Genomic DNA, 144,179 nt, shown 5'->3' on the forward strand with positions numbered 1-144,179 from the left:
ATATTATTTCCCCTCCCCCATTCATTTGCAAAGACAGAGAGATAATAACAAACTTCAGCAAATCTGAATTTGGTTACAACAGCCATCTGTTAATTCTGGTATATGGCAGCAGAGGGCATCTAAGGACTTCAAGTCACATATGGTGAGGGATTAAAATCAGATGGCTGAAGGAGTTACTACTCTCATCCCCAACCATTCACCCCACCCCGTGACAGAATTTGCCACCTCACGACCAAACAGCTCATGAAGCTGCTCCTGAACGGCTGCAGTTCCGAGTCACGCTGAAACGGGGGTTGATCTTAACACACCAGGCTGAAAACTGGAGTTGTTTAGGAGGAGATGCGTGAGTTAATTTCTCATCCCTGCTGCAGGCAGCAGTCAGCGCCACGGGAAGGACGGTTCAGGTGCCCTATAAGGGGCCATAGTAACTGCCTCAAGCAGCCTATCCAATTTTATCTACCACTGTTTGAGCTTTAATTGCCACACAACTGGCAAAACTGCATACAGGAGGGGCAAGCAATCCTGGGAATGGACAGGCAGTGCCAAGAAAAGGCGAGCTATGGACCAATGCTCTTCCCTTAACCAGGAAGAATAGCCCTGTGTCTGTTTCCTCTGTTGAGCCCAAAAAATGCCAGTCTGTCTGTCTGGCCTATATTTCAGTTTACATCCTCCCAACATGCCAATCAGTTACGGGACGATGCCTTGAGCCTCCTCCTGACAAAAAACCAATCACTAATCATGACAAATAAAGAGAGAGAAGCTAGTTGGCAGCTAGCACTCTTTTCTTGCCGTCTGTTCAGGTTTGTATGACATTCCACGTCCAGCCTCTCCTTATACTGAAGCGGGGAAAGCAGCCATGCCTGTCTTGAGCCAAAAGAAGCCAACATGTCAGGGGCAGGTTAAGCTCATTACCTGACACTAACACTTAACGCACTAATCTGAAAAATGTATTTGATCCAAGCAGCATATACACATACCATGGGCAGCATATTTTCAATTAATGGTAAGAAGTTTAAAATTATATAAACACATTAGTACATTTTGATTATCCTGTTATTCAAACTCCTAAATACAGCAACACGTCAGGCCTTATGCTGAAGTCTATTATAGCCTTAGTCTGAAATTTAAAAGTGGCTCATGCCAAGGAAAAGGTTCTACAACTCATTTAATGATTCACAGTACTCCTGAAATTATATTCATCTGTCTGCTTTCCATGGCAGCACTTTCAATCATAAACACTTAATTGTAGGAATTTATCCTCAAGGCCAAATAGCTCTGGGTGAATTAAACCATCTTTAATATAAGAACTAGAATGGTGATTTAAAATTAATCTTTTTCTGATGGGAGACCATTTATTCAGAGACACGTAACCCAGTTAGTTCTTCATCTTTGTTTTATTTTTACCTTGCACTCAAAACCCTCTCCTTTGGAGATAGCCACTGCATCACCTGTTTTGATTTTCCTTATTTGTTTCAGAACTGACTCCTTTCCAATAAAGGAACTTTAATTACTTATGGATTGGCAGAGCACAGGAGAGCTGCCTGCATGCCGTCTGTCAGGAAAACTTTTTTCACAGACATTACTTGCTCTCTTTTACTTTGAGAAGTAGGACTCGCAACTGGCAAGAAAACATCTCAAGCCTCCTCAAGCATAAAAGGCTTGTTTTTTCTGGCAGCATCTAGGACAAGAATGCAAGATTTTACAGTGCTTTCAGCTGTGCTATCTCTAGGATTTTTCTAAAACAAAGACAAGAGTGTATATTTCTCCAAAAATCCAGAACTTCAAAGAGCGTGGTTGTGAACATGTGTATGTATAGGTGTATGTATACACATACACCTATACACTCTTTCTCAGGCATATACACACTTTCCTGGCAAAAAAACCCAAGATAAATATTAGTCACCGCATCTTATACTATAATCTGAATATTGAAATCCATAGCAAATATTCTCCTAGTAGTTGTTTAAAATGACTGCTATCAAAACAATTCTTGCCAGCAGTCTTTTTTGCTATGGTATTCATAAGCAGGAAGCTGATAGGGAAGAAAGCACCATCAAAGCATGTGTATTTCCAAATTATCCTCAGGTAACTTTCAGCAATATTTAACTAGTTCTAGTCAGACTGAAATTGGGTAACTCACAAAATAACAAAGTGACAGACCAGAACTCAGCTGTTTATAAAGAAGCCTAACATAGTATAAATTGAAAACTGCTGTGTAAATTATCACATTTTTTTTATCCTTAGTACCCTGTGCTGCCACATGCCACTTTTCCTTAACAAGTCCAGCCAAATTATTTTTATGTTGTTTTTACTTTAAATTGTAAATAGTAAATTAGAAAAACTATAAAAGCACTACATTTAATGTTTTTAATTAAAGATCCTAAGTGTGTCGAGACAACCTCTTACTCAATGCAGTTGAGGCCTTTAGATGCTACCATAAGTTTTAAACAGTATAAAGAACATGATGAGAAGAGAGGATTTAAATGCCACCTTTTTATGGTCAGTTTCATGTTTGCCGGGGATTATCTGTCTACCTATCCACTGAACTAAAGGAAATGATCCTTCTTTTTCTCAATTGTCTCTGAAATAAAATAATCTGGATGTTATTTCAGAGTACTGCTCTCTTAGTGCTATTTCTTGATGGTTTGCTTTTAAATTACAAGTGCTGTTTTCTTTTAGAACAGCACTGATTCATAGAAATTATTCACTGAATTTCTGATTATTCTCCTTTACCAAATGTATATTCTCAAGAAAGATAAAGCATTCACATCTGAATAGACAAAAATGGCTGGAAATAAGGTGGCAGCTGGTTGAAATTGTTCGGTATACATCATAATTTATTTCATCAAAACATTCTGTTCCTCGGGCAGCTGGAAAGAGCAGACTGATCCTATTTACGAAAATACTTGTTTTCTCTCTGCTGTATTTATTATGTTTTAGGAACTCTTTGTGAAATAAGCAAACCTTCCTCCTGACCGCTGAGTGAGAAATTCTCTAAGGGCTCATGTTGCAGACCTTGTTCATGGTGTGGAGCTACAATTAACTTGTTCTAATTTGCTTGAGATAAAGGCTCAATATTCATATTTCTCTGCTCGAGAACCAGACAGGCTGCCTGACCACTGTAATCACAGGACAGGGAGGAACTGTGGCAGTTATACACTGCTATTTAGATCACTTCAGGTAAACAGTTGTCAAAATATGATCAATAAATGGACATACGTGACAAGCAATAGCTGGCCTTGTAACTAAAGCGGATTTTATCTGACCAAATGGTATGTCATGGCTAATGGATATTCTGTGCTGCATCTTCAGGAAGTAAGGATGCAGAGAGCAAGGAAAGGCCCTTTGTATTCTTCCAGGTAGCCAGATAAATCTAGCTAAACAGATCAGCAAACCTTTTCAGCAAATCAAAGAAAATTTAGCAAAATCAGCTGGGTCAAAAATGTCTACCCCCTCCTCCACTCACGTCATATTATATAAATAAATCAGCGTGCTAGCTCTCCAGTAAATCTGGCATACTTTTCAGGAACAAAGTGAAAATAATTTCTAGCAACAGGCACTTCACACTATTGTAAAAACGTTGTTACCTCCTTCCTTGGTCATGAAAGGGATTTTTGCCTGAAGGGAAAATAAAAAATAAATCCACTTACTGCTCCCCTTCTCTTTTTGAGCACATGCATTTGAAAACAAGTCAGAAACATAATATATTCTGCTTGTGATTTTCTGGAACTCTTAATATTCATGTTTTCACTATTCATATAAATCTCAATTAAAAATATCTACTATATGGATGATATACTGCCCAAACCAAAATTTTCACGCACAGTAGAAAGTATCTGGAAATCAGAGATTCCTTAAGTTTGTACCTTTCATCTCCAGTCGGATGATACGGCTCTAAAATCACTCGGAAGCATTCATAACTGTATACATACAGGCAATATTTGTCCTAGAATTGCTACCCCAAAACATACAGACTAAAAATAAAGTACTCGGTTTGAATTGTACTTACAAATTTTAAATCCCCATTTGTATAAACTAGTTTTCCTATTAGTGACTCTGTTCAGAAGAATTACTGTTCGTTACATGGCAGATTAGAAAACTTACTGTTTACATGACGGAAAACTAAGTTTTCAGAGTCTGCTGTTTCTTTTCTCTTTCTCCATTTCACATCCTTCTCCTACTCCATTCTGATTTTTTATATAGTAAAACACTTAAGGCAGACCAAGCATGTATTAAACATCCTAATGCCAAAGTAGCTAAAAAGTAGCATAAAGTAGTTTCATGCACCACATGTGGCCCATAATCCCAAAAGTAATTTAATTTAATCACCTTTTCTTACCCTTAAAAATAATTTTTTTTTCTCCCCCGTGACTGTGTGAAAGACTCACACAGAGGAGAAAACCAGCTAACTAACATTGTTGAAAGAAACAGTGAAATACTAACTTATTCCATGGAGCCTGTAGTACTGGTGGAAGTCTCATACCAGAGAATAAAGGTAACTGTGAACCGAAGTACTCTTATGAGGTGCCAAAAGTGTCATTTAAAGATCGATTTGCAGTTTTAAAGTTTGAATTTCATTACTCTTGTAAATTTATCAGATCTTTACTACTATTTTTAAAAGACATTAACTTCTCATGAAAAAAAAAATTAACAGCACTCTTGTTTAGGAAGGATCCTGCTGATATACTGCCTATTTAATTTTTATGCTACCTTTTTCATAACAATATCTGAAGTTTTAAGTAACAAATATTTATTACATTCTTCTGTTCTTGTTTCTCATTCACCACATAAATCATGGTCTTCCTCTCTCTGCCTTTAGAGCAGCCAGCTGTGGTTTTAGAAACAAATTATGATGACTTCAAGTGATGAATAAACAGCAGAAGCAAAGGAAGTCTTGAGATACTATCCACATGAAAATGCCATTAACAAATAACATAGGGAAAGACAACTACAGCAAAGCTGAAAAAAGCAGCTTTGCATCTAGACAAGATGCATGCCATTTCTCTAAGATGAATTAGTGAATTTTAAATGAATAGCCCTAATTTGAACACTATTATATCAAAATAACATAATTTTGAGCAAAAGCTCTGTGCCTGCATATACACATACAGAAATATTTTAGTAATAAAATTAGATCTGTATTCCTTTTTTTGTTGTTGTTGTTCTTATGAACATAGTGAAGCCAGAGCAATTCTGAAAAGGGAAATTAGATTTTATGCAAGATCTCACATCATCGGTAGCAGAGCTGTCAACTAAATTTCAAAGGACACAGACATATTCTCTCCCCTCTTCACATCTATCCAATGAAAAGTTAGTGAGGATTCCACAAGAACCTCTGGAGGCTGGATCTGAGGCTATCTAAACTGCATGGACGAAAACAGGAACAAGAATGACCTTCAAGACCTAAATTATTTTAAACCATTTCTGAGAATGCTTAAGTAAGAAAGCCCATGTTTGTTTCTCAGACCTCATTTTAAATCTGCGGTGCTGTCAGTGATTAAAACCACCTTTTTTCATAAACTGAATAAATTAAATTCAAAAGCACCCAGGCATTACAGATGAAACCATACTGACCAATTCACTTAACATTTTTTTTTCCTCCGATGAATCTGCTTAATTACTAAATACAGCACTTATTTTTTATGAGAACTATTAACTCTAATACTCTTCACTCATCCCCTGATGTTTAAAAATTGTTAAGTAATATCTATTACAAAAGCATTCAGGAACTGTCCTCCACGGTCCTTTTTTTTTTTTCTTTTTTTCTTTTTAATCTTTAAAGAAACGTTGAATTTCAGGAGTTACTGGGGAGTATAACCCAAGGCAGGAGTGTCCCTGTGGGAGCTTTCTCTGTGCAGGGAAGCTGGCGTGCAGCTGCTGCCCCGCTCCCTCAGCTAGACCGTCCAGCCTAATACATATTCATTTATCTCTTTGATACCAAAGGCTCACCCCCGATTTTTAAACAGATTCTTTTATATTATTTTTTTTCCTGAGGGTATTAAAATGACACCCCTTAGTCCTTTTCCCGTCAAACCCGAAAAATACTCCCTCCCAAACACCGCCGTGCAATTTGCAGGGAGCCCTGACTTGCAGGCAGGGGCAGGGGCGAGACTAATACGGCTACTTTTGCTTTGTTTCCCCTCTTTTCTTTCCTTTTTTTTTTTTTTTTTTGGTCTTTCTAAAGTCGGCTCGAGGCCGCCTGCGCAGCGGCGGAAGGTGGCTGGTTACCGAGCAGCACCCGCGGCGCAATCAATCATCTTTACGCCAAAAAACAGCTTCGGGTTTATTTAAAAAAAAAAAAAAAAAAAAAAAATCGCGGAGGGGGGAAAAAGGAGCGGCGCGCGCATCGGCGGGTAATGGCTGTTTGTAGCAACGAGGTATTTAGCGCCGGAGGGTGAAGGGGGGTGGAGACCAGGGTGGGGTGTCCCAGGAGCTTCGGCCGCCACAAGTCCCTGGCACAGAGCTCCTGGCACCGGCTCCTGACGCGCTCCCGGCACTGAGGGCGGGCCCCGCCGCCGCGCTCAGGTGCCCGCGGCTGCCGGCGCCGGGCAGGCCGGGCACCCCTCGCCCCGCCACCCCCCTCGCCCCGCCGCCACCCCCCCCAGCCGCCGCGGAGCAGTTGGGGGGGGGGCCGCGCTCCCGCGCTCACCCGGTTACCTCAGGAGGTGCCGCGCGCGGGCGGCCGTTGGAGCCCGCCGGCGGGGCCGTGCCTCGCGGGGCGGCGCGCGCCGCCCCGCGAGGCACGGCCCCGCCGGCGGGCTCCAACGGCCGCCCGCGCGCCTGTACCTTAGCGGCCCCGGCCACTGACCTGCTCGCCGCGCGTCTCCCGCGGCTCTGCGGGCGGAGGTGGCGCGGGGTCGAGGGGGGGGGCGGGGGGGGGGGAACGGACGGGGACGCGGGGGCGGGTTAGGCGACCGCTGCCCCGGCGTGACAGGGGCGGCGGCTCGGTGCGGCGGCCCCGGCTGGCCGCGATCGCGGTGGAGGCGCCGGAGCGGGTCCTGTCACATGATGCGGTTCCTGGAAAGTTCCTGGAAAGCAGCCTTTGTATGTAGCCATCCCGGGAGGGGGGAGCGCGGGGGCAGGATGCCCTCGCCTCGCAATCAAAGGCGAACAGACCGCCCGCGCCGGGGAGAGGGGGGGAGCGGAGGGTGTTGTTTCCCCGGGAGCACCATCCTCCCCTGGCAGCGGCAGCCTGTCTGTCTACCCCAGCGCAGCCCCGACGCTTCTCCCCGGCGGCGGGTGCTGTGCACCCCGCGGTCCCTCCACGCCGGCGGGAGCGAGAACGACCTGACCGCCCCACCTCCAGGCGGCGGCAGCGGCGGCTCCAGCCCAGTCCCGTCGAGCCCGGGTGAGTCCCGTTGTCGGTGTCGTCCCCCGTCGTCGTCGTCGCCCCCCCCCCCCCCCCCCCCCCCCCCCCCGCCGCGCGCCCGGTGCCCTGCCGCTCCTCGAGAGCGGGGACCCTGCCGCCCTGCTCCCGGGACGGAGCTGCCGACGGGCAGGATGAAAGCTTCCCCTGCTCGCCCCTGGCGGGGGACGCCCCGCTGCTGCTGGCTGCCACCGCCTCGCAAACCCTCCGTCCCCGCCAAGCTCCCGCGGCCGGGCGGGCGGCACTTCGCGGCCGGGCGCTCTCGGCGCTTCTCCTTCACAAGGGGTCGCGCCCGGGCACCCCCGGCAACGCTGCTCCCACCTGCGCTCGGCGCTTTGCGGCCAGCGGCCCCGCAGCCGCTCCGGTGACGGGCGCACCTGCGACCGGCCCCCGAGCCGACCCCGGGAGATCCTGCGCGGGGAGAAGGGGACGGGGATGGGCTCTGCCAGGGGGCTGCCGCGTGTGTGCCTGCGCATGTTGCGATAGAAACCCAGCAGAGCAACCTATCCGCTGCCACTGAAGTTTAATTTGGAAAAGTTTCTGAGCTCCGCCGCGGAACTCGTGACGGGAGGAGCCACCTCGGCGTAACCCCTCACCTGGCGGCTGCTGCGCTCACGGAGGCAGAGATTCTGCCCGGTTCGCAAGCACCGGCGGGGGTCCCGGTCCCCCCCGTCAGCCCCCTCCCCGCCCCCGGCCAAGCCGGCGGCGCTCCCCCGCGCTGGCGCTGCCGGGCTTCGTGTCGCTCCCAGCGTGACGGTGGGAGAGCGGGGGGCTCTTTTGTCCCTCCCGTTCGCTTCAGCCGAGCGGAAAGGTAATTTTTTTAGAATATCAGCATTTAATGGAACGGGAAAAGCACGTTTCCTGCCCCGAGCTAAATACATCGCGCCCTCCATCGCGCTGCCCCTTCCTCCCGTAGCCAAGCGGCCACCCAGTGCCGGGAGCCGGCGCTGTCCGCGCACCCACCCCGCAGCCCCTCGGGCGGCCCGGGAGAGGCTCACCCCCACCCCGGGAGCACGGCCCATGCCGGGCTCCCCGTTCCTAGAGGTACGACTCGGCGTATGACCTTACTGAAAGGCGGACCGGACCGTTCCGTTCCTCCGCACCGCGGCTGCCACCGGGCAGCGCCGGGGGCTGGGACCTGCCCCGCTGCGTGGTTACCCCTCCCCACTCGTACCTTGTGCTTGGCTCTCCCCCACGACCTCCTCCTATCCCCAAACACTTCCCCCCGCCGGAGCTCGCCTACCCCGGCCGAGGGAGCGGCACATCCGCCGGTTTGCCCTTGCCGTAAGGCGAGACCACCTTCCCGGGCCGCCGCCTCCGCCTCGTCCCGGGCGGAGGAGAGCCGGGGACAGGCCGGGCGGCGGCGGGGGGAGGAGATGTCCCTCCCCCGCTCCGTCGGGAGGTGATCTCTCGCCTCGGGTCCCTCCTCTGGATGCTGGGAAGTTCCGAAGCGGGAGCGCCAGAAACGTAGGGGCTGCGTCGGGAGCGCCTCTCGCGGGGCTCGCCGCTAACCACGCTCTCTCTCCGCTCGCAGGCGGCGGCCGGGCCGGCGGCCGGGACCATGCACCCGGCGCGGCGCTGAGCGCCCCGGCGGCGAAGCGGAGCCCCCTCCCCGCGGGCAGCCCCCGACCTGCGCGCCAGCGGGGCCGCACCCGCCGCCGCCCTCCATGACCCTGCGCTCCGCCGGGTCCCTGGAGAGCGCAGAGGGCTCCGGGGCGCGCTGGGGACACCCCGGGGCGGCGGCGCCTGTTGCCGAGGAGTCCCGTGAGGCGGCGCAGCTGACCGCGGCTATGGAGGAGCTGCGGCGGGCAGGTAAGCCCGGCTGACCGGCCGGGAGCCGGCGGGGGTGGGGGGTTGGGTAGTGCGGCAGCGCCCGGGGCGGCCGGCGCTCGCCGGGGCGCCCGGCTCGCCGCAGCCCCGCGGTCCCGGGGGAGGCGGAGCGGCGCGGAGCGGAGCCCCGCCGGACCAAGAGGGGAAGCGGGCGGCGGGGCGACGCTTGTCGTCGCCACCCGGGGTTGCGACGGCGAGGGGCGGTGGCGGCTCCGACCTTCCGTGGGCTGCGGCGGCCGAAGCGAAAGCGCCGCCCGCGCCGGCAGCGCCGCGCCCCGGCGGCGGTCCGGGATCGGCGGCCGGGCGCGGGCCGGGCGCGGCCGCCGGCCGGGGCGGCCGCGGCGTGAGGAACGGGCGGCGGCGGCGCGGCCCCGCGTACCTGCGCTCCGCTGGCCGGCGTGGCGGCGGCTCGCCCGGCCCCGCAGGATGCGGGGCTTGGCCGCGGGCGGAGGGAAGAGCTTTTGTCGTCGTCGCCTCCCGGCTAGGACCGCAGCCACAGCGCCGAAGTTGTTTTCTTACCCATCTCCGCTTCCGATTGCTAGACAAAGCTCATTTCAACAGCAGCCTGCCGACAGTTACCAACAGCGGGCTTTTTGCGGGCTGCCGGCGCGTGCCGTGCTGACACAGCCCTCGCCCCGGCGTGTGCGCGGCGCGGGGCCGCGGGACGCGTCCCTGCTCCCTTACGGGCGGCCCGTGGGGTCGGCGGCTTCGGCGTTAGTCTCGCAGGACGCTGGAGGAAAGTTTGTGCGTGTATACGCATAGATATGAAAATAAACAGTGACCTGGAAGGCTCTGTCAAAACGAGACGCATTGTAAAGCAAATGAATTTAAATAGCAAATGAAAATTTACAATGCCTGCAGGACTTTTGCTCTCAAACAACAAAGGAAATGGGTTATTACAAGTATACCAGCCAAAGAGGAGCTTTTAAAACAAACAAACAAACAAGACTAAACAAAACCCTTCTTTCTCTCCTCTTTTAACAGGTTGGTACTGGGGCAACATGACTGTTGCTGAAGCCAAAGAGAGATTACAGGATGCCCCCGAAGGGACCTTCTTGGTTAGGGATAGTTCACATTCAGAGTATCTACTGACTATTTCAGTAAAAACATCAGCGGGACCGACCAATCTACGTATAGAATATCAAGATGGCAAGTTTAGACTGGACTCTATCACTTGTGTCAGATCTAGACTTAAACAGTTCAACAGTGTTGTGCATTTGATCGAGTACTATGTTCTTATGTGCAAGGACAGAACCGAAACACCTTCAAATGGAACAGTTCATCTTTACTTGAACAAGCCTCTCTATACATCCGCTCCATCTCTGCAACACCGCTGCAGAATAACTATAAACAAATGCACAAATCAGATCTGGGAGCTGCCATTGCCAACAAGACTAAAAGAGTACTTGAAAGAGTACCAATACCAGGTATAAATATCTTTTCTAAATGCCTCTAATGTAGAGTAACTTTTAAATGCAATTCTTAAAATCAGCCAAAGAACTGAGTAACCAGTTGTTCAACTCAGCATGGAATTCACTATCAAAACAGTGGCAGTTCTGGGGGAAAGGTTTTTTATTTCAGATGCCACAAAGGGAGACTTTATGTAGAATAATCCCAGCTTGCATCCTCGGGGGTTTGACAAGGTGGCATGCTATTCTTGCGAGGAGAGAGAAGCCAGGAAACTGTCCAGATTATGTTGCTTTGTCAATGGCATAAAATACTGCGCTATCAAATGCTAACTGAAGTAGTGGGACCGGGAGAGACTGCAGAGTGGTCAGAGACATATGAGAGTGCATAAGTATCTCACTTGTCTGATTCCAAGATTAATTTGGTGCTGGTGTTTGTATAATCCTCAAAGCTTAACTGGATCACATTGTGATAATCTTGCCAAAGTTATGCAACTAATCAAATCCAGTCAAAAAGTGATCATGTATTCAGTTTTTATTGAACTATAATTCTTGTGCTTTTCTGCAAGCAAGGGAGTACTGTAAGTAATCAGTTTAAAACACTGTTTTTCAAAGTTCTCTAAAAGATGACCTTAAGGAGAAATGCCACATCTTTCATAGGAACCCAGTATGTTGCTGATTATACCAGATTGGTATCCCAGAATCTTTAACGTGTCAACATCTTCCCAGTGGTGATATATCCATGTTATTATTATTAAGCCTCTTTTGGTTGAGGGTTTAGGACTGTATGCTGCAGACTTGCAGTTGCTCAGTTCCAATGTCAAAACATGGATATCAGCAGTTACAGCTGTTTTCTACAGTGTAGAATGTTCTCTTCAGCTTGTTTCCCAAAATGTGGGGAAATATGATTTGGGGGTTTTTTTTGGAGGGGGTTGTGGGTTTTTTCTATTTTTTTTCCCTTCTAATTCACCGTTGTAGCTATCAGACTATTACTCAATAAAGTAAATCAAATTGCACAACAATCTCCCAATCTTTGTATGTATAGATCTGCTACTATTCAGGAAACAGTGATCTTATGAACCTATACAATTTCCCAGCTAATACTCAAATCAGTGCATATGTATCGGTGAGGATGAATACCCTTGCTTTGCCTTTGTGGTGCTGCTCAAAGGTATAACTGGATTATGTTCAGACTAGTGGTTTAGAGGCTGCCTGCTGAATTCTCGTAGGTAGGTATTAGCATAGGACGTTACTTTTTCTGTTACAGCGACCCTCCAAATGGGAAGAAGGGACTAAGACCTTCAGTACCTGTTCCTCAGTGTAAATGTAGAGTATTTAATAGAAGAAATACCCAGGATGAGAGTAACAAGAGAGCAGTAAAGAGAGAAACAACAACATAGAATCATCCTCAGTCAACAATTTCACAGTTTTAACTCCTTCCCTAGCTGACTTTTTAATTAAGGCAAATAGACCTGTGTTTGAACAAGGAGGGTTGTCAAGACTTGCTGTAATCTAGCCCTGCCCAGGCTGAAATAGAAACAACATAAAATAATCTTGTTTTCCTTGTGAATTAACTGCTCTGTAGTACTGTCAAGATGCTCTGTCCCTTCTCATGAACTCTGGGGCACTGACCATCTTATTTTGTTGCATCTAAACTCCCAGTGTTATGCACTCCATTTTGTTGTTAACGTACTGGCAGAAATGAGTAGCACGGCCACTGGGACAAGGAAGACACCAAGAACCTGAGGCAGAGGGGATGGTCCCTTGGTATGGCAAATACTTGGTGTGTTGTTGTTCTCTTTGTGGAAAAGGTGGCTTTTCTCCCTCCTCCTCCAGGGCTTCAATCCTCTCTCCCCATTTTTAATGCAAGCTTTAGAATAGAAATGGGGGGAGTTTTCTCCTGAAAAACAAAACAAAAGCTTTTGTTATGTAAAGTTTTTCCCCATGCCCTGCCAAAATGTACCAAATTGTTGGAAGTTTTTCACATAACATGGCGACCACCCTCTGGTTCTCGTCCCAGAAGAGCTCTTGTATTCCAGGTATGTGTTGTAATCACATGGTTCTGTGTTTGTCATCTGTCTTGCTAGGATCTGCCACCCTGAAGCTGAGGAGCTTTTCCTGTGAGCAGTGACTCTGAAAGAACCACACTCCTGGGAACACTTTTCATTCTGACAAATCTGTTTTTCTTACAGTTCTTGCCTAGCTCTACCTTGAGATGAGATAGCTGCTATACGGAATAACTTCTGTTACAGTAAGAAACATTCTAATTTGCTGCTACATTTTTTTAGCCAAGGTGATGCTTGGCTGTGATACGCTTGGGATCTCAGTGGTGAACACATTATACTAAGATCCTTTAAAATAAGTTCCCTTCAGGCTAGTCCCTGGCCTGGGCATTTAATATCACGAACACCAACGCTGGAACAAGCAGACTGAGAAGATAAGAGCTTTGGGGTGTAATGAGACAGTTGCGTTGTACATATAAGAAACAATTTATGGCTCGTGGCTGTCAGCCTACTGTAAGCAGTCACAGGCCAGGTATACCCCATGGCAGAGCCAAGCTCAGAGGAACAACATGGGGCAGATGCAGGGCAGCTCGCTGGGCTTTTTGTTAGCAATTCTCCAAAGGACAAGGGCAAATGCCAGGCTAAAGACAAGGAGTGCTAGTAAAGTGAAAGGTGGTGATCCTTGTAAATAATCAAGAGTAGTTACTGTGATGTGGAATTAAGTCACCAAATGTTGAGCATACTGACTTGTACTTTGTATCATTTGTGTTAGTTACTGTGAGGAAAAGTAGGGTCTGCAGCTGTGGTGTGCTCAAAGCAGTGAACAATATTTTGAACAGACTGGAGGGGGAACTAGTCCTCTTTGTATGAAAGCACAGTTCTTGTCCTCATTAGGATGCCAGCCCTAGGGTTGATGCATTGCACTAGTAAAACTAAACCACACTATAGCTTGCTGAAAGCTCAGCTTCATTCTAATACAACACAGAGGAATGACTTGTTCTGGTACAAAAAATCCAAGGATAGCACATGATTAGATTACAGTGGTGCAAAAATCTTCCATGTAGACCTTGTGAATTTTCAAGCACAATCATGTTGTCCAAACATTTTTTTTAAAGTTCCAGTGCTTTTTTTTTTTTTTTTTTTTTACTTTATGGATGTTGTTATGGCTTGTTTGTAGCACTAGCTTTTAAATTGCTGGCCCTTCAGATTCCAAAAATTACTTTAACTGATATATGTCATCTTGAATTGCTAGTACAGAGTGTTCAGTGAAGCCAGTTTCACAGGTTCAATGCCCATGAGTCAACCAAAAATCATGATAAGGACTTTAATCCTAAGCCTTTTTTTTCAGTCCATGTGTTGGTTTGGTTTTTCATTTTTGAGTCTTGAGGTTTCAGATTTTCCAGCTTATACCTGGAATGTTAGTTGCTGAAAACCTCTTCATTTTAATTAAAGGAAAGCTGAGAATCCCACAGTCCTAAAAGCTGGTACTTGAAAAACAAATAAAAATAATTGCAAGATGAATTATGAAAATGGCATTGGTGACTATATTTAGTTTAGCATTAAACCTAGCAGAAGTGTGAACTACGGCTCCATTTTAGTTGTACAGGCATTTTCCTGCTGCTGGTATTATCACCAGAGACAGAAAATGGTTCAAGTACAAGATGGGTGGGTAGAGTGGGAATGTAACCAAGCAGCTGCACCCATTGCATTAGAAGTAATTTTATTTTAATCTGATCTTGTCAGTATTGTCCTAATTATATTTTATGTAACCACATTCTAGATAAACAATATATAATTATTAGCAAGAGGGAAAAATTGTTCACTAGATTGTTCACTATGGGGGCAGAGGCATTTATTTTTACATCTTAAAACAATCTAGAACTTACTCCTCACTAAAAACTGTGGAGCTTTAGAGTCTGAGACTCTTATTCAGTCTCACCACCTTATGAAAACTGAGTCTACATACAATGGGAAGGAAAGGGTTCTGTAGTAGCATGATTTCCTGTATCTTAGTCACCTCTTGTGTCTTAGCAAAGTGTTCCTGTAGGTAAATTACCTTGTTAAAGATCGTAGAAAAACTTTATTTACTTACATGCTCTATTCAAGAGTTTTTTGTTGTATACCTGATAAAATTCCTATGGATTTTTCCTTTGGCTAGAAGCATAGGATCTAGCAGAAAGTAAGCTGAGTGGTATCAGGGCTTTGTTCTTCTTAAGCTAAAACACATGATGGAAATGGGAAGAGATACCTTTAGACGTGGGGGTTGTGTCTAACAGTCATTTAAAATAAAGTAAAATAAAATGTCTGCTGACTTTGCTGTCATTAAAATAAATCTTAAGTATCATATTGACTGCTAGAGGAAATAATGGAAATAAGAGGAAATTCTAAAAGTTGTATTACTGCTTCTCAATATTTATAAGAAACTCTTCTGTTTTATTCTGTTTTATTTTTTAAAAACTGTAGAAATAAAGGAAACTTTTAGTATATAAACCATAAAATTTCCAAATAGAATAACTAGAAATTACTTGAAAGGTCTGAGCTGAGTAGTGCTGTATACACAAAGGAAGGGGGGATGACAAGCTACTTTGGTATCTCAGCCTAGCTTCTGGAAACCAATTCTTTATTGGTGTTAACTTCGGCAGGTCTCCGTATTTTACTAAGCCCTTAGCATGAGTGAAAATGCCTGGAAACAACATTGCACCGACACATAACTTCAGTCACCAAGGTCTGAGCTCGCTTTACAACAACATGGCAGTTTGCCATAGTATTGCTGAAATCGGGTAATTTCTACAACGGGCTGAAGATCAGTCAAAGAAACTGGGAGGCTGAGTTGGTGCTGCCAGGGGCTGTGAAGGGCATCGGTGCCGACCATCGCTGGTCTTTATCTGCTGTCTTGGACAGAGGGCATGCTACAAGCTAGGTAAAACACAGCTGCCAGGAAACCAGATGAGAAGCTGTTCTGCTTGCTGAGGAGGGAATTATCTGTCTGGCTTTTGGTGTTTGAGGAGGGACTGAAGGGAAAGAAAAGCCAGCAGCTCCTATGAGAGGTGGCACTTCTCACAAGCTGTATCTAACCATCAGGACTAGTACAACGCTGAAAGGTGCATTAGTAGAGCTGAAAGGTCCAGGGCAGTAACTAGTATCAGCACAGTCTGAAATCACGTATAAGCAAAGTCTGGCTAGATAACTAGATTTCAGGGGAAAAAAAAGCAGCTTATAGCAAAATCAGTCGGTCCTGGTCCCAGGGTTGCCAAGGGGGGAAGGGATTAAATGTGTTTATTAATTAGGTTACCTACAGGGCTTTGAAGTAGCCAGTGCCTCTGAGAAAGTCTAGGAAAACGTAAAAACATATCACCATAATTATGGTGTCTAATCTGCCCAATAAACTGAGGATTTATTCCACTTAAGTCCTATTTAAAAGGAGGATTGCACCTGTGATTTGGTTTGTTTTGTTTTCTTCCAGAGTTGGAGCCATTAACTTTCCAGAAACTGAAATATCAAAATAATACCATTACTTTCTACGGCATTAAGGAGGAATAAAATGCAGGAGCAAAAGCTATTTATATTAGCATAAGGAATAAACTGGCATTTAGTAGGAAAATGTTCAAACAGATAATACCCAGGAAAAGTTTAGTGCTGAGTGCTGCAAAGAACAAAATACATTTAAAAAACCCCAAATTCAATGTTCCTGCCTTAATTTTTCTTTCACTGGCAGGCAGGGTTTATGTAAGTAAATCCTTTTGTTTTCAGTCAAATTGTTCCATAATTGATGTTTCATAGCTGAGGATTGCAATTTGGTGCACTGTTCGTTAACAAATAGTAAATGCAGACGTATGTTAGATGTGGGAAAAGATTCAAAGCCCAGTGGAAATTCTTTTGGCTTTATTGAGGTTATTTGGATCAGGCTTGATAACAAGAATTATATAAAAAACAGTTGTAAGACTGATAGTTGAAAGCTGTTAAACCCAGTTTCAAAATGGTTACAATTTAATTGTAACTCTTTAGGTTGCAGCTCTGAAATAGCATCTGTTCAGCTGAATCTCTGTACCCACACTCAGTTTGTCTCAGGGGGGATCTCCAAATTTGAGGGATCGCTCTGGACACCTATATTAAACACATCATGCATTTGCTTTTTTCATACCTAGCGTGCTGCCTGACACAGTCTGGAAGGGCAGAATAAGTTGTGGATCAACTGTTAGTGTTTATAGGATTTTTAGATGGTTCATTTTCTTTTAGAAAGAACTGTATTAAACAAGACTGAGCCTATATTAGCTGCAATTTACCCATCTGTAAAGTGGGCAGCAGACTTAACATTTTGTAATTTATCAGCGTGGGGTGAAAAGTCACTTATATGTCAATTAACATTGATAGGAACTTAAGCTGCAATGATGGTAATATCTTTGGCTGGCTGCATTGCTAGGAAGAGAAAAGAAAATAAGTTAGGAAAATGAGATTCTTGTCTAACTAGATTGCAGTGGAAGTGGCATCACAGATCCTTCGTGAGCTGCAGCGCTTCAGATGCGTGTTGTCTGTGAGGGAAACTGCCCGTGAGAAGATAACTGTTTTCTGGAAATTCATGTTTAACTCCCCTGACGGAGGATGCAGTGCCTACTGCAGGCTGCTTAACTAGCCCACTGTAACCATGCATGCAGACAGGTTTCGTTTTGAAAAGGAACAAAATACAGTAAGTGAATTTTTAATCAAAGGGCATTTTTTGTTTGAAAACAGGGCATATGGAAAAAGTATAAGCAGTGGCAAATCCTTTGCTAGGCTACCTGTAAAAACTTCCCATGAATCATTACTAGCTCCTGAAAAGCTTAACCTGGAAGTAAGAAACTTAAAAAATATAGGTACTATGTATGAGTTTGTCCAGCTCAAAGCCTTTGAAGATTACAAAAAGCAGTAATTCTCCTAAATAAAACCAACCTTCCAGTCTTTTATCTAAAATGCTAGACAACAATTTCATACACTTTAATTTGCAAACAAAAGAAGATGGTTTTGTGAAAAGGTTTCAGACTTGAATCTTAAATTCCTTTTACTTACTTGTCAGTGTTTGATTTTCAGGCTAATTTGTGAATTTTCTTTGTTCTCACATTATTAAAATGGTTGCTTTACATTTAAAAAATAGTTTTATAAGTCTGGAAAATATTTAGAGACTTGCAATATTTCATCTGTCTCCACAAAGCATCTTTAAATTGAACTTCAAAAACAAACATAGAATTACATTAATTCATATATTTAAAGAAAATGGACTAAAAAAATCTGAGAAATACTGAGTCACATTTTGCAAATATTAATTGCAGGTTTTTTATTACAATCGTTGCAGAGATTCTTTTCTTTTTCTGTAATGAATACAAAAGTTTCACATTTGATGACTGCTTCTTTTACAAGTATTCTGCACTCAGCTTTTGGCTAGAGATTATTTGTATCAAAGTAAACAGCACTAAGAATTAGTTCATTGCAGTACTGCTAATAAACACATTTTTATTACTGAAACAAATCTGAATGTATAGACACTACTCGGTCACTTCAAACCCCGTGGTTTAACATGTTTTGAAACTTTCTGTGCTATATTTCATATATTTCACCTATATGCTGGACATGCCTTTTAATAAAATAATACTTTTAAGGAAGTTCACCACACATCACCTACATTTTATATTCATTGCTGTCTTCAAACTGCATTTAATTTAAAGCTTTTATTATTTCAGTGAATGGGAAGCTATGAAGTATCAGAATAATCTAAGCAGCAGTGCAGGGGCTGATCCCCTTCAGTGATGCCCTTCAGTCCTGCCTGTCACCTTTTCTCTGGAGTGGCAAGGAATCTCTTTTGGAGTAGCACATGCCACCTGAAGAGTGACACCCCCTCCCAACCCACAATCCAGTGTCCTAAGCCCGGTCCACAAGTTGGGCAAACCTTCCATACCAAAACCTTCCCTTCCATGGCATCAGCCTGGTTTTTGGTGGCTGGTGCAGGAGACCTGGATGTTGGCATTAGGGAGGGCCACGCTTGCAAAGGGCAGTGCAATGGGGACCGTGGTGAGGAGGAAGAGGAGAGGGAGGAAGGGAAGGGATTGTTGCCTGGGACGGCAGTGGATGGCAATGGCTTGCAAGAGCCTAATCTGGTCTTCAGGCCATGGAGTTTGGGCCACCCTGACTCACATTTTAACAGCATTTTTGAGATACATCAAATTCAGAAATGTTTTCTGTGCTCTTCTTTCTAAAAATCACAAGCAACCATATATGTTTCTTTTTTTTCCCCTCTTCATTTCAGAGGTTTTGTGAGAGATTTAACCAATTAGATGTTTTTAATAAACAAATCTAGAGGCTCATATTTCTTTTCTTTTGTCCTTAAAGTTGGAATGCTGTCCTACAGACAATTGAAAACAGCATAGTCCTAATAGATTAAATCTGCTTGCACTAGTTTTAAAAAGACATTTTGGCTCTTGTTATCAGCAGAAACAAATTAGTCTGTAGAAAACAAAGAAACTACGTACATGCTAGGATACAGCTTGACTCTGATTAGCATAAAGGATCCTCTCAAAAGCTTTTTTTCTAAAAAAGTCTCTATACTTGTACAGGGTTTCTAAAAAGACTTGGGACTTTTAAGCGAGCTTTAAAAAAAGTGTATGGTAAATTTAAAAATCTGGTATTCTGACCTGGAATAACCCACACTTAAGGAGAACAGCATTGTGAGAAGAGATGCTGTTTAGCTTGGTTCCCACAGGTTTGGACTTGCTACCCTGAATTCAGCAGTCCTCAAAAGTGTGGCCTGATGACCATCGGTGATTCCCCAATCCACAGAACCAGAGAGAACAAGGTTTTAAGTCTAAAAGTCTGATGATACCGATGTGCAGGGTTGACTGTGGTCCATTCATCTACAAAGTCTAGGAAATACTTCTGTAATCTACATAGTTAGTTTTCAGATTTGAGTCGAGTCAGTGGGGAGTTGAGCTGAACCCAAACTGGCTCAAATATATATGTGTGTGTGTACATATATGTATTTTTGTCTGTCCCTAAAACTGGAATAGAACTGAACCACCCTTCTGAAGTTTTGTTGAACTCAGACCAGAACTGAACTGGAAGAAGTTTAGTCAGGTCTGAACCCAAACAGAACTGAAATGAAAAGTTTAAGGGCTTCTCTCCTTGGACTTCCCTGTGCGCATCCTTATTCTGTAACTGCAGAGTATAATCAACACCTGGGGTGCATGGCTAAAGATGAACCCGAACCACCAGTAGCACATTTACAGTTTCCGCTAGTGAATTTGCAGCTCTAGTTACAAACTAGTGGAAGGAAAAGGAAACATCAGATTTTCCCTTTAACCAGATTTGGACTTCTGCTGTCACCCTCTTCCTTCCTAGGCTTATCTGTTTCCTTTCACTGCTTTCCTTCTTTGCAGCTTTGTTTAGACTGTAAGCAAAGACGTGACTAAATGCTGGCTGTACGACTGCCACCATTTTCTTGAGCAGGAACTGGAGTTGCTCTGTGCATATCCATATGTTTTGCTAACTTTGTAAGGTATTCTTGGACAGTATAAAATAAATAATCCTAATTGCCTCATCTGGCAAAAAGATACAGTAAATGTAATGGCTTGTCTTCATTTTCTATTTTAAAATGTAGGCATGTTATCTGCCATTAAATGCAGCTGTCAGGATTACAATTATGTGATATTTTAAGTCTCCCAAGTTTGGTCACTCCAATTCCAGATATAATACAGTTCCTTAGATTGTGACTGAAAAAAAAAAAAAAAGCTGGCAATCGGAAATACAAGAAGCTAAGAAAGGAAACTTTCAGTAGCTGTACAGCGCTGTGCTGAGGAACGATCATATAGACGGTTTGTGCTGTTCTCTGCTCCCTGGTGCCGGTTTGTGTTATTTACAAATGTATTTTCTCAGAACTGGTATTACAGACTATCCATGATATGAAAATTTAAAACCACCTCAGCTGTACTTTGGCTACAACAGCAGCATACTTCTTGTCTTAGAGTCACTGATGATGACCTACTTGTGTGGTTTCCAGTGTTGTCAAGGTCATAGTAAATATGTTAATGCATCACTGAAACAACCCACAGGAGTATTTAAATTTTTTATGTCTGTGTTCCTAGAAGACTAACACATGTGCCTGAGACAAAAAACATTTACTTTGGTTTAATAGATGCATTGGAATAAGATATTATTTATCAATTATTTAAAAGCAATTTAAACCCCTTGTATCAAATTTATTGTCTGGAAATAATCCTAGATAAAAACATTATGTCAATTAAACCAAAATATTGCTTTAAAATTGCCAAATAAGTAGCATCTCTGCAGAAGCTGGCCACATAATAAATGTATATAACTTTTTAAACATTTCTTAAGTCCAGCCTACAAACTTTGCTTTTAAGACTATGTTTTACATTCTGCATCCACATAAATTCTCAACTTTGCTGTCAGCCACAGGAAAATCAAAGGAAAAGGATCTAAGTTTTCTGAGTGTGACTAAATGTGTATCATTATGCAAAATCTTGTAGATAAATACCATGTTAAGCATAGGCAGTACGTGAGCTCTACCAATAATACTTTCAGTTGTATTTTTCCATTTTCCATGTACAATATCTAGGAAAGGCATGCAAAGGTTTCCATAACTAACTTCCAAATACCCTTAAATCTTCCCAATACCCTTAAATCTGTACAATTAGTCTAAACTGACTGTACAAATGGATTCACACAGTGGCAACTCTTCTAGCAGCAGCTGCAGCAACCACCTCTCCCGCTTTTCCAGAGGGTAGGCATCAGCAAACCCAGCAGACCGCAGCCAGCTCGTTGTGGTTGCCTGCAGCTTCAAGGTAGCGCGTTCCAGCTCTGCAGGATCTTTTTTTTTCTTTCATCACTATTGCAGTCCAGACATGAAAGAAAAGGGCTGACACTGCTCAAGCCCGTGTGACACCTGATACCTATGTAAAGATGGAAAAAAGAGTTCTTCTATGATATGTGATAGGAAATGACACTGCCTCATTTTTATAGCTGTGGATTACAGTTTTCTCTCTTCTACTGTACTTTGGTTTCAAATATTCATATAAAATGATGTGAAAGAGATGTTTTTGTATTCAATAATAGATGAATAAAACTATGAGAATGTGCACAGCACTGTGGTAGACACAGGCTGGATCTTACTTTACTAAATGGTTTTCACCCATGAAAGTTTCTTCACTTTTAGGCTGTTCTGAGGAAAGTAATGAAGCTACACATACACAGTATTCGATATAATATTGCTGTGTGTTTGATATGATGACACTAGCACCTGGATGAAGCCTGTCTTAGCCTATACTGGTGAATAGGACCAGTATCCCCAGAGAGTTATGAAAACAGCTGCTTCTACTGTCACAAAAATTCAGTTTTTGTCATTCCTGATTTAATTTTAGATACAACTCCTCCACTCGCTAACAATAAAAACCCACCACCCGGATGCTGAGAGCGCAGCAGGTGCTCCAAACGCCTGACTGGAGCCTCGCCCCTCGCGGGGACACCCCGCACCCCGGCGGCCCCTCTCCCTCAGGCTGGGCTCGGGCTGGCGCGGGGCGGCCGCGCCCCGGCTGACCCCCCCGGCCGGGGTCCGCTCCTCGGGCCGGGGGCCCCCCCGCGCAGCTCGCCGCAGCCGGCCGCCCCAGCCCGTCCCGCCGCGAGCGGCAGCTCCGCGCTGCCAGCACCCCCCAGCCCCCCAAAACCAACGGCCCAGCCCCCCAGCAGAGCCCCCGCCACACCCCCGCCGCCCCGGGGCCCACCTTCCCGGCCGGGAGGCGGGCGGGACGCGGCGGTGCGCCCTGCCCCGCTGCCCGCAGCTGACATGGCGACCGCGGCGGCGCTTCCCCCCCCCACCTTCCCCTCCCGCCTCCCCGCCCTCAGCGGGGCCGGCAGCGGCGGCCCTTCCTCGGCCGGCCCGCAGCAGGGCGGCGGCGGCGGCTTCCGGCGAAGCCCTCTTGCCTTCAACAAAGATGGTGCTCCCCGCGCAGGCTCCGCGGGCGCCGGGGCGCCCTGTGTAGTTCCCCACTTCCCTCTCGTAAGTACGGGGCGAGGGCAGAGGGGGCTCTCCCCTCACAGCGCTCACCGCCCCGGCCGCTCTCTCGCCCGTTCCGCGGTGCGGTGCCGGCGGCCCCGCTCGACCCGGTCCGGCTCCCCCCGCCCGCTGCCGCCGAGGGGGAAGCGGGAGTAACGGCGTCAACCCCGGCCGTCCGAGGGGCCGCTTGGCGGCGGCCCCCCGCGCTGCGGGCCCGCGGCAGGGGCCGGGCCTCCGCGGGGCGGGCCGGGGCGGCCCGGGGCCGCGGGCTGGCGGCGGCGGCAGCGCCCGCCTCCGCTGCAGCAGCGTTGCCCGGAGGGAGGGATGGAAGGCGGGCGAACAGGCGGGCAGGCGGAGCGGGGGCGAGGACGGCCGGGGTGCCGCTGTGCCGATGCCTGCCGGGCTGGAGCCGCGGCGGGAGGCTCAGGGCTTGGGTGCCAGCGGTCGGGCAGCCGGCCCCCGAGTGCTGCGGGAGCAGCGGCCTCCAGATCTCGGTTACGGGGAGGAAGTTAAGAGAAAAGCTTTTTTTTTTTTTTTTTTGGGGGGGGGGGGGGAAGAGGCTTTTAACCTGCAGACATGTGAAAAGCCACATTCACTCGTGGATTGGGCAGGGCGGACCTTATTCTCAGCTAAGCAGGCACGGGGGAACGTAGTCGGAGTCATAAGCAGCCTCGTGCAGTTGGTGTTTGGGAAAATGCCAGAGTGTTTCTAGCCAAGAACTAAGTGAATGTTCTTTTTAGAATCAGAAGGGGTCTTTTTAGGGTCAAGGCTTTCAACAGTTTTTTATCCCCATTCACGGACAAATTCAGTGCCAGATCAGGAAAATGCAAACCTGCCTGTGTTGGTGTGGTGATCAGTCAAGGACTGTGCTCATTCAGCAGGATGTGGGGGTGTGTTTCTTAAAATTTGGCTCTACAATGTAAAAGAGGTATTTTTTAGAAGTATCTGGGGAAGGTTTGGGCCATGCCATCTTTTGGGTAAATGGAAGTCTCATCTTTTTACTTTAGCACCAACTTTACTACAGAAAATTTATTTCAGAGCTTATTTTGGATCCCTAGATACAGGCTGCGATTAAAATTTAAATTAATTCTCTGTTGCACTAAACTCCCTCCCTACACTGTTACACACCAAAATCCGGATACATTTCTGTATCTGGCTGCTTAGTTCCTGACTCGGACATTTCCTTCTGATGGTAAACATGCACAAAGAAATGCTTAATCTTTAAAAAGACCTTAAAAATCAATACACACTATCCTGGAAGTTTACTGGGCCAGTGACCTTGCTGTTAAGGGCTTTAAAACCACAGTGGTGCTCACTCTGCAGTCAGGGCGCCAAAGGCCTTTTCCAGCAGAAATTCCCCCTTAAGATTCATGGCTTGAGAGGCATTTGTCAGTGCACAAAGGTGCAAACTGAGATGGTTTGAAAGGACGTTATTTTTGAGAAGTGTTGACCACTGTGGTTATGAAGAAGGGCAACTCATCAAGTACTACACAGTGACTGGAGAAGTTGATGTTCCTCATCCGGCACACGGGTGAGGAGACTCCTGGATGGGGACTCTTAGTGGCCAGTGCAGAATGTGAAACACAAGAGCTTCGTAGCATCTGAAACAGTTTTCTGCCTGGGTTGATCTAGATAACGCCCTTAGAGCTGCTGCTGGGTGCCTGTCTTGAACTCTGTAAGTGCTTCATGAGACCAGGGAGGGTCAGGGAATCCTGGAAGGGAGAAATGGCAGGGATCAGCTGCCTGAATTTTGCCTGGTTTTGCTTTAGACCAGTGATTGATCCCAGTAGTGTAAAGGTAGTGTGTGTTAGAGACCAGGATCTTCAGTATCACCTGTCCAAAATGAGCATCATAACATCAAATGAGGAAATCCCAATCTCTTTCTTGCCTGTTCTTTTTCCATCTTCTTGCTTGCAACTATCATCTCACTCCATGATGGATTTTGATGTTTGAGCTATGCTTAGCAAACTAGAATTTTTTAAGGACATGTGCCAGGACAGCTGTTGTTTGATTCCCCAATGACCTTGAGACAGAGGTAGGCACCTCAAAATTCACTTCAGTATACAAGAAATGTACTGGATAGCCCAGGTAAGATGAAGTCCTCCTGGGAAGGTGCTGCCCATCAATCCTTTCAGCACTTGGGGGAAGTGTTTTCAGAGAGTGGCTTTAGCAGAAGTTGTCACAGCCGGGATTCTCCAGTCTCTCTAGGGATCCTAGGCTCTTGCATTCTGTCCAAGGTGTCATTTATGTGCCTGTATGTTCTGTTGGTCACCTGCCCTAGATTTTAACAACCAGGCCAACCAACCAACTTTGGATGGGGCCCTGAGAGTCAATAAGCACCTCTCACAATATAAAGACTTTAGCAGGTTTCTTACAAAGCTTTGAAAGTCTCTGCCTCTCTTTGTATCCTCAAGCTAAATGAAGTACAGTTTCTGCAAGGTCTAGCTGTTCAAACAGCAGCATCTAGTTTAATTATCAGAAACTCTCTTGGTAATCACACTCAACACCTGCTGAAGTTTTTTGACTTCATTATTTAGTCATGAGAAAGTATTTAATTGTATTACTCTGTCATTTTCCTTTTCAAGTGCCATTAATGGGCCTAGGGATATGTTTGTCATTAAGGACTAGGCTAGACATCTTGATTCAGTTCATAGGTCTGGCACGGACTGCCGGTATGATCTTGGATGAGTTGCTTGGTCTCTCCGGACCTTGATTCCTCTTCTGTAGAGTGGCTATAAAGTGCATCTTTTCCAGCTTTTGTTTAGTCAGAGTGTTAGTCAAGTGAAATGGAAGCTGGCAGAGGGCATCCGATTGCTTCCTGTGAACACATTAGAAGGGTAAATACCAGGGAGGGAGAAGAGCTACTTCAGCTAAAGAGCAGTTTTGGCAGAACAAATGCCTATAAATAGAAGGTGGATGAATTTGAGATGGAAATTCGAAGAAAGTTTCTCATCATCAGATCAGTTGAGTTCCAGAGCAGCCTTCCAGTATGAGTCAGGGGGAAGAATGACCTGGTGCATAAGGTACATTTCTACGCCTCCTGAAATTAAAACACTTGGCATAGGCCAAAGCTACCTGCTGACTGTCCCTGCTGCTGCTGTCTGGCTGTGGTGCACCTACCGCTCCTGCTGCTGCTTTTTCACTGCTGCAATAGCATCAGAGACATCAGTGGCAGAGGTCAGGTGTGACATATCTCTGACTTTTTGGGGGTAGAGCCTCTTAAGGAGTGGCAAATGCCGTGGCTGCCTTTAGTGTGGACCTTGGCCAGTTAGTGAGCGTGATTATTTGGCATGGTTTTTATTCCAGCAAAGGACTGGTCTTCACAATGCCAAAGGTTCTCTTCCTGTCTAATGTTTCTCAGAAATGGCTGCATTTTAGCTCATGAGATGGTGAAATCTGAGTGGGAAGAAGATGGTGGGGATCATTAATAGTTTTCCCAGGTCGGTGACTCCTAGTTTGTCATTCTTTCTAAAGGCTGTCAGGTATCAAGCATCACTTCTGGGTGTTAAAGGTTGAAGTAGTTTAATCTTCACACATTTCCCTACTCCTTTTCTCACGCTCTAGGTTGTCAGATGGATGCCAGAGACAAGCAGCTTTTACGCTCCCTGCGCCTGGAGCTCTGCACAGAGGTGCTGGTGGATGGAGTTGTTATTCAGTATCTCTACCAAGAAGGCATTCTCACAGACAGCCATGTTCAAGAAATAAAATCCCAAACCACCAGTCAGAGGAAAACCATGATGCTCCTTGATATTCTCCCCACCAGAGGACCCAAAGCTTTTGATGCGTTCTTGGATTCCTTACAGGAGTTCCCATGGGTTAAAGACAAGCTGATGGTGAAGCGTAAGGAAATGGCAGTACAAGATCCTGCAGGTAAGGCCAGGATTGTTGTTGCTGATATTTTGAAGCTTGTTCTCAAGCCATAATTTTTAAAGTATTGAATGTACCAGTAATTTCAAGTTGTGCGTCGTGTAGATATGGAGCATGATACCAAGAAAAGGGGACAGCCTGAATTTCCTGGAAGCCAGCCCAATGCCAGGAAGTATTGCAGAGATTGGGGAGTGAGCAGGGCTGAGTTTCAGGAGACTGGGAGACACCAGGAGAGACTGCCTTGGGAGAGGCTGGGATGTAGGAGACTCCGTTGCCTCAACAGTAATAAAAAGTAGTTTTGACTAGCTGCAGAACGGTCTCTTCTCAATGCATACCTGATTATTTTTTGTTTTATGTATGTTTTACAGTGGTTTGTTTCTGGATTGTTCATATTGACAGAATTTTTATTTGCTTTTTATTATTATTTTAATGTCATTTTGATTTAGTAACGTATGCTAATTTAGATTTATTTCATTTATTAAGTTTACTGGAGTGCAGATATCTAGGATCATTACTTCAAAATTACTAGCCATTGCTTAGCTTTAAAACAAATTTAGGAGCTAACTGATTTGGTGGGTGTTACATAATCTTATTTAGACAAATCTTTGGCTTTCTGACATTTTACTTCTGAAACTAGTTTTCTGGCCTTGATGTTTGTTCAGAAGTGATTTCTTTATCAATATGTGCATACAATTGTTGAGCTGTTTTGAAGTCAAGACAACTGCTTAAAATGCACGTTTCTTGCTCTAGATTCTGGCAGCATGCACTGGCAGCTATCCTCATGTTACCAGCGAGACAGTGAAATAGTTCTCACTTGGGAACATCGTTTCTGAGCAGTCTGATTAACCTTTCTCCAAGCCTCTCTACTCCTCCTCCCCCAATTTGAGTTTGGTCATATGTATTTTAATGCACATGATGTGTGATTTTTCCAGTGTCAGTGTGCTTTGCGTGAGACTGAAAGCCTGTAAAGATGGGTGATTAAGACCCATTGACCATCATGTGCACCTGCGTCCCAGTTGGCTGCACCTTCAAGAACATTTTGTCAAGATCTGCTGGACAAATCTGACGTTATCTTACCTTAAGACATTTTTAATGGAATATTGTGACAGCTTGTCTTTCTGTTGGGTCTCTGTGGAGGTTGCTTTATGCTTGGCTCAGAAATGGGTAAATAATTTTCAGAATTTGGGAAATAAATGTCTTGTCCTGCCCTTAGGGAAAAACACTGCAAGTTCTCAGTACAGTGCAAACTTGTTGGAAAAGACCACGCTCACTGTTATGAGGAATCCTGTCATGCTAATACTCTTTATTTGCCTTTACAAATCAGACCGTTTGCTAATTGCTGGTTAAGATGTTGAATAATCCTTACAGTTCCAGAAATGCACACACAGCCATCATGTACAGTCAGGATTGCATGGCTTGTTACTAGCAAAATTGTTTCTGATTTTTCTTCTTTTGATTATTTTGTGGATTGCTTGTTCCTGTTCTTGATCGCTTGTGACTAACGTGCTGGATTTATGCATATCAGGTTCTCCAATTTCGAGTGGACTGACTGATAATCCTATTGCCAAATTTTGTGTGTAAATTAGAAAAGGCTTCCAGATTAGATCAAAGGTTACTGTTATTTTTACTGTGGCAATAGAGTGTAAGAACAGGATAAGAGGCAGATACCCAAGTTTGTTTTAATATTTAGGCATGTTCTTTAGAAGCCAAAGAAAGAGAGCACCATCTGTGCCCTAATAAATGCTGAGTGCATGGAATGAATTGGAAACTATGGCGGCATCATCAGTGCTGATTACATGCAAGAAAATGTGGTTTGGGATAAAAAGCCTCGCTTTTCATTCTAAACAACAAACTTGTAGGCTTTTGTCTCAGCAGAGTACTTGAGCATATGCTTGGCCTTAAGCATGGAAAAAGCCATTGGCTCTAATAAAACTATAAGCATACTTAAAATTAAATATGTTCTTTAGCTCCATGTTAGATAACTTAGCTTCTGCCTTACTGGAAACAGTTCCTATAAATAATGACTTGTCAGTGGCAATTTATTTTAAAGAATTCACTTGTAGTGTAAAAAGCTTGCCAAATACACACTACCTTTTTTGAGACCCTAAAACTTTTAAAATTAAAGTTGGTTCTATGGCTCTAGATTTTTAAATCTCTTTTTTCTTTGAATCATGCATACTTATGGAAATCGCATGCCTGCTATTCACTTGTTTATGCTCAATTAAAATTCTGTTTACTCAAGCAAAATATCCTCAGTTTTTGCATATCTTTTGCAGGACTAAGGACTGGTGGCAAGTTCCTTGAAGGAAGGTTTTATTTTATAGTCTTTCACTTCTCACTGACTACACGTAGGATTTTTAAAGTCAGTAAAAGTAGACTGTTAGGTTTTCTCTATCTGAACGTAAAAACTGTGGCATGTGTACACTATGTAGGCCTTTGGATTATTGTGCATTTTGTTCAAAGAGATCAGGCTTTCTATCTTTGCTTCAGCTGAGAAATATAGTTTGTTGATTCCCAGTTAAAAAAAAAAAAAAAAAAAAAAAAATCACAATTGTAGTAATTGTTAAGAAGCTTTTCATTTATTTTCTTCCCCTAGTAAAAAAGCCCCAAAACAGCAAGCCAAACAAACAGCAATTTCAGAAGGACAGAAATAAAAACATTTTTGGTGATGTAGCGTAAATATGATCTGGTGGACCAAGCAGCTACAAAATGGAAGCCAAAGTCTGAGACCTAAACAAGGCACCTGCCTCTGACTCATCGGGAGCCTTTGGGCAAATTCTTCCAAGGCAATGGGTTTATTGATTCCTAAGTTCTATAACTTGGTCTAATGTTCATGGAGCAGCATAGAGTGTAACTGTAAATTGGCCCAGGATTCAACCCAGAGGATGTAGTTTGGCTGCTTGCAAATAAATGAACTTCAAAAGCTGTGATATCCTGAGTTTTATTGCTGAATGTCAGTTGACTTAAAAATAATAGTTCTGTATAGTGTTATGTGCTGTAGTTCCAAGTTCTAATCCTGCAGAGCACGAGGAATAGTTTTTCCATGGGAATCAGGAGAGTGACGTGCAGGCAGGTAGGGGCACTGCATCTGTATAATTGCAGCAGAGACCCCCAAGATTCCTTCCCCTTGATTGTTTACGCACAGGACAGCCTAAGGTCACCTTTCTCCTCTCATATGCATCTGTTAGATGACTACAGCTTTGGGAAAACATTTTTTTAAGGTCGGGAAAGCATCACTGTAAAACCCCAAAATCTCAAGAAGAAAATTTAAAGTCATGTGCTTTTGGAGGTAAATATTTATAACTGTAATTGATTTCAAGATGATAGGGTGTGTTTCTTGCTTGTGTAAGAACCTGTGGTAAAACAGTTCACCTTGTGCAGAGTGGCATTGCAAGACTTAATCATTATAAACATCAACTGCAGCGTGAGTTCAGGTTTTGAAGATCAAAACTTCTGCCATAGTAAGAGTTAACAAAAATAATGTGGGTCTGTTTCATTGGGAAAAAACTATTCTGTTTTTTCTGCCCTAGTTTGGATAACTTTATGCCTTTGTCAGAAACATAAATCTTCAATATAGTATTATAATTCCTACAAGAAACTACAGCTGTTGGCAACAGAATCCCATTCTTTCTAGGAACAGCAAACAGTTACCCAATATTTTTTGCACTGACTAAAAAAATATAAACTTCGATAGCATTTGTTTATCAGAGTCTTTTTCTAATCTCTCTCTGCTTGGGAATTTCTCTGCTCAAGTATTATATTTCTCTATATACTATATGTTGCTATAAAATTATTTACTTCTAAAAGTGTTAGTACTGCACCTCTTTGTAGTATAGATGATTTCTCCATTCCACAGGAAATCACAGCATATTGAGAAAGAGAAAAGTCTGAGATACAGCATTTGCCAAAGGAATCCTGCAGCAGCCATTGCTATCTGGCAAATGTTAGTGAATTTGGGGCATGGAGTTACACAGAATTGTCTTGGGAAAGCTGTTCTCTCGCAATTAAGCAAGGAATATTTTCTAATGCATATTTTGTTGTTGTTGTGGTACCTAATCAATAGTCTGCATTAGGCTCCTGTTAGACTTGGGTGAGGTTTTTTGATTTGAACAGATTTTGGTGTGGTTGGGCTTTTTCCCCTGGATGCATGGGGAGTGTGTGTTCTTGTATAACTATATAAAGCTTCATGTTGTGTAACACTTTGGATGAAGCATGCATATACAAAACAAAACAAAATGTGTAATTCTGCCGAGAAAGCCATCCTTCCCTCGCCCAAGCTTTCCCAAAGTCCTTTTTCCACAGTTGGGTTGTAGGTTTCTAAGAATTTGGATTCAAATGCAACAGCATTAGGACATGGGGAAGTTTAGCATCTCTTCTTACCTTTTGTTGACTGCTTCCTGCCTTCTTCCTGTCCTGCTTCCTCCTACGTCTGATGCCGTGAGGAAACAGCCTGGTCTCTCGCCTTTTCCATTTGGATGTCAGATAGGAGAGCAGTTGATGAATTCCTTTTCTTTCTCTAAAATGGTGAACAGAAGACAGTGAGTTTTTTCTTTCTTCTCTTTCCCTCCCCTCTCTTGTATAGTCCAGTGGCAGAAGGGGGAGTTTCCTCCCACATATGTCTGAAGAAAAGGGATGGGTTTAGCAGCCTTGGCTGCTCTGGATTGACCTGGAGATGAAGGAATGCCCTTGTACCACATCCCAATGCCTGGAGGCTATAGAAAATGTTCTCTGGTTCTCTGGAGAGATTCAAATGCATCCTTGTAGGAGAATTTCCCAAACTCTTTTCCACATTCCCATCTCCCCTGAAAATCGGGTGTTACATTTACAGCTTTGGCTTTGTTCCTGACCGCAGCGAGATCTGCGAAGTCTGGCATTAAAGGTTTGTGCACACACTCAATATTAACAGCATGCATCATGACATGGACAAGTAATCAGCTTCCCTGGTTTTACAGAGCATTCTGTGTATGTATTTTGGTTCTAATACGTGTATGAATGTAAGATTTTCCTTTTTTTTTTTCAGTTTAAGGAATATTTGTTTTGTTGCTTTTTTTCAGTGTTAATAAGCAGCTGTGTTGGTTTTCACTTTGAGAAGACTGAATCTTAGGTGTCATTGTTAAGAACTATAGTATTTCCTGTCCAGTCTCAGTTTCTTTCAGGCAAGTTGATGGAAAGCTATAACCATACTTCGTGTCATCCTCAGTATCACAAATATGTGAGGCTAATAATAATATAGATTGAATAAAACATATAGTCCCTGCAAACAGGAATGGAAGAGTGAGTTCTGTCAAGAGAGGTGTTTGGGCCAGCTGTGCCTGATCAGCTACTCATAACCAGTGCCACTAAGAGGAAGCAATGGGTAACAGGGATTGAAGACTCCCTGGAGTAGGGAATGGAGACATCCAGCTGCTGACCAGACCTGATGACTTCCAAAGTTTGCTTCTTCCCCAGGGACTGGAAACAAGACATCACAGAGGTTACCAAGGCCTGGCCAATCATCAGACTTTGCTACTCTCTCATGTGGGCACTAGTAATACTTCAGTAGATTAAGGATGAGTACGGGGCTCAGTGATCCTATGTGAAGGGATGGAGCCCAAGCAGTGTTCTCCATCTTGCCATTCAAGGGCAGGGGTGGATGCATCCTGCATATTCACACCTGTCTGTGCACCTGATGTCATGGCAGCACTTTGGACTCTATGACCACAGGACCCTTTTCAAGAAATGGGGACTGCTAGGGACAGAAGGGGTCAACTCAACAGCATGGGGTGAAAGTGTCTTCACCAGCAGGTGTGCTGGTAGGAAGTCTGCACAGTTGCAGCACTGTGATGTCATTGGATTTGCAGAGACACAGTGGGATAGTTCACACAACTGCTGTGCTGTAGTTCATGGCCTCAGGTTCTTAGACAAGGATGCCATTGCAGTCTCTTCAAAGGAGTGTCTTGAATGCACAGAGCTTTGCTATTGCCTAGGCAACAGGCTGGTCAAGAGCTGTTATGGGTTAGGGTCAGAAGGGATCTTAGTAAGAGACACATTGTGGTGGCATCTTCTATAGGGCTTCCTGATCAAAAGGAGCAGAGCCTGGAGAAGGGAAGACAGCAGCTTTCCAATACTGACAAGGAGGATATCAAGAGAAGACAGTGCTAGGCTCTACACAGCAGTGCCTGGTGGGAAGATGAGAGATGAAGTGTGTTAGTTGAAAGGAGGGAGGTTCTGACTGGCTATAAGGAGAGTTTTTAATCATAAAGGAAGTCAAGAAGTGGAACGGGGACCCGGAGAGGTTCAGTAGTCTTCATCCTTGGAGATTTTCAAGACCTGTCTGGATAGAATACTGAGCAACATGGTCTGATCTCAGAGCTGACCCTGCTTTGAACAGGAGGTTGGACAGGAGACCTCCTGAGGTCTCTTCCAACCCAAATTTCCCTATGATGCTTTGAAGCCCTCTTAAAAGAGTGCTTCTATCGCAGGCCCTGGTTCTCAGGGAACAATCCTGGTGTTTACTGGGAATGTGACACAGTGAGGTGATCCAGGAGCCTTCTGGAATGCAGAAAGGACAATATCTTGATGAATGTCCTAGATGAGTAGACTAAGGGAGGTGCTCTACTAGCTTTGCTACTCACAAACAAGGAGCAACTGTTTAGGGATGTGTTTGTTAATGTCTCTCTTGGCTGCAGTCACCATGCAGTGCTCAAGTTTAAGATACTGAGAGAAGAGAGGAAAGCAAATAGCAGAATAAAGGTCCTGGACTTTAGCTTGTTCATGAAACTCGTTGATGGGACACTGTAGGAGACTGTTCTGAAGGACAAAAGCAAGTCAGGAGACCTGACTGATCATCAAGGAAAACCTCTTCAAAGCACGAAAATGGTCCATTCCTACATACAGGAAAAGCAGCAGGCATGGCAGGAAGCCAGCTTGGCTGAAAGAGGAACTCCTAGCCAAGGTCCAATTCAAAAAAGAATTGTCTAGGAGATAGAATTGAGGGCAGGCTACTCAGGAGCAATATAAAAGCATTCTGTGGGCTTTCAGGGATAGAGTTATGAGGGGCAAAACTCATCTGAGTTTGAAACCATTCAAGGATGTGAAGGACAAGATGGGTGTCTACAGGTACATTGGCAGTGGAAGGAAGACTAAGGCAACCACTGAAGAAGGGCATGGAAAAGGCTGGGTCTTCATATGCGAAGTCTGCTGTCAGTCGGCCCTGGTCTGTGTGCCTAGAAGTGGAATTTGGAGGAGGGAGATGCTGTTTATAGTAGGAGAGAATCGAGTTAGAACTACCTCAGTAGAGTGGACATACACAGATCCACGAAGCTGGATGGGATGTGTCTGAGAGTGCTGAGGGAGCCAGCCTATGTCTTTGAGAGGCTCTTTTCTGTCATGTTTGGTAGACTATGGTAAGCCAAATGCACAAAGTGCAATAAAGTGACTGGGAACAGCCAGCTTGGGTTTACCACAGGTAAACCAAGCTTGACCAACTTGATTCTTGCCTTCTGTGATAAAGTGACTGCCTCTGTGGATGACAGCAGTAGGTTTAATTTAATTGACTTCAGCAAGGCTTTCAGCACAGTCTCATAGCATTCTTGTGGCTAGCTGGGAAGGTATGGACTGAAAGGGTGGACTGCACACTAGGTGAAATAAAAAGGCCGGACCACCAGGCTGAAAGGGTGGTGGTCAGTAGTTCAATATCCATCTAACTGGAGGCTAGTTACGAGTCATCTTCCTCAGGGCTGACAGTGAGATGAGTTCTGTTTAACCTTTTTGTCAGTGACTTGGGTGATGAGAGGGACTGTATCTTCAGGAAGTTTGTAGGTGAATTAACTTTGTTTGCACACTTGCCAGTTTATGTTCTGGGATCTTCTGGACTGTGCCTAAAGCAGGAAGGCAGGATGACTCCGGGCATTGGGGATGATGTGTCACAAGAGGCTGTGGATGTAGTTTACCTTGACTTTAGCAAGGCCTTTGACACCGTTTCCCACAGCATTCTCCTGGCGAAACTGGCTGCTCGAGGCTTAAATGATCGCACGCTTTGCTGGGTAAAAAACTGGCTGGATGGCCGGGCCCAAAGAGTTGTGGTGAATGGAGTTAAATCCAGTTGGAGGCCGGTCACGAGTGGTGTCCCCCAGGGCTTGGTTTTGGGGCCACTCTTGCTTAACATCTTTATTGATGATCTAGACGAGGGGATTGAGTGCACCCTCAGTAAGTTTGCAGACGACACCAAGCTGGGTGGGAGTGTTGATCTGCTCGAGGGTAGGGAGGCTCTGCAGAGAGATCTGGACAGGCTGGAGCGATGGGCTAAGGCCAACTGTAGGAGTTTCAATAAGGCCAAATGCCGGGTGCTGCACTTGGGTCACAACAACCCCCAGCAGCGCTACAGGCTTGGGGAGGAGTGGCTGGAGAGCTGCCAGTCAGAGAGGGACCTGGGGGTGTTGACTGACAGCCGGCTGAACATGAGCCAGCAGTGTGCCCAGGTGGCCAAGAAGGCCAATGGCATCCTGGCTTGTATCAGCAATAGCGTGGCCAGCAGGGACAGGGCAGTGATCTTACCCCTGTAATCAGCACTGGTGAGGCCGCACCTCGATTCCTGTGTTCAGTTTTGGGCCCCTCACTACAAAAAGGACATTGAATTACTCGAGCGTGTCCAGAGAAGGGCAACGAAGCTGGTGAAGGGTCTGGAGCACATGTCGTACGAGGAGCGGCTGAGGGAACTGGGATTGTTTAGTCTGGAGAAGAGGAGGCTGAGGGGAGACCTCATTGCCCTCTACAACTACCTGAAAGGAGGTTGCAGAGAGCTGGGGATGAGTCTCTTTAACCAAGTAACAAGTGATAGGACAAGAGGTAATGGCCTCAAGCTGAGCCAGGGAAGGTTTAGACTAGATGTCAGGAAGTATTTCTTTACAGAACGGGTTATTAGGCAGTGGAATGGATTGCCCAGGGCAGTGGTAGAGTCCCCATCCCTGGAGGTGTTTAAGAGTAGGGTCGACATAGCGCTGAGAGATATGGTGTAGATGGGAACTGGCAGTGTTAGGTTAATGGTTGGACTAGATGATCTCAAGGTCCTTTCCAACCTAGTTGATTCTGTGATTCTGTGAAGAGAGTGGGACTGCCTCTCAGAAGGATCCCAGCAAGCTGGATGAATGGGCCAGCAAGAACCTCATGACATTCAGCAGAAGTAAGTGTAAAGTCCTGCATCTGGAATACAAAATTCCTGCAAAATAACACAAAATGCGCACTGGCTGGCCAGTTGCAACTTTGCAGAAAAGAAGCTGGATGTCTTGATAGACAGCAAGTATGATGATGAAGACTAACCACACACAGGTCTGCAACAGCAAATCCAGCAGGCTGAGGGAGGTGATTATTCCCCTGTACTTGGTACTAGGAGTTTGTATTTAAAATACCATGTCTAGTTTTATGCCACCAATACAAGAGAGAGATTGACAAACTAGAGAGTCCTCTGGAGCACCACTAAAGTGGTTAGTTTAACATGATGTACAAGGAAAGGTTGAGACAACTGAGTTTGTTCTCAGAGAAGAGAAGGCCAAGTAGACTCAGAAGAGGTAGAATCAGACTCTTCCTACAGCTGCACAGCAAAAAGAAAAGAAGTGGCAGCCACAAGTTGTAGCAACAGAAATTCTGACTGGATATAAGGAAAAAAATTTCACAAGATGGGTTAAGCGCTGGCCTCCAGAGGCCGCGGCCCAAGCAGGGTTGCCCAAAGAGGCTGTGGAATCTCCATCCTTGAAGACAGTCGACACTCAACAGTAGAAGACCCTGAGCAACCTGATCAGACTTTGAAGCTGGCCTTGCTTTTAGCAGGAGGTTGGACTAAGTAGCCTCCAAAGGTCCCTCCCAACCTAAATTTTTCTGTGATTCTGTAAGCTTGGCATCACACTCTGTATACTTAATATGTGTGATTTTAATACAAATATAACTGGCGCTGGCATAGGACACTTGGGATATGTATGCATGACTTCTAGTTCAGATTAGGAATGTGCTTTTTAAGTGTATTGGAGTGTTTGAATTAGATTTCTTTCAGGTGAATCTAAACAGGAAAATGTGTTCCAGGTGTTCACAGAGTCTGTAGGACCAGACTAGAGCCAGTTAGAAGTGAAGTCTTCCAGCTGTGTATAGTCTGAATGCCAGGTCCTCAGCATGATCTGTATCAGTCCATAGGTCCTCTCCTATTGCTCCGTACTGCTTGCTAATATAGACATAGTCTTTTCTGGCCAGTGGATGAGGTGGTTTTGTCCATAAACACCTTCAGTCTTGGAATCCTTTCTTCCCAAAATTCTGTGTTCATACATACATATAGATGCAGATGTGCATCATATCAGGGATACTGCTGCATGCATTTTTTTTCTTCTTTGATTATTTAAGTATCTCTGTTTCCCAGAGTTTATAGTACTGTTTCTCATCTTGGGGTATGTCCATTCTAAATGGCTCACAGAGTTCACCACCTGTAGTTTTCCCCTGGAAAAAATATCTTAATTCTCTGTCTATTTTCAACTTGCATCACAGTATGATAAAATCATGCCTGTGTCTTATATTTCCAAAAACATGTATAGTTGCAGTCCTCTATGATCCTTGAGATCTTTAGTTAATTGTTGCAAGCTTCCCACTGTTGGTCTTGTCTCAGGATGTGGCAAGGGAACCATTGAAAAAGATTTGTACAGATAATAATAATTGTTTTCTAGAACAGACTGGAAACTTTCTTGTAAGAACCTGATCCTGCAGCTTGATAAAACCACTTGTAAACATGAAAAAGCATGATGCAGTTGTTATTTTTGCATTATGTCATCAGTGTAGGCATTCCATTGATACTAATTAATGGCCCTTGTGGCCCACAGATGTACATTAATATATGCTGCAGAGTAACTGAGAGAACTGCCTACTTAAGACTTTATAGACTTCTTTTCATGAAATTTTTCTTCACTAATATTTTCCTTCACAGCTGGCCAGCTTTTCTTTTAGCACCTCCAGAATTGCCTTGGAGATCCATCTGAAAATGTTTAATTTCTGTATTCCCATTGCATGGGGAAAATCTATTGTCTTTCATAAAGTAAGTCTATGAATGCTGTTTTTAAAAAAAACCCAACCCACCAAACAGCAAACGGACCCACCTTAGCTTACATGTGTTGTGGAGGCTGCATAGCCATCCAAAGTCAGTAAAAATACTAAGTAGTGTCTCACAGTGAAAGCCTGACTCCGGTGAAGTCAGAGGCCAGACTCCTGTTAAGTAGAGCAGGACAAAGGTCTTGCCACTGATGACTGAAATGTTCTCTCTGGTGAAGGAATGGGTGTTCTGCTGTCTTCTTTACACTGACATGGCAGCATGTCTCAACCTTCAAAGAAAAATAATTTCTGCAGCTGAAAAGCTATTACTAGTTCAGACTCTGCATTCCTTTTGCCTGTCAACTGAGAATATCAGCAGCGGTGTGACTTACTTCTCACTGGGAAATGTCACTTGTATGGCAAAGGTCAGGAAGTTCCTCTAGGATACAGTTAATTATGCATGCTTATTATATCCTGAAGTCCTCCCTGCATTGCCATATGCAATTTAAGCTTTCCTTCCAGATTTGTTTATGATCATATATATATGTTTACATGACTGAGAACTAGAGCACCCAAGTTCTCATTCAAGTTCTGTTGTTACCTCAGAGTGATGCAGCTGCAGTTTATCTTGTTAGAAGATTTATGGTTTTGTATACAAGACTTCTAAAGCCAATTTTTATCTATTTGACAATTGTCTGTGTAAACAGAAAACCAGCCTTGTTGCTTCTTTTAGCCATTGGACTTTGGTTCAGTATACTGTCAGATTTTCTTTTTAAGCTTTCTTGCTGCTCTTGCTTTGTGAATAGGTATGTGTGCCTTCATGTATTGATGTATTGGCAAGGAGTTGTACACGTGTGTTGACAAACACCTCTGCTGCAAACTGAAGTGAAGCTTCAGTGTTTCTTCCGATCTACATTTAGAGGAGCAGCTGATTTGATTTATACTATACAGGTTGTGTGTGCAGGAAATAAGCATTAATGCATTGGGTCAGGGGGAATAAATTGCCATTAGTGCACCACTTCTTCTGGCAGCCTTCTTAGTGTTTCATCACCTTGCCTGGGATTTTGAAAAGCACTCATAGTTAACCCAAGCTCACCCAACCCTCCTGCCGTCAAGGTCAAGGGTAAGCTCCCCTTGGCTTTAAAGAAGGCAATTTTAGTCCTGTGCTGATGCTTTTGAAAGTCTTACCTTTCATTTGTAGTTAAGATGTTGAGCTCTGTAACGAACGGCCTGCTTCAGTGTTTGGATCCTTCTAATAAAACATGTGCTATGTTTGAGTGAAAGGACTTGACACAGGTGAAGGGCTGACTTTAAGGCCCTTGCTAGCCCTGGGGTCTCTGGCTGGCTCTGGTGGGAGGTAGGCTTCCTCCCCAGGCAGCTGGTGCTGCCTTTAAGCAGGGGCATATGAATCCTCAGCAAAATAACGGCTGAGAAAGGAAAGCTGAAACAGAAAGGGAAATCAGTACTTTCTAGTATTTCTATGTGAAGAAAGTATTTCTTTAAATATGTTTTTATTTAGTGTAGGTGATGGCTGTGTTTGCTCAGCTTTTCAAAGCAACAAGACATGTGCTTTATTCTTACTCCTCTTCTGTTTAATTAAGAAGTCATGTATTTCTCTGTGATCCAGTTTTGCCACATCCCACAGGAGTTTAGTTTCATGTTCATATCCTTGAACAGCGATTGCTGCAGTTAGGGTTGCAAAATGCTGTCATCATCCCCTTGGTTCATGTGCCATGGTGGATCTGACAAGCTCGCCTACAAAATGCTTGTGTTAAAAGCAACATCAGGTTATAGCTAGAAATGCTAGCTGTCTGTTTGCAACAGAAATTAACTCGGGATTCTTAGGGCATTCCTCCTGCAGGCACCTGGATCCAAAATGGGAAGCCCTAATCTTTCCCCACTGGGCCGCTGGCTGTGCCCGCAGCCAGGTCCCCAGGCACTGCAGCTTCTGCCTTCGGAGCTCCTCGGGCACTTCAAAGCCTGCTCTGGGCAGGTCCCAGGCTGCCCGCCCCTCGACAGTGCCCAGCAGTGCAGCGCCTCGCTCACGGCTGGTGTCGGGACACGCGGCCAGGCATTTCTTCGTCGATCTCGCCTGCAAGCCAAATCCTGTGGGCACTCACAGCACACGCCTGTCAGGTGGGGCTGCTGGCAGTGAGGTGCAGCTCTTTCCATGGAATAGTTTAATATTAATATGACCCCACAGCGTAACAGGTAGGATACCACCTTCTGACTTGACACCTTGGACACTTCTCAAGTAAGCGCATCTACAGTTTATGAGTGGTGTCCCCTCAGCTGTGTTTTATAAATCTTTGGTGGAGGCATCACTCCAAGAGAGAGCTTAAATCTTGAATTTTGACTAGAATAAAGTCCTTCCCAGTAGCTGAAAGAAACTTATCTATGTCCCAGAAAGAGATAAGATAGGGCTTAAGTTCCTCTCCTCCTTGTTTCATCTGGGCTGAGGCAGCTTCTCAGTTGGCACACTGGTCTTTGTGAATCCCCTTCTTATGCTTCTAACTTTCCCCAGAAATTGTGCATGGATTTTAGTGAAATAATTCAGACCTGTTCTGGAGGAAGGGGATTGATGATAAACCTGTGTCTCTTCCTTGCATCCGAATCCAGGAGAATTAACCCTGTTACTGAGAGTCTCATTTTCATTTATCACTATTTGTTTATATATTTAATTTATCCTAGTTCTCATACATAGCAATGTTACTGTATCCTTAAATTATTAAACTATGTGCAAGATCTTTCTTCTCCTATGCAAACTACAGATACATACACTTCACTTGTCTATTTAAAGTTGTTACCTGTGTGAGGGATTTTTCAGCTTCCAGTATGATCAGTGGGTAGAATATAGGTAAGAAAGAAATGTGTAATACATGCTTAACCCAAATGTGTACCCTTTTATTAGAAGGCTGTTACCATACTTCTGTTTAGGTAAGATTAAGTTGGCCAGCTGCTAGCATGGCACTGCATTGATCTGAAAGGATCTCCTCAGTCTTCAGAAAGTAGTGGTCATCTTACATGGTATCCATATCTGAATTAGTGGAAATACATGCATTGCTAAGTTTGCTTTTAATTGGAATAGCTAGTTAAGAGACCTGAGCTAATATATTTTTATTGTCAAACACAACTTGCAAACATTTGTTTGTGTGACTGTATGCATGTTAGCATGCTCGTTGGCCTCAGTCGGATTACTTGCATCTAAATTTACTTTAATTATCCACAGGATTGGGCCATAATATATAAACAGTCTGTAAGACTGAAAACAACTGTGTTTCCACTGAAGGATGCACAGGGAGTCCAGGGGGATATTACAGGGTTCTATGTGTCTTGTTTGGGTTCTGTTAGCATTTTTCTTTTGTTTTTCAATTTGTCACCTACAGTAGCGTAAAGAATAAACATCAAGTCATTCGGAGAAAAAGTGAATCTCAGTAGTGTGGTGCCTTTCTGTTCAGACTAATACCAGGAAGAATTGGAGTATAAACCCTGCTGTTCACTTGATTTTCATGCTCCAGCCTGCTGCATGACAAGGTGTTTTCCTGGCTAACGCTGATCAGAGGCATTCCTAGTGTGATTATATGTCCACTGCAGTCTTCGTTTTGCCTTTGCTGTGTGCACCCTCTGACAAAATTCTTGACATACCAGGCTCTGGTTTAGAAGTTTTTCCGTTTGTTTTATGAAGCCAGGTAAGAAGGGAACTGTGATTTACAGCCATGAATTTATGATTTAGAATCATAGAATCATTTAGGTTGGAAAAGACCTTCAAGATCATCGAGTCCAGCCGTAAATTTAACAGCTTTCACTTCCACTGCTTAGCCCATGCACTTGGTAAAACTCCTCCGGTATCACTGAGTATTTTTGTTGACAGGGATTATATCCTGATTAAGAAAGCAGTGTGCTGGGTTTTCCTTCTCTTGTTCTGCCTGCACAAATGTGCTACTTCTTCCCATTCAAAACCTCTTTGGTAAGTGCTGAAATCACTTTGGAACTTTTTTAAATGAAAATCAATCTTGATAATGATAGCAACAGTAATTCCATGAGATTCTCTGCAAGTCTTCTGTAATAATCTGTAAATATTAGGAAAGGCAGAACTAGCTTTTTGCTTTTGTGCATAAGCCTTTCATGTTGTTCTTAAACTAGATTGTGTCTACTTGTTAGTGTCTAGCCATCCTGATAGTGTCCCCCAAGATGAAGTTCACCATTGTACACTTGTTCAGCTTGGTTTTTCAACTTCAGCATTCTTTTGTTGAGTACTATCAAATATTGGGTAACTTTTGTCCATAAAGCTGCAGAGGTCTAAGTTAAGGAAATACACAGGATGTCCACATCTTGATACTGCTTTCATGCCAACTGATTCCTCCTGGTGTGAATTGAGGAAGGTTTTTGAATTACTTGTGCAGAATACAGCATTACTAGTGCTTCTTGTACTAAATAATATCCTGTCCAGTTAAAATTGCGGATTCTCCAGTTTATGTACAGACAGACACAATTTTTTATATGTGCTGTCCTTACCTTGTAGGTTCATTCTGGGAAACTGTCATCATGTCAGCAACATTGTCTGAGATATACATACCCAGACACGTCTGGAGCTCTTCAGACTTCATCACTGCCTTGCATTACTGCCTACAGGGTAATTATGAACTCTTTCCACACGAGGCTGGAGAATACCAGAAGTCCTGGAATTGGACATCTGTAACTGTTAATCCTGGAGCATCAGATCGGGCACACAGTCCCAAAGTATGCCAGTTCCTGGTGGGGAAGGGGAGGTAGTAAGAGATTCTGTACTGCCAGGTGTTAATAAGCCTTCTGATTTGTCACCAGCTGACATTTGTACACCTCTAGAGTTTGAACTGATAAACAAAGTCCTTTTCTCCTATTCTGTGCTGTAGGTGTGGCTTTTTTCTTTTTTTATTGCTCAGTTCCTACTGACTGTACAAGTTGTTGCCGTAGCCCGTTCTCTTCCCATAGAGCTACCCCCATTTAGTTACTCAGACTGCTAATTTAATCTTGTGCATCAGGAAAAGCATTTATATTGTCATATGAATGAAGAATTACTCTCTGAATAGATTAAGCCCTTTGGTTTATTGAGTAAGCTAATACAGGAGCAGGGTATAAAATGCCCTGGAAAGCCACTAGTGATCCTATACCCCTTCCATGCACACCTAATTCTAAATGGCTCCCTTTCTTCTTAACTGTTTCCAGTCATGTCTGAGCCACCACTTTTGAGCCTTTTCCCCATTCTGGATGGCTTTTTCCTTCCCAGTTTCCTATTTCCATATGCATAACCCTTTCACAGATCAGTTAACATTATAACATATAGTTGATTTAACTCTGAGACACAGAGCACCTTGGTCATACATACCAGAGGAGAGTTTAATAGCATTACTGTGAACAAAGCAAACATCATTGTATTGCATCTTCTTTAAAGATCTAAAAGCAAAGTTATTACTGGGACCTTTCTCTAGGATTGCAAGTTCTGCCTTTGTCGGGATGCTTGGAGTGGTTATGTTATTATTTCATGTCCTTTCTTAGCAGCTTCTGAGTCCAATGGTATCACAAGGTTAAAAAAAAAAAGTCATTGGCACACGGAATATGTAAAGTATGAAGAACTGACTGCTTTGCCTCACCATAGGGAACTGCTGTGAGTTATGTACATGCTTATTTTCTGCATGACACTGAAATTAGATATCGCGTTTGAGTTTTTGGATATGTCTTCCTTGTGTTAAAAATTGTCAACACCAAAATGAGCCTGAAGTATCCTCCTTCTGCCAAAACTGTTTGTCTTTTGCAGTGGTAACATTCATGCTTGCCATCGTGGTCTGTTATCTTTTGCAGGTTGTAATATATCTGATATAAATTCTAATGTACAGCTATGATTACTGCCTTGTCCTTAAATCACTGCAGCTGTGTAGCAGACACCCACTGATTCCTGACCACAGCTGATGATGGGCTTACTTGTCATACTATGTTTTATAGATTTCCTCACCTTGATTTTGAAAAAGGGACTTTCTCAAGGCTTAATCATAATCCTATCCTATCATTGTATTGTTTACATTACAAACTTATCAGTGTTCTTTGCCTTACTACCTTATATGTAGGGGCATATAGGCTTTGATGTTTTTTTTTCCCACCGGTGGGATCCATTATGTTATTAGTAATATTCCTTCTCCTATAGTAGTCTTGCAGTTGTTCAGAAAACTTCCTTACACATGAAGTCTCTAGCTGTAAAAGGAGAGGTGCCTGAGGATTTCCATAATATAGCCACTGCGATGCGAGATGATGAAAGGACTGCCGTGCTGGATCTGTCTTGCTCAATATACCCACTGCGTCAAGGAACTCACCATTAACCTTTGCCAGGCTCTGTCAAGCTGGACATCCACAGCACCATGAGAAGGAAGTTTGACTGGGAGAATCCCAACAGTGGAGTAGGACCTCTTTCCACTCCCTTTTGCTGTCCCTTCTCCCCCCAGACAGAGAGGTGCCAGGTGGCATCTGCTGGTTTCTTATGTGTCGTTGGGAAATGGTGTCAGGAATGCCTTGTTTGAGGCTCCCCTTTCTTACATTTTTTGAACCCCTTGACCCTCAAGCCTCTCTCTTTTTTCCTTGATTGTCATATGCAGTCATTTTCTTGGCTTCCCCACCTCTAGCCCTCTGATGTCTGTCTCAGGTAGGAAAGCCAGTCAGGACAGTGGTCTAGGAAAGGTAAGCTGAGAGTGAGCATTTAATCCCAGGGTTTCCAGTGATTGCCTTTTTAGGCATAGGTTTTAGTACTCAGTTCGATTTTTTTTTTTTTTTTTTTTTTTTTATTTGACAGGAGGCAGCTAATCAAAGTTCTATCTTTTAACACCACAGTCATCATTTTTTTCATGCAAAGCGATAATACAACACATACCTGAAGAAAGTGCATATGCCATGTCTGGAACACCAAAATGAATTACCTCAGACATAGAGGCAGAAGGGAATCACTCAAAACAAGGTATGATTTAGGATCAAGATACGGGAAATGCACTATTAGATAATCTTCCCCCACCATTCCAGGTTTATAAAATAAGTATTGGCATCTGCACACAAAGGTGGTTGGTGCTTTAGTAATGCCAAAGAGGATGTAGCTATTTGACAGAACTACAACTGATTCTATGCTTGGTTTTGCCTACAGGTTATGAGGAAGTGTTGAGAGCTGTTCTCAGCTTTGAGTGGGTCACCCTGTTTTGGTAGCTGAATTCAGAATATACATACATACCTAAGAAGTTTATTTCTATGGGAAATGAATGTGTTTAAGTAGCTGAAAAGAGGTTGTTCAAAAGAATTGGTGCTTCTGGCAGACAGTGATTCTCTTACCTTGTGGTGTACTCAGGCTGGCTGGTGAACCTTTGGCCTTGGGAGGAAAAATAGCTGAATCTGTTGGTGTTCTTGGTGTTTTGTCACGGGGAAATCTGCATGATTGGATTATATTTGGTACAGAAGAAAGCTAAATGGCTTGTCTTTAGAATTGTTTTATATCACTCACTTTCTTCCCTCCGTACAAGTTGGGTGTGTTATGCTTTATGCAGCACCCAGCTGAGCTGTCTTCCCAGAAAAGCATCTTGCACTTTGAACAAGCAGTACATAGCAGCTGGAGCTTTGCCCCAGTACAGAAAGTGTATGTGTTACATTTATACTGTAAAATACATCAGAACTTAATTTCAGGGTAGTTTTCTTTGTGACTAAAGCCGGAGGAAAAGCTGAAATTTGCCCTTTGTCTACAGCTGTTTTGTAGCGTTTCAATTAACCTTCAAAGTCTAGTAATTGGTCTAGTTTCATTACAAAGTCTTGAAATGGAACTTTAAAGGATCATTTTTGTTTGGAGATAAAACCAGTCATAACTCTTTCTGCTACAAGTTGAAGATTCAAGTTTTTGTTTGGGTTTTTTTTTTCATTTTTGTTCTGAACTCAAATAAACTCTTCTAATATCAGGAAAGATTAAGGAAAACGTGCTCTTGCTGTATGAAGTCCTGTCCGTTCTGTGTTTTCTCATCATGTTTCTGAGTAGTTCTTGTTTTCTTGTGGACCATGAGAAACATGAACCACAGGTAGAATATATTTTTTTTTATCAAAGTTTTTGGTAAACCAACAAACCTCTGGGAACTAGGCAAGGCTGTCTTTTTGTCAATCCTTTGTCTTTCCGTGATGTGTTATTTTGGTTTTTGTTCTTACTGTGATTGAACAGTTGGATTGTAATCTGTAAAGGAAAATATGTAGTAGGACCTTTAGACAGTGACATGAAGAATCATTTAATTTGCTAATAATTTATTTAAATTGCTGTAAAGAACCTTGCCTATAGAGCAGAAGTCACTGCATCATCTGCTGACTTTTATTATATACATCTCAAGGTGAATGTGCTAGATTTCAGGTCTACTCTGTGACTTGCCCTAAGGAATATGCAGGGGAAATGTGAACTTCAAACCGAGTTAGTGTTAGGTAACATCTCAGAGTAGAAACATCTCGTATTCCCACCAGGTGCTGGGACTAGCGAGAGAGCTCTCGTTAAGAGGGACAAAGCTCCTAGGCTTCTTAAAGTCTAGCAGTGATATCTTTTTTTATTAAGAAGCACATAAATAAATGAAAAAAACCCTTGAGAGCCTTGATCTTGTGTAGGCACTTTACTCTTAGGCCCTGAAACTTTTACAGTAGTTAATGTTTAGAACTCATAAAAGAAGATACAGCTGACTGGTATAATACTGAAGATCCTCAGGACCCAGGAGCCCCATGTTTCAGAGAATGCACTTTCCAAAGATTTGAACTTGCAAGGCACCTCTCACTGCTGGAGGGGAGTTTAACACCAAGGGTGAAGACCCTGGAAGTGCCAGGTATTCATACCTTACCATGCGAGACATCTTTGTTAACTATAGCACAGTTTTTTTAGGGTTTCAGCAGATTGTGATCAGCACCTTGTATTGTATTTGGAAGAGAAGAAGAAACTGGTCTAAAGTATATGTTGTCATTTGACTGAGCTCATGGTTTCAGTAGCTGCAGAAACATCAATTTTCCTTTATTCAACCTGTTTTGATTTGACTGTTTGGTATTATGTGTAACCTAATGTTTTTGTCTTGCCCTGCTCCCCTGGAACTGAGATAAGGTTTGCTGCTGGTAACGTCTGGTGTGTTAATTGTCATGTTCTGCCTCGCCTTGACTACTTTTAAAAATGGCACTGCATACTTGACTTCTCAGGAATAGTTGCTCTTTTAAAGGGTTCAGTTTGCTCTATCATCAGGCTTCATTGCTGCTTTATGCTGTTTTTTTAGAATTTCTGATCGGAGTTAATTTATGGCACTTGAACTTCCCAAACTATTTTGTAATTTACTCTATGTGGGTCTTAATCTTTGTCCAGGACACACTGACTACTCATAAAAATTGTTTGGAAAAGGCATTTCCCTTTTTAGCTCAATAGCGAGAAAGATGTAAAAAAGTTAATGTAACTGTCTGCTCCGGTCCCATGGGTGGCTGAGATGGGCTACAGTCACACATGCCATCTTATTGTTCTCCTCCTAAAAAATGTTACCAAAGAAAATGGGTTTTAGATGATTGTTTACATGACAGTTGTGCCTGCAGAAGAAATATTTAAACAGGGGACTCTGGTCTTGATCTGGACGATGACTAAACTTTGTGTGGATGCCAAAACAAGATCCCAGAAATCTGCTGTCTCCTGAGCCCATGCATGAGACCACTTGTCTCTGCCTGGGGTGCCCAGCCACGGGCATGGTGAAAGGGGAAACACATGGCTTTCATTTCTCACTCTTGAGGGTTAACATTTTGCAGTCTTCCCCCCTCCCTTCGTCATGAAGAATTTAGGGGTTTTTTCTTCACAAAAACCAAGAGCAGCGGGTTTGGCAAAATGATGCCAGGAGCTGGGCATTTAGGCAAAACAGCAAAGAGCGTTTGTGGAGAAAGAGCTGTTGATGCTGGGTCAGTAGCAAAGGTTAGGGTGGGATGTGGACACCATGGCCTGGAGAGGGCCTGTTAGCTCCTGCTCCAGACTGCAGCCCTGCTGCTCAGATGACCTGTTCAATTCACACCTTCCTTGACATGCAGATCTCTGTTTATTTGTGGTAATGAGCAGGATTTTTATTCTTTAAAGAATGCTCTTGTAGCTCTCATGCATTCGTAATTCTTGGCTTGCTCACCCAGGCTTAACTCTGCCTTTTTAAAGCCCATCTCGCAGGTCACAAACCGTCTCTTGACGTGTTGTTCTCGAGTCATCTCTGAACCCCCTGTGTGATCTCATCTATGTTTTGTTTTATGTTTTGGCCTGATCTGGTGCTCTTTCCCAAATGCCGTACGTCTTACACTTCCAAAGACTGATCCTGTTGTAGTTTGAGGGCGGTAAGCTCCCTTCCCCATTTAAGATTGCTGAATTTGCTCTCTGCCCTTACAATCACTGCATATGGTCTCTCCATATGAGAGACTTCCTCCTCGAGCATCAAAAAACTACCCTAAGAGCCTTTTGCTTACATTTTCGGTAGATAGCTTCTTCAAACCACTCCCAGATGTGCCATCAATCCAAATAACGTCAGGCTGGTTAGTTTTAGAGCTTCTTGAGAAACATGAAAGAATCCCCATATTACTGAGTTATGAATAAAACTTCTCCCATGAAAAATTCCCTGCCTTCCTAGGGTTAATGGATTCATTTAAGTTGTGAGCACAAGAAAGCTTGTTTTGGTATTTAAAACAAAAAATCAAACAGGAAGAAAAATTGCTGTGTGTGTTGGTGCCCCCTTGGTTTCAGTTTGATGCTGTGTCGGTGCAGGACACAGCCCAGCAGAATGTTAACCGGGCAGGAGGTTGTTTTCTTTACTCTTTTACATTTGCTGCCTTTTCACTCTTACTGTATATTCCCTTCTTAATGGATTTTAAAGATCATTCTGAGCAGCATGCCAGTGTGTTGAAACAACTCCCCTGGCCTATTCCGCCAGTCACTCCTGTGTATTTCTAATCTATATTAGCTGTCAAACTTGTAGCTCTGATTTTCTGTATCCTACTGATGTCTGACTGGGGCATGTATCTGAACCTTGCTGTCTCTGCTCATTTCTGTCGTCATGTCAAGTGCTGTGCAGTTCCTTTTCACTTCTAACCTTACTGAATCAGCATGGAGAACTGTCTTCTGTGTCTACATGGATGTCTGTATATATCTACAAGTATATATACAGAATATATACTGTAAGTAGTGGGGTGGTTACTGTTGACCGCAGCATGTAAAAATCCTGCTTTTTTCCTGAACTGGTGTGCTGATGATAATGCCCAGACCTCCTAAAATTACCCACTTTTCTTTGAGGTTTATCAGCACTCCCATTTCATGTAGGTGCTCTGATTGAGCCCGAATGCATGCTGTTTGGCTGCTGTTAGCTGTGTCACAATGCTCCTATCTTGAAATAATTTTCCCTTTACACCAAACCATTAATTTTGTCTGTGTGCTTGTTTGTTTTTTTTGTGCTGCAATCTACTGAATGGCGCCTGAACCAGGAAAGCAGAATGATTTGGGAATTTTATTCCCAGTTCTAGCACTGATTTAAAGCGTGGCCTTGGGCAAATGACTGCTGGTCTGCTTTCCCTTACGTTCACTGGAGGCAATGATATTAATTTATGCATCTCCTGGAGCTGCTCAGCTGTGGTATGAATGCACAGGGTGGATGGACCCACAGGACCTGCGGTAACTAGCTGCAGTGGGTATCGTGGAGTACTTCTTAATCACTTTCTGTATATTTTTATTGTCCCCCTCCCAGGCCAGATGGATTTGAAATTTATAGTTCTGAGAAACTGGATTCCTTTGTTCATACTGTATGGCTTCCCCCCCCCCCCCTTTTTTTTTTTTTTTGGCTTTTTTTTTTTTCAGTATGGGGGTATCTAATTTAATAAAGGATTCAATCAGCTGGAATGTGCACATTGGAAAGTGACAGACAGCAGAGGCTTTCAGGGGAGGCCAGGCGCATGAGCTGGCTTTAGGAGAGAGAAAGAATGAGGCAACTGTAAAAAAAAAAAAAGATGTCTAATGCAGTTAATATACAAATACTGTACACAAAATGAATAGTCTGCTCTCTTTCTTCATCATGCTAGAATGAGATGGTGTTTCAGACCTCATTACTTCTTTACTTCGGCTGAGGTCTAATGCTTTATGACAGGTGATGGGTTTGATGGCATCTGCTTTTCCCAGATTAAAAAAATATAACTATATCCACCTGCCTCCCCTTTCCTTTGGGACCTGCAAAGGGTTAAGGACTGCTGAATGCAGACATATATGGTGCTGTATTGATATTATGTACTTTGTAATAGAAAACAGAACTATCCAGGTCAAATATCAATAACATTCTATAAGCCTTTCTAGGAAAATATAATTAAAACCATTCAAAGCTGTTTCCCATAACTGAATTTACTGTGTCTTACTGACTTCAGTCCCACATCTACAATGTGATATTATTATTGACTTTTAGAGCTTTGCCTATTTTAAAAATAAAGAAAACACAAAATCAGGTGGTGGTATTCATTTTATTAGAAATCTTGCCCTCCTCTTCTCCCTGAAGCAGGGATCATATTGAATTGTTTGAACAACAAAATGGTGGGGTAGCCCTTCAGCTGGTTTAAATTTTCATAGTCTCACTGAAAGCAACTAAACCAGTGGACCATCAGCTGAGAACCTGTCCCACATTCTGCATTTAAGCATCTTACTCCCTTGCACCCAAGGCTACCAGTTACAGCACTACCTCTGGTTTTATTATCAAGCTATGTTGACTTGTTTTCATACTGAATATCGTGAGTAGGAAGTTCACTAAATTGTTTAAATATTTCAGACAGAATGAGTTTGCTTTTCTAATTCTGTCCCTCCCTCTCCTCAAAGCAAATATTTTGTCATATCATTCACATTTAAATCAGGAGTATATTCCTCCAAACATATAATTTTCATGATAAATATATTTTATATATTCAGTAAGTTCTTAAAACCTATTTGCTAGTGCAGCCTCTTAAAAAAAAAAGTGTATCATTGTCTCAAAAATTGAATGTTTATATGAAATAACTGATACTATACCATATTCATTAATAATGTTTATTCTGAAGACTTGTACCAAATATTAATTATGTCTGTATTTTTCACACAAATCTGCTAGTGGAATAGTTTTTAGTTATTAATAATATTGAACTGTTTCTTCAAGTATTACAAAAGCCTAAGAAAAATATTTTCTGAGAATAGTTTTGTTATTGTTGTTGGCTGTGGGTAGCTTAGCACTTCATGGTTATCACACAATATGTGATCAATATTTAAGATTTTTGAAAAAGTCAGATGTATGCAGATGTCTAAAATAGATGTGTATATACACCCACCCACACAGAGATATATATAAAAAAGAAATGGGTGTAGAACCGTACAAGGAGTTTAAATGTTTTATTTCCATGAAATTCAATGTGCTCCTGTAACGTTGGTCTGATTTTCCTGAAATCCAAAGTTTCCCGGAAGTTGGTAGGGATTGTGTTGTAGAAGAGAGGGAAATATTCAGACTGTTTCCTTTCTACTTGAATTGCACTATATTGCGTATGTTTGTGGCTCAAAGATTTAACATTTAACCTAGATTTAACATTAACTTCCTTTAAAAACATTCAGACATGGATATTTATTGGTTGTGACAGCTTAGAATATTTTTTGGTCCACTAATGTTTTACGTGATTTTTTGTATGTAGTTGGGGCATAATTGTTAAAATAAGGAGCACCCCTGATGTCCTGAGGCAGACAGTGGCAGCACTTAGAAAAATCTGATGGTCAGTGGTAAATGTACTCTGAAGGAGATGAGGTAAAAGAAAATAATTCTGAAAGTATTGAGAGCTGAACAAGAATATTGTGTATGGAACAACAAAAATTAAAATAATTTTTTTCCTTCAGCAAGTATCTTTTTACCGTATTATAACTTAATAGATACATGTGCAGTTGGTAGACAGAAAGGCTTCTGTATGAACCATAATTATATTCCTTGTGCTGTCAAAATTGCTGTATTTCTGTGGCTGTGTTTTAAAAATTACATCCTAAAGATGATATGAGCTACTGTCCTTGTTGCTCTTTGATCTGAATACTCAACTAGGAATTCATTTGGGTGAATAGTATCTTAATTTATTTTTCAAGTCATTTTAAGTCACCTGCAAATTGTAGGCAGGTCTGAGATATAATTTTTGTATTTAATTTTTTGAAAAAAAAATCTCAATATTTCAGTTTGAAATGCAGAATATTTTACAATCTAGGTATTTGTTTAATATGGTAATAACTGTATGTTTTGATGTCTATATTTTTTGCTTGTGGTATTAGAAACTACATTAGTATGTAAAAGGGAACAAGAATAAATAATTTAAAAATTTGTAGGACTCTCATGTCATTTTCATTAGTTCATGTCATTTATATTTTCTTCATGTCTAGTTTTACAGTCTGGTTTTGGATTGATGTATATCTTCTCTAAATATAAAGATGGTGGTAGTAAAATATTTGCTAAGATGAATGTATAGGGGATTTTGATGGACTGTCCTGTTCTCTTACCTTTAAACAAAACTGCTTGCAAACACTCAAGAACAAGCACACAGACTGGGCAGTGGCTATAGATTTTCACTCACACAATTCTCTCTTTTTCAAATCTGATAGTGCTGTGCTGTGCCATTTCAAGAAGGAATATTGATTACAAGCATTATAGTATCATTAAATGTTCTTCATTAAAACTTCACTGTTTTAGCATACAGGTGGCAGTAGGAAGATTAAACCAAGCAGATTAATATTACTAAAAGATGACAGGAAAACCAATCTGATCCTGACCTGTATCACTTGTTTTCACTGCAACTTCCCCCCGACCCTGCATTTTTCACATAGCCCATGAATACTTGGAAAAAAGCATTGTTAAATCAAATTTTTACATGCATCTATAAATTTGGCAGAGTCAATTACTTGCCTGGGCCTGCTACTTTTATATTTTTAACTCTGTTCTTACTTGCTATGTGAGAAGCATCACTGCAGTATGCAGAGAAATTGTAATTGCAGAAACATATGCAGTAGCATATTTTTTCCAGCTGCAAATTAATTATTCCCTTTATCTTTTATTGATGTGGAACACTATGATTTTATGATTATTATCAGGCCTCTTGAGGTAGTTAGAATATTGTGTAATACTTTTATGAGTTCAGAGACTGGACTTTACTGTACAAGAGAGGTTAACGCATATGGATACACCCCCAAAGTTTCCAGTAACAATTACATTCCAAGAAAGGTGCTAAATATATTGCTACCAAGAATCTTCTGGTTTTTTCCTCCCTCAATCTTTGATGTCATTTGGGAGTGCCAAGAATTTTCACTTCACCTACTTAAAATGTTTAAATGTGAATATAAAAATTTGCTTTGGATTTTTATCCTACCCAGGAAGCTTGATCCTGTGGCTATCACCTGGCAAAAACTCCCACTGTATTAAATGCAAGTCTTCCTTATGTCAGGACTGCGGGAGTAGGGCTGGAGTTACAGTCAGCCCTTCGTGGTGAAATTATTCTGAGCCTGTGCGAGGCTGCTGGTGTTGTTATTCTAGCTGAAAACTTCACTACAAAGGCACAAGTCCTTGAAAATTAAGTTTGAAAGATCACTTGTTTACATTTTATAATTCAAAAGATGTGAACTGGTTGGTAAGTGTTATGATCAGTGTTTGTTTTAATTTAGAGATCTGTTAACCTTTTAAGGTTTTTTTGGGGGAAACAAGTTCTTAATGTACTTTTTTTTATATGTCCAAAGCAAAAGCTGTAAATGGATTTGAAATTATGACATACTTCTTTAGGTCAGCATTATACTTACTACACAGTTTCTACCCACTATTACTTTGCAAAGTGAGCGCAGATGATAATTGCGGTAGTTTGCAGGCAATAACAACCTGCATTTTCTCACAGGAACCTTAGTAACAGTGTGACATAACGAAGGTAAAAGCAAATTGAATTAGAAAAACAGCAAACATTGTGTTTTATAACCCAAAATAAAATTCTTCAGCAGCAAATAGTCCTGTAATGTAATCCAATCTGTTTTAATACTGAGATTTTTCCAAGAAAGCAGGAAACAGTAAAGGGTAAGGCTTTCAAACCTCTGCTGTTTCGTTTACAGATCCCTTGTGTTAATTTAATGCTTCTAGGGAACTGGGGCTCTTTCTTTTTTCTCAGAATCCCTTCTCTAGGAAATACTGAGTGGTGTGGCGCTGAGAAGCAGTCATGGTTTACAACAGATAAGCCAAAGGATCTGGCTTCAAATTCCACACTTCTCTGAGAAAACAAAACACGCCAATGCGTGCTTCTCTCTAAAGCAGATGATTTCTTGCTAACAGGCTACAGAAAATTTACCTTAGAAGGAGCTTAGCAGAGACAACCTTCAGGGCCTTGACTCTCCTCCCCTTCTCCTGTCCCTCCAGTGCATGCACCAGCATCTAGCAGTTCTGTGCAGTCAGGTTTTTTAAGCATAGAAGATAAATATTTACAGCTATTACTTTTGGAGCATTACCCTGAAAGTTTTAACTGGCACAAAATTCACACTCCTGCCGGTGTGGCTGTGCCAGCTGCAACCCCCGCAGATGCAACGCTTCCCAAACCCTGTCAGAGTGTTTTCCCCATGCTTGAAACACCCCCTTCCTCCCCCCAAACCGGAGACACCCACCTGAGCAACTGATTTTGTCTGGAAAAAAATAGAATGAGTTGCTTGCAAAAAGCCAGCCTGGCTGATGTCAGCTGTGTGCGTGTTAGCAGCCGTGCTGCTGCAGCTTTAGGAGATGCCTGGGCAATGCATGTTTTGGCCTCTCGCTGTTTCTTTTCCTCATTTTGCTAGTTCAAAAAAAGAGTTCACAGTGTGATTTCTGAAATGACAACAGCCCTGGATTCTGGGGTTTTGTTGGCCCTGAGGGTTTGGGGTGTAAGTTGCAGGGTTTGGGCAGAGGGAGCTGTGGGGTGCTCCACGGAGGGGTGTCAGTCGACCGTCCGCTGCCGATCCCTGAGCAGTCCCCGCCACCTGGCCCACATGTGCTGGGGGAAGAGCAGCCGCCGCGAGCGAGCAGGAGACATCTGGAAGGGGACCATCACTGGGGACATGGCTGGGGACCCACTCTTGGTCCTTGGCGGGGCAGAGGAGAACATGATATGTGGAGAAGGGGTAAGGGAGGCACAGCAGGAAGGAACATCTGCCTGTCCCCTGCTGCCTGTGCTGCCTGTCCTCCCACAGACCGAGCATGGCACATGGGGAAAACAAGGGAAATTGAAGGTACGAAGGGGGAGAAGTCCATGTCCCTTTCCCCTGCCCCCCAACATCTGAATCCATAATTAAAACTTTGTGTTAATTGGCCATAAAAAGAATTAAGTAAAATTCCCAGAGTTGTGACTCTTTCGTCCGCAAGAGGAAGGGAAAAGCAAGTATTAACTGTATGCTTTATAACCAGCAGGCTCTTCTGTCTTTGTCTGTAGTTTGCCTGGCATGGGAAGAGATTTTCAGGAACTTCGTTCTTGTTGTGGTACAGAATATCCTGATAGGCTGATACTTGTCCTCTGGTCATTGAGTGTTTTTCATTACTGTGTAAAGGCAGGGAGAATATCAAAGGCTGACCTGTATCCTCTCCCGGTCCCTGAGTAGGCCAAAAGGATCTCAGATTCACATGGCGGGAGCAGAGATTTAGCATTGCCCTATATTATATGTTCTTGGTCCGACCCCCACCCCTGGAGCCATACAGCTTAGGAAAGAAAATTTAGCAAACAGTTGTAGGTGTACCATCAAGAATCCTGCTGCCAAGCCAGGGAAGGTGCAGCTCCCTTAGAGTCACGCTCATGTTTTAGGCTTATGGCTATGAAATTGGTAGTTTGTGGGCTCAACACCAGAATGGGATGTCATGGCACTTTAGAGATTTTCCAAGATCAAGGAAATATTTTGGGGAATCTTCTTTAGGGACAGCTGTTCATCCCATATAAACTGAAGGAAGCAAATCTCGTGCCGCGGTAGATAAATCACTGCCCTGACTTTCTTCCTAAACCTTCCTTCCTGGGTTTTATATAGTAGGGAGAGCTCTACATCCATTTCATCAGCAGGTTCAGGTTATGCTTGCAGTGTGCATTAGATGACCTGATATTGAGGGGTGCTGGGAGAGAAAAAAGAACAAGGAAGTTCTGATTTTAGAGGATATTAACATGCTGAATACTGTGTTGCTCAGATTTGTAGCAATTTGAGAGCTTCTGGTTTCATTTTCCTTTTGCAAAGGTACTTGAATCCCACAAAGAATTCTTGATAATGTCAAAATGTTGCCCCTATCAATTATGGAAACAAACTTTGAAACACAAATTGGCTACTGGGTCAAAAATCTGCAAAATAAACTTCCTCTCCCATCCCTGCCATTTCCAGATTTTTCTGTCGTCATCCTGGTGTGTAAGCTGCTCAGGGTTGTCAGTGTTGTACAAAGTATCACCGATTTCTTATAATCGGTGTGTTAACTATTTGAAATGGCATATAGTGTGTATATTTTTTTGTGTGAACAGACATTGAGAAAACATGAGCATAAAGATAGTCTAAGGATGGCCATATGAAGCCAGACCAAAGCCTATCTGTCTCAGTAGCCCAGTGGCCAAGGGAAAGCTGCAAGAACAGGACCTGCCCATAGCAGTAGGTACTTGCCATGCTCTTCCTGCATGCTAGGGCTTGGAGGCTTCATGAGCTGCAATTTGTATCTTGGTGTTGTATAGCCCTTCATGGATTTTTCTCGCACTTAATTTGAGAATGTGCTTGTTGAAATCTGGAGCCTGAATATTGTAACAGATTTAACTTTTGACCTACTCTCCCATTCGGTTGCATTTGGTGCACTTTTGTTCCCCAAACATGGTTGGCTTGAAGGAGAGAAAGCAGCGTGCTCTCTGTAAGGATGTATCCTGTGTAGACCATGCTATAAAGCCCTCTACCTTTAAGCACAAAGGCAAATTCCAAAGTTCTACAAAGAGATGCATGCAAGAAGACCCTTTCTCTTTAGTCGTCCTCTCCTCTTCATTCACCAGGGCTCTTTCTAGGCTTAGGAGACCAAAGTGAGCCTTTTTTGCTTTTAGGATTGGCTCTGTAAATTCATGTAGTGAGACTGGTTTAGTCTTGACAAACGCTTCTGATAAAGAATAATGGCACCCAGCTGCCTGAGGATGTCAGTTTGGTGTTATTTACATAAAACCTCGATCAAAGACTTGAAGCATTTCCTTTTGTCATGTGCAATGCATGACAAACCAGCTTCATGGGCAAAGGGGCAATGTCTGTCTCCCCTGTATAAAATAGTCTCCAGCAGTGTTACTGTGAGCAGCTGCCTTCTGGCTGGCGCAACTTTCAGCACTGGTTATTTCTTTTCTGCGTAGGATTAGTCTGTGCTGTTTGTGTAGTCGTTCAGCAGTAATGCAAAATAATATGTTCTGTGATGTGGAAGTTGCTTAACACGGGCGGTCTTCCAGATCTATCGAAAGAGCCGCTTCGTCTATTCTGCCGCTTCATCTCTTCGCTGAATTTCTTGGCAGTCAGAAGGAAGATAATAAAACTGTGCTCTCTGCATACCAGACACATAGAATTTGTCCTGCGTCATATTAAGTAGTGCTTATTAATTCATAGCTGTTGGGGTTTTTTTAAATGAAGGTGAAAATTTGAAGGTGTTTAATTCACAGGAGGTAGAATGGGTTTCTGTGTTGCCCTATCAGTTGTAAGAAGAATAATAATCAGCAAGAAAATTATGAAAGGCCTCCCATTACAAAATATGGATCAAAACAAGTCAACTTTTATGCAAATACGGTAATCCTTGTTTTCACAAAAACTTCTTCAGGCACGCAGCAGGGTTTTCTGCTCACACTGAGATCCTTGGTTTTTATCCCGTTTCCTTTTGTTCCGTTGCTGAGAGGTGCTGAAGTTGAATAAAACTAGTGTTTGCAGAGAGACGCCTTAAAATGTAGAGTATGTTCTGTGAAGAGAAAAGATATTAAAGTTGAAGTTAAAATGTACATTTTATTTTTACTTAAATATTAACAGTATGACTGAGTTTGACCTTTGAACTTGAAGACTAGGGGTTATTAGTGTGAGGGTTTGTGACTGACTGTGTGAAGTTTGGTTATAACTGCATTGCCTTTCATTTACATATAATTCATTTACAAGCCAGTGCTTTGATCTTTCAGGTTGATATACACCTGATATGGTTGATATGTCAACTTCTGTTGGGTTCCAGGTCATTGCACGATTTTACTTGTAAAAGCGCATCCCGGTCAGTCACTAGAAGCTGGCACAGTGGGAATGAGCCTATGGAGCCAAAGTCGTCCTGCATGATCAGCTTGCTGGTCGCAGTAATGTGAGAAATGTAAAATGACAACTGGCCCTGTTGTTCCCAGCAGTCACTGTCTCCAGGTGTGGAGGCCTCGATATGTAGGCCAAGGAAAAGAAAAGATTATTGTTTTACTTTTACAGCTAACAAATTAAGCAGCAGAATGAATAGTTTCCCTAAAGTTTATGGCAGATTCAGGAACTGAACTATTAAGTCCCAGTCCACTGTCCTAACCACAGATGGTTTTTCCTATCATCAATTAAATGAAATAATTTGAAAGCTTTCAGGGCTATTTTTCAGGGACACCTCAGAGCTGATGGTGCTGGTCCATCTTAACCTCTGAGTGCTTTAATGTCTGGTATCTATTTTACTTAAAAATTCTCAGGAATTTAACTTCTGAGATGTAAGTCTCTTACTAGCTCACTTTTGAATTCTTCCATAGTCCTCAAAAGAAGATAGAAATTGCTGTTTCCCCTGTAGAGAATTACTTGAGGTGGTATTTCAAAACCATCAGTGTGTATGTTTTCTAGAAAACCTGGTAAAGCAATTCTTTAAAATCCCAAAAGATTGCAACACTATATTAGCTCTAAATATTTTTCTTCCTATTGCTCTTGCTCCCTTCCTTGTAAATTCAGGGTCTTACTTCTGCTCTGGAGATTAGTTGGTACAGAGATGAATGTGTTAAAAAAAGATAAATTCTTCTGCAGTACAGTTGTACATGTCTGAACATTAGATTCCAGTGAGCATGAAGAATAGGTATCAGATTATTTACATTGAATTTTCACTTGGAATCTGGAATTGGATTTGGGAAATTTTACCAAAATACATAATTTTAGAATGCATGAACTTTAAGCTGTTTCAATAATTCCTCATTTTTCTAGTTATCACTGTTCCTAATGAACTTTCTGCAACTTATTTTAAAGGCTTTCAGTGTGTTGGCTAGGATTCCAAGATACTTATTGTTTGTACATCATAAAAACACCATGCTGTCTTTCAACAGAAAGGTTTTCCTTTTAACAATCCTTTTAAGTGTATTTAATGAAGTAACAAAGACAGCCATTAAAAGACAGCATTGAATAACTTCTGCCAAGTTTCAGTGAACAAATTTTTATTTAAATTAGGAATGGAAAAGATTTCCTGAACCTAGCATTCGTTTTCTTACTGTTTCAGGCAACCTCCTCCTGCTATGCCATTTGCAAAGTGATCAAAATCCCGTTAAGTTCTTTGTCTTCACTACTGTCATTAAAAATATGTTCCAAAACCTCAGTGCGGTCAGGCTAGAAGCCTTCTTCTAACTTCAGCCTGAATTTCATTGTGGCCTGTTTATATCCACTTGTTCTTGAGTTAACATTGTCATTTTGCTTAAATAGCTGTTTTACTTCCTCTGGAATATATTTATAGAAACAAATCTTGTAGCCCTCTCAGCCTACATCTTCCAAGGCTAACCAAGCCAAGCTCCTCAGGGTCTCTTCTCATGTAGAAGAAGCTTGTCTGTTCTCTTGACCACCCCAATAACCCTTCTCTGCACCAGTTTGAGACCAGTTTCCTTCAATATGGGTAATGAAAACCTATGTTCAGTGCTCCAGATGAGCTCTTGCTTCGTTGAGCAAGAGCACTGCAGTGATCTTTATCTAGCAGAAGCACATCTGATACACTTTAGCAGTGTTTTGGTCTTTTATGATTATATCAGGGAGACTCTCTCTGTGATTTTATGGGTTATCTTCTTTGACATTTGCAGCTGATGAATTTCCAGTTTATGGCAGAAATTTTGCTTTCAGTTCATTTGTTCATGATCTAGCTTTTTCAGTTGCATTTCTATAGCAATGCTTCATGAGCTCAGTTCTTTCTATTTGATATCTCCTCAGGCCAGGTGATTATTTAATAAACTGGTTTCTTTTAGTCTATCAAACTTGCCTCTTTGAAGTCCTGAACTTTTATTACAGGCATTTTGCTTATCTCTCTGTTTAGTTTAAACAAAAGCAAATAATGGTCTTGCAACTCGTGATTATTGTCTTAATCCAATAGTATTAAAGTTGTCTTTGCTACTCCCAAAATCAACCTTGAGAATACACTCATACCCTCTTGTTTAACCAGTGTTTGGTAAAGAAATACATAGAATCTCACATCCAGAAATAACTGGGCCCCTGCTGTTACTAGATCCATTGTTCTGGTATCTGTATCTCATAATTTAAAGTCCTGTTTTCTACTAGGAATTGCGTCTTTCAAGTGTCAGGTAAAAAATTTCTCTGAGGAAAAATGGAAGAAATCTGCTGCAAAGGAACTGAGAGTCTACTGGAGAGTGTCTTTCTCCTAAATGGATTTTGTATTATTGATGCTATTCCTTCTTATCACTTTGCCATTGATATTATTCATGTTCAGTTCTTGTCCATCTGTTACTGTTACTTCTGTTTTTACCTTTCCCGAACACAGTCATGTTCTAATCCTGATTGCATTTTCTGTTATTCCTACAACATATTGCTTCACATTTTGCACCAGCAATTAAAATTCCACTTTTTCTTTTCTGGTCTGTGGCCTAAGTATTAGTACACAAACATTTTACTTGTTTCTCACTAACCACATCCATTTCCCTTACTGGATTAGGCATAATCCTGTGTTTCCTCTGAATTACTGCACTCTGCAGTATTGAATCTGTTTTCTTTCTCATATTTTTACTCATTGACATTCCTTTGCCCATTGCCGTATCTTTTAAGTGCAAGATTTTTCAGAATAATTTTTAAACCTAACTCCATATCCTATATCCAATTGCTACACCATTCATATTTGTTGATCCAGTCAGATGACAGATTTTCAGCTCTTGTTAAGGACAGTCTCCCATTGTGTGTACCTTCTTCTTCTGCCTCGTGTTGGTACAAATCTGACTCCTTTCTCTTCCATCCTTTCTCTTGTTAGTGGAGCATCCTGCTTGCTGTGTTAGCTGCAGTCTTCAGTACACTGTCAGCATCCAGTCCCCTGATATTTCTTTTCTTTCTTCTTCTTGTAATGCTATTTGGCTCATTCCCTTTCCCTCCGCTGCTCATAGGTCTCATTCTCTGCTTACATGGTCACCCTTATCTAGGGGATTTTTGTTTTGTTTTATTTTGGCAAATCTGTGCCCAGTCCCTGCCATGGTATTGCGCTGTGCTGGTAAAAAAAGCACCTGTAAAATACCCCGTCAAGGGTGCGGGTCACCTCACTTTCTATATGCAGTCATCTCTGTTGTCTTTGTAATTATTTGGGTCTGCCCCACTGCTGCTGTAGTCACCGTTGTTTTCTCATTCCTGCCCTGAGCTTGTAACAACAAAACCAATGAGAAAAACCTTCCCCTCCCAAGCTCCTGAGCAGCCTGCCCTCTTTCCTGCTCTCCACTGCTGGCTCCAAGGCTGCTGGATCTGGTCCAAGGCTTCTTTCTCGAGAAAATACATACTGTAATCAGTTGGTGAATTGCTTAATAGAAAGACTTGCATTGAGGACTTGCACGCAGCTTAGTAAAAGTTGATGAATTTAATATTTCTTGTTATTGTATTAAAGGAACATCTGACTACAATGCATACCAAAAAACCCAGCATAGCAGCATTGCAGGAAAGCATTTTAATATTTGACTGTGCATATTAACAGAGATACTTTAAAGCTGCAATTTCAAAGAATGTTTTCTTTTCCTGAAGAATGAAGATGCTTCTATAACTTCTTCTGGTTGAATCTGTCGAAAAATCGAAGTAGTAGACGAAAGGAGCATATTCCTTTAATATGGCTGATTCTAACAAGATAAATTCTTATTGTATGTTTGAGCGTCAAAAAAGTGCAGGCTACGTTCAGAATAATTTATTATTCATACAAATCTTTTACAGTAATTGGGAAATTATTAAAGCTTGTTTGTTGGTGGAGTCATAGAGCTTTACATTTTTATTCTTTCTCAAGACTGAGGAATTTTTTCTAGCTACAGAACATCATAGTTTAAAAATTTTGAAAAATTCGTGGATGATCCTCCCTCTTCAGCAAAACCTATGTTAAAATCATATTAAAGTATAGAGTATTGATGAATTATTTCAGTCTGATAGTTGAATAAGAGACCAAGATTTCTGTTGCAATTGCAGGTGTTTCCTGCAGGTCAGTATGAAATTAAGTAAATTTTAATTAAGTTACAGTTGCTGTTTGTTGAGCTTTTGCTGTTCCTATTTTTTTTTCTCAGTTACTCTTTCTGTTTTCCAGGAATTCTGGAACTAAGAAATGTTCTACTTAGAATTTGAAAACCTAAAGCTTTCAATTCAGTGAGTTTGTTTTTAAGTGTGGAAGCAGTGAAATAGAGGTTTCTAATTTGTTACTCTGTGTGCTATCTTATAAACTTGTTTAATATAATTTAATTGCACTTCATGGAGCAAAAAACCGAAAACAGTAATTGCAGATACATTCTTGCTACATTAAACAAACAAACATTGCCCTCCGAAAGAGAGTGATTTTAATAACAAAACAAAAAAAGGAAGGGGTAACTAAATAATAAAAGTTGATTTTTTTAAAACACAGAAATTATGTACTAGTTTGTTGCCATTCTCCTCTGTGCCTGAATTAAACATATCTGCCTTTTATTCTCACCGACTTCTGTGAAAGTAGGATGTTCCTTCTTCCCTATCATTTTCCTATTAATTTATTTTTCACGTTAAACATGCCAAAACTTGGCCTTTCTCTCATTTTATTCTTTTCCTTTTCCAGCTGTTTCTGTAGAAGTATTCTATCTTTAGTCCTTTTCTGCATTTTTCATATTTTCTCCACCCTCATCCTTCTTTTCTCAGGGCCTAAGTCCAGTGATGCTCAGTATTCAGAGGAAACCATGGCAGTATTTTCCTTAGGCTTGCAGGTCCCATCCTTAGTGTGGAAGAGTAGAAAACATCCCTCCCTCAGTCACCAGCACTGGAGGCTGCAAACAGAAATCTATTATTAATGCCTACTATTTTAAAAATTATTTTAAATGAAAAAAAAAGAGAGTAAAGGAAGCAGTGGGCTTGTAAATGTGAAACACAAGCAGGTATCGCATCAGCAGAATTCAAGTTTGGTTTTAGGAACTGAAATTCACTTGCCCTGTTATCTTAGAATGTATCTCTTAGCTGCCAGACATATCTTGTTGGGTTTTAATATCCAGTGTAGCTTTCCTCCTTCTCTTTTCAGGATCATAATAATCACTCCTGGGAAAAGATGAAATAAGTAGCATATGAAGTTAAATGCAGGTTAAGGTAAATAGGCTGACTCCCACATGATGTTAAACAATACAGCTCTGCTAATCCTGTTTGGGATTACAACAGTTTCTGCCATCTGAGAGAAGTGAATAATGTCTTTGGTGAAAGACTGTGAGCTCAGTTTAATTGAGTCGTCAATCAAGAGTACAAGTGCTCTCCCAGTAGTCAGTCAGTGCGCGGTGACAAATAGTTTATTTATCACAGCCCAGTTTATTTTATGAGTAAGAATTACTGATAATCTTTTCTGACAGTCTGTAAGGGGAGAGCGGGTCCAAAACAGACAACAACTGGTAGCAAAATCATCTCTCCCACAGCTCCACAGAAGGTTGACCGTTTCCTTCTGCATCAGACCTGGGTCTTAGCAGCTTCTCCTCCAGCAGGCACGGGCTGCTCATTTGAGCCTGTATCCCATGTCCCTAAAATGGCCCTCAAAAACCTAAGACTTGCTGTCTCCCAAAGCAATACCTTGCTACTCCTTGTCCTGGCGTGCATCCTGGGATACATTCCACACCTCCCATTTGAGGGCCAGTTCTATAGCATGTACTGGCTGTGTGCTGTTAGCCAAGCGAACAGTAAGTAAGCAGTATGTAATACCTGCATTTCTTTGAAGTTCTGCAGCATACCTTCAGAACCAGATATGTAATTACTCACTTCAAGATTTAACACTGCTCTTTTAGACTGATGGGCCAGATAATTGATCTTACTGCCGTCTTGAATATTGCCTTGCTCTTCTTATTCTTCACTTGCATTTTCCTGGGTAAAAGCTTTTCCTTTTCTCCAGCTGAATTTCTTCAGTACATTCTAATGATACAGGCAATCTCCTTTCTGATAGCTGGTGTTTGCTTTATGCTGACCATAGTAAATTAAATTATAGTTTTCTCAGTGCTGAGAAAACTACTTTCCTGTTGATACGCATGCTTTAGCTTGACGTGTTGGCACTTGGACTTGTGTGTAGAGACTGGCCTGAGTCCACTCTGTAGCAGTTACAGGTGACAGGAGTAACAACCATTTTCTCACTTCATTGTAACAGGTAACTTGAATGAAGCTCTGTATTTGCAAGGCATTTCTTCTTCCTAACCTGCAATTTTCTGCCTGCCGAGGAGCAGCAGAGTCAGCCTTTTAGCGCAGATTTACTTATAATGCTCATACCAGTTTTTTGCTTTTCCCATCAGGTTCCCTTTGAGTACTAAACTTCTAATATTTAAGATTAATTATTTAAACCTTAAGAGTTTTCTCACATATCATGATTCTGGTCAGAAGTCTCTGGCTAGCTGGAATGCATAAAAATAACAAAAGAAAAAAGATCTATCTGTAAAATGTCTCTGTGCTTGTGTTGCTGGGAGCAGGCATTGAAGTTGGGCATGGCAAGTGCCTGTGCTCTCTTGGAGAGTAATTTTTTATTTGAATGACTTATTGATAGATAACTGAAAATGAGGGTATGCCCCGGAAATGAAATGTGTTTAAAATGTGATGTAATCTGCACAACACCTTTCAAGGGTGGGACATGCTGGATCCTTGAAGCTGTACCACTCCTGAGCGCCTCGTACAGGACTCGATGCTGGCTGCCATTGCCATAGCCCTGCTAGGCTTGCACATGCATAGGAAAAGGCAGTGAATCACTACTCTTACAATGTCCCTGTGCTGACGGTACCTCTGCTGGCACCTACTATGTCTGTCTGGAGCTTGTCATCCCCTTCTTCTCCTGGAGCCTTCCTTTCCTTGGAACACACCACAGCTTTTTCTCTCATTCAGCAATGTTGACCACAGAGGTGGATAGGGTAAACCATCCAAAATCTTGTAACCCAGAGGTGCCCAGTGATTTTTCATGCTGCCTATCCTCTGAATGGCTGCCACCCTCCCCAGACTGTGCCAGCGAGTTCATCTGCCAGTCCCTTCAAGTAGTGAGCCTGTGGAGAAGAGGGACCTCTTTTCTGCAGGAGAGAGGCTGATTCAAGGCTGTATAACGTGGCTCATGCCACACCCTAAAACAGCATTGAGAAACTGCCTTCCTCCTCCTTTGTCTTTGCCCTGTATGTAGCATAAATTGCACTTATTTAGCAGAATGATGAATCTGGCTTCAGAGCTGTGGTGACTTCTACTGGACAGTGAGACCTGTGCTGGATCCTGCTTACTCAGCATCGGGATCTCCCCCCTCTTGGTGATACGGTGTACCCCCAACCCCACCTGGGTACCCAGCATGAAGCATAGAGAAGAGATGCTAATTGCCTAGAGGAGAAGACAATGATGTGATGAATATATATTTGTTTCAGTGCCTTCTTTAGAGACCTCTCTCAATTTTTCCCCAGTCATGACTCTCTTCATGATTCCCCTCTTAGAAACATCAAGCTGCTCATGCTTCCCATTCCCTGGCTTTCAAACTCTCGATCCCTTCTATTAGATTTTTTCTGTGCCCTAAGTGTGGCCAAAGCCTCTGTCCTCACCCATCCCCATTTCTGGCTGCTCCCAAAAGCATCCACTTCACTTCCCAGCATGCACAGATGCCGTCACAGTCTGGTGGATCTGTTTGTTCTTCCTTCCCATTGCTTTCTAGAATGAGCTAACCATACTGCTCGTGAATATTTTGTACATGCTTAGGCTTCTTCCTGGACTTCAGGAAGAAACCAACACCTGGATTCTCTCAGTGCTTGAAGCAATCTGCAAAAGAAAAGTCTGTTTCTTCTCCCCTGAATGAGGAATAGCCACTCTTCTCAAAAGAAACTTCCCAGAGCTTCCACGTGCATAATAAAAAATAAGCTCTCCTTTTTTCTGCTTAGCTGGAAGGCAGGCCTGGATGATTGAGGGAAGATGTGGTCACAATCCTACATAATCCTTTCCAACTCTTTTGAAGGAAGATCTTTGTCTTTACTTTTTCTCTCTCCTGCTGTGACTGTGCCTGCCACTCAGTGTCTCATCTGGGCTTGGCTTTGCTCTGCAACTTTTCCCTCTGAATCTTCCTACTCTCACATACCAGCTGCCTACCCTCCCATCCAAGCAGCTTTTCACACCATATAATATTTTGCTGTTCTCCTTTCCCAGCGATGCAGCACAGTGGCTTGCCAAGCCGGGACACACCTCTGTCTGACAGGCAATGTGGAATATATTGGCGGGGACTGGGGCGGGTTGTGCTGTGTTGTGCTTCATGGAGCAGAGCAAAGGGAGTACCTGAGTAGAAGTGGCTGGTGGAGGGGTGGGGGCGTCTTCAATTGTACGAGGAAGATGAAGGAGGAGGGTAGACAACACAGCGAGCAGAAGCAGGAGCGCATGGTAACTAGTGGCTAATGCAGCATCAGTCTTTCGTCTGGAGGCTGCCAGTCTACCCTCCTCTAGCTGTGGTCAGTTCTGGCTGCCTATCTCCTGCCACCCGTGTCCAGTCAATGCTAGATGCCCTCCCCATGGTTTTCCTTGCAAGAGCAGCTTCTTCCTCATAGGACAGTCTGCAGTTCCCCATCTCTCCCATTCGTATTTCTCCCAGGGTCAGCAGCTCTCCAGCTGGCTGGGGAAGGCAGGAGAGGAATGTATCGCAGGAGAGCAGAGAGGAAAGGATGTTGAAGAACTGCTGCTGTAGTTCGCTCCTTCTCATTAGTAAGAGTGGTGTGAGGGTGAGCTGCTTGTGACTTGGTAGCATGTGTATCTGGGACCTCTGCCAGAACATCCATTTGGTGTGAGCTTTGCTTGGTGGAGTGATACAAATAGCAGAGGGACTTGCAGAAACCAGGGACTGTCAGCCATAGTTTCTGCTCTGCTTTTTGTTTTTATTATACGGTTAGGCTTTTGAAGTGACTTGAAGTACTTTTTATCTCTAGTAAATCAGAGCTTTCTAAAGCCAGCATTAGTAAAGAAATCTTTGAAATTTAGGTGCATTCATTGAGGTTAGAGAGACTAGAGCAGGTGTTCGGAGCATCCCCCCCATTCCTGTTATTCTTTTTTCCCCGGGGTTTGTTTGCTCATTTTAATAGAATCCGTATATCAAGGCCAGAATACTGAATATCTCTCTTCTTCCTCTCTGAACTGGAGTTTGCTTTTACCAGAGTATAAGGGGAACTGGAGGCCCCTTGGGGCCCTTTGCTGCCTGTGGAAGGTGGGGAAGACTGATCAGTCCTTTCTTTAGGAAATTTCCTGGTGTTTGATAAGGAACCTGAGCTACACTTTTGATTTGTGTGTTAAATGGTAAAATTAATCTTGAGGCTGTCTTATTTTTTTATGTGAAGGAGAGAAAACAAGCAAGGGAGAAACTGATTCCTCCCGTATTTCTTTTATTCAAGATAATAATAAGAAAGAGCTCTTCAAATGTGGTTCAAGATAATAATAAAAAAGAGCTCTCTGAGTGTGGTTAGGGCATATTTGTAGGCCCTGTAGGAAGTGGTATTTTCTGTGTGGCATAAAAACACACAGTTCTCAGGTACTTCTCTCAGAGTTACAAGAAAAGCAACATGCACACTCAAAACAACCCAACAAACCCAAAACATCCAACTCTCCAAACCAAACTGCAGCCAGAGTGGGACTCCCTAGCAACACAGCTACCTGTTCTGAAATGTTCTATCCCCAAATTATAATATTATTTTCTCTCCAGAATGTCTAAATTAAAATGAGGACAAGTTGCTAAGCTGATGCATTAGTGAGCACTGTTGAAACTGGTTAGAAATCTCCTGTGCTTCTTCACACAGTCCTCTTGACCTTAAGGGCCAATTTTATGTTAAAGCACAATGGAAATTAACATTTGTGATTCCCTGATGCCCCATTTCTGCTAAAATGTCTGTATAATGAATAAAACTACTTGTGGTACTTCCGCTATGGCATGTTGTACATGTGATGCATGCATGGCCTGTTCTATTTGTCATATGACTGGTGCACATCAGTTTATGTCTCAGGACGATTTGCATTGTAAGGCAGGTATGTGTGTGTTTGAGAATGACATCAGTTTCCTGGTAGAAAAGCTATTTTGCCATTTTGGCTCTATCTGGACATGTCCAGGAACCTTCATGTCTTTTTCCAATTATTTGTGTTTAGGAGTTTGAAATGGAAATAATTTCTTAGCAGCTTTATGAACATAGTCCAAACTGATTGTGACTTGGTATCTGTGGCATAGAAACTCTGTAAGTAAATTAGGTGTAGCTTCAAGGGCTAATGTGTATATCCTCATTAGTAGGAACAATTAGTGAAAAGTCAGCAAGGGATATGGCTGCTTTTGAGTTAGTCTGGCTTGTTTGGCTGATTTTATTGCTCTAAACTTTGTCCATATGCTAAGCAGAATTCAAGGGGCTTCCTTGTTCGATACTCTGGCCCTTATTCAATGGAGATCTTAATCACAAGTCTAACTTCAAGCATATGGATAGTCCCACTTATCATGGGTGTTGACAAAGCCGTCTCCAAGAGTCCATTTGCTGACTTCTCTAAATATAGCCTGTTGTATTTCCTGCTAGCATAAGAAGTGATATTTGACTGTTCCTCCTGTATTGTCTTCCTCTTCCTGCTTTTTCATCCCCAGAACACATTAGGCTTTTTCAGACAGAAAGGATTTCATTCCTCTTAACAGAGTGGATGAGGCACCAAAAATGAAATGTTTATCAAAAAGGCCAAGAGAACAAAATTCTAGAGCATGGAAGTTTCAAAACACATTCATTTGCAATGAGGGGCACATGACTTCTCAGAGTGGCAAAATTGTATCCCTAATGAAAAGAATTTCTGCTTTCACATGCACAGTCGCAGCATCACAAAATGGTTGAGTCTGGCAGGGACCTTTGGACATCATTTAGTCCAACCCTCCTGCTCAGATCAGGGTCAGCCAGGGCAGGTTGCTCAGGACTGTGACTCATCAGATTTTGATCATGTCTAAGGATGGAGACCCCACAATCTCTCTGGGCAACCTGGTCCAGTGTTTGATCACTCTCTCAGTAAAAATTTTTCTTCTGTTTGAGTTTCCTGTATTTGAATTTGTGCCCCTTGCCTGTCATCCTGTCACTGGGCACCACTGAGAAGAGCCTGGGTACATCTTTTTTACTTCCCCCCATCAGTTATTTACCCACATGGATAGGATCCCCCTGAGCATCTCTTCTCCAGGCTGAACACTCCCAGCTCTCTCAGCCTCTCCTTGTATGTCAGATGCTCCAAGAACTTTCGTCATCTTCCTGGCCCTTTGGTGGACTCGGCCTATGTCTCTCTTTTTCTGGGGAGCTCAGCACTGGACCCAGCCCTCCAGCCCTCTTACCAGGGCTCAGTAGAGGGAAAAGGTCACTTCCCTCAACCTGCTGGCAGTGCTCTGCCTAACACAGCCCTGGAGGCTGTCGGCCTGCTTTGCTGCAGGGGTGCATTGCTGGCTCATGGTCAGCTTCTTCATCAAGACCCCAAGGTCCCTCTCTGGGGACCTGTTTCCCAGCCTGTACTGGTGCCTGGGGTTATTTCTGCCCAGGTGCAAGACTTGGTATTTCCCTTTGTTGAACTGCATGAGGTTTCTTGGCCCTGCCTGGCCAACCTGTTAGGTCCCTCTGGATGGCATCAAGACCCTCTGGTGTATCAGACACTGCTTCCAGTTTTGTATCATCTGCAGACTTGCTGAGGGTGCCTGCTGTCCCATCGTTCAAATCACTGATGAAGAGGTTAAATAGTCTTGGCCCCAATATCTTCCTTCCGGTACACCGCTTGTGACTTGCCTCTAGCTGGACTTTGTGCTGCTAACCCTAACCCCTGAAGCCCAACAGCTTCTTTCATTCTCACCAAAACACATCGCTTGTCTACTAGGATGTTATGGAAGACAGTGTCAAAAGCATTATTGAAGTTGAGATAAACAACATCCGCTGCTCTCCCCTCATGACCAAGCAGTCATGTCATCACAGAAGGCTATCAGGTTGCCATGAAAGGATTCCGGATAACAGCAGCAGCTAATACACTGTGGCATTACTTTCTCAGCCAGTGAATTTGCTAGCAGGCTGTCCAAATCTCAATAGACTGTGAAACTCAGATGCAATTTTAAGCCTGAAGTTGGCTACTTTTAAGATGGAAAAATGTATTTTAATTTAACAAATACTTAGTAAAACTTTTCAAGCTTTTTTTTTTTAAATTCTAGTTGCAAAAAAAGGACATAAATTCAGTGCAAAAATTATTCTTGAACTTTGGATCAAGATGGTAACACTGCAATATTATGGCTTTTCAAATGTGACTTCATTTTTTCATACTGTAAGCTAAATACAGTGAAATCTGAAGTTTGCAGTTTTGTATGCTGTTTTGCTATTCTGGTTGGGGTCTTTTTTTTCTCTAGTTGTACTTTAACTTTTTAACTTCTGTGCTAGTTAATAATTTATAAGCGTGTTCAATACTATACTAGATTTACAGGGAGTAACTTTGGCTCACTGCCTGCGTAAGTAGTGCTTTTTCTTTTTCTTTTTTTTTTTTTTTTTTAAGTTTTAATGTGTTGCAACTCTGTGGCCACTGTTGAGTCATGCTGTGTAACTAGGCCAAGCAGGGATGTCTTGCCTATTTCTGTCTTTCTAAGGATATTTCTAACATTTGGCTCTAATTAAGAGAATGAAGAAATGAGGGAAAACAAGATATTTTTTTACATGACCTCCAATTACTTACGGAGAGAGTTAAACTTAACAGTTTGAGTTCTTTTGTTAAAATGAAACTGGAGTGTCGGTCATTTGTAATGTGTAAGTACTTTCATGGGGAGAAAATACTTGATGTTAAAATAGGGTGTTACTAAAAGGTCACTTTAACAGGAGTAGAAGGCATAACAGCAATCCGTGGCTGGAAGCTGAGATCAGAAAATTTCAAAGTAGATGCAGCGTTCATATTTTTAATAAGAGAGGTAACTAACCTTTGGAGGAAACTGCTGGTTGACAAATTAAATATTTCTTTTTAGTAAAGACTGAAAGATTATCTGGAAGATGCACAGTAGCCAAAAATAAATTTGTCATGTATTCAAACACAGTTGAACCTAGTGCAAGAGCAGCAATCTGAAATAAAATGGCCTGTGATAATGCAAAAGGTTAGATGAAACCGTTAGGGGTTCAGCATCTAAGTCTAGATCATACGTGGCCCCTCATCCAGCCTGCCACTCTCTATTGCTATAGCACTCATCCATCATGAGATGAGGTGAAAAGTAGCACGTGTCTGGGAAGGTTGTGGCCAATAGCTACTTCTGCTAAGACACACAATTGTCCAGCCTGTAGACCACTTTGCATCTGCTCCTGAGGTTTCACCAGAGGTAACCTGTCCCCAGGTTCCACTGTCTGAGGACAGTCAAGAGTATGTGGGAGCCTAGCTGTATCACTGCAAAATCACTCCTGCACTGGCTCTTGAAGTTCAGCTAGTATCACACTTGCATGATGTCTGCTTGGAGTCTGGGATTAGATATGCAGAAAACATTGAAGAGAGCAGATGTGGATACAATTATTTAGAGAGACAAGGTGATCTACCCACAGTCAAAATTTGAAGACTGGAAAATCTGGGAGAAACTGGTAACAATTGCCTTAGGAAAGTTCTCATCACCAGCATAGTGTAACCACACAGGAATGGAGCTGAAGGACTCCATAACTCCCCTTAAGAGATAGAAAACAGTCCTGCGATTAAGGCCTAGGAAAGAAACAGAGATAAGGATCCTGTCAATGTAATTTTAAGGCTGGAGTTGGCAGGGGAAGTGGGGAGTTATAAGGTATTGTTTAGCCTGCCCTCCCACATTGTAACTCACATATTCTGCACAGTAATTCTTCTCTGAACCTCATAACTTCTGTTGAACTCAGTCAGACTTTTCTGGAAAAATAGGTGCAAGGTAAGGTTGGGCAAGGAGCAAAAGTACTGTGGCTCAACATGTCCATTTACAAAATGGAGAAAACATTTGGCTGATTCACAAAGGAATAGCTGTGTGGATAGGGTACCCTCTGATCCTCAGATGGAAGGTACAACAAATACAATGTGGTGGTTTTTTTCTTGTGATCCTGGGCGTGTGTAAGGCCTTGCAGATGAGTCAGCTATGAATTAATAATGCGTGCAGCAATTAAGAAACCCATGTAATTTAGTGAAATTATCTTCTTATGACAGCAGAATGTACACTGAGACTCCTGCTGCTAGGTCATAGCTCTGTCACCACTTGTGATCCTCCCATTTAAATCACTGTGGCAGTGACAGTGTTTGACATCGTGCTGAATTGTGTCCACAGTCCCATGAATCAGATATAGCAGACTATTTTGAACCAAGTCTGAGACTTCCAAAAGCATGTTAGTGCATCAGGGTTCAGTTCCCACTGAACTCCACTAGTCTTCTCTAGAAATCTCAGGCATGAATTTCTGAGCAGATTACCTGCTGTTATCTGACCCAGCTATAGAAACTCCAACTATGAGAAAAGTTGTTTATTCAAATAACTGACCTAAAAATAAAACTGCATTTATAATGCATTTCAGAAATCAGTCAATTATAATTCCTGGGAACTTGGGTTCAGAACACAGGAGCAGCTCTGATCCTTCTGTGCAGGGCTGGGAAGATGATGGGAAGTAATATGTTGTTGGGAAATTGGTATTTGTTGTGAGATTTATTTTTTGACTGTGAAACATTGCTTTAAGTGGTGTGGTTTTGTTGTTATTTTTATTATATACATTTTATTGTGGGCTTAGGGACTAACCAGGGACCATTATGCAAATGCAAAATGTCGTCTTCATTTTGCAGATGGTACCTGCTCTAAGTCATACTTGACATAAATTGCTATAGCACAGAATAAATAATTTGATAATTAAAGGAAACTTATTAGGTTGTGTAAGCAGAAACATTCTTTGTTACTACAAAGAGGTGCTCTTGAAATGCATAACTCCAGCAGTGCTTTGAGGTCACTTTCATACTTATATTTTGGTCATCTTGTTCTGTTGAGATAAAGAGGTAGAGTCACCATTTTGGAGGAAGCTCCACATGCATGGCTTTTTATAAACCATATAAATCAAACCATCAGATTTTATTTTTATTATGTGAACCCTACTTTTATTACATTTACCCTGCTTTTGAATTTGGAATATAATCAGTGTCACAGTGACCTTACAAATATCTTATTCAAACTTTTTATCTCATAATGTCATACCCAGATACTCTGATTATCCTCTATCACATCATCTTCTCCACCTTCTCAATACATTCCAAGCTGCCCAATTAGCACATCACACATTTCATTGCCTCTTACCTAATTAGCAGGAAACGATTCCTTCTTCTGACTTACGGAAAAATAAATTATTTGTCTTTTAGGTCAGCCAACAGAGATCTTAATCTGCTGGGCCTCTCAGAAATCCCAACCTTTATTTACACCACTGCAATTACTCAGCAAACAAGCAAACCAACTACCATGGTCCACAGTGCATTATAAAATTATATTTGTCAGCAAGATGGTATGCACTGAACTCAGCACCTCTGTGCTCTGAATATTGCTGAAGTTTTATAGGCAGCATAACAAGGTATGATTTTGGAGAAGAAGTTAGAAGAAGATTATCTGAAGCAAATGACAGATTTTCTTTCCAGGTTAGCCAGCTCCTTGAGAAATGGATACTGTCTGTTAGAAGATGCTAACTTAACTTGTTAATAGAGATACCCATTTCTAGAAGTTCTGCAGGCATTCTTAAAATTACTCAGGGCATTCAGATGATCTGGACTTGGATCTTTGGATTGATTCGTTTCATGCGTCACACTGCCTAATACTGCATGATAGCCTGGTAGGGGTATTTAGCACTAGCCTGGAGTACCGTGGCAGCTGAGACAAAATGGTAGGATCTTGCCACTAGAGCTTAAGATAAAATTCTGAGGCAATTGATGGGAAGTTGGTTTTTTTTTTATGGAAGACCCTATTTTTAAGCATTACTCTTTGTTAGAGAGGCCTGATAGAAGCTGTGGACTAGCTTGGTAAAAGAGCCTACCTAGTGCAGTGTTGCTTTTCTGAAAGAGGCTGGTAGGAGATACTGATGGAGACGTACAGGTCCTCAGTGTGTCCAAAGGCTGTATCTGGATCACTGTGTTTTGTAGTCACTGGAGACTCTTTATCCTCTGAATTTGTCTGCTCTGTTTTGGACCAGATTTTACTTTAGCCTCTAGAACATTCTGTGCCTATGAGTTTGGCAAATTGTAGAGTGAGGAAAAAAGCTAATTTTTTTCCTTACAAGCAGTCCATTAAGGTCTGTATGGTAAGCACCTGTGCTCAAGGGTGGCTCGCATCTGTCTTTCTGTTCCTTTGTTTTCAGTGAGTGTTGCTGACATGGTGATAGGTACTAAATATAAAAAATTATTACCAAATGGGAAGTATGAGGCCAAATAATCTTTTCAAGAAGATTATATATTCTCTGCACAGATGGTGGCTTTTTAGTGTTCACAGACTCAGTTTCATATAAGATAAGAACATACTTTTTTAATGATCTTTTGAAACTTACTGTAGCCCACAAAGCAGTTTGAGATATTGCTGTTGTGAAAACACTCATTTTTACATAAGTGATGTATGCTCTTGTTCTGTGGTGGTATGAGGTTGGAATGGACTCTTTTAGTGGTTAAGAGGTCGTACTCAATCTGGAAGCCTGTGACAAGTGGAGTAGCACAGGGTGTGTGCTGGGACATGCCCTGTTTAACATCAGCAACCTGAGGGAGGAGAGCAAGTGTACATTCACCAGGTTTACAGATGACATCAAACTGGGGGAACCAGTCAATAAGCTAAAGCACAAGGTTACCGTTCAGAGAGACCTGGGCAGACTGGAGAAATGGGCCAACAGGAGCCTTAGGAAATTCAGTAGAGACAAATGTGCAGTCCTGCACCTAGAAAAGAAGACATACAGGCTGGGGACTGACTGTGAGGAGCAGCCGTGCTGAAAAAGAACATAGGGATGTTATAGACAGCAAGCAAACATGAGCCAGCGCTGTGCCCTGGCAGCAAAGAGGGCCTATAGCATCCTGGGCTTTTTTAAGAGGACCAGAGCCAGTAGATCGAGGGAAGTGATTATCTCCCTCAGCACTCACAAGGGCACATCTAGATACCGCAGCTAGTTTTGGCCCTGTGAGCACAGGAAAGACATCAATAAACTGGAACAAGTTCAGTGAAGGCCCACCAAGATGACTGGGGACAGGAGCACCTGCCGTGTGAAGAGAGACTGAGGGCTCAGGGCTGGTTCAGCCTGCAGAAAAGATGACTTCAGAGAGACCTGACAGCTGCCCCTCAATGCTTACATGGGAATAATTGAGGAGAGGGAACCAGCCTGTTCACAGCAATGTGCAGTGGTAGGGTAAGAGTCAACAGGCATTAGCTGAAACAAGAGGGGTTCAGACTGGATGTAGGGAGAAACTTTTTCTCCACCAGGACAGTCAAGCAGTGGTTGCCCAGAGAGGCTATGCAGTCTTCATCCTTGGAAGTTTTCAGGACTCACCTGGATAAAGCCCTGATCTGATCTCACAGCTGATCCTGCTTTGAGCAGGAGGTTGGACTGGAGATTTTCTGAGGTCCCTTCCAGTCTAAATTATTCTATGATCTTAGGACCCTTCAGTTATGCCAAGACTTCACCCAGGGTGCATTTATATATTCCAGTCAGTGTCAAGCTTGATGTGTGTTAAGGGCAGTTAGCGTCGGTAGTATGTGGATGACAAAAAGATAGGTTCAGTGCATGCATCGATGTCCCATCCTGCAGTAGGTGTGTGTCAACTTGGGAAAGCTTTTTTTAATGATACTGTTTGTCAGGATCACTCATGTTCTGTTTGTCTGCTTGTCTTTCCAATGAGGATATGAAAGAATAAAGTGAATGTGGTCCTACTACAGCTCCCCTTTTCTTTCTGTAGTAGTGAGATGGACCTTGAAATGTATCGAACCAGTTGTTTTTATCAGACTTCAAATTTGTCCTTTCTACATTTGTTTCATGAGTAAAGATTATCCTCCTTTCTTGTTTCATCTGCTTATTTTTGGATGTTGCAAATAAGTAAATGAAAGTACTAATCAACTTCTCCACAGTACACTTTTGTGTATGATTCCTCAACATGGTTTCAAATATAATACAATTAAATTCCTACTGTCTTACAATATTGTAATTGAAAATTCTGCCCAAGAGAAAGAGAAAATGTAAATAGCCTAGAATATGTTCTCTTCTTGGATTTTGTGGTGTGTCCTAAAAAAATGCAGTAATGTCATCTCTGATGCAACCAATGATGACAAATTTTATAGGAGCTATGAAAAACATGCAGATTAAAAAGTATTCTTAAGGATTGTTGCTGTTAGTGCTACATGGCCTGAAATAAAATCCACTTATGACAATCTCGATATGCTTTGTTGTGCTGTAAGATACTTTTATGTTCAGGAATTTGCTGCTGTTTGCTAGACACTATCTATTTCTTAAAGCTCTGGCTGTAGTGCTCCTTTTCCTTATTTTAACAGTAGATATACAGAAAACAGTTCAGGCTGGTTCATGTCCTCTAGTTGACAGATGAGTTAACCTCCCACAGCAGGTTTTCCTTCTTAGCTCACCAGCCCCCCAGTAGAGGATTTGATCATTGATGTTTCCAGAATAATTTGGGGACCCTAGTTGAATATGTGGTTTCAGACATGGCATTTAGAAGACATCACATCCTATGAATGCTTTAGAACTCTGAATCATAAATATGGTACTGTATTCTCACTTTCATCAAAAATCAACAGTGCAGAGCCCCATGGACATTGTCTCTGTGATGCTTGACAAGAAAATCCAGTTAGATGCCCTTTCACTGGAAACATAGGAGCTCTCAAACTCCCAAAATGATGCTCTCAGGATGGAGGATCTCTGTTAGCTCTTCACTTTCAGGAGGTAAAAATGAACTTGTGAACTTTCAGAGTAGAAGGGCAATTCATGAGAAGCTGATAGAGAGCTGATAAACATCAGTGGGGCTTCATGTGGTGGATCTCATTGCTGCCAAAGGTGTTAACAATAGCAACATTTTAATTCCAGGGACACTGATCAGTGTCTTGTTGCTTGTGGTCTCCTTTTCTTTCTCAACCAGTTCCCCCAATTTTCAACAAGATTTCTAAAGGCTAAAGAGAAAAAGCCATGACCACTTTCAGAGATCCAAACTGGCTGGGGTGGAGTTGGAAAAACCCTCTCTCCATTGAGACTTCAGCAGGTGGTGCTTGCTTCGCAGCATAAATATATGTCAAAGAGCATAAGCAGTTCACAGAATCACAGAATCATCTAGGTTGGAAAAGACCTTGAAGATCATCTAGTCCAACTGTTAGTCAAGCAACACTTGTCCAGCTCCTCAGCACCACCCGGGTGAGAATGAGCTGACAGGAGGGTGATGGGCTCTTCTCCTCTCTCTCCTCTCAGAGACGAGGGTGGCCTGTGCCCAGGAACATCCCCCAGCTGGAGCAGGGACAGGGCTGCTGGTGGGACCACCTTTGGCAGGGCACGCCGGCCCCTCCTCGGTGGGCCCCGTCCACGGGCAGCTCGGCCTGGCCCCACTGCAAGGGCACCCTCAGCACCGGGCTCCCTGCACCAACATCCTGGCGGGGCAGCGCCGCCCAAGGAGCATTTCCCACAGCTCCTGTTCCATGTTCTTTCGAGCAAACATATTGGTTATACACACGATCATTATTACTGGTCCAACTTAGTTGGGACTTCACAAAGTTATAACTGAATAGATGATCCAAGCCCAAGGCTTCGGCAGTGCAGAGCCCGGCGTGGGGCAGGATGGTGCCACAGACAGGGTCCCCGTTGGAGAGCCCCAGGGCCTCTGCCCTCCACCCCACCTTCTCTACCAAAGGACACAGAGATTTGTCATTCAGTATTCAAGCTGTGCTCTAGGGCTGCAGATCTGGAGCAGAACTCTTCCCATTCAGCTCTGTCAGAGCCCACTTCTGTTGTGCAGTGTCTCTCTACCTCCACTCATGGTGCTGCGGTTGTTCATGGCCTTACTGCAGAGTTATCCATCAATGAGGAACATGCCTTGCCCACAACATCTTGAAACTCACTAGTTACTTTTTTGTTTCTTTTTTTCAGAATGCTGATTTTTTTGCATAGCTATGAACTGTTTTCTGTTCAGTGTCACCAAATTAACTCTTTTCTGAGTTATTACATTCTGCCTCTAGTTACGCTGCCCTGTTCTCTTGAATGCATGTCTTATCCTGCACAGTTGTTACTACCAGTGTTAATAAATGAATCAAAATGAGTAAAGCTGAGTGTTCAGCTCCTGGGCAGTCAAATAAGGCTGAGAGTTAAGAAAAGACACCACCAAAAAATTCCCCTAAGCCTACACTTTGTAAATGGAATTAATTTTGCCTGGAAGTCACTGAGACATAAGTGCAGAATTCTAATGTCCTTTCAATAAGCCACTTGTCAGAATAAATTTCACTTTAAAATCTCAGAATGTCAATAGGTAAATATGTTTGTTAAAAGCCAGCAAGTAGAGACATATCTTTAGAATGGAATAGAAAGAAACAACTAGTACTGGTTATTCAGAGAAAGTAATGGAATATATAAACTCTGCTCTGTACTGAAAGAGACCTCATGAGAATATTTGGGTTTCTAAGAGAATTATTAAAAATTAAGAAAATGCTGAAAGCAAAGTTGTCTTCATTGTTTAACTCCTCATGACTGCATATTGTAGCACTCTTGAATTACACAGTAATATGTATGCATTTTCAGCAATACCACTGCATCATTATGGTGAAATGAGTATTGGAATAGGTGAGGGGACTTCACTTAGGTTTTATTTAAGACTTCAGACAAAGGCAGCCAGTTCTTACATGATACTTAGTTTCCCTGCAGGAAGTATATTCACCTTTGTTGTTTAGGCACAGTATTGTACAATGGCTTTTCAGTGGGTTGAGTTTTTTTCTTGTTTTATTCTCCAGCTAGTCTTCACACTGAGCTGAGGAAGGATAGCATGTAATTTAATATAATGAAGGTTATTGCAGAAGTAATTGTTGCATGGGTGATATTAAAGTAGCATTTTGCAGCTGATGAGCACTTCACTTCCCATTTCAAAGCTAAAAAAACCTCAACAAAAAAAAAAAAAGAGAAACTGCATCATTTAGCTCTTTTTATAAGAAAGCCTTAGACCATTCTCCAGTATGAGGAATATTTATCATCTGTTCTCATATGTGATTTGCCGGCATAACCAATAAAGAAAAACAAGACAAAGACACCAAATGCTGTGATTGCAGATCCTCCATTACTGGCATTGTAACCACTTTTTGAAGTTTGGGAGTAAATGAGTAGATATTTTTAGACATTGTTGCACAGTGGAGACACTTATGTACCATAATTAAAGTTTGCTTTTGTGACATTAGTGATCATAATCCTACCTGCATGCTGGCTGGCCTGTACATCCCTTTGTACAAGCATGGTCTGTTCTGGCATTAATAATCAGGGTTTGGCTGTGCCCTGCTCTCCAGTTTGGACTCAGGAGCGTTGTGTTCATATGTGCATCACTTGACTTGTAAGGCAGCTGGCTGGCTGTGATAAAGAATTGGAGGGAAGATGTGGACTGGGGAGAACAGCTTCTAGTTTCTTGGCAAAGCCTTCTAGATTTTCAGCAAACCTGCAAGGCCAATTTGATTAACATGCAAAGTATAGAAGGTGATCTCAAAGCGCATAGCCCTTCAGCAGCAGAGCAGAAGATGGCAAAACTGCTGTGATGTTCATATATGCTTTAATAGCTTTAATAAGTGAAACATACTGCTGTCTGCTTGGAGAGCCAGATCATGAACTCCTTATGTTGTGAATCTCTACTGAGCTCCCAGGGCTGACTAAAAGACCACAATATTTTCTGTAAGAAAAGATGCCTAAATTCAAATCCACAGCCAAGTCTCAAATTATTTAAATTTTAGAACTTCAGGGGGAGTTTAGGTTATCAGAATATAAAAGATTTCAGTATTTCTTTTTACTTACAGCTATATACTTTTCTGTGTAAGAACTGCCAGCTTTCAGCTGCCAAGTTATAATTCAGATGAGGCTCAATTTCAGTAACAGACAAAATTATTCTCAAACACAACTTGTTTGTAGATCTGTTTGGGACACATCAAGGACTTGTGTAAATGTTTTCTGTGAAGGTAGAGTATTCAGGTCAGTTACATAGTATGCTCCTGGTGTCTTAAATTTAGGAATTTTCCTACATGTCAGCACTGTCTCTTTCAGTGTATCAGGTTTGGAAATGCAACTGATAGCCAACTGGCTTTTCTTTTAAGACAACTCAGAATGCTTGAGCAAATTAACAAGTTGTGAGGGCTTCCAGAGGGAAATTGCCCAGACTGGAGCTTGTCTGAGGAGAGTTTGTCATCAAGGGGAATTCTCTGCCATCTAAGAAATCTTTCACCAGCAGTAGACATCCTTTACATAGAAAACACTGCCAAGCACTTATGGAAATATTTGAACTGGAAATGACTGACTAATTGATTGACTGAGCTTTTTCTACCACAGCCTTTTTTTTCCCCCCTTTATTTTTTCTTCTGTTTTTCCTTTTTCTTTTTAAATCAGACAGTTTAGAAACCAAAGACGTTCCTGGGCAGGACTGCTTCCTCAACTGACTCAATTTTCCCATTTCCTCCCTGGCTTCCGCTGCCTGCGCTGGGACAGGAAGTTCTGCTGTGCCCTGCTCGAAACTCATCTCCTTTTGCAGCTCAGGCTGAGTTTCACTAGTTATTTGCAGACCCTCAAGTGATCACTGATTGTGAACACCGAGGCAGGAGACTAGAAAGCCCTGCGTTCTTTTGGTGCCTGAGGGCAGCACCACTAGTCCTCAGATCTCATTGCAAGGACTGTGACATTGCTTGCTTTTGAAATGAAGGATTTATCCATGTCTGGAAGAGGATTCTAGGCTGGGAACCATGAATGGAGACATACCTCCTTGTGGCCCTGTGTTAGGCTCTCACGTTACCGAGGGGAATATGGCTTGGCATTTCTCATTTCTTTGTTTCTTGCTCAGTCTGCCAGGTATTGTGGGTCATGCTCTCAGAAGTCTCACTCGCCCCATGCAAGGCATAGAAGGAACCTCAGCCTTCAGGAAGGCATCTGAAGGTCCCATGAAAACCCAGTCTTTGAAATCTTCCAAGTTTGCACTTCCCACTTTCCATTTGTTCAGACCTCTGTGGAGCCCTTAGCTGTTTGGAGCAGTTTTCTTTTTTTCTTTTTAAGCACACAGCACAATACCTTTCATCAGCGACTTTTCCCTGCAGCGTTGTTTACATTTGCCTGTTCCTCTTAAGAAATGCAGAGCTTGCTTGCTTCTGAAGCCTGAAATGCTCAGCTTGCAGTATTGGACCAGGTCTCCCCCTCTGGGTCAATTCCAAAATACAGAACTTGTCTTTTTTTCAGTTGCTACTTTATCGGGCTATGGTTTTTCCCACAAGATAACATGTCAGAGTAGATAGGTGCCACCTCCCCTGCCTTCTCAGGGGGTTTCCCTTCAGCATCATGAGCCTCAGGAGAGATTAGCTTTTCAAAGCTCTTGGCAGCACCTTCTGAGAATGTGTCAGACTTTTCTCCCAAAGCTTGTATTTCTTGCTTCAGTGCTGCGAACTGCTGGTCATTTCATTGTCTAGTAAGATCACTTATTTCTCAGTGAGGCATGACAAGAAGTTTGGAATTGCCTTTTCTTTGACTAAGATGTTTAGCTTGTTTGGGCCTCAAGTGCTCTGTCTTTTGGGCAATTTAATGCTTAACCTTCTGTTTCCCTGTTTAATGGTACACATCTCTTTCTCAAAGAGCACCTGGAAAAGAGAGAAAAATTGCCTTACAGGCATTTTGCGATCTTGCCAATTTCAGAGGCATTGAGGGGTATTGCAGGGATTGTCTGTTAGAATTTACTAGGGGTGACATGAGTGCTTTCCATTGCCATAATGCTCATCACCATCCTTCTCTCTTCCCTCAGCATCTCCAACCTTGAGGCCCAGGGAAATGCTGTAAAGGAGAAATGAACCTACGTGAGCATCAGGATGCAAAGTCTGAGCATTACCAAACATTAAAAAGGTTACTTTCCTTCTGTTGGAAGGAACATCTGAAGTAAAGTGAGCATTGCAATGTGTGAAACAGGCTGGCAAGACTAACCTTACAGCTATAAAATATTACCAGGGCATCTGCATGCCATTTTTCTGATCTTGGTGGCAGTCGGTCTTGTGGGAGAGCTACAATAGAGGGCTGAGGACAGTCATAGTATTTTAAACTGTCAGTTCCAAACTGAAATATCTCAATGTAACCTTTCTTATAAGTAGTAGCACCAGCTTGGATTGCTAAGTCTGGAAGAATTTTAGAAGATGACCTATATTTTTCTGTTGAACTTCCCATGTGTAGGTTACAGTATTTACTGACACTCAGTGATGGTACCAGAGCCCAAATTTGGTTTTCATGACAAAATTTGCATTTCATGGTCACAAAAGGTGGAACTAGACCAGCCACTTTCACTTTCCTTTTTAAGGGCTATTTTAAAAATGTTTCACTTCCTGGCTTCCCTCCATTTGACCTGTGGTGTAATGTTTGGACTAGAAATGCTTCTGGGGAAACATTAAATCCAAACAAACTCCCTTCCACCCTGTTTTTCATGAAACCTTTCTTGGATGGTCACTAATGCTCTATTTTTTTTTCCATTACATTCTCTATTAAACATAGACACACATTAGGGATCTCCTGATTAGTAATTTCCCCAAACTAAAGCAATTTAAAATGCTATTTTGTTTGCTGTATTTTGGAAGACAATTAGAAACACTATGGTACTTACTTGTTTGGTTTGTTTTATTTTTCTTTGCTTTGGGGTTTTGGGGATTTTAGGGGGGATTTTTTTAAATTTTTTTGCTTCTTTTTTCCTGAGGATGGGCTGGGAGAAGTGAGGAACTGGAAACCCTGGAAATCCTTGGCAGTAAAATAAAAATAATTTTTTCCCCTTGGTAGTATGTCTGGAAATGAGGAGAGATGAGTTGTTAAAGAGTTGGTCCATTATACTCTGATTTATGGAAACTTTTGGGAATTACAATGCCTTCAGTTGTACCTAGGGACATACAAGTTCCTTCTTTCACAGCATGCTGATGTGTTAGGTCTTCCCAAAGCCATACAGACCATGCAGATGTGACGCAGGCAAGCTCTGGGAGCATTCTGAAGAGAGATCTTTCCTTTTTGCAGGGAGTGTGGCAGAAGCAGAAGCAGAATGAAATATTCAAAAGTTCACTCTTAGGAATGTAATAAGTGGGTTCTCCTTGGCTGAATCTCCTCTAGATATGTCCCAGTAAAGAAAGAAATTAAGGTCAGAAATGGAAGGGAAGAGGGGACCAAATGTTCAGGGTAGAATTGATGTGAAGTTTTGCTGTGGCAGTGGTCTGTCTGAACCTTTGCTGAAGCCTGACTTCCCAAGAAGTTGCAGTATTTCTCTATCTTGCTTCATCCATGCTTTAATTATTTTATTTCAAGTCTTGTAAAATCATCAGCTCGCAATGCAATAAAATCTCTACTTGCTTTGTTTATGTCTAGCACTTATATATATATCTTCCTCCGCATGCCCCACACCTGGGATAACATGACAAGGGAACTCCTTCTCATGTCTTCACAGACTGCCTTTGTTTCAGGGTCTTTAAATCAAATAATTTACTTTGTATCCTATTGTTGGATAAAATATGTATTTCATATGCTGCTTTGGTAGCTCAAGTATCTTGTGAGACTTACATTCTTCCTGCTGGAGTGTTTTTTCAAAAATATCTGGTTTGAGTTGATGAATCTGAGAACTATAATCTGTATTTTTATTATAAGCTTCTTGGCACTGATATGTAATAAATTTGCTTCGTTACCCCATCCAAGAGAAATACTGCTAAGTTGAGGGTCATGAATGTTTCATATCAATATCCTGTCTTTAATAAACCCTGGTCACTTCTGCAAAAAATCTGTCTGCTTTCTGTTTTGGGATATTCAGGAAGAAAAATATGGAAAAATGAAATATTTTAATCTGGGACTTCCTTCCTTTTCACTGCCTCTGTCTCCTTTGTCTTCCTGGTAGATATCTCCAGAATGTGCTAACTCGTCCAGGCTGCAGCGGAGCCCAGGAGCCGGAACGGAGTTGGTCCATCCATACTTCTTGTGGCTCACTTTCCAAAACATTCTGACCTCTAGCATTTTAAAGCTTCTGCCCTCTGAATCCTAAATTATTTGTATATAAGAACTTCCCCCCCAGACAAATATTTTCTCCCCGTGGCAGTGGCAAGCAAAAGGTGGTGTGAGACCAGTAGGCTTGTGGAATAGTGGAATAAACCAAGAAAACCTAAGCGATGGGAACCGTGCGCTGTGCCTGGCATGTGGCACATGGCTGGGATTCATGGGCACTGCTGGTTTTAGTAGTAAGAAGGCTTTCTCGAAGTAACATTGCCTGGTCCTTGTACTCTGCCAGTGTCCCCATCTTCCCAACAGGTCAGTATCTACGCTGGCAGCTTTTTCTGATTTTCTTCAATTACTTTGCCTATTTGAGATAAACAGACAACCTTAGGGGTGAGCTGATGATTTTGTGAGGGAGTCATCTAAAGTGAAAGAAAGTATATGAAATAAGAATAAATTAAGACCTTATGTTTTTATTCTGATTAGAGTTTCAGGAGATGATCTGTGAGGCCCCTGTTGGTACAGAAACCTGGTATGGGGGAAGATTAAACCACGTCATTAGGTATAACACCACCTGTTATCTACAAAAAAGCTCAAGCTATGTTCTCATAACAAATGAAAGCTATGGCATAGTAGTTTCCCAAGTGAGCTGTGATACCGAGATTTCAGTTTACTTTGGAAGATGCTACCGGGATGTAATTCCATAGGTGGGTTTTCTGGGCTGTTATAACTTGCCCAAACACACTTCAATTAGTCCAGTTACTGGAATTCCCTGGAGGAAAGCAGTCTTCAGAGGAATGAAAACCACAGCGTACCGGCACAAATAGTTTTCCCATCTGTTGCATAATAGGATGACTTGTTTGGTTATTCCATGGTTGGTCCTTTCCATGCTGAAAGAAGTATTTGGAAGCAAAAGTCCAGACTGCGTTCAATGGCCTGATATTTTTGAAGTCAGGTTCTGAAATGAGGGAAGAAACCAAAGTAAGGGAGGCTTAGGGAATTTTCTAATCATCTCATCCCCTCCAACATGACGGGGATGTGTATGTGGAAGACAGGAAGCATGATTTTGCAATTACGGCATATGACGGATACTCCAGAAATCCTGAGCTTTTAGCTCTGCCACAGATCTGTCTAACATTCCCCCCTCTCTTTGCCACAGGCGATATTAAAATCAGCCTGGGAAGACCCTGGAGCCTTGTGAGGAAGGACCCATCTTGTCTTTCCTGTCTGATGTTGCAGAATATCAGGACACATCAGCTCTGCAACACACCTAGATTTCCTCCCACAAACCAGAGCAGGGTGGATCTAGATTCAGGCCATCATGTGGGTAGGGGTGCAGGACACTTTATATGCAGTGTAAATAAAGAGATAATGAGTTAGCATTGCTCCAGACAGAAAATGTCTACAGTGTGCATAAACTATCCTTTGTTTTGGGAAACTGGACTGACACCAAATATTAAAACCTTTGGCCTGAAGCTCTGGACTTTATTGCTCTTTGTTCGATTTGCTTTTCAGCTCACAAAACAATACTTTCCCACTCTAAATACATCTTATCACACCAAAAACGCGTGGTGCTGTTGCAGTTGCCATGACAGACACTGCTCTTAATGAGACATTGCATGTGGAAAGCAGCAATTCCACACAGCACAGCTCAAGGCTCACTGAAGCTAGGAAGAACAGCTGGCTTGGCTGATGCGTGCTCCGTGATACTGAATTTGGGCTGACACCATAAAATCTGACCCATCGGCTCTTTATCACTGCTGTAGGGTTGCTGTGTTCCAGCTGCAGTTGCTGGATCAACAGTTGCCTGTGGTCTGCTGAGAAGTTGCGTGTGTTTGTGTGTGCGGTTGGGGTGTTTCTTCCACTCCTATTTCAAGTTGCAAGCAGACTCAGAGTCACAGAGAAGAAGAGGATGATGGTTGTTTGTCCCCAGAATCCGTCATGATTCCAAGAGCTGTTATTTGTGTTGGTTTGCATGGAACTTACTTGTGCCAGTGATGGTCACTGGATTTTCACTTATTTCATGTTTTGTAGATAGTTGTTGAGTTTTAGGAGGCCAACGCCCTGCTGCTGGGTCAGGGCAGCATTGAGTTACATCTTGGTGTGCCGATGAGCCCTGACACGCTGTCGGAAGGAGGGATACCCAAAGGAAGGCATGCTGCCTTGTGGTCGCAGCATGCTCTTGGAGACTCTGCTGGAAAGGACCTGGTCAGTTAACAGCCAAGCCTTATAGGAGGTTCCTGGCCAAAAATAAATGAAAAAAAAAAAAGCTGCCAAAGGAATAAACTAAATCAGTATGTGTTTCTGTCACTGTCTTTTCTGGCACAGTCCTGCCTTATGAACTTGCTATCACAAATGAGGTTTGGGCTTGTTCCTGTGTCACAGGCATTTTTTTTTTTCATGGGAGATATGGTATAGCCAGAGCAATGGGTTGCCTTCTGCACCTAGTGGTGCAGGCTTTGCTCTGAACTGTGTGAATTTCTAGCTGGGAATTTGGATTTTCGTAGTAGCCTCAAAAAACCCCCACTCAAATTAACCACCAGTTAAAGCAGGAAGATTGTTGTAGGTAGTTAATTAAAAATTGTGTAATGTTAATTACATAGTCTGGCTAGACGCATGCTCCTGTAATACATAAAATAATAGTTTGAAAGAGGGAATTGAAGAGACGGCTATTTTTGCATTGGTAAAGAGAGCAGCAGTCTTTATTTTTGAAAACAGCCGGGGGCTGGTTTGGCAGCAAAATCTTAACCCAGCAGCCATCGGGCTTTGCCATCTGCTCAGACAAAGTACGGCTTAAACAAGGTTGACTCTTGAGCAGAAACAGAGACAGCGTGCGATGTATACATGCACTCTGTTCTCATCAGTGACTGTAGGGTCCCAAACCTGCTCAGACCCCTGCCCATCAATGTTATTGGAATATCAGTAGCCTTTTTCTCTTTTACTGGCCACTCTGGTCTCTGCTGCTCTCTCTGTGCATGGGAAGGATGTCCTGGCTCTTGGGTGCTCTGGTCCTCTCCTCGCTCACCAGTGCTTTCCTCTCTCCTTCCCGAATATGTGGAGGCAGTGGGGTTTAACACCGTAAGCGTGCAAAGCCAACTGGCAGGAGGAAAGCATCACAAGCTGTGCATCCACACTGGGCTGTGGGGTTTGATTTATACAGCTGAAACCCTCAAAAGCGGTTTGCAAAGATAGAATTCAAGAGAAAAATTCAAGCTAACCTCTTGCCACACTTAAGGCTGGGATCTGTGCTAAATGAAACAGAGGTACCAGCTCCCCGCTACCTTCCACACCAAATGCCAGTATTAACTGGACACTTATTTAGGACATTTTAAATAAAAAAATGGCTCCTGAACCTCACTGGAAAAAAAAAAAAAAAAAAAACCAGAAAAAAATTCTGTCTTGGTGGAAAATTTTTGTGTTTTTTTTTCCAGCAGAAGCTGAGGAAATCATTATTCTCCCTGTCACTCTCCTTCCTGCTTGAAAAGGGCAGGGAAGGAGAGAAAAATCTGAAAGGGAAGAAAAATAAAAAAACCCAAATTCATTATTTGAAAGTAGGAGGGGATTTTTGTTGCAGAAAAACTTGCAACATACCTTTGACACAGTGAAGGTCACCTGTCCAGGGGGAAAGCTGTACGCCTGCCCGGTGTGGGTTAGGATACAGATGAGATGCCTTTCTGTGATGGAGGGACACGGTGGTAGCATGCTGCACCAGCTCCAGGGTCCTCCAGTAGCCACAGCACAAGGCAGGGAAGAGAAGAGAGATGGAGAAAATGGCAGATGGTGGGAATAGACTAAGTCAGTGCTAAGAGTGGGAGACCAGAAGGAATCCACTGTGAAGTGTCTGGGAAAATCTATCACTTTGCATAAATGCAGACATCAGAATTTGACTCAAGGGTGTTCTTTTTTCCAGATTAAACCAAATGCCTTGAATTCCATGTGAAGGCAGTATAGACGTGAGGTGCAGACGTTGGAGGATGCTTTGGTAAGCAGTGACAGTGGATCAGCTGTGGTCTTGGTGTAGCTTTTCATGAGTTTTCAAGAAATGGTCATGACAGCACCTGCATGCACAGAGCACAGATAGGAGATATTTTCAGTTACTTTCGTGAGTTACCTGTGGTCATTGGATGCCTGAAAACAGAACAGGGTAAAACTTCACTGTCTCCATCTTAAATGCATGGGAGCTCCTCTGTGCAGAGCTTTCCTACCTCTGCAGGTCAGAAGCTTCAGGAGGATGCACTCTGTACAGAGCTGTGAGGTCAGAGCCCCAGCCTTGTCCCAAACATACATGTGGGATTTGTCTCCATAACATTTCAGCCTTCCTGGCTCCAATAGCTACTGACCCCCTTGGTTGTCTGCTCCCTTTGGTTATCAGTACCTCAGCGGATTTCCAAATTCCAGTATGCTTAATTCCATACTTGAAATTATTTGAGACAATTTATTATTTACATTTCTGGGACCTGGTAAATAAGCTACTCTGATTAAGACTGCAGAGGTGTAGTAGGGCTTCATCAGCAGCTGAAGATGGGCACCTTTCAAAGCAGTGGTCATGACTAGGAAATCCAGCATGGATCTGCAGCTGGACTTTTGGCTCCTCTGGTGCTTTTCCTCTTTTACCTGTGTAGGCTCAACTCTTTGGAGTTCTTTGAACATAATCATGGCAGTCTCTGTGTACATAAATTAATACATGCAAAGCCTTTTTCACAACCCGTGCCTGAGATTACAAACTCTCTGGCACAGTGTCTCTTCTCCGTACATGTTTGTATTTAACACAACAAGGCCAGTCTCATGGGGAGTTTCCAGACAGTACAGTGTGGAAGCCATAAAATACAGTAGTTCGGATATAAGAAAGGCTAGGAGACTGTTGGTTCAGAGTTCCTGGAAAGCCTGAGATGGTGTACAAATGAGGTAATATCTAAAACATCTTCAAATATGTTTCTAAAGCAAATGTTGCACAATTAAATTAAGGCTTCAGAGGAATAAAAGTAGAAGAAGATTTGTTTTTCTGTTGAACAGGACAAGTGTGTCATATTTAATGACTTCTGTAGAAAAACGTGGACTTCAAAATTAAAGCCACAGCTCTGTTGTCAGTCTAACAAATTATATCGGATTGGGACATACAGAGCTGTAGACCATTGCATAAAACCCGAGGAGTTCTCACCATCTCTTTCTAGTAGAGTTTTTGTCTTTTCCTACACTTTCTCTTTTGGTCTAATATGTGTATTCATGCAATAATTATATTTTTTCTCAGGGTCAGAGACCGATGAGCACCAGAGCTGTGCTGCAGATTGCTTCAGCTGCCTCCTGCTGTCCCCGCATGTAGCTCTGATCTTATTTGATAGATATTCTCAAGCTGTGTTTCTTAATGAAGCTGTCTTTAAAATAGCAATCCGTGGGTTTACAGAGCTACAAATTTTTTACAGTTGTGTATCATCTGAGACAATTTTATATGTTGTTTGAAACTACTCCATTAAGCTTATGTTCAGCTGATCCAAACACACTTCTGTTCCCTGTAAAAGGTGTGCTCCTGCTGCACTTACAGACAAAGCGTCTGGTTGACTGAGTTTCTCTACTTGCATGTGGAAATAATTGCATGACACAATGAACAGTATTAAAAATTGCTTCTGCTTTCCTTGCTTGGTTTACAGAAGGGGTCTTTTGAGTCTGTTTGAGAAATGCTTTGGACCTGGGTTGTTTAAAAAGGACTAGTGGATTCTTGTGGTGATCCAGGGATTCTTGCCCTAAGTCTCACAATCTGCCTGCACAGAGCTAACTAAAAACATTGAGACTCTTCACAGTTTTCAGCTTGACTGTCCCCATTCACTTGGGAATTTTTGGAAGTGAAAGCCTCCATAAATCTTTAAATTCCAGGATGCCTCGAGCAAGGTCTTTTCGTAGGGTGCCTAAAGTTCTCAAATTATTCAAATACAGCAAAGTATCACTAAATAATGTCTAGTAAATAATGTGTCTCGAAAAGCCTGAGTCATAGCGATACCTTCATGTTCTTGTCAACTTCTTTTGAGTAGACAAGAAGCCCTCGTTTTCAGTCTAAAAAATTGAATAAAGATATTTAAATAGGTCAGTCTTGTGGCTTTAGGATGCAACTCATAGGCTAACAGACTTAGATAAAGCTGGAATCTCCCAAAATGAGGGTGAAACAAAGCATTGCAGCCAATTTTCATCTGTCTTCTGCACTTGAACTTGTAAACTTGGACATGAACCCTCTGTGCCTGTCATTAGCATATTTACACACACTAAAGTGCAAGTGGAAGGTCAGGTTAGGTAGCTGGGCACTGTTTGTGTGGTTTGTACACAGCAAAGTTGGGTTTGCATGCGCTGATGTGGTATGGTGCATTTCCACAAATGGAAGTTTGATGCCACTTTCACAGAATGTGTTAACCTTGAATTGCCAGATCATTCTGCTCTTCTCTGAGGAGCTTACACACAAAATTAGGTAACATGTTGAATGTGAAGCTCAAAATACTTAGCCCTGTCTAACACTAAAATCAATTAGAAGGTTAATGAAGTCAACCAACACATAGCAGTTACATCTGAAGAAGGAAGGAAGAGAAAGATGTTGATGTTTACAGTTCTGGCACTAAAATTTCCAGCGTTATAAAAGAAACCCCTGATCTCTTTTTTCCTGAGTTTGTAGAACTAAAAAGATGTTTGCTTAAGAAAAAAAAAATAATCCTTTTTTAAGATTGCCTTTCCATTGTTACCTCTGGGAGGTAGCTGTGATGTCAGGAACAGTTGTTGAGGAAATAACAGCCCTTCTTTCTTGTTCGTAGCAGGATTTCAGATTTGGCTCCCCCAGGGATGCAAACGTCGTTTGTATTTCTGCATCTCTGGGACGAAACAGATTTGTCTAGTTGTTTGTTTTGCCTTTTGTTTTTGTTTCAGTCTTACTTAGGTTAGGCATAGCTGTGTAAAAATCCCAAACCAAGTAAAACAAATCTTTTATGGTCTGTCTGATCTTCCAGTCTTTTCATTTCTGATGTTAAAACATTTTTATTTCTGATTCACTATGTACAAAAGCCAAAATGACTGAAATTTCAATTCTGGATCAAATCTGGCATCTAGTAGACTACAAAATTATGAGGGAAAACATTGTTCTGTATGCATGAGACATGAAAATTAATTGTTTAAGCAAAAGATTTTTTCAGATGTTTAGGTTTTGCTTATGAATTGTCCCACTAGAATCAGCATAAATCTTCTACAAATACCATAATAATCCAGATGCTTGCTAATAGCTTGTTTGATTTTGAACTTGCCTCAGTTGCTTTGGCAAAATACTATTACTGAGTAAAAGAGTAATTGGGTCCCCAGCCTTCATGTGCGTGGCAGCAGCTGTGAGTCACCTCATTACTTTCAGTACTGCCTTGGGATCTCTAATGACTGCAGCTGGTCAGCGTGCCGTGTCACTCGGTACAAGCCATGCCACAGGGCAGCCACGAGCCACGCCGGTGAGCACATTGCAGGGGATGTTAGGTCAGTGCTGACTCAGAGGGGAAAGGAGAATTCACCAAACCCGTGGTGTAGTGTAAAGTGCTCTGTGAATTAGGACCTCTGTTTTATGAAATGACTTCACCCACGCTCCCATTTCCATCCTTCTTCTCACAGGATGGTGTGACAGTTCGCTAACCTGAATTTGTGGAAATGAAATCAAAAGGGGGATGAATTTGACTTGCAGATATCTTAGATTTGCAGTCTTAGGACTTTCATATTTTTTTACTAAGATTTTGAAAATGTATGTGTGTGTGTGTGTGTATATATGTTTAAACACACAAATATATTCTTAAATTTGCTTTACAGATAATTAAAAGTCCTGTGACTGTGACCTTCTAAAATTACTGCCCTATTGGTCAGCTAAAATTGCTTTTGGACTGTACCGATCTGTCAAACCAGCCATGAGATTCCAAAATGATTTCTTTCAGATCATCAAGTGACTTGGCACTTGAGAGGGCTAGTTGTGGTGCTAAGCTTCTCACTAGTCTGGCTGCTCGTGGCTTGGATGGGCACACGCTTCGCTGAGTAGAAAACTGGCTGGATGGCCGGGCCCAAAGAGTTGTGGTGAATGGAGTTAAATCCGGTTGGCGGCCGGTCACGAGTGGTGTCCCCCAGGGCTCGGGTTTGGGGCCACTCCTGTTTAACATCTTTATTGATGATCTAGACGAGGGGATTGAGTGCACCCTCAGTAAGTTTGCAGATGACACCAAGTTGGGTGGGAGTGTTGATCAGCTTGAGGGTAGGGAGGCTCTGCAGAGAGATCTGGACAGGCTGGAGCGATGGGCTAAGGCCAACTGTATGAGGTTCAATAAGGCCAAATGCTGGGTGCTGCAATTCTGCCACAACAACCAACCCCCAGCAGTGCTACAGGCTTGGGGAGGAGTGGCTGGAGAGCTGCCAGTCAGAGAGGGACCTGGGGGTGTTGACTGACAGCCGGCTGAACACGAGCCAGCAGTGTGCCCAGGTTGCCAAGAAGGCCAATGGCATCCTGGCTTGCATCAGAAATAGCGTGGCCAGCAGGGACAGGGCAGTGATCTTATCCCTGTACTCGGCACTGGTGAGGCCACACCTCGATGACTGTGTTCAGTTTTGGGCCCCTCACTACAAAAAGGACATTGAATTACTCGAGCATGTCCAAAGAAGGGCAACGAAGCTGGTGCAGGGTCTGGAGCACATGTCGTACGAGGAGCGGCTGAGGGAACTGGGGTTGTTTAGTCTGGAGAAGAGGAGGCTGAGGGGAGACCTCATTGCCCTCTACAACTACCTGAAAGGAGGTTGCAGAGAGCTGGGGATGAGTCTCTTTAATGAAGTAACAAGCGACAGGACAAGAGGTAATGGCCTCAGGTTGTGCCAGGGAAGGTTTAGACTGGATATTAGGAAGCATTTCTTTACAGACCAGGTTGTTAGGCGTTGGAATGGGCTGCCCAGGGCAGTGGTGGAGTCCCCATCCCTGGAGGTGTTTAAGAGTAGGGTTGGACTAGATGATCTTCAAGGTCTTTTCCAACCTTGATGATTCTGTGATTCTGTGAAATAGAGAGAAGCAGGTGGATGCCACCTGAAGCTCAGTTTCCCAACACCTATGAAAAGCCCTGCCTCCTGACTTGGCCTGTTGAATTGCACTTGGCAAGCCAGGCATAGTGACCAGCTGTAGCTGAGCAGTGTATTTTAGTACCAGTACCTGTTTTTTCCTGTGGATTTTGAAATGTCGAATAGTCTATTGAAGTTCATAAGCCTTTAAGGCACTGACACAAGAAAAGAAGGAAAAAAAGAAAGCAGGAGGGGTCTAAGTCCATGTTGCTTACAGAATTCTGTGAAGACTTTTACAGCTGAGCAAAATGTCTATAAAGAGACACTATCCTAACCCATTGCATTTTGTTTACTTGCTTTGAATGGGTGTAAATGATTAAATAAAGTGCCAAGCAGTGGAGGATTCAGCATAATGATAGTACTGTTTTAGCTTGCTCTGCATGGCTTGTTCTATTAATATATGTTTGTGGTCAGGAAGGAATGCAGTCTCACTTTGCTAAAATCTGAAACTCGGTAAAGAGTAGTATGTGCAGTATTAATTTTGGTTTGACACCTGCCAGGCAAAGATCCTTACCAGCCAAAGGCATTCTTCTCAACCGAGCTCCATCTGTTGCACAGATCTTCGGTTCTGATATTTCTAACTATCTGAGCCAAAGCAAAATGAAGAGCCAACTTGAAGAAAAAAAATCTCTAGGAGCAATAAACAGTTTTATCAAGGCTAAATATAATGGCTTGTTGTCATACTTGGTTTAAGCCCTGTAAGGGAAGCATGTACGATTTGTTGTGTTATATAACAAAACAATCCTTCATACTGGCAGTATGATTTTTGTTGTTGCGTGAAAGGAACAACAATAGCTAAAGTCCAAGCACATGGTTTTACTGTTGAAATGCTGCAGCTTTTAGAAAGATTTCTTGGTAGGAAAGTTGCTAGTGAAAAATTTACTCACTTACTGTTCTCGGCAGATAAAAAGCCCAAGGAGTCTGCCATGATTCTTGCATGCAAGGGAGCAGCAAGATTAAGGCTTACCTCAGCTCTTTGAAAGACAACTCAGGCTATTTGAAGTAAGTATTCAAGTAGTGTCTGTCCAAAGAAGTTAACTTCCAATCACCTGACAAAAGTTGTGTGATGAGTTTGTCACCTAGTTGACAAAATAATAAATTGCTCCAGTTTTGCACTTAGAGTGGATGAATTACTCTGTCAGAGCTGCCTGGGCCACCAGGTAAACATTTGCCTCCTATGAAACCATGAGAAGTCTACTGCAAATATGAATGTGCTTTATGATTGTCATGACTTCGTACAACCATCCACTGATTGTAAATTATTCTTTGTGATAGCTTGGAGAAGAAACTTGACTGAGGGAAATGATGGCTCTGTGTGCTTCAGACCAATAATTAATGGTTGAAAGTGCCATGAGTATTATCAAACTCAATTGAATTCACTAAGAACTGCAGAGCATTCAGAAGTATATAGAAATCCACTCACGTACTTCAGAATTTGATTTTTCCAGCATTATTTTTAGAGTTGACTGTTGGTGTGACTGCCTGCATGTAAACCAGAGACTCTCGTCTCTGCTGTGTCAGGCTATTAGGTAGCTTTGTCCTGTCTAACAACTAGTTGCACCTGGCTTCCAAAAAATGGTCATATGTCTTCTTTCCATATAGCTTTTCAAGTCATATTTGTTCATTTGGGAAAAGAATCTTTGGCTGAGGTCTGAATGCTCGGTTTAAGCAGTTCTTCCAAATAATACCTAAAAGCTCAGGTGTTCCTCAGAACCTCCCAACTGAGTACATATTTCTCTTTACCTTAGTGTAATGCTGCATGCTGAACCTGTTCATGCATTTATACTGAAGGTATCACTGCAAGGATGCCTTCGCTAGCTGTGGCTTCAGTGCTGATGCATATAGCTTATTTACATGTAACAATATAGAAACTCATAGGAAATACCAAGCAAATTTTACTTCCACTTCAGTGTCTACAGCAGCATCAAATGCTGCTAAAAATAAAAAAGTATAAAAATACAGTATAAGTCCAGTCCAATCCTGTCTGTAATAGGGTAATTCTGCTTGAAAAAAGAGCAGATATTATAGTATGTTGTGTTTGTGTTTTCTTTGCATAGGTATTCTTTTCCTTGCATGCATCTGCAGTCACCATTTTATTTATTATGTTAATTATTTGATTTCATGGTATGCAACAGCAGAGAAATACTAGGTGGGATTGTAATTAATTTTTTGCATGGGAAACAGAATAACATGCACACTATTAACTGCTGAAACTTCCTCCCTGCTCTTCCCTATGGCTTGAAATGGGTGGAAACTTAAGATAGCATGAATTTGTTTAGGGACTTCTCAGTCAATCTATTTAACATGGATTAATACTGAAGGCCATCAGTATAGCAGAGATCTGTGGAGGTACAAAACCTGTAAAACAGATTTTAAAAAGTTCAGGAAAACTGCATAGCTACTGGAACTGAATAGTGGGAATACAATTTAAAACTTTTGTTGTAAAATCTGAATATTTATGTTTCAGGTTTTAGCAGTCTGCTGCCACATCCACAGCTACTAGGCAGTCATTAGCAAGTGATAAAGAATACACAAATTAGCTGCTGGTATTGAGCCAAAATAGAAACATCTGCATTCTTTAATTGCCTTGTAGATTTACAAAGTTTTATGCTGTCTTTTCTTCCTACCCTAATACCCAAAATGTATTTAATGTCACAAAGCGTGATGCTTCAGAGCTCACACAGGAGAAGGGATTGCCAACGAATGAAGATATATGTACTTTTTAATTACACCAGTAATGCAGAGTCCCAGCAAGCTTTTGTCAGGAAAGAGCTGAATTTGGTGCCATGGGTGGTTTCTGATTCGCTTGAGGGAGACTGTTTAAAGTTGCCATAGATTTGATTATCACAGGATCATGGCCACAATTTATTCTGTACATTGGCTGTCATAATATTTTATTTAAAATAAGACAGAGAACTTCCTGTCTTTTAATATAAGTCATAAAAGACAGCACAATGTGGAAGAATGCAACCAATCTTAAAAATTTATTTCATATATACTTTCATTTTGATTGGTGCCTTTCATATTTTAATTATGAGACATGGAAATGTAAATTACCATGATAGAAGTACGCTTATGAGTGTTTTATAATCACTAATTGACAGAGGTTGCTTTTATTCATGCACATTCTATATCTTAATGACTGTTTGCGTTCACCAGATCAGAAGTTATCAGGCTACAGAAACTTTACAGCCCTGCATTTGTGAAGCATAACTGCAACATATACTCAGATGAACATAAAATTCTCAGTTAGATTTTCTTTACTGTAACATGGTCAGTTGAAAAAAATATGCCGCTTTCTAAACCTTTGTTTTAGGTGTTCTTTTAATGTGCTTATGGTACAGATTCCATTCTGTAGTTTAGTCTGTGTATTTAACTGACCAAGATTTGAGTTTGATTGCATTATAGAAGATACTGTTTATTCTTCGGAAGGTAACTGGGCCTGTTGTTCCTACAAAGGTGCAGGTTTTCCGTCACCAGGATTTCCCCATGCTGAGTCAGCTCTATGGAAGGAGGAAGCAGGAGTTCCCAAGCAGAGAAGAGAGATCAGTGCACACTTGGCAGTCATTGTTAAATGGTATCCTCTGATAGCCTCAAATGGGATGAAGGAGGTGGGCATCTCTTTGGTAGTGAGCAGAAGCCTACAGAGGCAACCAGTGCAGATGAGTGGAACAGCTACCACAGGCTTCCACCTCACAGCTACCCATGTAACTCACCACTTGCGTTTGGCAGGAGAGGCAGAGAAACAGCTATGCACGTGCTAAAAGCAGAAGGCTATACATCTTATTCAAGTTATTTTAATCTTCTTCTGTAAATTATTTTAATCTGAGTGTATTAACTTTATATATGGAAAGATAGCTATAATGGGGTCAGCTATCTGTCTTCAAATAGTACAGGATTTACAGTAATTTTTCTTGCTCCTTGGTCAAACACTATTTGAAATGCACTGACACCAAGAGGTGACCTGCTGGTTTTGAATAGACTTTGGATGAGCTGCGTAATCTGTGCTGTTTGCAGATGTATAGAAAAGATATGTATATGGTGATACATAGAAGAGAAATATTTTTCCTTGTTCCCTGGAGCATGATTATTTGGAGCTGTTGCAAAACACTACTGTTCCCTTCCCAGCCTTTGAATCAGTCTGACGTTTAATTAGCAACAACAACAAGAAAAAAAACAACACCCAAATTATATAGTAGAGGTTGGTTTCTGGATGGTCTGTTCTACTTTTCTCACTGATCAGCGATTTGAACTTGTTTCTTGTGTTTAAACAGGTCTAAATCAGGCCCTTCTAAAGTTCACACAACAAAATAACCTTATTACAATGCTTCATGATCATTTGTAACTTGCACAGGAGGGAGTAAGTACTGCATTCTCCATGCGGGCCTGCCAAGTGTCATATATCCAGCGTGATACTTTCCCATCTGGCACTCCAGGCATTCCTTGCTGCAGGTTGGCTTAGAGCTCATGAATTTGGATGTGCTGTAGGAAGACGGCAGGCATTTGCCTGCAGTTCTTCCTGTTAGGACAGGGTTGGAAGAGAACAGCTGAACAAGAAAGCAGAAGAGCAGCTGTACAAATGGAGGCACACTGTCACCTCCCACCCCATTTTCTAACTAATCGAACCAAGCCACCCCCTGCAGTTGCCCAGCACCTTCTGTTTATTCCGCCTTTCTCACAAGGACCTCCACTATGATCTGGTCTTTGACCTCAGTGATCTACAGCACCCACTGGGATCCCTCAAAACACTTATTCTCTGCTTTCACTTTCATCCAGCATCTCTGGTGGCTCAAGGGGGGGCTGCAGCTCTCAGAAGTCTCTGATCTCTCTATTAGTGGGAGTGTTGCATACTTGCCTTCTAGTTCAGATTCTGCCATGCCACCTCACTGCTCTTGAAAGCCTGCCCCAACCTGATCCACCAAGTGTTGTTCTGCTTCATGACCCACTTCTATTGTTCTGCTCAGGCCAAGGGGATTTCACTTTAAAGCAAATATACCTGGATATGTGCAAGTTGTTTGCTATTGTGACAGTCATTAAATAATTTCTGGAAGATAACACAGCTGTCAAAACACACAGCACACAGTCTGGCAACCATGACCATGCCCATTCAGTACGCGCTGCTGGGTCTGTGCCTCAGGCTAGTTAACAAGTGCACTGCACTCCAATGGGCCTGAAGGGAAGCAGAGCCTGGCACTAGATTCTTTATTATATATGTTTCCCTTTAGCTGAAGTGCCCCGAATGTCACTGGCTGCTGGCACATTAGCCATGATGGTTCTGTGGAGCTTCAAAGCCCCTTTTAGCATAATTTCCTGCAGTAACCAAGGCTGTGTGCTCCTCTGCTGCAGGTTGTTGTGTGTTTGCATCTACCCCTAGTAGCTTCTGAACCTGGCCTGCCTAGCTGCTGTTGTGGAGAGGAGCAGTTTCATGAGTGCCTTGGGAATCGGTAAGCAGCTGGAGGAGAGAAGTCCTGAAGCACAAGTCAGCTGTAGGACTCACACCTGGGGGAAACAAGGCTTATTTGGTTTGCTGCTTATGGAACTGCTTGATCTAACTTTAGCACTTCTCAGGGAAGAACTGTACTCCAGATGCCAGGAAGGACAATTAAAGAGGACTCTGAAATGCTTGCTTTGAACTCTTCAGAAATTATGAGCAGGATCTGGTAAGAGGATCAAGTAAACAACAGTTACTGACTTGAGTCCAGATCACTGAAGGACTCTTGTACACCTATCAGTAGGAGATGCTGAGGCCAGATGCCTGCCTAAGCAATTACCCCTTTTTACAGTCCCATTCCAGCTATGCAGGATCTGAAGCCTGGAATCACCTACCTGTTTCTGATGTGATTATATAAAAATTAGAGTATTTGCCTAGCATTGTTTCTGCCAAGGGCTCTTGCATTCAGTTTTGCTCTGTTTCAGCATACCACTTGATTCCCAGGAGAGTTTTCTCTCCGCCAGGCTCCATTCTAGAGACGAGGAAGCATTCTTGACCCTTCCCAGGGAACTCTGTATTTTTTGCTGGAATGATTTATCAGAAGAATGGGAATGAAGAGGAGCATGACTGTGCACCTCAGCATTAGGATGTGTAGCTCAGAGAGATCTGGATTCCCATCTCCTCTTCCAGGGCTGCTTCTGTCTTTTTATCCAATGAGTATACACATGGTCATTTAAAAGGATAAAATAAAGAGGCAGGGCTGGAAGCAGAGACCAGTCCCCAGAACATCCTTCCTCAAAGGACAGCTTTATTCGATAGCTATTAGATAAGAGATGGGTCATTGTATCCCTGGCTCCCAAACTGTCTCCTGAACTGCCTGTGGAGTTGTCCTTGCAGGATTAGACAGCAGCTGACTGAGACTTTTTCAGCACTTTGGATTCAGGTGCATCATTTCCATCAAAGTCCCTTTTACAGAGCAAAGAGCAAAAGCCAAAAAGTTGTTTTTGTGTTGCATCATGTAAAAATGTATTGACTGCATAAGGGAGAAGGCTCCCTGAAACTCCAACAGATGCTTTTGGTCATGCACAGAGAAGTCACACTTACATGGAGAGGGGTCCTTCAGACAAAACTGTAAGGCATTTCGGGCTGCCGTCAGTTCTGAGGAATCAGCTGGGTACTTTGCAGATCACCCAAAAATGCCTACGCACTTTTTACTGCTGTGTCCTGTGTTGAAGCCAAGCTCACTTGCTCCCCACTGCTTTCCAGGAACATGGAGGGTGGGAGGTCAGTTCATCAATGTCGATAAAGATTTTCCCATGGTACAAGGCAGCCTAAGAGATGATCTCGGCTTTTTTCATCACCTAGAGATGGTGATGAGAAAGCAAAACCCAAAAGAAAGTATTTCAGTGATTCAAAGCCCATTTTCACTGGACTTTATCTTGCATCCTCCCACTTGCGCCAAGCGGGACAGAGCTGGGGTGAGTTTATTTTCCATCCCCCTGATTGTTGCAACATCTTCTTGGAGTCTCCTACTTAAAGCTGGAGAGGTCCTGAAGAAAAATAAATGCAAAAGTGGCAACCAGCTGCCTTTGCCCCATATATAGCTTTGGTATCTGGCTTACTCTGTTTTGTCTGGTACGTATCTGTGATACTGTCTATTTATATCCAGTTCTGTTTCCTGTCCACACTCTCCAGCACTGTCATATCTCCTGGTCTGTGCAGTGGTCTGGAAGCACACATGTACACGCAGGCCAGAAATTGTCAACATCTCCCATTTTTTTTAAGTAGTATGGCTAGAAGAGAGACTTGGGGTGGATGAACTTCCTTGACCAGTGAGAGCTGTAGACAGGGAGAAGCGCATTCCCCCGTGCTGCAGCTTTGAATAGAAGGAGCTGTGTGTCTTTCTCTGGGTTGGTTTCAGCTCCAAAACCAGGGTAGGAAGCATCCTCTCCACCTTCAGCCCAGAGAAAGGGGATTTTCCCAAGCACTGTGCCAGCAAGCTGGCTGGCAGTCCCAGAAGCGCAGCTCTGTACCAGCCTGGCTCACTCCCCAGCACAAAAGATGTCGGCTCCCCATTCCTCGTGGCTTCAGTGCAAGCAGCGAGACTTTAGCCTCTAAACCTCTGCAGCACGTGGCCCTGGCGCTTTGCGCCGTAGACTGTGTCCACAGCTGGACATGGTGTTTCACTCGGTGTGCTCCCTGGAGGTGATGGCACCACAAATTGGGTTCTCTGGGGAAACCCTCGACACCCTCCAGTGGTGTCCCAAGCCCCGCTTCTTCCTGTTTCTAACTACAGTCCTCGTTTTGCGAAGCTGAAGCATATATCTAACATAAGCACGTACACCTCCACATCAGGTTGACCTAAAGCAAGAAGAGCTTCACATCTTTTGCAAAATTGAGGTCTCAGTATCCTAAATGTACCTTTCAAATGCAACGGCAGGATCTGCATAATTGAAACTTTTGCTCTAAGCTCGTTACCTCCTTCAGGCAGTTCCTGACAAATGGAGATTATAACTGAGGGTCTGTAGTAAACATAACTGAAAAAAGGCCTCTTTAATGTTTTCACAGTGTGTTCAAAGCAGCTTGGGTGCTGAGCACAGCAAACTCATTTCCCTTTTACCTGAAATGCCATTATGTTTATTAAATTGAGTGGCATTAATCCTAGAACATACCTAGGTCTTTTTGTGATTTTGCATTTGTCATAACTAAAAGATCTCACTACATATTTCTCTGTACCTCTAAATAATATTGCCCATCATGTAATATTTGTCTCAGGTTTTCCTCAGTGACTTTGTATCAGAGCTGAAAAAGAGCTATCACAGAAAATAAAGTGGGACTAAAATAACAGTCCTTTGTATTAAATTTAACATTTGGCTTCTGTCCCAGAATCTTCCACATCCATATTAGAATCAGATGGTAGCGTAAGATGAAAAGATTTCCTGGATGGGTTTTATTCTTATTCTTATTAAAGGGCTGATAACAGGCTAAAGGCAAGATACTTGTTGTAGTAAAAAAATCTGCCTAATATCAAAGGCTGGATGGACAAGCTGACATGTATTATTGTTAGGCCTCCCTGCTTGATCACATTTCAGTATCATAAAATAATTCTGCTAGTGAACACGAAGTATAAAAATTCCAGCATGAGAGCAAAAAGCCCAGGCTGGCAGGTAGCGCTCCTTTGGGCACACTGCTTTATGCTTAGTGGCTGACCATAAGACAATACAAAAAGTAGTGTTGACAACAGCACGGTGTAGCTATATTTATTTTAAATTTTAGTTATTCTCAAGTATTTGCATTCGTGAGAGGCACTCCCTTGGCCTGACTTACCTGTGGAGCTGATATCCGACGTGATGTGACAGTGTAGAGCAGCCCCATCAATATTGCTCAGCCTTCTTCAGGAGCCGTGCATCCTCAGCCCAGTCCCTGAACCAGCCACTTGCCTCAGGTTCGGTTCCTTTGGCAATCTGAAGACAAAAAGATCAAAGGGACCTAAACACTCTTCAGAAAGCAATTTTCCCTTTACTCAAAGCAGCTTTGTATAGTACTTATGTATGATTGGGCTAAAATTGTACAAACGTTTGTAGGCTCTGGGTAATCTATGCAAAAACAATTACTTTTGATAAAATGAAGGAGTGGTGCTTTCTAGTGTTGCTGTTCTGCTGGAGTGGAGCCTGTGAGCATGATATTGGAGCTATAAATTAGATTTTACAAAGCAGCTCTTCTGCAGGGAGTCTGCTGCTTCAGACCGACAGGCTATAATTAGCATTTTCTTGGGGATATTTTTGCTCTGTTTTGACACAGTATCTTCAGCAACAAAAGTAGAGCAGCAATTGCAGGCTGCATTGACCCTTCATTTCAGTTTGTGATCGCAAAGGGTATCAAAAAGCAAATATGCTTTATAGATATCTTAAATTTATAATAAGCTGCTTTTCTAAATGCACTTTTTTAAAGCAACTGGTATGTGGTTTGAATGTACAGGCAGAGAATCATTTCACCAGCACTGACTGTTTACAGTGTCAACGTCAACATCTGAGCTTATACCCAGCAGACCTTTTACAGTCAATGGAGAGAAATGTTGGCGTTTAGAGGAGTAATTCATCTGATTATTTTAGACATCTTCTTTCCAGCGAGCTAGATTGTATTCTAGAAGAGCCTATTTCTCTCCTTAGCAATAATTAATCCTAGTATAATTAGTTCAGGAGGGGCTATCTGTGGTTAGGTGAGATGGATTGCATGCAGCATGTTTCTGAATAGCACTGTATTCTCACTCTGCTATTAACGCTGTTTGTATTAATGTTTTTTTTTTTTTTGTCTTCAAAATTATCAGATTATCATAGGGAATACACAGAGATCACTTGTGTTTGTAAGAAATACTTGGTTCCGTCCCTAAGAGGTTTTTACCACTGATAGTTACAGCTACCTTAATGCTTCCTGTGAAAACTGTTTTGGTAGTTGTATTGATCCTGTCCTCCGTACCTCAGGTACTGGTTCAATGCTATACATCTTCTCAGATGAAGAGTGCATTCTGGGGCATGTTGAATACTTTGGCAATACTGAGGGATATAGGGCAGGAATCTCAGAGAACGTATGACTTCCTTTCACTCTCCTGAAAACAGCTTCAAGGAGGCCGGATGAATGGGTCTGTAGCACGTATGTGCCTGTTTTCAGGAGTGTTACTACAACTAGGATAAGGAATAAGGAAGCATAATTTGTACTGGGGAACAGTGTTGAAGCCCGCATTACTTGGGTTCACCTGAACCATGCTTATGGGTTCATTTAAATAGAAGAAAAGCCCCCAGAGCTGATCTCCTCAAGAAGAGTTTGCCATATGACAGGGCACAAAGGGTAAGTAGCATCTTAGGAGACAGAATAATTTCCTGTGATCAGCCCTCAGCAAAATAAATAGAGTAATACCTAGTAACTGAGGAATCAACATTATTTCTGAACTGTATAAATAAAATCAGAATAGAAGTAATAAGTTATTATTGGTCCCATATTTGTCGTTTGTCACTATATCATACTGGTGGAAGCAGATTGATTTTCAGAGGGTGATGGCTGCTGGAAACATGTCCTTGAGAACCTTTCTTGTTCACTACCCCATACTCTATAATTACTGTTGGAAGTCTTTGCTTTGTAGTAGAATCCAGTATCTGGTTTATTGACACCCAGAAACTCAAGGCTCCCTAGTATGGTCCACTGAGCATTAGTTTTCCTCTAATTAATCTTCTGGTTGATTATGTAATCAGTTTCTCTAGGTGAGTATGTATTCTATTTATCAATTAATTCTTTCACCTCAACTTTGTTTATTCCCTCCTTTGTCAGGGTCTTACGTTAATATTTGCAGCATTGCCTAGTGACATGTGAAAACATTTTCTTTTCCTTTTTTTACAGATATAACTGAAATTGCACCATGTATTTTGAAGACTTCACCAACAGATCAGCAGCTGAACAAGCTTGCAAGAAGACTGGGACCCGAATGGGAGCATATAGTTCTGTGCTTGGGTTTGTCCCATACTGACATCTATCGATGTAAAGTCAATCACCCTCACAACTTGCAGTCACAGATAGTAGCTGCATTTGTCCTGTGGAGACAGCGTTTGGGGAAAAAAGCAACAATCCAAAGTCTACAAGCCAGTCTGATGGCAGAAGAAGTGGATCCTTCTGTGATACACTACATGCTTGAATGAAGCCTTGCTGTTGATTGGGAGCTATCAAGTACTTCATTAAATTAAATAAAAAGGCTTCACTGAAATGTATGTTGAAGATCTGACGCATCAAACTGGAAAAAAATGAGGTTGGGAGCTGTGGTTTTATTAAACATTCCAGTTTTCTGTGACATCTTGTGACTTGTAATTCTTTTCATGCCAGATTAATTTTTAGCAGGCATTAAAAAATGCATCACTCTTTCCTGTTTGCTTTTGTACTATTCCAGTGGGGATATAGGGTGACACTTAAAGTCCTTGCAAGCAGGAGGCCCTGCAGTGAGTTCAGCAAGGTGTCTGGTTTCATTGCGGGAGCAACACTTGGTTTAACCTATTTTCTGGACTGTGTAGGAGCCTTTATTACTGCCGTTCCATGCTAGTTCCCTGATATCCCAGCAAGAAATGCAAATAATCACTCTTACTAATTTAACAATTTTACAACAGTTATTGCAGGTGGCTAATTTCACGTTTATAAAAGTTTTAGCACATACAGTTTCTTGCTAGGATAGATGGCTGCCACCTTAGTCTGCCTTTGAAACTGGCCCTAAGTGGAAGTAACAGGAACCTAGTGTGCCTGTGAGGGTTTCTCCTGTTATTATTTAATGGGTGTAGGTTTCTGCAAGGAAACAGGCACCGTGCTCATATGCCATCTTTTAGCATAACATGGGTGGGAAGTTCTCAGGGAGGACATGCAGTAGAAAAGTGACCAGAAGATAGACAGGAACAGGCAAACAAAGTGAGAAGGGGCCTAAAAAATAAGACAACTTCTAAGTTGTCCATGTTTGTCTTTGCTAATAAACTGGGAGACAACCTGGTGCCTTAAGGGTCTTTGTACTGTGCTCTGGATCCAGGCAATCTTGTTTCACAGAAGTTTTAGGTCAAATGTCCATAGGCACCTTTCTCTGATCACCGCATGCCCAACAGGGTACTGAAGCTTGCAGGTCTTTTCTGGTCAAGATGAACTCCCTGCTGCTCTCCTTCCAGCTTGTGCCATCCACCAGGCTTGTTTGTTTTCTACCAACTTTTCTGCACCTAATGGGGGCAGCTTTGACACTTCCGTCTCCAGTTCTTTGCCAGCTGTAATTGTACCACCAGTGATGATTAGATTTTATTCAGAAGAATAGTAAAGCTTGGGCTTTTCTCCTTGCCTCCTGTAAAGGAGATTTTCTTCCTGCTGGAAGAACCCACTGAGGTTTTTTCTGACCAGGTAAGTAGCGATCAGTCCACAGGGTATGTATCCAAAGACGATGGAAGTGACCAGCTGCTCTCTGAGGCCTGATGATAAGAGACAGAATACGTTTTAATTCTCCCTGAGCAGTTTGCTGTACGGTAAATGATGAACAAAGTTTGGACACGGGCTTTCCAGGCCTATTTATGAGCAAGTTACAGTAGACTGTTTCATCTACAGAGTCATTGCCAAGTAACTTCCTATCCTACAAGATCTGCCCCATATAATTTAACAGCTAACAGCCTTGTCAGAAGTCTTTACTGGGGCAAGAATGAACTTTACTGCCTTTTTTTTTTTTTTTTTTTTTTAATTCTTCCTATACCCAGATTTTGGAACATGTCTAGGAAATTAGGAAGGGCAAAGAGATTTTAAGGAAATCCTGTCTGCCTTGATTTTCAGAAGTATGGAAACAGAAAACATATCCTGGCAGGATCAGCTTCTGCAGGTCCTGAAGCAATCTGGTGGTATTTTGCTTTTAATCTTCTGTATACAGTTCTAACCTTCAGTAAATCATGATCCTGTTATACCTTACTCAGATCTTAACTAATTATATCGTATTATGGCTACTTACAGAGTTTAAGTCTATCAACAAATCCCAAATAGACAATATAAATCAATTTAGTCCTTGGGATTTATTTATTTTTTCTGTTTCATGATGCTTTAATGCCAGCATATTCCTTTTTTTTGGTTGAAAACCATCCTAGAGCATGTGTACAGACATTTGTCAAATTCATATGAATATGGTCCAGCATAGGTAGTGTGATGAGGACTCTTTAGTAAGAGCAAAACTCAGCCTCTGTATTCAGCATGGTCACAAACTCTCTATGTTTGGACTTGATGATCTTAAAGGTCTTTTCCAGCCTAAATGATTCTATAATTCTATGAAACAATTCTGCCAGTGGGATGGGCAAGAACATTGTCTGCATGTTAGGGAAGAGAGGCAAAGCAGTGTCCGTGGCAGCAGTTTGGAGGAACAAAAGCTGGAGATGGGGAGCAGGAGAAACTACTGAAAACATGATTTAGAGGAAGAATCTGGCTTCTGGCAACATAAATGCAAGTACTTTATCTTGTTCCGAGTCTTAACACAGACTGGTCTCCAAGGGAGTCATCCCCAGCATGAGCGCAGTGCTCTGGGAAGGCAACCAGTCCGGGTGGTAAAGCAGTATAATGGGCACACCCACAGGGCCCTGGTACCTTCTTCTTTGGGTGGACTTCGTATTTCATGTTCTTCATTTGTAAGACCAATGTCAGGTTATCCATAGCTAATATATTTAGAGTCCTTTTAATGGTTAAGAAGACAGTCTGGAGAAGGTATGAAGTGTCATGCCAAAGAAGTGTTCCTTACAAGTCAGGCATCCTTCTGTGTATCTACTGTGGGCCCCTGGCAACCTGATGGGTGAGTATCAAACAGGTAATTTCTCCATTAAATTGGCCTTTAGGTGGGCTAAATTCTGCATCCCAGCAGTGGTACTGAAATTACAGGAGCCACAGCTAGACAAGGAATTTAAAACCTGGCCTCTCGCATTGTAGAACAAAGCACTTAATTCATAATTTATAGTCACTTTCACATTCCCAGGCCCTAAATTAATGTTGTAATACTTGAGTTGCAAATATTGAAGGGAGAGGTTTACTTATTTTATGAGATTGTTTCCATTGCTGTTATTTTTAAATTCATGGAAATGTTCCTAGTAGACTCTTCAGTTTTATTAAAGCTTGTTTTTGCACCACACAAATGCAGGGACACATTTAACTTGACAGTAGTATTCCTTTAACCCAGTGGATTTTTCCATCCACTTAAAAATATTTTTCTTCTGTATGTAATGCTTTATTTTGCACAAGGATGCAATTAAGACAATTTAATTCTTCAGATGTATAGCAAAGCCTCTTATTCTCTCTTAGGACAGCCAAAAGGTCTTAAAATGTTTATTCTTCTCTGGCTAATTTGGGAGCAAATGTTATTTATTTCAATCTCACTCATAGACAAGCCTGCAACTTCAGTATTGTTCAGGAGTGAAGCAACTCAGCGAATTTCCCCATGTCTCCCTTCTCCTCAACTCCCTTACGCCTCCACTTTGGATGATGACAGTGGGCTTGCGCAGGGGCTCCTGTCCTCCCTGCCCCCAGAACGGGTGCACAGAGCAGGCTGACAGCCAGGAGCAAGGACTCATGTGTCTTCCACTGCTGACAGCTTGCGGCTAGGTGCGTGGCCACTCTGGGCTTCAGGATAGCGCATGGGCTCAGGGGCAAAGGTTAGCCAGCAGCAACTGCTCTCTGATGTGTTTGGGTTTCTTAACTGATGATGAAAAAGCCTTTCTAGTGAAAATGATATTATTGATATCTACTTATTTGTGGCAGTTTTTAGGAGCCCTGAGCGAGGAAGGCCTAAAAGTGGCTCATGCTGGACCTTCCACTGAAATGGAGTGGCTTAACTTCTAGTCCTTGGAAAAAGTAGTTGTTCATTTTCTTCCTTGGTCTATAAAGGAGACTTTGAGATCTCATTTAACTCTCCTAAGTGGAAAGTAGGCTTTCTAAAAGCTGTTTTGTACTCTGCAAGTACAGGTGGACTCTTAGCATAGCAATAGGCAAAGTCTAAGAACACTGCTTCCCACCTGTATAAAGGAGCAGGGATGATCACAAAGGAGGGATGTCCTCAGGGCAGAACCATGTCAAGGAGGCTTTAGGCTGTGTTGAACAGTGGCTGGACTGTAGAGTAAAATGAAAATGCAGTCATCTTTGAGCCGCTTCTCCCAGATGATGTGGGGGAAATTTCCATCTTGAGTCATATGTTATGACAGTCATTGATCTGTGGAATAAAACATTTTGTAAAAGGCTGGAAAAATAAACAAAGTCATATTATATTCAAAGAACATAAAAGGCACGCTCATCTGATGCTAAATGTGGTCATGCTGACAGTTTTGTTTCTTACTGGAAATAAAAACAGTCTCTGAGAGCTAATTGGTTTATAAGCTTCCATATTCTCCATAGCAATAGACTAATGTCAAGGCATAGTAGAAGTAGAGCTGAAAAGGCAGTTCATAAAAGCTTGCTGTATTTGCAATTCAGAAGCTTTGTCCAGATTTCACTAAATGAAAAGAATTTTGACTTTCAGGGTGTCTTTCTATCACCTGATAAATAGACCTAAAAATAAATCCAGTGATTTGGCTTTTTTTGGCCTGAATACAGTGTCTTTTTTAACTGATTTCCTGAGAAAAAGGAACATTTGCCGGAAATGGAAATAATCTTTCAAAATATCTTTCCAAATTAAAAAAAGGAGTATGTGTTTTAGCAGAATTCATTTCTGAACCTAGCGTTTTAGTTGTGAAACAAGATGAATTTTCAATTTCCCTTTGAAGCTGTTGGGAAGAGCTGAATGATCAGCAGGGCTGATAGTGGTGCAGGAAGACTCCCGGCACTCCTGCAGCAGTGACTGCATTAAAATGTCTGCATGTGTTACAGATACCATTTCTGACACTGATGTCTGGTCCAAGCCCCAACAGCAAAGAGACAAAAAGTCTCTTATTAACTTCAATGCGCTTTGGATTAGGCCTTCTTTAATTGGAACCTGCTGAAGCGTGGTACTTTTACTACCTCCCTTTGAAAAGCAGTCTTTATGGATTTGGGGCAATAAAAAGGAAAGGGGTTTTTGTGGGTGTAGTAAGCACTCTAGGTTATGGGGTCCTCTTTTCACTGCCTCAAGTGCTACTTTGCACTATTCACTTCAAAGTAAGCGTCATGAGGAAGGAAAAAGAACAGAGGAGCGGAGCTATTCAGCAAAGGATATCAGTATGCTTCCAAAACCAAGATCATTTTGAGTTCTGGAATGTGAATAATCCCCTAAGAAGTGGGATTTGATGGCTCAGGAGACTGTTAATAGACTCATGGAGTTTTCCACCTTGAGATCAAGGATCCAAACCCACACTGACCCAAAAGAAACGCAACTGAATGGCAGTCTGTGCAAAATGAACTACGCATTTTCTTTCTTTAGGACTTTCATTTCTGACCTACGCAGCACCAGGCTTTGCTATCAGACTTGGACAAGGGCATAGAGGATTGAATGAACCAAGTACTTGAACTGCCTTCTGCCCAGAATAGGGACAAACCCATTAGACCCAAAGTAGGCAATGTGAATTGCCACAGCCAGTGTTAATGTTCACATGGTGTGTTTAGAGAGGCCATCAGCTTCCCAGGATGTCACCCAGACTTCCTCCGCATCAGCAGCAAGCTCATTCACAGAGGAGGACACACAGAGACCTCCTTAACAACTCCTTGCAGCAACACACTCAGAGGGTATATTTTCATTTGCTGGCTTGCTATTACTCTCCTGTGAGTGCTGTCATAGCACTTCCTGAGGAATGTGTGTCTAGCCGTAATATTTAACTGCCCAAAGTCCTGTTTCTGCATGACAGAGTTTCCTCTATGAGCAGGCTCAGGGCACAGTAGGATGTCAAGTGCAGATCCCATCAGCAATGTTTCTAGTTAAAGATACATTTCCAGAGTCATTCTCTGTTTAACAATGCTGGGGTTTTTTTCTTAAATTCAGAGCTGACCCAGCACTTGCTTCCTGGTTTGATTTTTGTGCTGGTAGGGTGAGTTTTGCCCCATGCAGCTGTAAGTCAGCCTGCCCCATGGCATGCAGCTCAAGCCCGGGCCTCAAAATTAGCCCTTCTGACTTTTAAAATATGCAAACTCTTCTAGCACCTGGGACGTCTGCATGTTGCTGTTCACTGATTTCAATCATTAGGAACTTTATTGACTCTAATCTTACATCTTTGCACCATTAAATTTGGATTATCCTGAAGGGAATCATTGCAAACTAGAGTGGGGGTATTTTTTTGCACGCACACTGAAAACTGTTCCCGAGGAAGCAGACACGTGGAGAGACTTACACTCCTTTGATGTTCATTTTGATTTTTTAGTGATACTTTCTCTGCCAGGAGGGTGATACTTCCCAGCTCACAACCCTGTGAACTCCAGGAGCTCATCAAGACGAGCCCATAACCACATTTGCCTTCCTGGCACCTTAACAGGAACGATGCTGGGGATGCATGGCACAGTCATCGCCTTTGAAAGCTCAATGAGCACCCAAAACCCCTGTAAAAAAAAGGATATAAAGACATACTAACAGAAAAATATAACTTCCAATTATCTGAGCAGGCAGACCTCAGTGATACTGCCTTTTATGAGGTAATTTTATTTTTATGGACACACTTGCTAGGCTTTATTTAAATAAGAAAGCAATTGAATAGCTAGAGCATGTGAAGACTCCTGATAAGGATCCGTCTTTCAGGTTATTAAACAAACTGCATAGCAAGTGCTCAATTATTCTTCAAAATGCTTAAGCAACACCTTTTGTTCAAATTCCCATCTAGAATTACCTCCCAGTAAGTTGCCTCCCAGTAATTTCCAAGAAGCAGCATGCGAACAGCACACACCCCTGTTCTGGATAATAAAGACTTCTGAGAAAAATCTCAGGATTAACAAACAAGCCACGTAGGGACCTGGGAAATCAACCCTTCTGAGGGAATTTTACTTGCCTCGCGCTGGGCTCACTGTGCTGTTGGGTCTGATGTCTGCATGTGAAATGAGCCTAATTACATATTCTTCTTCTCCATTGCTGGTCCTGACTTTGCAACATTTGAGAAACCACTTCAGGCTGCAACTTGTAGAGCGATGCAGCCTTCTGATGAGCAGAGTTTGATGAAGGTGTAGCGAGCCTGAGATTATTTACTTAATGCATGCTTGGGGGTTGCTGTCTGAGCAAGCGGCTGTCGTGCGGCAAGCAGGGTGGAGCACTGAAACCTCTGCAGAGCAGAGAGAGCTCTGAGGAGCATGGGCATGCTTCTCAGCCATGGTGCAAAGCATGTCTACGCCAGCCTTGAAGAGGCAACTAGACGTTTTCCTCCTTGTGATACACACAGGTTTTCTTACCCAGCACCAAGTATTTGGGTCCCACAGAACTCTGAAAAAAGAAACAACAAAAAACCCTGAAACTAGGTACCTAAAGCAAGAGCCAGATCGTAGAAGCAGGCAAGAGTAATAGCAAAGATCTGAAGAAAACCAGACTGGAAACAAAGCCCTGAGTCTGGCTGACCAGCCTGTTGTGAATTTGAGGACTCTGATTTTTCTGTTTCAGCTGCAGACTGGGCTTTGTGTCATGGGTTGTCAGCTTCTCCACTTCCATGTGAGCACAGGGCTCTGGAGAGTCAGTCCCTGGGCACCTGGTAAAGACAGGGAATAGCAAACAGGTCAGAGAGGGACATGTGTGTGTGAACATGTAGAGGACAAGAATAAAGGGATTGGGAGAGAATGACCTCCAGAGCTCCTGGAGGGCTTGCTCCCAGCACCACCCCGTCCTCAGCAGTGCCCCAGGTCCCTGCCTGCTGGCTTCCCATTGCTGCCACGAGGCCATGTGCTGGGAGACGTGTCCTCTGACGCCAGCAGACGCCACAGCAGGTAGGATTTTTCTTTGTCTTTTTTTTTTTTTTTCCCCCAGGCAGACATAACTGACATCAGATTTCACTGTGAAATTCAGGTGATGGGCTGGTTCCAGGTTTAACATGCTTTCCTAGAAGGGACATTGCTCACAGGGCACACAACTGCGATTTCCAAAAGCTAATCCCATCAGGTGTGCCTCCTGGCGAGGTGACAAGCCATGAGTGACTGAAGCAAAGTTGTCACCCGAAAGAAGCGCCAGCAGGCACCTGGCCAAGCATGGCCAACAGCAAACACTTCTGGCCACGGCTGCCACCCACCCAGTGCCGCCTGAGGGGTGTGTGGCCACCACCGCCTCCCCACGTGAGGGACGTGAGCACTGGGCCAATGTCCAGATGATGAGCCCTGGACACCTCATCCAAGGCCTCATGCTGGCTTTTGGGCCTCAGTTTTGGGACCTGTTTAACCACACAGGCCATTGGGTGCAGCTTTGGTGGAGGTGGAGATCATCATGAGAAGGTCAGGCCTCATCGGCTGGAGAAACCTGCCTGCTGCTCTGAGGCTGGAAGGGGCTTGCCCAGCTCTGGTGTGGGGCTGTGAGTTGATACATAGCCTTGCTTCAACAAACTGGCAACTGAATAGCTGGTTCCTTGGGAACCGAAATAAGTCAACAGAAGCATCAGCTGCTTCAAAACCTCTCTCAAGTGTCTAAGAAATGCAGGTTTGTCCTCTTAAGTGTTATAAATAAAGCACCTTGAGCATAGGGACAAGGAATTGGTGAGTGCTTGGCCCAACACAGAGGCCCATGCTCCTGCTCGCTCCTCAGGGCATCCCTTTGCTGGACACCCGAGGTGGGACAGACCGACTGTGCAGGCAGCCTGGGCTTCACTGATCTTAACAACATGGAAGCTGGTGGCTGGGTGAGCTGTGCAAGCACCCTGGAGCACGCAGGAGCACTGCTCCATACCCGGGTCATGGTATGGGCATGGCCAGAGTAACTGCCCTCATGGTGCTGATGAGCCCAGTAGAAATACAGCAACAACAAGTGTGGCCTGTTGAGTTGGAGCTATACATGTGGTGGTGAATGCCACTTCCCCTGGCAAACAGCAGTGTTTTTCATTAAAAAGCCATCATTTCTCAAATAGTGCCATTGTGTTCTCCTGTACTTGAGCATGTTGGCAAACGCTTATGTTTTTTAAGGGCTATTACAGCAACAAAGTAGGAGTGCTGCACAAAAGTATGCCAGAAGCGCAGCTGATCAGAAGCAGCATCAAAGAGCTGCCATGTTTGCTGCTGTGAACTCTCCTGGCAACATAAGTTTGTTAAGAGAAAGAGAAAAAGATGAATGGCACCGTTTGACAGTGGCTATAACTGACATGGTAGGAAAAATCCAGACCTGGTGTGTAAGAGATGATCATATGGCATAACAGAATTGCTCATCTGTTAAGCATTACTAAATGCTTACTATACTAAGCATTGCCGATCTCCAGGAAATGTACCTAGGTGAAACTGAAGATTTTTAAATCTAAAACTGATGGCATAAATCAAACCCTTCTTAGGCTCCTGCAATAAGAGGAGAAAAGGAAATTGCTTTTCAGCCCAGAAAGCATGCTCCTGGTAGCTGATAAACTGGCTGTGACTCCCCAGAGGCAGCACGATGAATAGCAAGAGAGCAAATATCAGAACTATAATGAGCCTCTAAAGGGACACACAGAGCGACAGCAGCTGCTGCCGGAGGAATTTGGGGCTGCAGGGGATCCTCTTAGGAGGGAGGGCAATGGGTGGGAGAGGGAACTGCACCCTACAGGTAAGGACATGTAGGGTGCCTGGGGTGGAGCTGCTTAGCATCCAGAAGCTTTCCTGTGTCACTTTTAACTGCTTAATCCTGGAGTCAGAAAAGCTATCTGAGGAAACATGAAAGCACCGATGCATTTGCAACATGCCAGCCAAAAGGTGAGCTCAGGCCTTGATGAAGTTGTGAGTGAGGGTGTGATCCTGAAGCAGAGTAACCCTATGAGATGGGGACCTGACTTCATCCCTTCTGGCTTTCATCTGTCCAACCATTTAGCGTTAGAAAGCCAGAGAAGGATCCATCTAGCTTTAGACATCTACTGTAGAGACACCTACATCAGAGCTGATCCCTGTCACATCCTTTTATAGTCAAGGGAGAGAAGCAGGCACCTTTTGAGTGCAATTCATCTACCTTTCTGTATGTTTTTGCTAGGATGAGATGAACTCACACCCCAGTGACTATAATTGGTGCCTAGCTCAGCTGTAGGTATGTACATTAATTGAGGTGAATCGCATCGCTCATGTCAGATTAAATGAATTCCACCCCAAAGTCCGGATTTTTTGAGACAATGTGTTCCATCAGGAGCTTGATGGTTCTGACTGGCAACATGGACAACCCCTGCAGTAACGCTGCCACCTTGCCAGCTGTGGAGGTTCTGACAATGTGAGTTTCAGGGAGGCCTTTCAGAGGGTAATAAATGGATCATGTATCCAATAAAAGGAAATTGGAACTTGGTAGACAAGCTTCTCTGGAAAAAGACCTACTCAGTTTGTATAAACAGTTCACACACAGCAAGAGGGATTCTGGAACAAAACAGAAACTTGTAATCCAGTTCTAGTTCTAGCTGTGTATAAACACAGAGTGGATCTCTGCTACAAGAATAGATATATCAGAGGAAGCCAATAAAGACAAGGGTGCCTAACAAAGGTGATAAATGACCAAGCAGCAGATCATATACATTACCTTTACCAAGATACTTCACTGTCTGCTTTGTGAAGCACCAGAGAAAAAAATGTTCCATTTTGTGCCTTGTGAGAGGTTTGGTTGTTTGGCGCTTTTTTTTCCCCTCTTTGTTGCTAGAATTTTAAAAGCTTGAATTTGGAATAGTCTTGCATTTCCTCGTGTCTGTGTGTCTCACCTCAGTGCCATTAAAAGTCATGACACGTAATAGAGAAACAGCTGTGCAGGAAACTTCAGGCATCTGTTTAATATTAATTGCATGTATTCCTAAAAACTCATAGCATGTTTTTAAAATTTCACTGCACATCTGGTGCATCACTGCTTAGGGATTTTTTTAATAGTTTTTATCTGTGAGTCACTGAGAATTATCAGCCACAAGCTGGCCAGACAGCAGGGAGATGATACACAGGCAAGTAAAATGGAAGAGACATTTCTAAATAGCTTCTAAAAAAACCACAGTTCTGAACAAAAATGACAAAGCAACACTGACTGTTAGCTACTTGTCAGCAGACACTAAGCTATAGGGAATCTAGGTTTAGGGAAGAAGAGCATATTCTATGAATAAACACTGTATGATTTAAAAGATGTATCTTCCATGTGAATCCTGTCCCAAATGGTAAGCTAGGATTTCTTTCTCAGCCAGAGGAGGATGAGTTCTCCTGCAGGTACTCAAAAAACCACAACTTGTCCCATTCTGCTATACCTCTTCCCCGCTCTTACCCCAACCTATTTGCATTTAGCCATAAACTGCAGACTTGGCAAGTCTCACGTTGAAGAAAGTGATCTCATGAAGATCAGGTGAAAGGTGTGTTCTTCAGCCTGACATGGCCCTGGAAAGCCTCCACCTCCAGGCAGTCCTCCCACCGCTCTGCCCTGCACTAGCCTGGAGGACCATGGAGCCTCAGCCTCCCCCTGCCACGGGGGGAGCCCCAGACCCCATGGAAGGCATGGTCCCACAGGCATCCGTGAGCTTCTGAAAATTATGCGAAGTCTCTGAGAAGATTTTTTCTGAATGAATGAATGAATGAATGCTGGATAAAGGATTTTTGCACTTTTTTCTGCATGTCCACCCACTAGGAGGCAAGGACCCCAAAAAGTGTCCCTATGAACAACTCCTTTTTTATTTTAGAGATTTTTTTTTGAGAGCTTGTCTTTTATACTGCACATGACAGGGTGTTTCCCCCTGTCAGCTCTTTGAAATGTTTGCTGAGTGGTGACAACCAGTAATTAAGTCAGTAACAAATGAAGATTTGAGATGTTTATTAATGCATGAAAAAAGAACTAGAAGGAATAGATTTGGAAAACCACAGCTTTGTCAATGTTACAGAGCAGGTGCATCCCACAGCAAGCTGTGGAATTTAGAGAAATATGGCAGTAGGTCTACCACGCGTGCGTGCCTGGGGTTATCTTCAGTAGATGAGAGGACCCAAGGGACTGGGGCAAGGGAAGGAGGGAGGGAAGCTCATCCTGACTTGCTGCAGCAGGCATCCATATCCACCCAAGAGGGTGTCTCTGGGAGAAGTGTTCCTCAGTCCCACACTTTGGAGGTAAAGAGTAAAGCCTAAAGAGTAAAGGCGTGCTCCTGTTCTCTGCTCAGAAGGGCTACAACTTTCTCCCTTTGAAAGGGTTTCTCTAAAATAAACCTTTCATTTCATTCCTTGTCCCAGCTCTGGGAAAAGTCCTCATTTTGGGCTAAACTTCACAGTTGGTTCCTGTGTTTGTAATGGGATGAACAGCCATGAGTGCCATGGTCTTCTTTGTTGGGGGGGTTCTAGTTTGGAGTTGGTGGCCTGGGTGCCCTGGCAGCTGTGAGCTCAGTATAGCTTCCCTTCAGACCTCTCGGCTCACCAGTAAAGAGGGGCAGTGATTTTAGTTTCTCCTTGAAAAAACACTTTGAATTTTTCAAATGGAGAAGACTTGCAACATTTAAGAAGATGTGAAGCGGGTGTGCTCCAGAGGTGCGGGGACTGAGTGTCTATTGCATGTTCACCCCTGTTTGCATTGCTAGCACAAGGAGTACCTTCCAGTCCTTGATTTTCCTGTCTTAAAATGCCTCTGCAATTGTATGCTAAACTAGTTTTAGCAACCCACAGCCTAGAGAAGTTGAGCTCCAGGCCACTAGGAATCAAGGAGGGGGCAATAAGTGGGAAATCAAACAGCAGTGCAATGTATCCACGATGTGAAAGGGGGAAGAAGAAGGCTTCTCTGAGCCTCTGCCTGGGGACACAGTGGGTCTGATGCCAGCTCTGGCAACTGTTTGAGCTGAGTGTGTTTTGTCTTGATGTTTTTACAGATATGGATGAAATCTAACTCCTGGCAGAGAGCAAGTACGTTATTTGTGGATAGAGTTGAAGGGGGACAACACAGAACCTGCAGAGCATTATTTAAAAAGAATTTTAGTGAACAGCTACATTCACAGGCTACAGAAGAGAAAGAAAAAGCTCATGGGACTCAGGATAGAGACAGTATTTAACCTGCAGAATCGCTACAGCCCAAACGCAGAGGCAAGGGCGGATCTTTGCACCACATCCCAGCTAAGCACCTTGGTCATCCCTCCTGGCCCTTATCCACCTCATGCTGCCGGGGGGGACCCATGAAGACAAGCCCTGCTCATGCTCCTCTCGTGGGACCAGGGCAGGGACCATTACATGGCTGCTGCTGGGGGTATCAGCATATATCTGCTGAGTGAGCTGTGCTGATAGAGAAGCAAAGATCCTTTAATAAGACAAGGAACTATCTAGGCCAGAATTAAACTCAGTCAGCCATGCTAAATCCTTCTGAACATGGGGAGAAAATACCTGTCATGGGCAGAAGGGCAAGCCTGACTCTAGAGCTAAGACACAGGGAGGACCCAAGCTCTGTGCCACAGAGCCAGGCTATGGCACTTTGCGGGGAGCAAGCTTGAGTGCTTTTCTAAAATAGAGCAACTTTCCTCCCTGGCTGGTGCCCTGAGGGCACAACCTCTGGTGCTTTCCACATGCTGAGGCTGGTAAGCAGATGCTGGGGAGGCTGGATGATTGCCCCTGCTTGCAGAGCCTCCCCACTGCTGCCAGCCAGGGTGTCCCGGCACATGGCAGCACTTCCTTGCCCTGGGTGGGAGTCCCAGTGAGGCATCCTGACCTGCCCTGGCCCAGGCTGGGCCGTGATCACTGTCCAAGACCTTTTCCTCAGTTAGAAAGAGGTGCCAGGATCCACCCCAAAATCAACGAAGGAAATAATCTCACTAAGGCAATTACAACCAGGAACAGGTTAAAGGCGGAGAAGCGCCAAAGAAACCACCCAACATGGATCTTTGTGTTTTTTCCTCTTCGGCATGCCTCACCTTAAGCAACTTTCTCCTAGCATGACTTCACCCTGCACTTCTTCACTACTGGCAAACAGCAACACTCTGCAAAAGCTAAAAGCCTGTGTCTGGCGTATGCCTCATCTGAGGGGGATGGCCAGGGACAAGCAGGGACAGCACGGTTGGACAGCCCACATCGCCACACTCCTGGCTGCCAAGTGTGTGTGCGTGTGTACGTGCACAGGATTTCCACGGTACCGGTGTGTGTGTGCAAAGGGGCAGCACTGTAATTTATAGTCTGGGGCTGGTCGCCTTCACACAGCAATTGTTCTGGCAGCACAGAACAACCACAGTAGTGCTGCCAGGAGGGAAATACAGTCCGCAGCACACCAAATCCTGCAGGCCACTTCGGTGCACAGCGGGTTGGGTGCAGGGCTGGTGCAGTGCTGAAGCCAGGGCAGGGGGGATAGCAAGGTGGCGGGGGGCCTGGGCATGGTGCAAAGTTGAATGCCAAGCTGTTGCGAGAGAGGGAGCGAGCGGCGTGCAGCGCGCAGAACAAGATCTGTTCAATTCCATCAGTCAGCACTCTCTTCCAGAAGATGACCTATTGAACATTTCCAGGAATAGCTGTGCCAAGCCTGTCAACTGTTTCTTGGAAATACACTCAAGAAGAATGGCTTCCTTCCAGTAGGGATCTGCAGAAAGCCTGGACTGGATCAAGTCTGCAGTCAGACGCTGAGGTGGTGATGCTGTTGCAACAGCTCTTTCGGGAGCTGGGGATGCAGGGGGCTGGGGCAGGGGGGGGGGGGGGGCTGCATTTTCTCCCCCTCTCCTCCTCCTTTTGCATCAGATGGGAACAACGGGGAGAGAAGGGGTATTTTTTTGTGTGTGGATCATCTCAGCTCACTGGTATGCTTATCCTCACTTGCAGTCTCCAGCAGTAGGCATACAGGAAAACCTGCAGTGCTGCACGTGGCCGGGCTGTCAGCCCGGCACACAACCTACCTGGAGTATTCCATAGGCAATCACTGACTGCCAAGACTGGCACATGCCCCCACAATGATAACTTGTTCCCAGCGTGGTGTTCTTGGTATTCCCTTATTGTTTTATTGCTGGAATTAACACGATAACCCAAAGTTATCGCTATGGTACCGAGGTTTCACTTCCTGCACCAGCAGTTGCGTGGGTGGTGGGGTGGGGAGCGGGGAAGGTCCTGTAGTGGTGGCCTTGTGCCAGCTGGAGGGTCCCGCCGGCTCCGACTGACCGTCAGGGAGAGGGGTTGCAAGTCAGAGGCGATGGTGGGGGTACCGGCTGGGGCCTGTCCCCACAGTGCATGCCATGACCTGCACACCTGCCATTGCCAAACTTACCTGTCTTTTGCCAGCTGGAACCAGCAAAGTACAAACCAGGGTCATGCACCGACCAGAGTTGAAATTTAAGGTAATTGTCTTGCATTTACATGTCACAGTGTGGTACTGGTGCAGCAGATGCCTTTTGCAAACTGGGGGTCTGAGTCCCTCTTCAGATCTCACTGGTCCCTTGCCACCATTGTCCTCCGACATGCATCTGGGTGAAAAAAAACTCGTGGAAATGAACATTTCCCCAGTGGTGGGTGAAACCAGGCAGATGCTGCTCTGCTGTGTGAGATTGTAGAGGTGCCTTTTGGAGTTGCTCTGGATTAACTCCAGATCTGGATTTGCGATGGGTCCTTCCTGGTGGGTTACAAATAAACCAAAGTAATGGAATCTGGCATGGCTTGGCAGACTGTTAATAGGATATAGAGTCTTTCATTTCTGGGTCATTAATTCAAACCAGCCCAGATCAGTAGTGGCCACATTTTGTTGCAGTCTAATAGCTGTATAATAACCTCTCTGAACAGAATTAGGGAGTCCATCACCACAATTTATTTTAATTATAATAACTTTTGTTGGCTGTCTCAGCAAAGAAACCCAGGACTGAATATGCCCTGAAGTGGGGGCTCCCTGGAGAAGCGGGGACAGGTGGTAGGTCTTTCTGCAGCAGCGAGTGCAGACCCCGGGGCCGTTCCTCAGTCACTGTTTACAAGGCAAAACTCCCTGGCCTGCAGAGAGACCACCTGAGCAGTAAGCATCTCTGTGGCTATTAAAAACTGGGCTCCAGATGTAGCCTTCAGCTTACAAAGTCCCCACAGCCCCTGCTTGACTGTTGGAAGTGTAGGATTGCTCTATATTTGCTTGCTGTCTTATATTCTTTCCAAAGCATCTGGCAACTCTCCGAGTCAGGACACTGGGCTGGCCGGGTCTGTGTTTGACCTAACAGGGATCTTTTTTCCTTTTTTTTTTACATACTTACATTCTGAAACCCTCAAAGAGGATATTAATGATATGCAGCACACTTGTCTAGGATCTATGCACACTTTTACTCCTAAATTCACACATGCACTTGTATATGCTCATGCACATCCAGCATTTGTCTGCATTTTTGTAATGGCCCAGTGATTAAAAAACCCTTTGAATGATTTATAATTCCTTTGTGAGGAAGGAAGGCTATACTGCTTTTTTTTTTTTTTTTTTTCCTGTGTCAAATCCAGTTAGCTGGCCTCCATCTCATTTCAAAAATTAACTAAAATAAGCTTTCTGTTTTCCTGGGAGGAATATTTTAATGTTTCTTTCTGGGTGTGGTCAGAATTTTTGGCAGCACTTTGCTGAACCAAAGCTTGTGTCTGACTAATGCAGCAAACAGGCTAGTACACTATGCCGTTTGCAGAGATTATTCATTTCATACCATCAGATCGCATCATTTGTAATTTGTTGTAGTGATTCCAAAGGGCCCCGGAGCTTGATGCTAAATCCACTTTACATGTAGACACTATCAACACAAGGCAGAGGGGACTGGGAGGGGAGGAAGGAATGCTGTGAAACTCATGTATAAAATGGGGGTGGTGGAAAAGGCCACAACTTGAGTGTCAGGGCTCCATAAAAGAATTTATCTACAAGAACAGCTTTTCATCAGTGGGTTGTCTGCAGCAGAGTAATTTGTCACAGCTGACAGTTTTCACTCCATTGCATCACTAGCTATGCTACTCTGCTTCTGGTTTTTTAATAGATATTATTATTAAATTTATTGTACTTTTAAAAGAGGGGCTGAGGTTCTTTCTTTACTAAATAAATGAACAGAACTGCAAGCTTCTGCTGACTTACCAATGCCCTTTTGGGTGACTCCAACTCATCCACCACCCTGTCTGCTAGCAAGGGTTGCATTTAGCACTTGTTCTTCCTGCTTTCCTGGTAACAAGGCTTTGTTGTGGGTATCAGTTTGCACCATTATATCTGAGTGATCTCTAGGTCTTGCTTCCACCCCTTCCCTGTGTCGCACAGTTGCTTGCTATTCATTGTGGACCCAGCCTTGAGCTTTAGCACCTGCAAGTGAGAGTCAGAGAGCTGAAATGTGATGGATGTTAGACCCTGGGGACCTTCTGAACACAGGGAGATTTTGAGCTCTCTTGTCCCCTATAGGGCTCCATTTTCATTGCATTAGCAATGCAATGGTGTTAATGCCTTGCAGCACAGAGGACTGCAGTTTTGAAGGCCAACTTTCCCAGACAGACAGAGACACTTGGAAACTCTTTTAGTTTCTCTGTGAAAGCAGATCACTTGCAAACACCTCAAGCACTGAGTGCCCAAGGTGCAGCTTGAGTAGCAACCGCAGATATTATTTGGATAATACAGGGGTTTATGTGTGACACTATGAACTGGGATAAATTTTGGGAAAGCATAACCAGGAGCTTAGAGGAATTTGGAAACCAGTGGTAGTAAATAAAATAAACAACCGAAAACCTAAGTGACTATCAAGGCATGAATGCTGCAAGGTATATAGATAGAACTCAGCTCTATTAAAACAATAATCAACATGCCTGTGCCAGTGACAAAGGGAAATAAGCCCTTAGATTGAAAAAAGTTTAAAGGGATTTGCAAAGCTATTGCAGTTTATTGTGGAGGCTGCCATTCATGTGCCACAGTCATGAGTACAAAATTAAGCTGTTACAGGAAACTTACCTGAACAGTAGCAGCACAATTCTCTTGCAAAAGCATGATCAAAGTAGACCAGCAGTTTAACCCATGAGTGTATGAAGCATCCTGTGATCATTTTTGGGAAGACTGTGCTGATTAAAACTGCCCACAACCCCTTCCACTATCACTGAAAGGAGCTGTAGACAGCTGTTGGGCGCACATAGCGTACTGGATCATGTCAGGCAGGAACACTGGTACCTAAAGGCTGAGGCTGGGGATTGTCCTGGAGCATGGGCCTTGCCTTGGGGCAGCCCTGCTCCATGACTCTCTGCAGTTCTCCAGGGCAGGTGTGACGGAGGAGGCTGTGTCTGGCCCCGGCATAGGTCCAAGCCAGGCAGAACGGCAGCCCTGCACTGGTCATGTATGAGGAGTCTCAGAGCAGGGCAACGTGAGGCAGAAGGTAACTGTGAGATTCACACACAGAGGGCATGAGATCTGACCACTCAGATTTAGCTGGAGCAAGGCTGAGGCTGGACTGATGAAAATCAGCAATCATGACTGCCTGCCATTGTACTTCCAAATTGTTTCAGCAACCATTTCTCAAGGGTACAGGAACATCCACCCTCCAGGACTCTCCAGGTTTTAGTCTGTCTTAGATTTAAACCAATGAGATTGTAAGTGGGAAAAGGCTTGAGACAACCCTTGGGCTAATTTCTGAAGCAACCAGCAAGAAAGCTAATAGAACTGACCCTGGTTACAGAGTTGGTAATTTGATCACTTATTCTCTGAGAACAGCACTGACATCAGCGACTCATGTCCCATGGGTGATGAAACCGCCATCCTGGGAGACAAACTTTTGGTCAGCACCAACAGATCCTGGCTTTCAGTCCTCAATTCTGCCATCTGGTGATGTGAGTTGCCAAATCCTCATGGGCGCCATGGGATTGCTCTGTCTCCAGTCTAAATGATGTTGTAGGCATATCTAGCTAGGTCAAGAGAGGCAACCCACAAAGTGTAACACCCATGTTCCAAGCCTTTCTCTTGACTGTACAACGCATTACCCTTAGCATATTGATCAATCCCCGTTTAGGAAAGGTCTAATATGGATGTCTTCCATGTTTTCTGCCAGCTCTTGTGCAAAACAGCTATTGTGTCTCTCTCAAAAGATGTTGCATTTTAAGCGGAGATAGGAGTGCTCTATGAGCCTCCAAGGCACTTTTTGAGATCCTTGACTGATGTGTACTACAAAAATGGACTTTATCATTGTTATCTGAGCACAGATGTGAAAATTATTTCCTTATACAAGTCTGCTGGGCCAGCCAGTTTGATTTTTCCCATCATTTAAAGGAGGAGACATTCTTTTATTCTGCCTACACCCCTGATTGGAATTCAAACCTTTATCAGAGTCTTCCCTGCAGAAAACCACAAATGCCAGATTGCAAATTCTTTGCAAATGAAACCAAGCTCTTTTTTTTATTTCATTTTATGTCTAGCAGTCAGCTCTTTTGTAGACTCATTTCCTAAGGTAATTTCATTTATGTAACTGTGCTGTCCCTTTGTTTCTGACAGCCTCTTCTTCATAGACTTGACCAGGTTGACTAGATTCCACCATATTTGACAGTGAGGTAGAAATCTCAAAGATCCTGCAAGTCTTGGGATACCAGGCAGCTGTTGAGAGGAAGGAGACCCAAACTCATAGCCTTTCTGAGAGGAAAGCTTCTATACAGTGGATCAATTATTTTATCTAACCTTTATAGCACTATACAGCATAGTACATACTGCCTTCTGTCCCTCGCAACTGAAGGACATCAAAAGCAACTGATACAGAGAGGGGATGAAGGTGTGAGGGGAGCGAGGAGTCTAGGAGATGTTGGAGGAATTGAAAGTCTTGTAGCAGGGGATAGTCATTGGAGCTTGAAGATAGGATCTAGATTTTCTGTGGGCAAGGGGAGAAAGGTGGAGGAAGGAAGGGACAGAGAACACAAATCCCCAAGGAAACAACATGTCCTCCACTCTGCTGCACCTGGAACAACATGTGTCTCTAATACCCTTTACACTAATCTTCCACTCCTTATCTCAGAATCACAGAATCACAGAATCAACTAGGTTGGAAAGGACCTTGAAGATGATCTAGTCCAACCATTAACCTAGCACTGACAGTTCCCATCTACACCATATCTCTCAGCGCTATGTCGACCCTACTCTTAAACACGTCCAGGGATGGGGACTCTACCACCTCCCTGGGCAATCCATTCCACTGCCTAATAACCCGTTCTGTAAAGAAATACTTCCTAATATCCAGTCTAAACCTTCCGTGGCGCAGCTTGAGGCCATTCCCTCTTGTCCTATCGCTTGTTACTTCATTAAAGAGACTCATCCCCAGCTCTCTGCAACCTCCTTTCAGGTAGTTGTAGAGGGCGATGAGGTCTCCCCTCAGCCTTCTCTTCTCCAGACTAAACAACCCCAGTTCCCTCAGCCGCTCCTCGTACGACATGTGCTCCAGACCCTTCACCAGCTTCGTTGCCCTTCTCTGGACACGCTCGAGTAATTCAGTGTCCTTTTTGTAGTGAGGGGCCCAAAACTGAACACAGTCATCAAGGTGCGGCCTCACCAGTGCCGAGTACAGGGATAAGATCACTTCCCTGTCCCTGCTGGCCACACTATTTCTGATACAAGCCAGGATGCCATTGGCCTTCTTGGCCACCTGGGCACACTGCTGGCTCATGTTCAGCCGGCTGTCAATCAACACCCCCAGGTCCCTCTCTGACTGGCAGCTCTCCAGCCACTGCTCCCCAAGCCTGTAGCGCTGCTGGGGGTTGTTGTAGCTGAAGTGCAGCACCCGGCATTTGGCCTTATTGAACCTCATACAGTTGGCCTTAGCCCATCACTCCAGCCTTTCCAGATCTCTCTGCAGAGCCTCCCTACCCTCGAACAGATCAACACTCCCACCCAGCTTGGTGTCATCTGCAAACTTACTGAGGGTGCACTCGATCCCTTTGTCTAGATCATCAATGAAGATGTTAAACAAGAGTGGCCCCAAAACTGAGCCCTGGGGGACACCACTTGTGACCGGCCTCCAACTGGATTTAACTCCATTCACCACAACTCTTTGGGTCCGGCCATCCAGCCAGTTTTTTACCCAGCAAAGCGTGCGATCATCTAAGCCTCGAGCAGCCAGTTTCGCCAGGAGAATGCTGTGGGAAACGGTGTCAAAGGCCTTGCTAAAGTCAAGGTAAACTACATCCACAGCCTTTCCCTCATCCAATAAGCAGGTCACTCTATCGTAGAAGGAGATCAGGTTTGTCAAGCATGACCTGCCTTTCATAAACCCATGCTGACTGGGCCTGATCCCCTGGTTGTCCCGCATGTGTTGTGTGATGGTACTCTGGATGAGCTGCTCCATCAGCTTCCCGGGTACCGAAGTCAAGCTGACAGGCCTGTAATTTCCCGGATCATCCTTCCGACCCTTCTTATAGATGGGCGTCACATTGGCCAATTTCCAATGTGTTGGGACCTCCCCGGTCAGCCAGGACTGCTGGTAAATGATGGAAAGCGTCTTGGCAAGCACCCCAGCCAGCTCCTTCAGCACTCTTGGGTGTATCCCATGTGGTCCCATAGACTTGTGTGTGTCTATGTGATGTAGCAGGTCACTGACTCTCTCCTGGATTGTGGGGGGGTCGTTCTCCCAGTCTCTATCATCTGGCTGAGGAGGCTGGATTCCCTCAGTACAACTAGTCTTGTTATTAAAGACTGAGGCAAAGAAGGCATTAAGTACCTCAGCCTTCCCCTCATCACTTGCTACCAAGTTTCCTTCAGCATCTAGCAGGGGATGGAGACTCTCCCTGGTCTTTCTTTTGCTATTGACATACTTATAGAAACATTTCTTGTTGTCTTTGATTGCTGAAGCCAGATTAATTTCCAGCTGGGCTTTGGACCTCCTGATTTCTGCCCTGCATAGCCTCACAGCCTCTTTGTAATCACTGTGAGTAGCTAACCCCTTCCTCCAAAGGCTGTAAACTCTTCTTTTCTCCTTGAGTTGCAGCCAAAGCTCCCTGTTCAGCCAGGGTGGTCTTCTCTGCCGCCTGCTCCTCTTAGAGCACCTGGGGACTGCCTGCTCCTGAGCCATAAACACTTCCTTCTTAAAGAGTGCCCAGCCTTCCTGGACCCCTATACCCTTCAGGACCATCTCCCAAGGGATCCTGTCGAGCTGGTGCCTAAACAAGACAAAGTCAGCCCTTTGGAAGTCCAGGATGTCAGTCCTGCTTAGCCCTTTCCTGGTCTCTCTAAGAATAGGGAACTCTATTATTTCATGATCGCTGTGCCCTAGTCGTCCTCCAACCGCCACATCATCCACCAGTCCTTCTCTGTTCACAAAGAGGAGATCCAGCAGGGCACCTTCTCTGGTTGGTTCTCTCACCAGCTGTGTTAGGAAGTTGTCTCCCACACATTCCAGGAATCTTCGGGACTGGTCACGCTCTGCTGTGTTGTAATTCCAGCAGATGTCTGGGAAGTTGAAGTCCCCCACAAGAACAAGGGCAAGCAATCGTGAGATTTCACCCAAGTGCCTATAGAATATTTCATGCACCTCTCTGTCCTGGGTGGGTGGCCTATAGTAGACTCCTACTACAACATCTGCCCTGTTGGCCTTCCCCCTGATTCTAACACAAAGACACTCCACCCTTCTTCACTGCACTTGTATTCAAGGCAATCATAACAGTCCCTAACATACAGTGCTACCCCACCGCCTCTCCTACCTTGTCTATCCCTTCTAAAGAGCTTGTAGCCATCAGCTGGCGCACTCCAGTCATGGGAGGCATCCCACCATGTTTCTGTGATAGCCACAACATCATAATTTTCCTGTTTCATCATAGCTTCAAGCTCCTCCTGTTTGTTACCCATGCTGTGTGCATTGGTGTACATGCACTTCAGATGGGCTGGTGTTTTGCCCCCTTCCCCCTTCAAATTTAGTTTAAAGCTCTGTCAATGAGCCCAGCTAACTCCTGCCCCAAGATCCTCTTCCCCTTCTGGGACAAGTGCATCCCATCTAACGCCCAGAGGTCTGGTGCCCTGTATACCAACCCATGATCGAAAAAACCAAAGCCCTGACTGTGACACCAGTCTTGAAGCCACGAATTCATCTGCTGTGTTCTTCGGTGTTCGTCCTCATCCATTGCCCCAGCTGGAGGGATGGAGGAGAACACAACCTGTGCCCCCAACCCCTTGATCGGTTTCCCCAAGGCCTTGAAATCTCTCTTCATTGATTTAATACTTCTCTTGCTAATGTCGTCGCTACCTACCTGAAAAACCAGAAGAGGGTAATAGTCCTTGGGTTTGACTAGAGAGGGGAGTCTTCTTGTGAGGTCCTTGATGCGGGCCCCAGGGAGGCAGCAGACTTCCCTATGATGCGGGTCTGGTCTGCATATGGGGCCTTCAACACCCCTCAGAATGGAGTCCCCCACTACAATGACTCTTCTGGGGTTCCTTTCAGAGCTGGTTTTAATATCTCCTCCCCACCAAACAGCAACTGCCCATAGGCCCTTCCATTAGAGTCAGAGGACTATCTATTCACCTCCTGTTAGCACAGTTTGTTATTTTCCAGACACCTCTGCCTAGCTACCATTGACAGCAAATCACCAGTACACCCTATCCTGTAGACCACAGATATAATTTTTTACCCTTCTTCAGGCAGAATGTGACATTCATGAAGTTCTCTAGTTCCACATGCCTGAAAGAGGTCCTTTTTTGTACATGCCAGCAGTTTTCCTTGCTTCTGTTAAAAAGGACACTTCTCTCTGCACTGCTGCTCCTTTTGGGCCATCACAGTTATGGCTACACTGGCTAGTGCAAGCTGCTGTAGGGCTGCTCTCAAGACCAGACTTGCCTATGCTGCATGTGAGCCAGCAAGAACAGTAGCAGATGTGGCCACAACTCCTTCACTGAAACACTTGTGCCTGCATGGCAGGGCAGAGGGCAAGACCAGGGGACCTAGAACTGATGCCCCTTCAGAGACCTAGCTCCTGCCTGGGAGCTAATTCAGCTCCTGTTCCCAGTGCCCTTTACTGTTCCTCATAAGGAAGTGCCTTAATTAAAATCCCATAGTTTAGTTTGGTAGGCTACTTTTTAAATAGTAGCCACTTAATTCAAGCTTCCTAATCAAATAATGCTTGGGCTGAACGTGCTGCTGGAACATACTGGGCTCCCGTAAGAGCCAGGAACTGCAGCACAAATGGCAACTTCATGCCTATTTGTGTAACAAGGGCTCATTCTTGTCTTCCTGATTTCCTTTCTCTTTCTTCTTTTTTTTTGTGGTTGGCTTGAAGGGCAATTTTGAAACTCAGTTGTCTTCTGGTACACTCACATAAGAGTTTCTGTTTGAAGTGTCATAGAAAGAATTGCAGAGATGCACTAATAATAAAAAAGGCATGCATTTTAGAAAACAAGTTTGGCCTAAAGACAGAGAGATTTGAATGTAGTCAATGAGAAAAGAAGTGCTTCAGATATAACACTCATTTCAATGTTTGTCATCTCACATACGACTAGATCTGAGTCTGGAATAAGAGCTTGATCTCACAGGAGGCTTCAGGGGTAAAACCCTGGGCAATGGCTTCAAACTTTCACTGTGTTTTATAGCTCTTGGTGTTTTGGAGCAGTGTAAGGGCCTGAGCAGATGGTGTGATGTGATGTCTTGCTCCAGCTACCCTCCCACCCTCTGCATGAGGTGACCATGGGCACTGCTGGAGCAAGGCGGGTGGCATGGGGAGCATGCATCCTGCCCAGGGCCCCAGCGCCAAGCACCCGTCCAGGCGCATTGTCAGGGGCTGGAGCCCCTCTGCCTGCCTCCACCATCTCCTGCTTGATGCTGAAGGTGCTGTGCTGAGATGGCTGCTGGAGGCAACTCCTGAGCCTCCTGAAGCTGTTGCTGCCTGATTTTTGGAGGAACACATTACCAGAGAGATTTGCTTGTGAAATAATATTACTGAGAGTGGTGTGCATATGCACACATCTTACCACAAATGGGCACAGAAAATCACAGGCACCCTATCTGAAAAATATGTGGGTTTTTTTCTGGTTTTTGATCCCTTGAGATTTTCATGTTTTGTGGCCCAAGAAGATAGCTTTTTCCCATTTCAAAGTATTGACAGCCAGAATACGTGTTCCTCCCCCTCTCTTATGCTCAAGTCCTCACCAATGGGCTTCTTGTGTTTCTCTCTTCTATTGCTCATATTGGCTGAGTTGCTGCTTACTTATGCTGGAATTACAAAATCTGTGCCTTTGCTCACTGAAGCAGGTACCTAGCAGAGTAAAGACAGCACAATGAAGTCTTTCTTTGCTTTGTTATGGATAAAGATAAATTAAAACAAGATAGACGGAGACAACACACAAGGAAAAAGTAATAACTGCTCCCTTAACAAACAAAACACACATACAGAGAAGGTAGGAAGTTTTTGCAAACTCTGCTCAGATGGCTCTTTGTGTCTCGCTTGCTCACAGTCCTTCCTCCTGCCAAGTAGGGGGTGGACCTTCTCTCCTCATAGCCCTACATATGGACAGACCCTACAAATCCACGCAGACTGTGCAGGGGAACATGCTGGGCTCTAGCTGCCTGGTCGCTTACACCAGGTGGCTGACCCTTTCCCTGAGTAAGCTGTAAGCTGCAGCAACTTTGCAAAGCCAAAACACTTGTCCAGAGGCCTTTCCACTTTCAAGGGTCCTGCACCAACTTTGCAGACACCTGTATGGCTGATAATTTAAGACAGCATTTATATATGCTGGTGATGGTGTGAAGCTGCCACACACAAAGGCTTTTTATAGCACTTACTGCCTGTTCACATGCGTGCTCGGCAAGGAGCCTGCTCGTGCAGTTTTAATAGCCTTATCAAGCAAGAAGCCAAAAGTTCACGCTCCCATTGAGCTTTTGCAATGGTACAAGAGAAAAGGTAGCTTGTAGAAAAGATAACAGCCAGGTGAGCCAGCCAGCTACACCTGCCCAAGGCTGCAGGCAGCGGAGGGAAATCCACAGCGATTTTGTGAAAAGACACATTGGCAAGAGAACAGGACACCTTAGAAAAGTAAAGTTCACCCCACAGAGTGGCCCCCCAGAGCATGTCTTTGCAGTCAGGAGCAAACAGGTGCAAGCAAGTCCTCGTCCCAAAGCCCTGCTACCATAATAGCATGTTGCTGTGCTCCTGACAGCTTAATATGTTGCGGTCAGCACTGTGCTAACATGGGATCGATCCTGAGCTGGCTCGCACCTGTGGCACAGTGGCAGAGCAGAGGGAGTGTCTATCTGCACCTGCTCATCTGACACACTTGGGCTAGAGCAGGCATGCAACCTAATACACACCGGGACTGCTACTGCATAGGCCTGTTCTCTTGTTCCACTGCTGCCTTTTTATTTACCTTCCCTTCTGACTTTGCTTTCACCCAGACTGGGCTGGTTTTGGTATCGACATGGTGGCAGCAAAGTGCCACCCCTTGGTTGTGCCTATGGAGGTAGCAAAGGCTGAGAGAGGGCTCAAAGGGCCACCTGGGTGTTTGGAAAAAAAGCCCACATTGACTGTCTCATAGCTTACATGTGGGGCAGTCTCTAGACTTTTCTATACAGTGGTCCTTACCACAACTAATTAAATAATCCATATTGATTAAAAAAAACACAGGAGAGGGTGAGGATCACAACTGCTGTTTTGTGGGCTTGCTCATCTTTGGGAGAGTCTTGAAACGTGTGCTGTGTTTGAGAGACATGGGAGCCCCAAGCTGGTGCAACATACAGAGAGCCGTGTCTCAGGGAATGAGCTGGAACACATCAGGGGTAACAGCTCAAACACGAATCCCCTATTCATTCCTAAAACCTGCTGGCTGTGTGGAGAACAGAAATGTTTGTTATTACAACCAACAACTATCCTCTCAGATAATACCATCAGTTATGCAACATCGCAGTAAACTTTTTTCCCTTTGTGAAGTCAGTAAAAACAGATGCTTTCACCAGCCAAGCTCCTCTATTTAAAGCTAGTGCTAGCAAGGCAAAGCAGGCGGTAGCCTGAAGCAGCAGCCTGCCCCTGGCCCCAAAACAGCCCTGCTACCTTTTTGCCCAGCAAAGACGGGCTGCAGTTTTCCAACGCTGAGCTCTTCTAAAGCGCTGAGTGCCATCCTGCCTTTGTCTTGGCCAGCCCACAGCCAGGCTGTTGGCCGTGGTGGGCAGCAGGAGCATCCCCATCTCTCCCAGGAAGCCTGAGCCCCATCCCCTTTCAGGGGTCCAACAGGTCCAACCCCACCTGCACCCATGGGGATGCTTAGGCATCCACCACTCATTTCTCAGTAGCTAAAGCTCCTTCCTCTACCATGCACAACATGATTTATAATCTCTTCCCATTAGTCAGTGAGGCTGTGCACCTCCCATGGTTGTGTGCAGTTTTCCAACCAGCGGACTGTGGTTGCAACTCTGACTACCCTCCACAGCAGGTTTGCAGGCCAGAAGTACTAAGATGCATTTGATGCTATAAAGTTGCCATGTGTACTTGTTCAAAGATCATCTTTACAGTCTATCCCCATCTCATACAACATGATGATAAGGGTTCAACTGCTTCCCAGTCCAGTCGCAGCCCTAAACTGGGATTGCTATGTTAGGAAGAGCAGTGAGGAGCAGTGAGATTGTATTTCTAGGACCAGTCTCCCCCAAAGTGCAGGATTCTGCCTGCACAGGGCTTGTTTGGAGGAATATGGGAGCTGCTATTAGCACACTTTCCAAAAAGCCAGCCTTGGCCCTGCCTTATGGGATGGAGAGGAGGCAGCAGCTCCCACTGCATAGCAGAGGGGTCCTTGCAAATGGTGGAAGGTGCTTGGGGTGGTTGCCCCTGCATGGACCCATGCCCCACACATGACATGAGGCATCACTCTGTGCAGAGGAGCCAACCTGAGCATGGCCACGTGGCGCATGGTGTGTCTCCAGGTGGCCACCCTGCAAGGGTTCATGTGCCAAGGGCCAGCTGGAGAGCCAGAGTGTGGGGATGGGGATGTGATGGTATGCTTTGTCCCTTTTGTTCCTGGGCACATGCCCTCCTGCTGGGACTGTGAATGACACTGAACATGTCCCCTGGTGCACTCTCTGTGTTGATAATTTGGCAAAAAGCATGCTCAGATCTCTAAATTGTGTTGAAACTGCATCTGTTCCTGAAGATTTCCTCTTTTTAATTCTTACTGACTGTGAGCGTTGTTCAGTTTTTGGCAACCTAATGAACTAGGTAGCACTGATGACAGTGACCCTAACAATGTTTTCATTCCAAGAGGGCCAGATATTGGGCAGCCGATGCCAAAAACAGCATGCAGATTTTCACCATCCAGCAAAGAGGCTACAGCAAAATCCTCAGCACCACTTCAGTCCTGTTGACTTTAAATGAAAGCAAGAAGAGACCAAAACTAATCCTAGAACCAGCTCCTTAAAGGCATGCAAGTGTCTAATAGGCTTTAAAATCTGTAAGTGGTGGGCATCTAAATACCTTTAATTTTCATTTGTTTCAAAAGAGATTACACACCTGAAATCCTTAGGAAATGCAGGCTTTCCTGGTATAATTGCGTCTCCTATGGTTTGGATTTTTCTTTCCTCATGTATGTTTATGTCAGTAAAAGCTTTTGCAAGAGCAGAATTCAGTCAGGAAACCTTAGTTTAGCTGGTCCTACAGTGAAACAGTCCATTTTTAGCACTTTGACATCAGTAAAACTATACCCAGTCTTTAGGGGTTTTGCTGCAGTTACCAGCTTGACTATTGAAAATCTCTGTTTCTGAGATGCAACTCTGAATCTCAAGCTCAGATCTTCCTCCTGTCTTAACAGGTGGGTGCAGAAGCTGAAAATCCACAAAGAGTACTCAGACATAGGAATAGTAGGAGCATGAGTAGAGGTAAATTCTTGGGTTCCCAGGTGTTCAAGTGATTTTTTAAAACGGCCCTTCTCAGCAGTGGACTTCAAGCTAAACTGAAAGGTCTGATGCAACCTGAAAGTGGAAACACTGCAGCCCACAGAGGTAAAGCTGGAAGGCCATAATATGGATGGCCTGAAGCCAGTGCGGGTCAGAAAGGGCAGCTTGCTCTGAGCTATGACAAATCACTAAGACAGGTGTTCTAGTAAAAAATTGCCCTTAAGTCATAACTTATTTATGGTGCTGTTACTGCACGGCCGTATCTAATTCTGTTACAAAATATTCTGCAAAATACAATAAAAGATTTTGAACCTGATCATGCATGAGGTAGATTAAAAGAAAGGCTCTTAATTTTTTTGTTGTAAGAACAAGGTGCAATAGTGCCTCCTGGCAGTAGCCTGCAAAGGAGAGGACTAGGAAGAGGACGAGTAATTGCAAGAGGAGGTTGAAGAAGGGTGCTGGGCAGCGCAGGCACTGCCCATTCCTGCTGCCCCCCTGCCTGGCAGGTGGGGCAGTCGCCATATAACTCCAACATGAGATTTTAAAACAAACTTAGTAAAAAATAACCCAAGAGGCCCATCGCACATTAGCCAAAGTAGTAGACCTCTGTAACTTACTTCTCCCTTCAGGTTATCAATCAGGTCAGCCAAGACTGGAAGAAGGTTGACTAACACTAACGGATTTTCATCATTAAGCCCTCTGACGGTCTGAACTGCAGGACCCTTTCCAGAGCTTGCAAGGCAGGGAAGGGGAGACCAAAGAGGGTGTTTTGGTCATGCAGGGACAGATAACCTGAGGCAGAAAAGCAAATGATTACCTGGAGGACCTCATGATGAATTAGTGAAAGCAAGCCTAAAATACTGCTGATTCTTAGTCCCACTGCAGCACAGCTGGAGTGCTGGATATGTGAAGGGGGTTTCTTCCCTTACCAGGTAGGTTTGGGCTGGTCAGATGCCCCACTGCCCCCACAGCACCTGACATCTCCAATCCACCAGCGCTGCTCTGGCTGACAGCTTCACCCGAGTTGCGGGGAGCAGAGAGCACGCTACCAAACCATGGCTCACTCAATCACTGTCGATGGAAACCCTCTTACCTGCCAGGCTGGGCCATTGCCAGCAAGGCAAAAATCCTGGTCCCCAGGGCCTGTTGCTGAGCACAGCCTTGTGGGAGGATGACTGCAAACCATATAAAGTGTGTGTCAAGTTTTATTTCTAACCACAGTGTCTAAGGGTCTTTAACATCCAAGGATTTGGTCTAGGTATCAAACAAATTTAGACCGCACTAGAGAGGTGGAGGGCATTGCTCCATATTTCACTTTCACTTGAAGACAAAGGCAAATGGAAATGCAAAATCTGATGGACTGAAACAAGTGTGAACATGTGATTCTCCACATGAAGAAAAGGAGAGGTTTGTAGGGAAAAGAAAAAAAAAAAAAAAAAAGTGATGTGAAGTCATTTTACAAGGCTAGAAACTCTAAACGTGTCCCAGAACAGGTACTGTCCTGAAGAACAGTGAGGTAACGCTTTCCCCCAGCAGCACATCCTAATCCTCACCCCCAGGTTTGCAGGCCGTGTCTGTCCCCCCTGGCTCGGCTGCCCCTCTGCTGAGGCTGCATTGAGCTCTGCCAGGCAGTTTTACAGGAATATGGGAGAGCCTTTTCCTGTGTAAAATCACACGGCAATCCTTCCATTGGATAAAGAAACCATAGGACAGATAATGATTTCTGCCGTTAGTTGTTTGGACACTTTTCCATTATTTGATTATGTGTGCTATTCCCAGTCCTCTGCAGTACGGAGTTCATTATTTTACTTCCTTGCACTGATGTACAGCCTTGTGCAGTAAATGCTCTGCTAATATTAATTAAATTCTAGTAGGAGTAAGCTTCCTTGATGGTAAAATTAATGGCCACATTATGGAGCAAATGTAAAACAACTGCATGTAATAATACAATTATTTTGGACTGATGCTGCTACAACTGGCAGCAGATAGTCAAACTCTTTCAGTACTAAAAATTATGAAGTCTAGCCATCTTCTTTGATTACAAAACACAGTGTATGGAAAACAATACCTATAGCTTTCAGACTATGAGTATCTTGGGGGGGGTACCATAATTTTGATTTTAATTTTTCTTGTACAGACAGTTTATAGAATTTCGATCAGCATTCAAAAGGGCTCAAGGAAATGCAAATGAAACTAATTAACAGAAATTTGACTCCTCAGTTTCCTAATTCTCTGTCTGTGTGTGCGTGTGTTTGTATGTATGTAGGAGAGAGAGGACATGCAAGTGCCCATTTTCTCCTCACAGTTACATTTCATTTATATTCATTTGGTGCAAACATTTGTGTGGAAAAATATTTTGGTTTTGGGGAGATGGAGAAATTAACCACTCTTTTCAAAATGTATGATAATAAAGTTTTAATAATCTCTGGTTTGTGTACAACAGAAAGGTTACAAACACTCAGCTGTGTCTGTCTGCAGTGCTTGTGAGAAAATGAAAATTGATAGTATTTAGCATTTACTTGAAAACGCATTTAGCAAAACCAAATGATACAAAGACTGGAAAGACTGAATGGACAGCCTGAGTCTGCTTCAAAAGGTGTCTTCTAACTCCTGCAGGAAACACTGAGGGAGTCATTAATGTTTTAATTGTTAGGATAAAGCTAAAGAAAAATCTGCTCAGAAGTATCTAGAGTGATATGCTGGGTTTTTTTTTTTCAATTGTGGCAATGCACATGTCCAGCACATTTAGCCCAGAACCAGACCTGTTCTGAATTGCTGTCCCTGCCAAGAGAAGGGTCCCATCAATGCTTACACCTGAGGAAGTGACTCATTTTTAGTGATGGGGAGCAATAGTACACAGTGCTTTCACATGATGGAGTAAGGGACTGTGGGCAATCCCTGGTTCTAACAGGGAACAGCCTGATTATTTTAAACTGCTCCATTTGAGGGAGAAGGGAGCAAACGGCACATCACACAGACAATCTCAGTGCTGATTTTAGCCCAGACACTGTTACGTGGCTACTGTGACGTGGCTACTGTGACAGGGTATGTCTGGTGGCGTGGGTGTCTTGCTGGTCACCACCCCCACAGGCTCCAGGGCTGCTGATGGGGGAGCTGGAGCAGCTCTGTTGCCCTGGCAAGCTGGGTTTGTGCAGAAGTAGGAGTTGACCCACATGTCTGGAGGAAAGGTTTATGAGCTTTGCAAGACTCGAAGAAGCTGTCAGGTTTATAGTTGTGAAATCTTTCCAGTGAACTAAGGAAGATTCCTAAACATTGGAATAATCCTTTATTTTCTTTCGAGTCCTTGGGAACTGATATTTTCTCTCTTTCACTCTGGGTGGAAATGCAATGCCCTCTATTAGACAAATAAGTCTGCCACAAACCCTCTTCCCCTCCATTAGGCACTAGCAATTACGTACCACTTGTCTCATGTCATAGAATCACAGAATGGTTTAGGTTGGAAGGAACCTTAAAGATTATCTAGTTCCAACCCCCCTGACATGGGCAGGGACACCTTCCACTGGACCAGGTTGCTCAAAGCCCTGTCCAACCTGGCCTTGAACACTTCCAGGGAGGGGGCATCCACAGCTTCTCTGGGCAACCTGTTCCAGTGTCTCACCACCCTCACAGTGAAGAATTTCTTCCTTATAGCTAATGGCAGATGTGTGCATCAGGAAGCGGGAGCTGCAAAGCAAAATCTGGGAACAAGCGTATCTCTGTTTGTTTCTCTAGATTTCACCTGATTCCTGCAGGAAAATACAGTCTTGAAGCTGCATGCACAGATCCTTTCCCTGTTCCCATGTCAGCCCGAGCAAACCACATGGCCTCTGTATGTTATCCCTGGTCTGTAGGACAAATATTAGAGTAATTCTTTATCTTGTGTGCTTAGGTTATGAATAAAAAACAGACCTTAGCCTGAAACATGTATCCAAGTATAGGATTCTTCACTTAAAAGCTTCTGTTTTCCCTGTGGTGGTATCATACCAGATATTTAACCCACTGACTAGATTGAAGCCTTACTACTTGCAGCCTGGAAGAGAAGAAGCTAATGACATATGTCATGGCCCATGTTAAATCAAAGAGAAATCAGGATATACAGCTCCAAACTTAGTTCCAGCTTCTGTTAAATCAGCATGGCCCCACTGTGAGATTGCTAATACTTGATGATATTTGACTACAGCACTTCCACATAGCTTCCCCATGTCATCTGTTAGAGTTATAACACTCACACAATTTTCAAACAATAGCGATTGGGTGTGATTTGGCAGTTTAAACCTCAGGAAGCCATATATATCCCCATGACACAATATTATCTAATATACTGGCTATCTCAGATTGCAACAGCTCTGAAAGCTAGCGTAGAGGTTATGATTTAACGCAAATAATAAAATCCATTTATTGCTTATTAGACATGATGCAATAACATTTCTGGCATTCCACCTCCTTGCTCCTACCACGGTCTCTCCTGAAGCAGAGGGAACATGTTGTTTGAGTTTAAGGCTCTTTGCCAGTGTTTTTAGAAGAGCACTTTATGCTGGTGGCCATGCTCCATGTAGCTGGGTCCCCATGCACCATGGCTTGGCACACAGGCTTCTGCTCAAATGCATCTCCTATGCTCCCCTGCTTTGTCTGCAGTAGTAAAGGGAGGTGCTACACTCTGCTCCCCTTATGTGGCCATGCAGGAGGCAGTGGGGAGAGACCATGGGGCTGAGTGGCATGCTTGCAAGAAAACATCCTTTGGAACGTGCCATTTGGGGCACAATGTGGTTGTTAGGACTGGCATAGACAACAACTAGACTCTGGTCTGGAAGGCACCACCACTTCTGATAGAAAGCCCATTTTAGGGACAGACACAATCTGTGGTGTTGATAGTCTTTCTGTCCTCAGTAATTGAATTACAGTTGTTATTTACTGTAGAAAACCTTCAGGCATGTCCTATGACTGCTATTAGAAATTAACTGAGGGTTTTAAAATCCTGTCTTTTGAGGCTATTTGTTTCTCATTGCCTGTTTTTCTTCCTGCATTTTTGAAGAATTCTTTCCATTTAATTTCCTCTCATTTTGTCACCTTTTATTTAATGGATATTATGTACCTGTTACACAAAGCCAAATTATTTCCGTGAATTTGGCATTTGATTGTTTCTTATGTTGAGAAAGAATCCGAGCATGAGACCAGTGACCAGCTAGCACACTCTGCCATGTGGGTGCTGCTGTGGGACAGATTCTACTTTCATTTACACTGACATAAACTGAATTGTTTTATGATATCTAGTCGTGGTATTCTGTATTTACATCAGATGTGAGGTCTGCTATCCTCTGAACTCTATCATAATGCTGAAGAAAAAAGCTTTTGAAGAAAATATTTATTTTTTAAAATAAAAAAGTGTTTTGAAAATCGCATCAAAATTAAAAAATATTTTATGTACTTAACAGCACTTTAACTTGATGTACTTTCTTATTTAATATTCACAATGTCCATATGTTAGCTGCCAGCACTGCCTCTTGCCTGTTACCACGATCTTCTCCCAGCACATAAACTGTTCAGGATCTGATTTTCCTTTGAGTTTAACCCCTCAGATTTCCATTCACAGTGCCACACACAGTGTACACTTAAAATGCTATAAAATGTATTAATAAATCCTGAATCTACAAAGCAGAACACAGAAAGAGAAAGGATAGAAAAGCAAAATATAATTCTCCCTGTTGAAATTTAAGCAGCAAAACGAGATTCATTCTCCAGCTCTTGCGAAAAGCATCATGGGATCTTTAAAGACCACAGACAAACTGGGCCAAAATCCTTAAGTCCCTTCAAGAGTAATGGTCCCTTCACACCAAATAAACCATATAAAAGAACCACCAAGGGAAAGCCTCCCAACAATTTAAACAGCTGTGCAACATGTAACCTGATGCCGGGAGGGTTTATATGTCCATGCACCCAGCGCATCCTCCTGATTAGTGCTGAATGTTATGCAACATGTTCCTGCCAAAGACAGATGGAGGTGTGTTGCCATTGGTGTGCAACGGACAATGTGCGGTGGTGAGGCCACACTGGTGGCAGCTGAGCGGGGAGAAGGCATTGCCTCATTATGGCAGCCTCTTGAGCAGATGTTTGCAAGTGCCCAGGCTGCTGCAGATGTGTTTAATGAGAGTAACTCCCCAGATGAGAACTCTTCAAAAGAAGAGTATTAATAGTTGCCTGTATTCTGCCCTTAACGAGACATACCATCTGCTTGGGACTGAAATAGAGGCACACAAGCCCAGGCAGCACCAGCACCACAAACAGCAGTGAACTGTTTTCCCAAAGGACTCTTTGTTGGCCAAGTCAAATGCCATGAGTCAAGACATTGTCCTTCCTCACCTCTACACCAGGGCTGGACCCTGCCTCAGAGGTCCTTGTTCCTCCCGGGATGTAGGGTCTCCTCGCCCCTGCAAGACAGATGTGGGAAATGGAAGCTTTTCCAGGGCTTATGGAGGAAGCAGGGGTTTCCTCCTGCCCAGCAGCATGCTGTGGTCAGCGTGTCCTTGCCACCCAAGGTCTACGGGCCCCCTGGCCGTGAGGGGAATTAGTAGTTGTGGGTGATGCAGACACAACTCAATAGGTGTTATTGACAAATCTCCAGCCTGAGCAAAACCCAGATATGCACAGCCTTCAGAGAGAAAGAGGAAGCTTATAATGTTGTCATGAATACAAATTTAAATGGCATTTCCAGATTGATAGCAAGATCATGGTGAAACTGCACATCTGCAGATGAAAGGAAGGAAAGTGAGTGAAGAGAGAAATGAGCCCAGCATCAGGGAAGAGGCAATGGTAGCGGAGTTCAGCAGCCTACCTGCACCTTGGACAGCTTGCACCAGCCTCAGAAAGACAGTATCTTGGATGCAAGTGTTGGGTCTCAGAGCCACTAGACAAGAGCTTGCACATCAGAGGGAAAGCTATTCCTCATTCAGTCTTAATTAACAGACAGGAATTAATTCAAAGAAAATGACAGTAGCTGAATATTAAATAATTAGATACAACCATATAATTAGACTCACAAAGGGAAAATAAAAGACCAGAAAGTGACATGGTTCTGGTAACCATTTAAAAATAAGATGAACAGGTTAGTTTAAAAGGCTTTAAAATTAAAATTAAAATAAAATCTATATGAAGTTCCCTACTCAAAACAGTCTTATAGTGTCAGAAGATATGCATAGAGTTGAATAAAAGGGAACCAGACAGGGCAGAGGAATGCCAAGTGGCAAGATTTAAGAGGTAATTTGAGCCAGTCCTTCAGCATTTAGAAATCTGACCCTACTGAGGGCAATAAACAGGATTATAAATTATGGTAGGTGATAAATTAACAGGAAATCAGAAGGATCAACATAGGCTTCAAAGGGATCTAGCTTAAAGAAAAAAAAGAGTACAGATAAAAACATGTTTTCTTAAGTCTATGAGAAGTGATATTCATAGGAAAGAATCCACAGCGCTGTGAGAGCACCAGGGACCAAAGGAAGCAACTAAAGGAAGATAAGAGCGTTTTTTGGAAGTAAAGTTATCTTTCAGTGTAAGTTTTTACCACCGATGATGTTGGAACTGTTCCTAAAGATGAGATGAAGCTGCTGAAGAAATATCACAACTGGGATGTTGGAACAAACTGAAAAAGTTGCAAGTTGCTACATTTGGATAGTATATCCAAGACTGAGAAGGCACTACATACACTCCTCAGGGAGGCTGATGGACTGAAAGCAAGCAAGCTTTTTGTGTGCCTGAGGACTTCAAATGGCGAGTTTATCCAATATTTACACAAATACAAGGAAAAATCTGGCAATGATCACTAATTGCTGCATTCGTAACTCAGAACTGGTCCAAACTACCATTGAAACTAGAGCAATAAAATGTCTGGAAGCAGAATAAATTGTTTGGATTTCTACAGGGATCTAGTCAGGTATTGCCCCAGCAGCTAAACAGTGGAAAAGTAAGAGTCAGAGCACTATCATGATCCAAACATTGTGCAGGAGGCAGAAAGCAGTGGGTAGGACTAAAGGTTTATTTTCATTATGATAAACTGGTGAAATGCAGAAAATCCTGTCCTGGTGCCTGTGTTATTCATTATGTTTATCAATAATTTGGAAATCAGGGTGAGTTGTAAGGTAAAAAAATTATGGGTGATTCAAAGAAGGAAGTAGAGAAGATTAATTAAACACATGACATTCTTGGCAGATGCTTGCCCAATCCTTTTTTAAAAGCTCCAGTGAGGGACACTTCACTGTCCCCCTTTGCCAGTCTGCTCCAGTGCTGCACAGTCCTTACTATTGCAGAAATTTTTCTGATTTCTGTCTTCTTTGCTGTGATGTCTGTCATTACTCTTTATCCAAAACCCAGCAGACACTGAGAAGAGTTTATTCTTTTCCTATGACTTATCTTTTGCATATTTAAAGAATTATTTTTATGTTTAGTGACTAATTTATGTGTGTCTAAGGACTCGTCATCTCTCACTGGAGTCTCCTCCATACTAAGCCAAATTCCTCTGACCTTTCTCACTACCAGCCCCTAGAGGACAAATCCTTCTTGAATCACTGTGACCTAAATGGAACACAACCTTACCAGCACCACATATAGCAAAAGAATTACATCATATTTCATGAACTGGTCATTTTTATCCATCATAACACAGCTGTTGCCTATTTTGTGTCTGAATTCTTGACTAGTAGTGAATTTGCAGACTACTATACTCCCAAGCTGCATTACCCTGCAGTAATTGGTCATTCCCCTCCTATGTTTCTGGAGATTGCTATTCTTATTTAATTATTAAAATTTTAATTTATCTTTTTTCTGTTGCACCCTATTTCTTCCAAGCCATTTCTTCAATCTGTGAGGATTGTTCTACCTTCTTATCTTGTCCTCTGTCATCACTGCAGCTTCTTCCAGTTTAGTCACTCATGTAATTAAAAAACATATGTCTGCTCTCTCATGTAACTGTTGAAAATCTTGAATAGTGCAGTACAGGCACTGCTGAACCTCAGCAGACACTTTTTGCAAATTTGAGAATGAGCTGTTGATCACTATTCTCTGAGTACACGGTTTTAACCAGTTATGGTACTTCCTAACATTTATCTATTCCTTTTTTCCATGCTTATTTACGGGAATGTCATACAAGGCATGATGAAAGCCTTAATAAACTAAAGGTATGTGCCATACTTCCTCCTTCTAACCAACAAGGCCTGTTGCCCTGATGCAGAGAGTAAATTGTATTAGTCTGACATGACAGATCCTTGTTAGGTGTCATTCATCTGGTTTTTATCTTCCAGATGTCCCAAATTCTCTGATTTCTTGTTCCAGCATTTTTCTATGAATTGAAGAAAAGCAGATTGCCTTGTAATTCCTCTGTTCCCTCATAATGATGAAAAATATGTTGATCTTTTTTTAAGCTCACGATTTATCCAATTTATCCATAAGTTTGCTTCTGACATTCAATTCTAGATGCCCTCCTTGCTATGATAGATCATACTTTGCACCTTATTGTAACGTTCAGGAACTCTCCACCTTCCCTCAATCCTTTCTCTCTTACTCTTGTTTTCTATGTTGATCCTGCTTGTTAGATCTCTGAGTGTTTTGAGGACTGCTTTCTTAAGCTCATTCTCTTTATTTTGGTCTTTTCTCTTCCTGCTTTTTCAAAGAGTTATAGCATATGTCATATTGTAGTCACACTTGTACAGATCACCTTCACTTCCATGTTCTTATGTAGAAGCAAATGAAGAAGACCCTCTGTTCTAGTTGCTTTCTCCACCCTCTGCATTAACAATGCTGCTCATGACACATCTCAAGATCTTGTGGTCTGTCTCTATCCTGCTATTTTTCTCTTCTAGCAAATTCCTGTGTAGAAGTTAATCTCATTAATACCACATCTTGTGTTTTGGGTAGTTCTATTAGTTGCTAAGAAAAAGTTGCATTCATCTGATCCTCCTGCTATTGCAAAATCCTGCTGTGCTCATGCCTGTGTAAATCTTCTCCTTTTCTATTTACTCTGCGACTTGATGGCTGTGAAAGTACAACAAAGATCTGGAATGTTTATGTTAGGTAGAAGATGTGGGTAGTTCTTTCTCCCTTCTAATAATAGGTCACTGACATGTAAAAAGCAAGAAATTTGAGATGGATAAAAAGAAGCTTTTTCTTCCACAGACTTATCATTAGACCATTCATTGCCATGGGAACTCTTCTTAGCTGAGATGTAAGATTCAAAAAGCCACATGGGGCATGGATAGAGTGCACTTCCAGATAGCATGTGTACTGAAAACAGTGTCAAAGAAAGATGCTAAATCTTGTTCTCCAGTCTCTAACAATACACTGCCAGGGTGACTCATGAGGTGCTAAAGTGGCTTACCCTCCCAAGGTGAGCATTTCTTATGTGGGAGCTGAGGAAGATTTCTGAGTCCCCAAATCAACTCTGCCACACGTGGCATGTTTCTGACCACTGGTGGTATCAGGGCAATGCAGTCAGGCTGTTTCTCCCAACCTGAGCACAGCTGCATTTAACTCTTAACCCACTTACAGCTCTTACACCTTCTTCTGAAACATTTGCTGTCAGAAGTTATGGAGAACATGACAGGGTTTCCAGACTGAATCAGAGCAGGAGCTGCTTTCCTGTTGCTAAACTTTCAATAACTTTTTGGCAGCAGTTTCCAAACTTTTTTACTTCAATCCCACTTCCCGTGTCAGTCATCTACTTCTGTTTGCCCTTCCGGACTTGTAAGGCCTTCTGCAGAAGCTGCTGCTTTATGGCATCATGTGCTCCCCACATTCTCATCCTCCACATCCACATCTTCCCTGCACTCCTACCTTGCCCTGCTGCTCATGTCCCTTCCCTCCCCAGAGCTCTCTGTCTGCTCCCTTCCCCCATTTCTCTCCTGCACCTCTTCCCTGCAGATGATACCATGCTTCCTTCATCTCTGCTTGTTTGAGGTACCCCATTTTCCTCAAAAAACTTCATAGATTGTCTTATTGGAGAAAATTGCAGGGAACAAGATGCAAGGCAGGGTCATGGACAGTTAAATTTGATCATTTATTAGGAATTGGGTTGTAGTGCAAGGAGCCCACAGAACATATACAGTAAAAAGTAAGGAGCTGCAGACTCCTAAAGGAAACTTTATTAAGTTTGAAAGTGAATTATAAGGATGTTAAGATAGGATTGTTCTTAGTAGGGTCTTCAACTTTTTTTAACAAAAAAGGGCTTTTTGTCCCAGTGAGTGACTCATATC

At 43.2% G+C, this 144,179-nt stretch overlaps 2 protein-coding genes and 1 long non-coding RNA gene across 4 annotated transcripts; 2 read left to right on the forward strand and 1 right to left on the reverse strand.

The window, feature by feature from the left end:
• Positions 1 to 7,141: 7,141 nt before the first annotated feature.
• SOCS2 (suppressor of cytokine signaling 2) lies at positions 7,142 to 12,277 on the forward strand. The gene is made up of 3 exons (XM_074870751.1): positions 7,142 to 7,348; positions 8,901 to 9,178; positions 10,181 to 12,277. Exons 2-3 carry the CDS (start codon positions 9,034 to 9,036, stop codon positions 10,627 to 10,629), a joined length of 594 nt encoding a protein of 197 aa, XP_074726852.1. The 5' UTR covers positions 7,142 to 7,348; positions 8,901 to 9,033; the 3' UTR covers positions 10,630 to 12,277.
• A 5,605-nt stretch (positions 12,278 to 17,882) lies between these two features.
• Positions 17,883 to 22,705, reverse strand: LOC141944327 (uncharacterized). Its single transcript, XR_012629228.1, has 2 exons — positions 22,566 to 22,705; positions 17,883 to 21,538 (listed from the first exon to the last, which is right to left on the reverse strand). It is a non-coding gene; the product is annotated as an uncharacterized LOC141944327 (long non-coding RNA).
• Positions 22,493 to 104,483, forward strand: CRADD (CARD and death domain containing adaptor protein). Of its 2 annotated transcripts, none has more exons than XM_074870749.1 (3): positions 22,493 to 22,641; positions 26,203 to 26,508; positions 104,039 to 104,483. In XM_074870749.1, exons 2-3 carry the CDS (start codon positions 26,211 to 26,213, stop codon positions 104,332 to 104,334), a joined length of 594 nt encoding a protein of 197 aa, XP_074726850.1. In that variant the 5' UTR covers positions 22,493 to 22,641; positions 26,203 to 26,210; the 3' UTR covers positions 104,335 to 104,483. The 2 variants fall into 2 exon arrangements, with proteins under 2 accessions (XP_074726850.1, XP_074726851.1); XM_074870750.1 differs by lacking the exon at positions 104,039 to 104,483 and adding an exon at positions 42,068 to 42,424.
• The last annotated feature ends 39,696 nt before the right edge of the window (positions 104,484 to 144,179 follow it).

Source organism: Strix uralensis, chromosome 5 (genome assembly GCF_047716275.1).
Source record: "Strix uralensis isolate ZFMK-TIS-50842 chromosome 5, bStrUra1, whole genome shotgun sequence".
Classification (NCBI taxonomy): Eukaryota; Metazoa; Chordata; class Aves; order Strigiformes; family Strigidae; genus Strix; species Strix uralensis.

Excerpts from the sequence above, each read along its gene's own strand:
- SOCS2 (XM_074870751.1), top strand. The coding sequence starts at position 9,034 with ATGACCCTGCGCTCCGCCGGGTCCCTGGAGAGCGCAGAGGGCTCCGGG. Across the intron at positions 9,179-10,180 it reads GGAGGAGCTGCGGCGGGCAG|GTTGGTACTGGGGCAACATG; the intron begins GTAAGCCCGGCT and ends CTCTTTTAACAG.
- CRADD (XM_074870749.1), top strand. The coding sequence starts at position 26,211 with ATGGATGCCAGAGACAAGCAGCTTTTACGCTCCCTGCGCCTGGAGCTC. Across the intron at positions 26,509-104,038 it reads GGCAGTACAAGATCCTGCAG|ATATAACTGAAATTGCACCA; the intron begins GTAAGGCCAGGA and ends CTTTTTTTACAG.